The sequence below is a fragment of the Amblyomma mixtum genome, chromosome 3, assembly GCF_055824585.1.
Source record: "Amblyomma mixtum isolate Tamu chromosome 3, ASM5582458v1, whole genome shotgun sequence".
In the NCBI taxonomy this organism is placed as follows: domain Eukaryota; kingdom Metazoa; phylum Arthropoda; class Arachnida; order Ixodida; family Ixodidae; genus Amblyomma; species Amblyomma mixtum.
In genome coordinates this window covers 37,039,566-37,181,872 of record NC_143014.1, presented here as the reverse complement: position 1 = coordinate 37,181,872, position 142,307 = coordinate 37,039,566, and the positions used below count along the sequence as shown (strand labels likewise).

Below are 142,307 nucleotides of genomic sequence, written 5' to 3'. Positions count from 1 at the left end.
TTTGTCATGCACATTGCACTGGCATCATCACTGTAGGTATGCTGTGGTCTGGGTGGATTGGGAAAACTGGATCCCCCTTGTGTTTCTGTTGGATCATTGCCTTTGTCAGCCCTTGCTTCACCATTTTTGAAGTGTTTCTTGCTGCCTGTGGGTAGTTTTTGTGTGTGGTCTGGCTGATTGAAAGAGACAGTGCATCACTTGCATATAACGTGTGCTCAGTTAGGTGCATTGTATTCTAAAAGGCCTTGTTCCATTCTTGCAAGGCCTGAGCGTGTTCCAACATTAACAATTTTTCCATGTCTCTGCGATGGTGAAATGAGTGAAGAAGCCCAATAATGCAAAAAATGGCAAGTTACGGTTTGGAACCCTTCAAGGACAAAAATTATTATTCAGCAATTCTTCACTGTTTTTGAGGTATGCACAAGGCTTGTTGTTACGCTTTCAGGTAATTTCCTCCATCTTAGGGGATCATGAAACCAGTGTAGCTTCATTTTGCTGTTCACGGCTATCGTAGTGAACTGGTGTGCACGAGTTTTGCACTTGCAGTCAGGAACAATGTTGGCTGTTATTGTTTACCCCTTCATCATCTTCGAATGCTATTCTATTGACTGCACCCTTTCCAGTCATCTTTGTAAGCTTTCAGCCACCGTTGTTACACGTGTAGTAGATTATAGAGAGGGCTTTCGTCCGACTACAAGTAGCTTTGGGTATCGTTCTAAAGGATTTGATCCACTTTTTGTATGTGTTAACTACTGTAATGATCTTGGGTACCAGGAGGAAGCTGCTGACAGTAGTGGTGGTTTCTAGCTGATTTCTAGCATGATAGCCTGTATAGGCGACTAAGCCGTGGATGTAATAGGAGTATAACTGCAGCCGTTTACTCCATCCAGTTAACCCTTGTCACGCAGGCGCTTTCCAGAACATTGGTTCCATGTTTTTCTACACCTGGTGTCTACATTTGCTACAGTTTTGTGGCAGTGAGCCTCACTTCGTCATCAGGGGACTGGTCTGCTTTTTAAGCAGCAAAGGCAGTGGACATGGACGTTCCATCTGGCCTCTGATTGCCATCTTATGCCATTTAATATTGTAGTAGAACGTTGCGGGCGGGTTCATTTCGATAAAAGGTAGGACTGCACGAATCGGACAAGACAGGAGATGTACAGCACCACGGGCGCAGACTTCCAACTTTTATTTGTGAGTGAAAGCACGTGCTATGTAAGCACGGCAATGAAGAATGCAACCACCTTTGTCGTTCACACAGGTACTGGTGTAAAACGGCACACAGTCATCATATTTTTCTTCCCTTGGGTAAATAGACAAAAAACTGGGTCGCATAATTGCGGGAGGCCAGATTAAACAAGTGGTTTATCAGACACTGTGTTGCTAAGAGCTTCATGCCAGAACAAAGAAATACAGCTAATATAGTGAAAAAAACCTGTTATTAACATGATTACAGACAAGGAGAAAAATTGAATGCAGAGTGACATTGTAGATGGTAGAACGGCAAAAGAAAATCAACCAAATGAAGGCAATTGTGATAGGATAAAAGCATGGAATGAAGTATGTAAAAACGAGCTTGACAGGATGGAAACGACAAGAAACAAATGTATAGGTGAACATTATATAAAACCAGATAGAACAATACATTTTCGGGCCTGAAAAACAATTTACAGCCATGCATGGGACATAAGACATCTGAAAATTGTGAGTGGTATTCTAAAAAAAAAAAAAATTCATTTTGTGAAAACATGAAGTGCTGACACATTTAAGAGTTTCATAACATGAAATGTTTTGGCGACCGAAACATGGTAACATGGTGTTATGAAAGACCAGAGGGCAAGGCACTTCTTTGTTGCTCTTACTCTTGCGTTCTCAATTTTTACTGTCATGCTCTAGGCAACCTCCAGTGTTCGTAATTGCCAGACTACACTCGTGTGCCTGTTCATTAAAACTTATGCCAGTCTGACAGGTGAGGGGAATTTTGGATTCAGGACCAGAATCACATTTCATGAACTTCTCATGATTCGTGGTACACTGCGGCCTGCTTTCCTTTTCTTTGGCTACCAAAGAGCTACGCTCCTCAGTTTAGTCAGTGTCAAGAAAACCGTCCTGACACCATATCGATTCGCCACTTTTTTGTTGCGTGATGCATGGTGTATGTACGGCATCACCAGCACAGGTATGTTAATCTCCTTTTTGTGTCCTTTCGACTTCTGAATGAACTCATACACTGTGGTGATCAAATGGGGTGGGTAGCCAATGGAATGAAAGTGCTAGACTTGTTGCTTGCCTTGCCTCATTTTATGGTTGCATGACTTTCTAGGGCAGACAGGCTGGCAAAGATTACATCACAGCGTTTTACATCCTTCCTCCGTTCTTCCTCCGGGGGCTTAACTTTTGACCACAAGTTGAATGCTGAAACAGGCTGCAGTACCTCAACCTAAAGCTTGACTTAGCTACTGAATACAACCTAAGAATGAAAAAGAACCCACTGGTGTTTGGAAGAGCACATTCCAAGAGTTTTAAGCAGGGTTTTGTGTTTTTATTACTTAATGATCACTCACTGTGTTCGTTGTCACCTAGTGGCTAGGAGTTTCATAAAAGAAGCCTATAGCTTGTTACACAATCTAATTGGCTGCAAATGTGGTGTTAAGGTGTTTTAATGTCAAGACTCCATATGCATTCAGCTGCTCACACCTTTTGGAAAGTTTTTTTTTCTTAGCCCTGGGTAACTTCAAGTAGTAAAAACAAGATGCATATTTCGAAATAATGGAGTTCCAAGATAAGCAAAGTACTGAAAATGTTTTAGTTCAGTGATTGTCAGTTGTAGAAACTGCAGCCTTTTGTGCAGCGTTATTCTGTAGCTCAAGCTCTGAACTTATTCTGTTCGGCAAATCAGGTGCTTAATCATAATAAACGGAGCCCTCTTCAGTCGCACTGTACTGTGTAGTGCATGAAACACTGCCGATGAATAGCACACCTTTTTTGGGCGTGCAGTCGCATTGATAGGCACCCACGACCACCGCTGTGTACAGAAGAGGGGTAGATTAGACATACTTCTTCCTGCGGGTCCCCTCCTGAGGGTAGCACACCCGTCATTGCCTTGGGAAATGTACTCTCCTCACACACCGCTATAAATTTTCAAAGCATTCCGCCGTAAATTTGCCGAGCTTCGAAGCCAGGAGGGGAGGCGGTGCACGTTGACTATTAGTGCAGCGGCGAGGGGTGCGCTAATGGAGGCTTGCTTGCTTGTTTGCAGCATAACCTGCACAAACCGCTGACTGATGTCTTTTCTTTTCAAGTTTCGAGACTCCTGCACACTCGCGCCTGTACCCCTACGGGTAGTTCGGAAGCTGTTCTCTGTGCAGCACTGGTAAATAATGTGCCCTTGTCAGATGTTTTGCATCTAACCAGCCCATTGTGTGCTAGTCTCAACCATAATAAATCACATTAGTAGTCTTGCCTTGCCTTCTCCGGGGGCATGGATGCAAACCCCACTACTTAAGTTAAATTGTCTCTTACAAGTGAGGGTCTTGATTTAAAGATGCCTTGTCCTTTGTTACCTGATGTCTGTTACAAAAAGAGGTCCACTAAATGGCAGAGGTAGGATGGCCCACCGAGTGAGTGAATAATGGCTTTTGTTCCATATTGTCTGTTATGCCATCTCTTATAACGAGGTTACACTGTAGCAAGCATTTTGAGATGAAATATTGCATGTTATTGCCTACGGTATGTTTATACATTGGTTTTGAACATGAGATAGAACTTAAATTTGCTTAGTTTTCAGGCAGTTTAAAAACAGTGAAAACTGCGATGTCAGCCATAGCATTACGTCCAAACTGGAGTTGGCAAACGTGAAGTCATTTTGGCAGCTTTCATATGATCGAGAAGCAAACTTCAGCTATTGCAGTATAGTGCAAAGCAGCACACCATACTTTGTTTGCCTTGTGCCCATGATTTTCTGTAGAACAGGAGATATGATGTGGGCTTGATCTTAGCTGGGGCAGTCAAATTCTATGGAGGCGAAATGCTAGAGGCCCGTGTACTGTGGGATGTCAGTTAATGTTAAAGAACACCAGGTGGTGGAAATTTCCGGAGCCCTTCACTACGGCATCCCTCATAGCCACAGTCGCTTTGGGGCATTAAGCCCCATAAACCAGAACAGGAGATACAATATAGAATGGATAGAGCAAGCTACTACAGTGTTTTCAGGTGTCATTTTTGGACTGGTCAAGTTATAGGTGAATACATCAACTTAGTCGGCTTTTTAGTCAATTTAACGCCACATTCATTGCAATACTTAAGCTCTTATCCTTATCCTGCGTCTTCTTTTAAAGCAGAAATTATCTGTAGTACAGGTGTTGGAGAAAGCTGCACTTCTTTTTAGGGGTGTGCGGTTAGTACTTTTTCAAAAGATCAGTCGAATATTAATGTAGGTTTGCAGCTAATAGATTGTGAATAAGTAGCCACCAACCAAATTGAATACGAATCGAATTGAATACTTTTACGAATATTCACCATTTGTGCAAATATTCTTGCAAAACAAATATTGTGTGAAAGATGCAAGCACTGCCGTGCTACCGTCTGGACGGTATAACTTATGGAGGCATAGCTACAGCTGTCAAAAGATGCGGCACCAATCTCCAATATCCAAATGGGGATACACTACAGTCAGTATGCTCATAATCTCCTACGCGTAAGAAAATTATTATTCATGTGCAAATATTTCATAATTTCGAATATTCGGTCGAATAGTAAGGTGTTCGACATCCGATTTGATCCGAATGTTTCGTATTTGAAATTTAAGTATGTCTTGAGCCGCATGTCTGCAACCGTGTTCGCTTCCATGCGCCGCCTGCTTCGACACGCTGATTGGTCCTGATAGGGCAGGCATGCAAACAACTGGCTGGCACCTCGCGACATCCTCAGGGCGGTTGGAAATGCGCTCCCTGTGGGGTCGGATCACGTTATGCTAAATCTCTAAAGCAGAAAGAGTTTGAACTGACTGCAGCTGCCTGTAGGCTGCATGAAATTTGCTAAAGTGTGATGGCGCGAGCTGGAAGGGGGCTAGCACGATACACATGGAGATATCTGGGTGCCCCTTACCTGACACGGGATGGCACTGGGTGCGCAGCACATACGCCTAGCAGGGTTAATGGAGTCATTGCTTAAAAGCATAAGCTGCATAACGATGTAGTTGCAGTTAAAAGCAGCAGCTGAAGTCCCCACATATAGGTCTCAAAGTCCGCAGATACGTTGGCACCACATTAGTTCGGCTCCCTTGATTTCTGATCGCCATTTTTTCAGGTAGTCAACAGTTTCAATGAGTGGGACAAAGCTTTAGTGCATTTTTTTTTTTTTGAGTGCCAGAAGTATTATAAACTTTTTTTTCAACCAAGAAACCACTCCTCGCACTTGACTAAAAATGGCATTTTGGTAATTGAGAGGACAGCGCATAAACACGCGCCACATCACTATAGATGCTAGAACTTTGTATGAGTGATGAACTCGGAGATCAGGCATCAAGGCGGGATTTTCTAGTTTGCTGAACGTGCCTTAGCCCTGTGTGATTGCCCAGTATTGGGAGTATGCATGCTACCACACGACTGGGCTGTGTCACGGCATTCATCATATGTTGCCGTGTGTTAGTCGACTCCGAATATAAGTATACTTCAAACTACACGGGCACCCCCCCCTCCTTCCGTGTGATGGCATAGCAGCGCGCGCAGCTTACAGCGAAACTGCAGGATGGTGCAATCGCAAGGCCAGCAGTCTGAGGTAAATACAGATAGGACAAAAGTTGTGCCCCATCTAGCCTTCCATACTGCTGTGCGGCCGGCTGACTGGTGGTAAACCTAACTGCCAACAGTCCGGTAGTGTCGGATTCGGATGAGACACATACTCCAGTGTTTACCTGAAGTTTTCTCTCCCGCTACGTACCATTTGTCAGGGAAAGTGACCACCATAAACAGTGCAGAAATTGAATTTTCGTGGCGGGACCAATTTTCAAATGAAGTAACCTCCCCCCCCATATTGAGCTGTATGCACTCTTCGTAAGTGTATAAGTTGGTCTAGTTAATTTTCCATTGAAGTGAATTTAGCGCAGAAACTGGACACGAGAAGGAACAGCAGACAGCAATAGCGCTGCTAACAATGAAGCTTTATTGCAGACAAGGCAAAAAGACTGCTTTGTCTGCAGTAAAGCTTCAGTTGTTAGTAGTGTTCGTGATGTCTTCTGTTCGGTGTCCTGTTTTTGCACTGAATTCACTTCTGTGCATCTTGACACAAACAAGCACCAGTATGGGGCACATACTGCTTGTGGCTCAGCCGAAACTTTAGGTCTGGCAAATAACCAGTGCTCCCCGCTCTTTGCCACTTCGCTGCTTCAGCGCAGCTGGACAGAGAATGTCACGTCACGGAGTGTCACGATTTGATTAACGTCACTCTGCGCATCACTCTCTAAAAACTGATATGGCTATCGCTAACGGCCGGCTACAAATCTTAATTGCAATCTGATGCCTATTGGGAATAGTTATGAAGTCAACTAGTAGAACTTCATCGCTTTACTAGTTAACATGATTCACCTTTTTTTTACGTTCACAAACGCTGGTATTACTGTGCCGCAAAAAACTTCTCCTTATCTTAGACCCTATTTTCAAAATTTTGGGACCGGTTTCCCTGAAACAGCTTCCCTGAGTACCTGGCTGGTCAAGGCCACCTCCCACTGCTCCTGTGTGGGGCTTATGTATGGAGGCACTGCTGGGTTACATGGGCCCACTTGGTGTGGTACAGTGTAGCCTTATCCCTGTAGTGTAGATAAGACATGCATGAGAATGGCGGTAAGGTGCCTGTCTGAAACTGGCTTAGGGTATGGTGAATATGCTGCCCCTTATGTGCTCCACTATTACTGTGACGAAAACACACACTCACACACACTCTGCAGCATCAGATTCCATTGATAGCCGACAAGAGTACGAATGTGTACTAGTGGTTTGCAGGATGTAAAAAATTGTACCAAGAGATATATCATCACACCATGAGATGCCATCGTGCGTTCCTCCTTGGACCGTTAGGTGCGCCAGACTGCATCAAATTGTTTGAAAGACATTGGCTACTAGAACAATGGACTTGGAGCTCCCGAGAATTTGGCTTCACGATTCATTATTATGGACTACTCTCTTTATGGGCACTTGTACTTAGGAACTAAGGTGCCCATGTTAGCGAGGCATGACTACTTTATTCATGTGGATGTATTAAAGAAATAATCAAAAACTCTTTCTTTTGCCCTTACTTTGCTTCCGTGGCATGCAAATTCAACATTCTTTCACTAGTGGCACTGCAATGGCCTGTGCTTTTGGTAACTCTTCAGCAGTACATAGTATGCGTTATTTTGGTGGAACCCTTCAAGAATCGCACAACATTCTGAGAACTGAACCCATCACCATTTGCCTCCTCTGTGTGAAATTTTTGGCAGACAAGCTTCTGGGCATTTTTCCTGGCATGGCGCCACCAATATGCTTGACCTGAACTGCTGCGTGCATGCTGTGAACATTGGAGCGTAAACAGGCCTTTAGGAGAGTAAAGGATCATTTAGTGATGGCTGTCGTGAGTTTTTTTTTCTTCTCATATTTTTTCTTTTTTTTTTCTTTTTTGCAGCCTGTACTGGTCACCGATGTTAACAAGAACCTCAATATGTCATTATGGCACCCTGATGGATTCTGCCGTGACTTCGGCGATATCCGAAATGACCTGGTGAACTGCCGCACCGGCAATGTTCTTCCCAACCTACCAATGCGAAAATTTTGGGAAGGATTTGAGAATTTTAGTAAGCGCATGAAAGATGAAGATGGGGAATATATGCTTCTCAAGCTGAAGGACTGGCCCCCAGGTGACGACTTCAGTGACATGCTGCCAAGTAGATTCAATGATCTCATGAAGGTGCTGCCTCTACCCGAGTACACCCACAGGGATGGAGTGTTCAACTTGGCTGGACGGCTGCCAGAGTGCTTTGTCAGGCCAGATCTTGGGCCGAAGATGTACAATGCCTATGGTGTGTATATTTCGGATAATTTCAGTTCACATTGCAGGGATGTTTTACTTTGGTCTTGTACTGATGAAGTAGCTTAAACATTTTTTTTTGTCTAGGGTGAACACACCCTAGGTAGGATGTGACTTGAACTTCGATTCTCAGCGCCTCAAAAATGGAGGGCCCTATTTAGAATTCTACTTTTTCTTTGTTTTCACTCAACATTTACCTCCCCTCCCCTGTTTCCTCTACCTTATCTTGTTGTACTGCTGTAGTTAAGGTGCCTTCCAGGTTATTGCTTTTAGCGTGGAAGATTAAATTTTTCACTGTTTCAACTTGTTATTCTAATCCTGTATCGTTCTTTCAGGTGTAATGTGCTGATGCTGTCGTGACGAAGTTTTGGAGCTGTGATATCTTAAAACATTTTTTTAATATAGCATATCTTATAACACTTCCTTTAAAAAAAAATGTTGCTGAATGAAAGAAATTGAGCTCTTGGTTTGGTTTAAGCCATGATGATTAAAAAATTGGACAAATGGGATCACTGAATAGTGTAAAATTAAGTAGCAACTGTGAATTGCTAGCAGAAGTATACTATATGGAATGGGACTTGCTGTTTCAAAGCCTTGATGTCTAAGCATTTACATTATTCTATAGTGGCTCTGATTATGATGCTGTTTGTTTTGGCAGGTTCTGCTCTTTACCCTGATAAGGGCACCACCAACTTACATTTGGATGTCAGCGATGCTGTGAATGTTATGGTGTACGTGGGAATTCCTAAGGATGGCAAGGATGAAGAACACATAAATGGTATGTATGTCGCTTCCTTCCCTTGGAGACATGTCTGTGTAAATTGTCATTTGAGTAAAACATACACTGTATAAAAATACACTGTTTGTTCTAGTTCTGATTGCTTTTTCTTGTGTTGATGTGCATCTGATTGCAGAGGCGTTGAAAGCAATTGACGAAGGAGCATGCGACCCTCTTACACGGAAAAGGGTCCGGGAGAAGGGGGCGAAACCTGGCGCTCTTTGGCACATCTATGATGCCCGTGATGCTGATAAAATCAGAGATCTGCTTAACAAGGTGAGCTGTTTTGTTCTGAATTACTGTGTACTAGTGTACACAAAACAAATTGAACAAAGGGTGGTGGGAAGGGAGCCTCAGTCCACTCAAGCTGGCTGACTCGGCCTCCCTTCATAACCCCATGGTCAATTTATTGTGTGTTGTCAAGAATCCCATCTTCCTGCTTTCTCTCTACTGTCTACTAGGCTGTAATCCTTTTGATCCTTTTTGCTGCTTGAGTTTTGACTTAGCTGGCTGACTCCGGCTCTCCTTATACCCCTTGGTCAATTATTGTGTTCTCAAGAATCCATCTACGGTGTACTACGTCTTTAATCCTTTTGAGCCTTTTTGCTGCCAGAGTTCTGACTTAGTTTTGGTGAGTCAATCTTTGGGGTTAGGTTGGCTCATTGGTAGCCAAGTTTTAGCGTCAGCTTTGCAGCATATTTCATTTAACTACACCTTGTGTGCCACTTTGTTTCTTCTGGTGTAGGGCTTGGTGCCCTTTTCTATGGTTTACTGATTAGTGTGAGTCTAAAATGTACAGTAGGAGTAACAGCAGTGATGCAGATGGCAGAGGCAGCAGTGCTAAAAAAAATAGATGTTCTGCGGGTAGTGAAACAGGAAGTCGTAAAAGATATGCAAGCAAGTGGGGTCAGTAATTGCAGATCTGTGAAAGGATGGTAGAGACGTTGTGCTAGAAAAATTTGCCATCCTGTATGCGCAATGCGGCATAACCTCGAGCACTACTGGAAGCATGGAAGAATGCTTTCAATAGTAAAAAGCTACGCATAATACAAGGTTTTTGATACGTTAAGGAGCCAGTGTCTCGGAAAAGCTGGCGTCGGCGTCGTTGACCGTGAGTAAAAAATCCATGCAAAATTGGAGGGGGCACTTAAGCTCCGCCTTAAGGATATTGTGATAGCATTAATGAGTTAATGCCCATATAAGCGGAATTGGTCATTCTCTACATTACATTCATATGCACCACTGCCCTGCGATGGCAGGTGCTGCCACAAATGGGTCTTGTGTGGCCCAGGCAGAGCAACCTCTCACGATCAGTAATTAATTTTAACTCGTTTTCTCACAATCCGGTGGGTAGGCTATATAACCCCACAAGGTTGCTTCTCCGAGGGTGGCTGCCTGGGCCACACTATTCATCTTTCGCAACACCAACACTGGATTTTCTGCGTAACGGGGCCTTTAACCTGGGTCGATTACCCAAGTGGACCACCTAGGGCACATGACCTTGCGGCGTCATCACAACCTGCCTCTTGATTGTGAGAAACTGCCCACTGTGACAGGTATACAGTCGAACCCGGATATATCGAACCCGCATATTTCGAATTATTGGCTATATCGAACACACAGATTACCCCCTTGAAAATACTATGTGAAAGTATAGGACAGTTGCGTTGTATATCGAATTCCATTTTCGCCGGACATTGGATATATCGAACGCCGCGCCGCGCCCCTGGAAGGTGCGCTTTCCCCAAAGACATTCCTGTCCGGTCCTCAGCCGCCTCAGCGGAGAACATTTCCGCAGTCAGCAGGCGCAGGGCCCTTTTTTTTTTTTTTGTTCCCCGTTTTTGCGCCCCACCGGCGCGAGCTTTCCCACTCCTCCTCTCCTCCTGTACCGCCGGCGTGTGCTCCGTCAAGGTCATTGGAGATCAGCGAAGAGAGAGCGCCGCATGGAGACGCGCGGCGACCACGCTTCTTGGGGAAAGAGAGAGAGAGAAAACGGTCGCTCGTGGGCACATCGTGGGTCTGGGGAAAAGAGAGAGCTCAGAAAAAAAAAAAAAACGAAGCCCAAAGCGCCGATCTTTCTCCCTGCTCTTTCTTTTCCCTCTGTCGTTCCTTCGCAGCCGCGTTGACTGCCGCTCGCATAGGCTTCGCTCTTATCGCTCCATCTGCGCCTCGCTTGTTTTTTTTTGTGTGTGTGCCTGTGTTTCAACGCGCGACGTGAAGCAGGCCCCAGTAGCCAACTCTTTTGGCAAGGCAGGCCTTGCCAAAACAGTGGCCGGAGATTAATGTCCGGAAGATATAGATGACGAGTGCTTGGACGACGCGTTTCGCGACTTGTCCAATTTTCTCGGCGCCGTTCCGTCCGAAGTGACCGTTGAGGACTTTAACGCTGACAGCGAAGTTCAAGCGGTAGCTGGCGTTCAAGACGCCGACTCCAGCGACGACGAGGGCAACTGTGTTGTCGAAGAAACGCGTCCGTGCGCAGCCACTGAACTGGCGTCAGCGTTAGCCTGATTCGGCGCTGTTGCGGCGAAATGGAAGGCACTGTGCTCTCGCACCTGGACAGTCTCGAGAAGATCGAGGCCAGTGTTTTGAACTTTGTTTCCCAGGGGAAAAAGCAGCCCAAAATTAGTGATCTTTTTTTCCGCGAAATAAAGCGCTTTCACATTGCGCGCCCATACTATGTGATTCGCGGCTGTTCCAAACGGTAAGCCACAATTTGTTATGATCGGGAGTGCAGTTTTAGCCTATATCTGTATATCGAATTTTCGCTATATCGAACTATTTTCCGATCCCCTTCGAATTCGATATATCCGGGTTCGACTGTATTAATGATTGGTTGCAAGAAGTTGCTTAGGAACAGCAGTCTGGGTCTCGCGCCAGTCCCCACCGGCGGCTGAACCTGCCATCGCAGGTCAATGGCGAATTGCTGAGCTGCTGCACCACTGCGCCAGGAGTGGTGTTAAGGACTCTTAGCATTCCAGTATTTGACAGCAGAGAATGACCAGTTCAGTATAGAATAGAACCCTGTCATAGTAAACTGTTATGGGGAACACTGATATAGTAAGTGAAGCAGCAGTCCCATTTTGCCTTCCATAGACTGTACTTTTTTTTTTGGTTATAGTAGATATTTTTCGAAGAAACTGCTGTAGTGAAGGACACCTCACTGTGGCGATTATATGTATGTGCAGATCCAAACAATTTTCAGGCAAAATTCGCTGTTCCAGTCTCGTTAATATGCAGCGCAATCTCCATCAGGAAAAGGAGGTGCTATCTCTCAGTGGCGTCTGTTTACTGTTTCGGTAGTTCTGATTTCAACTTTGAACCTCGCGACACCCATGATATTTGAAGCAGGACAATGGCACCTCGCAAAATGTGAAAGCAGTACTTGGCTGCATTTGAAAGGAGACTAATCATACCTGCTGAAAGCATCAGCGTTGTCATATGAGCTGGATAAAGCAGGGCCTCTCCAGCCGCGCTCTGCAGTTCGCCATACAACCAAAGTGTGAACACAAGCAAATTTCATCGCGACAAACCTTAAGTGCGAGTCACAGCACTTCCTGGACTTCGTTTACCTCTTCCCACATTTGCGTCCTGCAGCTGGAAATTATAGCCAGAGGGCCCGAACACTGAGTACTTCGTAGCTGTGACAATAATTTTCAGTGCTACCACTTCGGTTTACACTGCTCTGTGAAGTTTCGAGAACGGATGATACAGGGCAGAGTAATATGGTGTCACGGACGCAGTTCGTCCGCAGCATTGCCTGTCATGTATGAAAAGGGGTATATACTCCATTTAAAATGAAGCAGGCAAAGCAAAACCATATTACACCGGCAAGTATCATTCTTGTTGAAACTCTGGTGAGTGTTCGGACGAAAACAAAAGCTCTATAAAACGAGCAGTTGGAATCGCGGTAGAAGCTGTGAGGCGCTCAGTATTCGGGCCCTCTGGCTATAATTTTCACTGAGTGCTGCACACGCTTTTGTAGGCAGGGATGGAGTTGGAGGAATTCACCCTACCAGCCGCGTATCATATCACTGTACAGGGTGTTTCACGTAACTTGAACCAAGGATTTAAAAAAAGCGGTAAACCGCAGCCTGCTGAAACCAACAATACATTGTTCGCCATCATGTGGAGCTCCTAAGAATATCTTTTCATTGCGCTTATTTAGTTAACTAAGATGAATTGTGCAAATTTTCAAATATTCATTTTAGTGCCAAGACCCTTACGTTATGTTGTAGAGCATGTCTATAAACAACCGATCCAATTTTTTGCAGTATCGTATCTCCTATGGGGTCCTTTTTTCCAGCATCTAATGAAAGCCCACGAAATACAAAAAAATACCACGTGACTGCGCTCGTGCGCAACCATATTGCAGCGCTTCTCAACGGCACTTCGAGCAAACGGAGCTTGCCCGCTGACCGTGGCGAAGTGAACGGCCGCCGGTCTTAGCAGCGGCTTAACTAACTAGCGGCTTAATTAACTTCATAGTGCCAACACATTCTGCAAATTCTCCTGGCCTGTCCCAAAGAACCTATGTAAACCACCTCGATATACTTATGTAACTTGAGAACCAGCGGGCACAGCTCTATGAAACTTGGTAATTCTTCAGGTTTTCATGCTGTGAGCCTACCCTGAAAATTTCATCAAGATATCTCGAGAAACAAAAAGTTTGTGTTCTCTCAATCTTCTAAGGCCATTTTCTCAAAATCAATATTTTGCCTGGTGTGGCTGCTAGTGAAAGCCATATCTTGGGAACCACTTATCAGAATTTCATGGGGTTTCTTTTATACCATACCTGAATAAATTAGAGGGCAAGACAAGCCCGTTTTATGAAGATATTGTCTCTGGAATTTGCAATAAGCAATTAAAATTTGGTTAATGCGGGTCTAATAAGTAACACAAAGTTCAGGGCTGTGCTAAAATTTTTCTGCAAAAAAACTTAGAAAAAGGGCCTTGTCTTGCCCTGGGGTACCTATCCAGGAATGACTATGCTGAATTTCAAAGTGCCAGCACATTTTTCAAATTCTCCAGGCATGTCACAAGGAACCTATGTAAACCACCTTGATATACTCATGTAACTTGAGACCCAGTGGGCACAGCTCCATGAAACTTGGTAGTTCTTCAAATGTGTGTGCTACAAGCTTACCCTGAAAATTCCATCCAGATATCTCAATAAATAAAAAAGATGATGCTCAAGGGTAGCCTCCCCCCTTAAAACAAGTGTCATACTGAGCACATGTTGCCATCATGCGGACTGCAGTAAGCAGATGTGGACTGCAGTAAGCTGTGAAAGAACACATGACATGCACGGGATCTCGATCAACACAAAGAACGACTTTTGACTGCAGTTTTAACTTTGAGGGGGTGAAAGTTTGGCCGGATTTGGCTTTTCTGATACTCTGGTTGCCAACGCAGCATAGCAAAACTGCGGAAACTGAAACAGTTTGACAGCTCCGCCGCTGCTCCGATCTTGCTAATCACTCTAGGGTATTTGTAGCTCGGGAGTTGCCGTTGGTTGACCGTTGCGGCATTCTAACTTTTTTCGTTTCCCGTAGTTGGGGGGGGGGGGGGGGTACTGCGCACAAAAAGACAAAGACAAGAAGATAACACAACAGGCGCTTGTATTCACCATTATTACCAATATGCCGGAGGAAGTGGCCAGTTGTATTGCATAAATTCTAAAGCACCTCATGAATATATTTCGCCCCGCAACATGCCGTGTAAGCGCGTATAAGGGCCGTAGTTATTTTTTCCAGATTTGAGGACCAATTTTTGGGGTGCGGCCTATGTACGCGATGTGCGAAAAAACAATTATTTTCAAGTAAAAGCACACCAACCAAGGGATGAGCGGCATTTATTTTACATTCAGTCGTCACTCGCGTAGTATTTAGACTCATGAGCTGGTGCTATGCTCTGGTGCACGCTTATCCCAAAAGAAGCCTCATCCCAAGAGAGCTAACTCCCAGCCGTGTAGCTAAGGAGCTTGCCCATCGTGCTAAAACTGCAACGCTCAGCCGCAGCACGCGAAAGCCACAATCACAACTATTACGGTGAACGCTCTAATACGCCACAAAAGGCTGGAGTTGGTAATACTGATGCCGATGTGGATAGCGGGAAATCGCAGCGGAGAAAAGAGTTGTTGTTGATGATCATGGCCTCGGGCGCCATCCATGGGCGGCACCTCCCATGCGCCCCCCGTGCGTGCGCGTAGCCTCCGCGATCAAGCGCACTGTTGCTCACAGCCGGAGCTGATCAAAGAAGCCACGGAGCGTGCATTTAGAAGGCTATTCCTGCCTGGGTCATGGAAAGTTCAGGTGTGGCCCATACACATTTGCGACCCTTACACACGTTTATACGGTATGTACGGATGACGGGTGACTTTCAAGAGCTCGGCCTGGCTGTGCTGCCCTCAGCATGTCGCTGATGGACGCACGGGTTGCAGAAGTCTAAATGAGAAAGCGAACACGCTGCTGCGGGAACTGCGTTGCGCCCGCAATACGATGGGCCCGGAATGCGAAGACAGAGAAACACTAAGAACTGAGAAATGGCTGAAGCAAGCGCTCCGTCCGCGTTGGCCTTCGCCATTAGGGCCTAGCGACTAGAGCCAAAATCGGCATCGTATCCGGCGATAAGCACTCTGCGGTGGCTTGCGTATAATGAGGCATCTTGCCTGTCATCGAAACGCCAGTTGTTGTTTTATGGTTTCACAATAGAAGTGTCGGGTTGCGGTGCATTTTGCCGTGGGTACGCTGACCTTGCTTTGAAATGCACCACCGTTTCCTCCCATGCTCACAGTCTCCGTGAGGCCGTACACCTCCCACACGCTTTGCTGCTACCTATTTCCGTATTCGGGACGTAAGACTCTGCACAGATGAGTTCGTGAGCTCAGACTACAGTTCAAGTTCGTGCGGCGGAATACATTCAAGAACAGTACAAATTTGAAACCATGCGAGCACAATGTGCCGACTCGCGCAGAATTTCAGCATCGCTAGTTAAGAGGCACCCTTTAAGCTTGAATTTCGTTTTGTTTGATCAAGTTTTTGATCTCTCCTGCAGTTTTAATTAATGAGGTTCCACTGTACACATTATATGGCAGCTTGATATATTGGCGGCAAGTGCAAACAAGGTCCGAAAAATAGAGTTGTCAGTTGCGGTGCGTCCGAAATTTCAGGCACTCTTATACATTGGCTCTATGGGCCATGTTGCGGTGCCGCGAAAAAGTCCGAATAATCAGGCGTCCGAATTTTCGGTCGTCGACTGTATAGTGTGAGGGGTGACTTTTCACTTCTAATTTTGGTTAAAAAAAGATACACTACAATCAATTAAATACGGTACTTGATATCTGCCAAAACGAAATATGCTTGTGTTAACTTTGGTTGTATGGCGAACTGGAGCTGGCCATAGGTAGTAGGGGCATGTAAGGAGCTGGGAAGAGGGAAACCGTGCCGGCTGCAAGCCTGCAGGCGCCAGCAGCATGTCAGATGTGGTTAGGAAGGGTGTGGTGACAGGGTGGCTGCAGCTAGCACCCGACAGGTTTAAATTGATGTAACTGAAGGTCAGACACCTCTCCTGTTGGACGTAGTTGTTTGGGGTGACAATGATGACTAGTGGTTGGGAGGGCCAGCCAGTGCAATATGTATTCTGCTTGCAACAGCAGATGTGTCTGTCTGTCACTTTTTCATGACTTTTGCTGTACCATGGTGCAGGTGGCACAGGAGCGTGGTGAGAAGCCGGAGCCCCACCATGATCCCATTCATGACCAGAGCTGGTATCTGGACCAAGAGCTACGAGAACGCCTCTACCGCGAGTATGCCGTTGAGGGCTATGCAATCGCCCAGTGTCTTGGCGAAGCAGTGTTCATCCCCGCTGGGGCTCCGCACCAGGTGTGTGTGCTCTGCTTTCTCATTCAATTTTGGTTCGTGTTGTGTTCGCGTACACCAGTGATGTGATTGCTGCAACAAAGGGCAAAGCCTGCTACATGCTGCTACATTAAGACAAATTACGAGTAATCTGCACCAAGCCTGCGGCAAAACTTCATGCTTCCTTACAAACAATTCTCTGGCACCATGTGTTATTTATACCTCTGCTTTAGGCAGCACTAGTGGAAAAACTTTTTTTCTGAGATTCCTAGGGCGAACTCGCAGGGCGCGCTGTAACCCCGTAAAATGAAAACACAGCAAAATAGGCCTGCAGCACACAGGGATTTATTGGTCATCCCACGGTGTGGAGGGCACGCCAAAAATGCGCATGGCACAAGCAGTTGTAAACGGCGCCGGTGTTGACTTCCACGTCCTTGCTTGGCCGAAGTGTGGAAATGGCATGCTACCATGAAGGCCTCAGTGGGTATTGATTTTAGAGCTTTCTTCGGTGCCTTATCAAAGAGCGGATAGTTCTGGATAATTTCTTTCACTCGCGTCGAACTGTCTCCCGGCTGCGTGGTTGAAGTGCTCCAGCACATATTCAGTGGCACGCAGCTTCAGTTTTGCATTGTAGCTGCTTCGCCTCGCAGGCAATATCGTTTTGAGTACAAGCACACGGCGCGTACGAAGCCATGCGGATGCAGCGCTGAAATGAAACTTTAGGCGATTATGACTGGACTAGATGCGGCGGCAGTGTGCAATTTGTGCGGCCGCCGCATTCAGTCTGGTTGTTCCGAGATTATGGGATTCTAGCCATATGATAACATATTAAAAATAGTTTTAGCGTAGTGCAATTCGCGTTCCTCTACTGTGAAATGCATCTGTGGTGAGCTATCGGCGCATTGGGCAGATGGCCCTGAGGAGCGTAGTTGGCATAGTTGGGTCCCTGCAGCAGCAGATCATGGTAGCGGATCGTGCTGCGCTAAAACTATACTAACTCAATGCTTTTTTTCACTCACCGATGGCTTATGGTGGTGCATCATTTTTCGCTATTGATAAATTGTAAAAACAAAAAATTTAAGGATAAATTGCGACTTATACACTGGGAAATACGGTATATATCTGCGCCAAAAGCGAAAAAGGAACTTTTGGCTGCTCCAAAGTGACTTCAGCCAATCGCATCACTGTGTACACTTTGTGGGTTAGTATGTGGTAAAGAACTGTTGATATCTGCTCTGCTAGCTTGCCATTGCTTTCCATCATATGTGTGTGTGTTGTCAGCAGGTAACCATCACAGTTGTCGCCAGCGGTGCAAGTGTTGCTTTGAAGATAAGTGAACTAAACTTTGTTCGGGTATAATGTGCCATATTTACTTCTATGTTAGTCAACACATTGTAAAGGTCGTTCCCAAGCTTTGGGAAACCAGGAAAAGAGTTGGAATATCTATCATATTGGCCGAGTAATGGAAACAGCTGTCAATACATGCTTACGGTGACCAGCACAGCGGATCACATATATCAGAACTGTAGTGATGCTATCAGAAGCTCATCACCAGAATTTTGCACTTCATCTTGAGGAATGCGCAGTAGACAGCTCTTTAGAGTTCAGCAGACACAATCGATGTCGAAGTGCCGCCAGTGCTTGTACATAAGTGGCAGCAAACTCTGTTAAGGCTAATTGTCATATAAGATGGAACAGAATGAGACCATTTGGTTGGTTGCTTATAGAACTCAGTGTTAAAAAAAAAAAAAATCTGTTTTAAGGGGGGAGGTGGGGATCAAAGCTAACTTTTTTATTCTTTGACCTAGAGCAATGAAACTTGGTAGCCACACTCAAAAGTGTCTTAAATAAAGAAATATGGAGTTTCATTATGATATCTTGAATAGTTTTCAAGTTAGAAAATGTTACATGTGTTCGCTTGTGGAAAACCTGGCACTGTAACGAAACATGCCAGGGAGCTGCCTTCAGTTTTAATCTTTGCTCAAGAGAGCCCTACAGGGTACAACAGTTCCAAAATTTTTTTAAGCCCTCTATATTTTTTTACAGAGAACATCATGTTCACCTTCACTAACTGTGCCAGAAATTGTCCTTCACAAATTAGGTGTAGAAAAAAAAACTAAGGCCTGAATGAGATATTGAAGACTGGCACTGTAACAAAACATGCCAGGGAGCTGCCTTCAGTTTTAATCTTTGCTCAAGAGAGCCCTACAGGGTACAACAGTTCCAAAATTTTTTTAAGCCCTCTATATTTTTTTACAGAGAACATCATGTTCACCTTCACTAACTGTGCCAGAAATTGTCCTTCACAAATTAGGTGTAGAAAAAAAAACTAAGGCCTGAATGAGATATTGAAGACTGTCATACCCTAAAGCACACTTCAGGGAATACATAAAAACAAACGGGATCAAAATTGGTCCAGGCATTCCCACGCTACCCTCTCCACAGACAAAGCAGAATGCCCAAAACACACTTCCGAGAAAACGTCTCTCAAAGTTTTTGGAGCAGTTCACGACTCTCAAAAAGCACCAGGACAGTAATTTTCACTGTCTTTGGTCACAGGTGACTTTTTGGGCCTTTGCCCTTTGATTTCATGCACACGAGATGATTTTTTTGCTCGCTGATAGTCCTTTTCTGCAGCCCTCCGAAGGGCAAGGGCACCAGGTTTGACGCCCAGTGTATTGCAAAGCTCAGTATAAGCTCGCAAGCTGCCTGCATTATACCTAGCAACTGCCTCGTGTACTGCTGCTTCTACACTGAAGAGGGAGGCATGCTGCTGCTTCGATATCAGTGTCCAAATCACTGAGTGAAGGCTTTCGGCAGCGTTTTGTGTCTTGTTGCCACTGCATCGAGCCAGTAACTGAGGGTCGGACAAGCGTTGGTACACCGGTAGCAGCGCTTCCACAACTCTGCTCGGAAGATTGTACTTGTGCGGAGGTTGTGGCTTGCCTTCTGCCTCAGCTGCACGGTGCCTGCACCAGCTGTGGGCACCAGGTGGGCACCAGGTGGGCACAGACCGTGATGGGGCTCAGCATCTGTGGATGAGATGTGATGTAGCGTTGCCATCACTGCCCTCTGCATTTCTGCCACATTGGTGCTACTGCGCAGGGCTAGGCCATAATAACTTGTCAGCCTTTTTATCAGATCCTGTGTCAAGCCACCTTTCCCACCGAGTGCCTCTCCCTTCTTGGCTTTGTTCACAAGAGAGCGAAGTGCTGTGCCCATCCTTTTTTGGACGTGGTTTACACAGTCCTCCTTTGTGAGAGGTATGAACCCATATATTTGTTCATTGCACAAGGCCAGGTAGGTGCGGCTGTCTCCATCACAGATTACATTTGTGTATCTGAGGTCGTTTTTGTCAAGGGAGCGCCCAAAAAGCTGCAGTGCGGCTTCAACTTCCATGCGTCCTGCGCTGACATCAATGTTTTTTTGGCACTGGTGAGCCTTCTTCCACTCGTGGTACGCAGCGTCGCTTTCAGTTGGCCCTATCTCACACCCAAGGCAGAAGTTTGACAAGACTGTACAGTCAAGCACAAGACCTGTGTAAAATTCTATTACACAGCCTACACCAATGTGCGAGCTGTGCCCACGCGTCAGCCATGTGCCGTCGTAAACAACTGTGATGTTCTTGGTGAAGGTGATGTCCATTTCTTTGTAAACATCCTTGACAGCCTCCACAGCACCTGCAAAAACTGTTTGTGCAGCCTCTTCAGCAGCTGGCTTGAGCACTTTCTTTAAATGCCCTTGGTATGTCTTCTGGTGCAGTCCTCGGTGGGAAACATTCATCACTGCCCAGAAGTCGTTCAGAGAAGTGGGCCCTTTGCCAATGCTCCTGATTGCTTGCACAGACCTGAGGTTTACGTCGAAAGCCCTCGCACCTTGCTTTCTTTGCGAGGACCACTCAGAGCTGATAAAACCACAAGAACACTTCAGCACCATTTTCACAGCAAGTCCAAGTCTGGTGTCCCGGTCCACTGCTAGGCTTGGCCTCCGGCAAATCGGGCATAGGGCAGCCCCAATCAGCGAATTTAGAGCGCCCATTTGCATTACTACGTACTCATCTTCTGATGCAGGCGTATTATCGGATTCCGGCAGCGCGGTCAGCGTGAACTTCCGCTCAGTTGCCGACATCGCGCCGAGCGACTCGCGAACAGTGGACGCGCGCACTTGTGCCGTTTCCGCGGACACAAAACTTGGCTCTCTCTGTTCTTGAATGGTACGACGCCCGCTGCATGGAACATCGGCACAGCTGCGCTGATTGAAGGCATCTGCCGACGCGCCGTTTATCACTTCAGAAATGGCTTGAGTGTCGCGTCGAAGAGCCTCACGCTGAATACCAACATCAAGGAAACAGTCCTCTGCTGACGAATCTGACATGCGTCGCAACTCCGTTGCATTGTCCGGTACGCTGCCGTAGCTTGTGGACGCTCCAGGATCCAGGGCGACATCGCTGTCACTGTTTGGTGGCTGACTTGGTGGGGCACCGCACGGCACACTGACGTCCGATGCCGGCGCCCGCATATCGGCATTTGACGAGTCCGGATCATCGACGATCACTTTCGGTGACTTTCGTGACTTCCGTGCAGTAGGGGGTCGGCGCTTCCGCTTTCCGTACGCAAGCTCAGTCTTGCGTTTCTTTTGAAACGTGCGACCCATGACTACAGACCATGTGCGTGACGCGCGCAAGAAAACCGGCCTCGGGATCGAAAGCAGCGTTGGTCCTGTGCCCGGCAGCCCGCGACTGTTCAAGACGACGACGTAGCGAAGGACCGTAAAAGCTAGGACTCCACGACAAAGAACGGTGAACGATCGGCGATCGCAAAAATGCCGGAAGAACACAGACGCCCGCAACGAAGGAGACGCTGCAGACGACGAGAGCCTTGCGGCAGCCGGAGGTGGCCACGTGACGCACGCGCAGCAGCCAATAGCAGACACGCGACCTCCCGTGAGCAAGCTTTGTCCAATCGCAGCGGTGCTTTTGAGCCGCGGGAAATTCGAAAGGTCTCGCGAGCCGTCCATTCACAAGCAAGCCACGCCTATACCGTGCAGCCGCCGCCGCCGGGGATGCCGGAAAAAAAAAGCGCAAGAATTCACAAACAAAACAAGGCCAAGATGGCGGCGCTCGCTTGAGCGACTGAGGAATGGCGCTTGCGCGAAATAGAGTTGTTTTCAGCTCTCGCTCGCTGCTCAGCAGCTGCCGCGACGTGTTATATATTTTATTTGAAGCACTTTTACAATGAATTACGCGCTGATAATTACAGGAAAGATAGTTTAAAACACGTTCTACCCAAATACGTGGTTTTCCAAAACACGATTTTTTCGCGATTTTTTGGCTTTCGAAGGCCGCGTCCCCCCTTAAGGTAAACTGTTTCTCGTGTCCTTAGGTTAGTACTGCTACCCTGTCACACTGCCAGTTTCAATGGCCATCTAGTCGAGAGTCTTAGAGGTTCTCAATCGCTATTCAACTTGAAAGAGTGTCGCTCCTAGATGACAAATCTCGGTGGCTATTGAAATAGTACTTGTGTTCTACGCTAACCTTGTGGAGCACCACATCGCTACTTTAGATGTTGCGTATATAACAAAAATGTTTTCATGAATCTAAACTAAATGTTGGAATACTTTTTGGAATCATGGGAGGTTTTAGCTATTATTAAAGGCCAGTTGGGTTGTCTTGAAAGACGTTGCCTTTTGAACGATTTGCTGTTGCAGTTTTGTAATTTTCTGGCAGCACTGATACCATTGGCGTTTCCATCTTCTGCAATGGCGAATATCAATTTAGTGGACCTGAAATGAGACAGATACAATTTTTAAATTATTGTACAGACTAATGTTTTTACTGCTTGCTTTACAGTTCAGGAGAATAATGTTCGCTCTTGTTTTTTTTCATAAACGTATCATGCACAAAAGTGCGCTTTGGTCCTGCTTCGAAGCAGTGCTCGAAGGCCCTCGAAATCTTACTAGAATTCAGCGCTGCCCTGTTGACTCAGATTACTGACTCGATGGCCATTGAAACTGCTGATGTAGCAGTGCGCAGTGGCCTTTGAATTGGTTGACTATCCGTTCGAGGGCCTTCGAAATGCCCGTGTGACAGGTGTGTAGACTAGCTTTTGCAGTGACTGAGAATCATGGTGACCCCACGCAACTGCACTCGCGGAGCATCTGTGCTGCACCCCTACGAAATGGCTTCCGCACACCTTCACATTAAACTGTGAGGAAGCTGCCTTGTGGGAACGTGCTTTCTCCAGAGGAAGATTTCTTGCCAGCGCTGGGCTCGGCATCGTGCATGTATTACCATGGTGCAGAAATGGCCAGATAGTGCATCGCACACATGGCAAAACTGTCCAAAACAATGAATCGTGAAGGAAAAAATAGGTTCAGAAAAGAAAAAGTGGTATGATTAAGGTCTGCTCCTTTGCATAGTGATGGCCAGTATAGTTCAAATAGAATTACCATGGTTGCCATTATTCTTGAAATAATGTGCTGTGGCTTGATGCGCCGAGTGGTCTATGATGCGCTTGAGGCGTCCCATGGCTAAATGACCTTACTCCTGCTACAACTGCTCACATCCCATTAACCACTACTACATATAAGCACTCAGCCAGCTGACAGCTAGTGAATGCGGCTTTCTACGTGGCATAAGCTGCGGAGAGCTTCACAGTTATTCATGCGATTCGGAAAATGGTTAGGCACGTTGACTGGGCAGATTTGCTCTGTACAGCATGAAATGACAACAGAAAAGGGCCATCACTCAGTCATTTGCACTTTTTCACACCGTTTCTTTGGTGTCCTACACTCAAAATGCAGAAAATGAAACGTCTTGTTGGGGCAGTAGAGGTCTTATGCTTATCAGCGTGCATATTGAGACAAAATGCATGGGCCCGAATATGCTCTGTGCATTGTTCTGTTGTCCATTACCCGGACAGCGAGTTTCAAGATTAACGAGACGTAGGTACACTGAGAAAAATTGGTTCTGTGGCAAATTGTCTGTAGTTTGAGACATCCACGTTATTGGGGGTCGTATTAACAAGGCACAACTGTACGTATATACAGTGAGGGTTCAGAACATCCAAAGTGCTATTTGATCACAGCACAGACTAAAAGAACAAGTACCGACAGAGTTAGCACCACAAAGCACTGACGGCAGCTAGTAATTCCCACACAAAAAGCGCCAGCAAATATACAATTCGACGAATATGCTCGCGCAGAAAACTTGCCAAAAATTAGTTGCAGTCAGCGCTTTGTGATGTCTACTCTACTGGTCCTTGTTCATTTATTGTGTGCTGTGATCAAATTGGCTTGTAACCAACTTATATATTAAACAATAAATAGCCACTAACAACACAATACACTCCAGCGAGGGAATATTACAAATTCATATCACATAGATTCTACTGTAATCGGCTGTTTCCCTGTGTGGAATGCTATTTGGTAGCACATTGTTGCTAGTGCTCTGTTCTTGCTCTTGCACAACAGGCAAGCATTGTAAGTTTTTTCATTTTTTTTCCTGGTGATGGATGTTTAGCAGCACTGCGGCACTGTAGCATCATTACAAAGCCTCCATATAATCACAGTTCTAGTTCCTGCTGAGATGGTAATTTTCCAGACTAAAAAAAGTTTCTCAGGCCTTGCTGAAAGGAAATAATGAAGGGGAAGGAACAATCGTGTCCGGGGAGTAGATGACAACCCCAATCTTTGCGCAAACACCTGGAGCAACACCCGAAGGTGTGCCGTATGCGCGGTCGCCCTCACTTAGTTAATGGTTCCATTGCCTGTACCTCTGAAGGTATTCCAGGTTGTTGAGAGGGGTTCAGAAATATTATGAGCAGTTTAATTTTGCAAAAGTTTCCGAACATATGAGGTGAAAACCAAAAAAGAAATAAGCTGCACGTAAAAGTTGCAATATGAAATGGCTGTAGCAAAGAGCCTTTTTTGTTAATTGCTAGCAGTTACAATTTTTCGTTACAATTACTGTAAGCGGAAAGTGGCTGCGGAATTTTGGAGGTTCCACTTGCCTGCTGTGGGTGTTTTGAATCTAGCAGCAGTGGCATTAAGTGAATATCTTGCATTTCTTTGTGTTGCAGGTGCGAAACTTGCATAGCTGTATTAAGGTGGCTGAAGACTTTGTCTCTCCCGAAAACATTGGCCACTGCTTCAGTTTGACTAATGAATTCCGTGAGCTGTCCGACACCCACACAAACCACGAGGACAAGCTTCAGGTGAGATACTATACTATGTTTGTTTCCTGCATGCAAATCATGCACACACTTCTTAACGATTCGGTTCATGGACATTAGGGGCCTCGTTTCAATTGAGGTGAAGTGCAAAAATGCCCTCGCGCTAACCCTATGGGGCTGAGCATCCACCTTGCATGCGAGAGGTGCAAGGTTCAATGCCGGGCTGCCGGGTACTCACCGATGATGTATTATTTCACTGCGTACAAGCTGTCCCCTGGCCTGCTGCTCATCTTATCTGGGGTGAAATTTTTGGGAAACATACACCCCACTGCGACCCCATCCTAGTGTAACAAAGAAGCCTTGTATCATAGCGTTTTTAGGCCACAGCTGCTTTTGTGTCATTGAAATCAATCTTCAGCATCCTTGGCTTGAAAGGAGTATTTCTGGAGCAGATCAAATGTTAAGGTTTCGGTGATCTCTTTGGGTGTACCGTACAATGTGTATAGTACCGTATTCACTCGCATATTATGCGCACTCCCAGTTTAGTCGCAAAAAATAATTTGTTTTATTTCTGCTCATAGTAGGCGCACCCCTAACTTGGCACTGTGATCGATACTGTATTTTTCACGATTGCAAGCAGACCCCCCCTCCAATCTCTGGGGGAAAAAAATGCACATTCCACAACCCAAGCTTATTTTAAGTTTTTGCTGAACTGACAACTATTCCTTACTACCGTTGTTGCCGTAGCAGTTGCTGCGGACCCATAGCACGTACGACATTGCAGGGATCAGCCGCGCATGCCAAATTCCGCACACAGTTTTCAGGGATGCTCACTTAAAACTTCTGTTTGGAAAGCTTCATTTCCATCTGGAAACCTTCCGGACTTCGGTCCACGAAAACCTTGGCGCTTGGAGTCTCATACGAAAATTTAGGCACGTCAGTCTCAACCACCGCACTTCTCGGCCACGTCGAATTTCCAGCCCGCCGTAAACTCCCAGCCGTGTAGCTATTAAGGTGCTTGCCCGTCGTGCTAAAATTGCAACGCTCGGCGGCAGCACACAAACGCCACAACTACTGCCACAACTCCCGTGCCTTTGACAGCCACAAAAAGCTGGAGCTGATGACACTGATGCCGGTGTGGACAGCGGAAGCTCGCACGGAGGAACAATTTGGCGATGATGATGTACCGCTGCCTCTGGCGCCATCAGTGGGGGGCAGCTAGAAGCTCCTTTGCGCATGTGGCCTCCTCGATCAAGCGCATTGTTACTCGCAGCCAGAGCTGTTTGCGGAGGCCACGGCGCCTGCATTTATTTTGAAGGCTATTCCCGTTGGGTTGCGGAAAGTTATTGTGTGGCCCTTTCACTGATCTCTCTTTCCCTTTAATATTTCCTTCAGGAAAACAGGGTGCAGCCCTTACACATGTGCGTTTATACGGTATTTTTAGTTTTAAAAGCACGAGTATAAAAAAATTCTGGAAATTTTACCCCACGTAAAAGACTCACCCTGAACTTTGAGCCAGATTTTCTGAAAAAAAAAAAAAAAGTGCGCCTATTATGCAAGTAAATACGGTATATACTCGGGTAAAGGCCGCACTTTTTCGTCGATGGTTTTGACTGGGTGCCGCTCATACTGATCCCCAATTTACATGTCCCGCTGTTTATGCTGCGATACGCACTTTTATGGTGAATTATCGCAGCCCCGGTGAATTATTCAAATGCGTAATGCATTGAAAGTATGGATGATAGGGCGTGTGTCTGATAGGTGCGAATTAATCGCCCGGAGTAAAACAGGTTGCTGAATCACTTTACTGTAAAACATCATGTGATTCTAAGTTGTAAAGATCCTACAAAGATCAGGCGCTGGACTGACAGCATGCCTTGGTCGACTGTTAGGAGCAGCGCCCCAGCGTGTGACCCGCGGCCATCATGAGGTAGCCTTTGTCTGGCTCATTTTTCTGCGTGCTTCATTGTCGAAGGCCTTGCGGAAATCAATTATACATTCAATTTAATGAAAGGTTATTGTATGACGATAAACTGGTTACATCTTCTATACTTAGCTATGACTAGATTGAATGCATTATCGCGGCTGCTTCATCAGAGTACGCTAGGCCTAGTGATACGGGCGAATTGCACGAGACTATGGCTCCCGAGTCTGGCGGGCGCAGCGGTGCCGTAAGGAGATGCGCTGCAAACATGGGTGCACCCCATTCTCACTTCTGTGGCACGACGCACCCATAGTTGTACCGAGTGCCGCAGGCAGTTATTAGCTCCCAGCAGAACGTACAAGGGGGAAAATTCTGTACACATGAAACGGTGGTTCTTCCAGCCCCCCAAATTACTGGCTGCCAAATTTGGGGTGTGGCCCTTGCACGAGTATATACGGTATGCATGCAGAAGGAGAAAACCCCAGGCTTGATTTGCGGCCACTTTAACAGCTAGTGCTAAAGGAACATTTGAGTATTTTATGACTCTCATTCCTTTCCATCCTAGGCTGCTCTTAGGTGCAAATGCAATTGTACATGCCAATTGTAGATGTTCCTAAAGGAAGGAAATGTTTTAAGCAAGTGTATACTTAGCTAGCCTTTATTTAACATTAGAGCCATCTAAAGTATAGCATTGGGTTTTCTGGGTTGCTGAAGCTGGATTGTAATAAGCACAAAACATGGATTGTTCTTTCCTGCTGCTTCCATTTTAAATCTCATTTGGACAGTACAGTGACTTCTTTGTAACACCATGAATATTTAATGCTAGCTGCTAATGGCAGCAGCCTTAATGAGAGCAGTGGCAGAGGAAACAGCAGAAAAACTTGCATCCATACCATGTGCTGGCCACTCATTCTGGCTGAGGCATCAACTTATTACGTGTAAGCAGCTTTGTGTATTAACCTGTGATTTGTGACATCGCAAGCAATCTCTGCATGCCTTTAGTGAGCAGCAGTTACAATGTTCACATCATGTGAGGTAGGCGATGATAAAAGCAGCAAGGCTTTCATGGCGGGAATGCCACCCTCGCAATTCGTGAGCCTCAGCTTCTAGCTCGCCAGAAATAACGAGAGAAAAAAAGCATTGAGCTGCGGCTTCCCTTGATCAATATCTGGTTGTTCCATACTCCCCAAGGTGCTGTGGTGACATTTCGTTGTAATGTGTTGTCTTTGCAGATTAAAAATGTGATCTACCATGCTGTGAAAGATGCCCTGGTGATTCTCCGGGCAAACTCTGCTTCAAACCCCAACAAGAAATAAAGTGTGTGTGCCATAGGCAGAGGAACCCCAAAATGTGTTGAGACCCCCCCAAGTGATCTTCGGCCCTCGCTGCCTTGGACACATCTGGCAGGTCTCGGCTTGCCCACCGAGTGTGTTTTTTTTTTGAGCTGTCTCTCTTGTCGTCCCGGCAGGTCAAGTAGCCTGTCGCCAACAGTTTTTGCGCTTTCTTGTCTTGAGACTGTGGTTTTGTACATTTTTTCTTCCTCGTCCCATAAGTCTGGCAGTGAGTTATTTGGATGTGTGTGTTCTCTCCTGTAATATAAGCCATATTTCAGTTGTTGCTAGTACGCTTCCCTTCTTGTTACTTGACCAGGGGCCAGCAGTACTTGGTGTTTTGTAAATTGAATCTGATCAAACTTGATTGTGTGCTCATGTTTGTGTGCATGTGTGTGCGCGTGCGTGTGCGACAGCTGTTATTTATGTTGTAGGCGCACCTCTGCCCCTTTCCCATTGCGTTCTATATTTTGGAGTTGCATGCTTTGAAAAGGATAATAAACAATGCAGAAAGTTTCTGCAATGTTGCCATGTAAAATAATAGTGTTGTACTTATACATAAATATATATATATTTACCTATAAATATATATATATGACATTGTAGTTGTGAGTAGTGAGCTTCAATTTGCTGTCGTTCCTTTTTGTCCCTTTGTTTAATTTGTTTTCATTGTTTTTCACAATCACCATCTCATCGGTATAGTCAACCGTTTCAAATTCCATTGATTGACATTATCTTGCAACTCACAGTAGCACTGAGTTTGTACTTGTACATATTTCATAGCAATATTTTTATATTGAAAATGTCATTGACTGTAATGCCAGTCTATATAAAATTCACTGTTTTTATTTGAAAGTGTATGGCTGATGTTAACGGTTCTTATTAAAGTGTTCATTTGAAAGCCTTCTTTTGGCATTGTGGAGCTTGTTTTTGGCCGGGCATCAGATGCCACATGGTCCCTCTAGTGCTTGGTCTCCAGAAGCAGCAGTTTTGGCAGTACAGTTGAGCGGCTTGCGAATGCTGACAGTGCCCTGTACTGGTTCAGTTCAGTCTTCAGACTGCGAATGGTCTTGAGCGTGCCATCATCATAGTCCTGGTTCCGAAGGAAAATCTCCATTTCGTACAGGAATTGCAAGGTTCCTTGCACATTTGTCTCTGGCAGAAATGCTGACCAGTTGTTCCTGTGGATAAAAAGACAACTTGTGGGCCACAGGGTGTGACGATAGTCCAGGTGCACTTTGTCTATTAGTCGAAAGCGTGCTTAAACTGAGTGCCAGAAGCTGACGCACACAGCAAATGGAGGGCCTCTATCGAGAGGCATTTGCCACCGTCTTTCTGGCCCGGGGCTCTCGCCCATTGTGCGAGGGCTACTTGCCACAGGGGTTAATCTAACAACCCCTGTTAACTTACTTTACAGGGGTTAACTAAGACTCTGCCTGGACAGCCGGTGCACAGTGCCAATTCTAGGGCAGCGAGTTGAGAGCAGTTTGGAGTAACCGACAACGTTGCACGAAAACTGCTTTGTCGATTAGTAGGAAGTGTGCTTAAACTGAGTGCTAGAAGCTGACGCGCACAGCAAACGGAGGAGCCCTCGCTTCGGTAGTTGAGCATGAAGGTCTGCACACTGGGGATGCACACATTTATCTCTTGCAGAGTACAGCTGTGAACTTGTCATCAAATCTATTGCGCCACTTTCCTTCTCTAGCTGTACTACTGCTCTCTCTCAAAACCCGCTCTCTGGAAATTGATCGCCCTCTGCACACGTGGATGGATGGCAAGACTGCAACGCTGTCGGTTACTCCATCAGCTCGCTGCCCTAGAATCAGCACTGTGCACCGGCTGTCCAGGCAGACAGTCTTAGTTGCAGCAGGAGCTACGTCTTTAGCAACAGATTAACCCTTGTGGCAAATGCCTCTCAAAAGAGGCCCGCCAGCCAACTGGTTGTCGTGATGTCATGCGTAATCTGGTAATCCCCTTGCACCCGCCAGCCCCCTGCGATGTGCGAGCAAGTCTCCTTTGAGAGAGATCTTCTGCTTCGTGCTGGAGTTGTACAAGAATTCGTTATAGTATGCTGTGCTGCTTGAAAAAGAGCGCAATAAGACTGGCAGTGTGCACCGTGTTCTAAATCAAATGTGCCATTGTTGCCATTGCCATTGGTGCGCACCAAAAATGCGGAATTACTGGCCTTCTCGCAAGCACTGTAGTGCGCCATCAGCGTGGCTAACGTTACTAGAACTGCGAGAGTTTCACAGCTTCCCCTAATGGCCAGTGGCAGAAGTGTCCGCAGTGTGGTGGTCACGAGAGCTGAAGTCTTGTTCCCAGCAGGCGTTTTTTCTGGTTTTAGAGCGCAGCACTTAAGTGCCCGTTAGTGGGTTGAGGTGCAAAAGCTGCTGTGGTGGTACGTGAGTGCCTTGAGTTTTATTCAGATTTGTATATATTTAAGGTGTAGCTGATGAGTTCAGACCCAAAACAATGGCATGGAGCAGCTTTCTGAGCCCTTGCACTGCTCGGTTGCTGTACACCGCCTGATAATGTGCGCTATGATCACTGTGCAAATTTCAAAAAACGGAAGGAGCTGCAGTTCGGTTGAGCGGAAAGTCTGCATGACAGAACCGCTGTAGTAGTTTTCAAGCGTACGCTCACATACAGCTATTCGGGGTTCTTACAAAACTGCATAGTGTTTCTATGGGGTATGGTGCAAAGATACACTTCCGTCGCGAAAGCTCCCTGGCAGGAGTAATGTCTTGCACCTATGTTGCTGAGATGGCTTCGGTATTTTGTTCGCGCAAACAAACTAGCATTAGTGGAATTGCTCCTTGACACTTCCAGTCTGAAAATAAACTGGTGCCAGAGTTCGAGTGTCCCCGTAGAATGCTAGCGCGCTCCTTACTGGTGCTTTTTCCAGCGTACTTAGTGACCCATTCCCACTGAGCTATACCTACTGCTTCCATGCCAACTTTGCAACCGTTCCGGCACATGGTAAAAGGTATTCTGATGCCGTGCTTTTCCAAGTGTGTGAAATTAACTTAATATTAATTTTCTGAAATGACACATAAGTATATGTTGGAACTCCAGTAAATTTGCGGTACGTAATTTTCATTCTCTGATCTCGCCTATGCATCCGATATTTGAACATTTGTTCTGTGAGGGGAGAAGCAGTTGCGACTGCTGCTGAAAATCGAAGTAGTAGCTGCTGTCACTAGCTCCCAGTTCTATTCCACGTTCTTGACACTCCTCCTGCGTTAATAATCTTAACGTACTTCCTCTGCTGCGTCAATCCTGGTTAGTGATCACACGAACGGAAACTGTTAATTCAACAATATATCGTGCAGTTTCGCTTTATCCGTGCCTCTTAGTGGTTTGTGAGCGAAAATGACCTCTTGACTGGTATTACTATCAAGCAAAAAGATTTCTCTTTGCCTCTAAAACCCTATTTTAAAAAATAAATAGTGGCGGGCTTTAATGAGACGCGTGAAGACTTCTCGCCTCAACCGTTGGCTCGTTTGCGGTAAAACAGCACAGAGCTTGCGAACTGTGGTAACTTTTGTCTCGTAGCAAGGTTTACAACGATGCTTGATGCAGCCGCGAATGATGTAAATCTGTAATCGTCTGCGCCGAGATCACGGTGTATATTTTCCACCGTGGCCGAGATCGACGAACTGAAAGCCGCCATCACACCGCCGCCCCGATCACGCGCGCGCGGCGCTCGATCCAGGTCACGGCATCCAGGTGGCCGTGGCCAGCGCCTCCTCTGTGGCCAGCGCGTCATAATGCTTTCCTGAGCAAACAGATGGCGCCGCGCGCGCCCTTCCGCGAAAGCCCAGAGTTGGCTACTTTAGTTTCGTCCATTTCGATGCAGACATGGGTTTGCATCATGCGTGGCTGAACCATGTAAGTACTGCTGACAAACTGACTATGAGACAAAAGTTACCGCAACACCCAAGTTCTGTGCACAGTTTCAACGTAGCCGAGCCAGCGGTTGAGGCGAGAGAATTAAGTCTTCACGGTAAAGATGTACAGTCTTTGTCAAAAGTAACCAGGCTGCATGGTTTGCTTCTAGCTTCTGTAGTGGAGGCCTTGTGATTTTCCTAAAGGTAAAAAGGGGTTGGAAGGTAAGAACACGCCCAGTCCTTACCTTTAACGCCCATTTCATCTTCAGGGGAGCTGTAAGGGCTCCACTGTACGAGCTAGAAGCAAACCATGCAGCCTGGTTACTTTTGACAAAGACTGTACAATACTGTACAGTACTGTGCATCTTTATAGTGAAGACTGCAAAAATTTGCTTGCCTCACCCGCTTGCTTGTTTGCGGTGAAATTGCGCACAGAATTTCCGTATTGCGGTAACTTTTGTCTCATATCAAGTTTGACAACGGGTACTTACCCGTTTCGGCCGCACATGGTGCAAACTATAGTGCAAACCACACCGTGGTGCAAACCAATGGGTGAGGTGCGTTTCCAGATTCAGCGCAGAGGGGAAAGTCGTCTGCTACCGCTACTTCCGGTTCCATATTTCTCTCCCTGCTGGCTTGCTTCACGGCAGTCACTGTGTTAATTTGCTTCTTACACTAATTTATTTCCCCTGCAACACCGCTGATTGTATTGCATCATCGCAAGACCAACTAGACGTCGACTCTGTTCTGCTTCGTAGCGTGTTTTGGCATGAAGTACAACCAAAATAATGTAAACGGTCGGATGCTTTCTATGCGTATGCAGTGCGAAATGTTGAGACGCGCTGTGCGCACGGTTGCATGTATGGATAGTCTGCTAGCCCACTGGCAGCTTTTACACGCTTTGAGGCAAATACATCAATCGTTTGCTAAACTGTGCCAGCTCAGCCTTCGTTGCCTTGTGGTGCAGCAAAAAAAAAAAAAAACTAATTAAACTAGTTCAATCGTGCACACATGTCAGCCGACTGCCGCGCATACGCAGAACAGCCAGTATACGCTGGCAATATTATAACCACGAGAAAACACTTGTACCTTTCGTAATTGTCATTTTCTGCGCTCAGGTCGCGTTCATGCACAGCACGAGCTGATCTTACGGTGATGCTGTGCAATACGCAATGTCGCAGCACAAACAGATTAGCGAATAAACGATGCACGAATGCAGGGCAATTAATTGGTATGCAGAAGGCAGTTCGTGGGAGAAATTTGGAACCGGAAGTAGCTGGCAGACGATTTTTCCATGATCGTTTGCATCAACTTCGGAAACGCACCTCACCTATAATCGTCTGTGCCGAGATCGAGGAATCTAAGCAGCCAACGCCGGGCTTCCGCCGATGGGTGGATGGATGGATGGATGGAAGATAGGAGTGTCCCCTTAGAAACGGGGTGATGGCAGTTGCCACCATGCTCGGCTTTTTTATTTTTTGTTATTAAAATTAGCCATTTTCTATCAATACGGTTCTCTACACTTCTAACCTTATGTCACCTCTCTGCTTTTGAGCCGCCAATCTTCCAATCGCTTTTTGTAACTTCCACAACAGATTTATTTGCATGACCATTGTTATCTCTAAGCCCTAGGGCGTCAGGAAGAGTGACTGTGCCTGCATTGACATCCGGATGGATGCCATCACATTAGAGTAAGAGGTGTTCAATTGTTTCTACAGATCTGCCACACGCATTACATGTGTCGTCATCTTCGTTAAATTTCTTTTTATAGCTGCGCGTTCTAAGACACCCTGACCTAGTTTTAAAGAGTAGGGCACCACGTTTTGAGTTGTCATAGAACGATGCCACCCAAGGTCAGTGGTGGAGTCATCTCCGGTGTTGGTGGCTTTCGGTTCCTCGATCTCGGGGCAGCCAGCTACGGGTTTGCATCGTGCACGGCTGAACCAAGTAAGTGCCGTTGTCAAACTCTCTACGAGACAAAAGTTACCGCAATACGAATGTTCTGAGCGCAGTTTCACGGCAAACAAGCCAGTGGTTGTGGCGGGGAAAATTTTAAAAGCCCGCCGCGGTGGTTCAGTGGTTAGGGCGCCGGCTACTGAGCCGGAGTTACAGAGTTCGAACCCGGTCACGGCGGCCGCGTTTCGATGGAGGCGAAACGCAAAGGCGCCCGTATGCTGAGCGATGGCGGTGCATGTTAAAGATCCACAGGTGGTCGAAATTATTGCGGAGCCCCTTTATAACGGTACCTGCGTCTCTTTCACTCCCACCTTCCTCCCTTCCCTTACGGCGCGGTTCGGCTGGGTGGCCATTTCCCTTCCTCAAAAACAATTTTTTTCGCGATAAAGATGCACAATACTGTCTATAGTGTAATGTTATCAGAGGAAGCCTTAGTAGTCTTTTTGGCAGCTTGTACAGGGAGCTCCAATATGAAAGGGACCACATGACCCGCACTAAACCAAAGATTACTCCATTAAGTACACGTGTGAAAGACAAACTTTTGTTCCAAAGAGTTCTCCTGTAAACGTACAATGCTGCGACGCGTTCTCAACTTCAATGCAGAAATGACAACAGAATTACTTATGGGGCGCAAACTGTTTGTTCCATATTGAAACTACTTGTACATACGTATAGAAACTAGACGCGCGCAGCTGTTCACGCTGATGCTTTCGCTGGCGGACGCACGTGCTCAGACTCGACATCTTGTATGGAAGTGGTGCCATTAGTGGGCCTCTTCGATTATCCGCCTCCGCATGGCTGCCTGCGGCATGGCCTGCAGGCTGCCCAGTGGTTGCCAGAGCTCGGAGCCAGGTGGCCAGGCGCTCGTTTTTCTCGGGTTGCTCCGCGCACTTCCGATGGCTGCCAAGAACGCGTTTTTTCTTCTCTGGCTGGGCGGTTTGGGCTGCCCGCGGGCAGCCAGCCTCGCCAGGACGATTTTGTGCTGGCAGCGCTCGGGCTGGCTCTGGCAACTGGCAGACGACATAGAGGTGGCATGGAAGTGGGCAGCGCGCGCTGCCATTTTATATGGACTAGAGGACCGCGGTTCTTCGTGCGATGTTTTGTTCGATCTCTAGCGCGACCCAGGCGCTCGTTTCGACTAGAGCGCGGAGCACATCGTCTGTGTCGCCTGCAATGACGCCTTTTGTGACAGTTATCACTGTTTATTTATTTTGTGTGTGTGTGTGTGTGTGTGTGTGTGTGTGTGTGTGTGTGTGTGTGTGTGTGTGTGTGTGTGTGTGTGAGAGAGAGAGAGAGAGAGAGATCGTATTTCGATCGTCTCACCACCTCGCAAGCACAAATGCTCGCTTCATATTAAGATCGCATACTTCTGATTAATAAAATATTTCGGCCGTTAATTCCGTGCGCCCGGCTGAGATTGCCATGATGTTCGAGGACTTTCACGAGAGCTACCGCCGATTCCAGCTCCGAATACGCGCTCTGACGCGCGCACACATGCATGTAGTGAACGTGTTCGTCGAGGTGTTAGGTGAGCGCGATACGAGTGTGTGGGCTTCCTTGCTTTCTGCGCGGTGGAAAGGAGGATATGCTTCGAGAAATTCTAGACTCATTGAAGCATGTCCTTTATTGAAATCTCTCACGAGAACATTGCTCGAGGCATCTGTGCGGGCGTGTGTGGTCGCACAGTTGTACGTACTGCGGCCGAGGCGGGTGCTGATTCGATCACCGCCGACTGCTGTTAGGCTTAGCATGTGAAACAGCCATATACTTTCTTACTATTCAATAGAGGGAAAGCTGGTGTCTCTGCACTTCATCCACCATGGACGCCCGAGGCATGCCGGGAAGACAGCGCTTCGGATTGGCATCAGGTGGCTTGTTGACTGTGCTACGAATTCGATTTTTTTTTGTTCAACTTCGTTTTCACCACTGTAGTTCTTACTGATGTTTTCTGCGCTTTATGGCGGTGTAGCTATCAATGCAGCTACGCACGCAGTTTATTTGAGATCCGAAGCATCCGAAGGCCCTTGACTCGAAGTGAGCTGAGCACAGTGTCTTGTGCCTGCTAGGCCTGAAGTCCGTTTGCCCCCTCGCTGGGAGCCATTTACGCAGCAAGCTGGGTTTGCTCAGCGGGAACCTGTGCTACTTCTGCATTGAAAGGTGAAAGAAGGGAACAAAGCTTTTTGTGAAATGAGAACTCAACAGTCTGCTGCTGCGACCACTCTGTACATTTCTCGTAGGAGTCTTGGAGACAGCGCAAAGTACTTCGACAAGCGCAACTTACGTTAACCGTACTCGCCGAGGATTGCGTTTGGTTCATTTCGAAGGCTGGCGGTGGCCGCGCATTTCATGCAGGCGACTTCCACTTCACGAATTAATTCACGCAAGTACCCGCATGTTGCACTTGTCAGCATGAACACGGCCGTCCCTTACCGATAGGCCAGGTTCCTAATTCATGTTTTTCTTGGCAAGATCTGTAAGCGCAGCGCCAGGACATGGCGAGAGCCGGCACTTTGTGCGTGCAAGCTAGTTTCCCATAGAAAAGCGAGGGCTCGGGCAAGTTTCTCATGGTACGAACCATAGCCTATGCACAGACATGGGGCCCGAACCCGTAATAACAGACGACACCAGTGGAATGTTCATATTTTTCACAGTGCGTAAACGGAAGCTTCTATAGTGTACTATTTTAAGCGCTAACAATCTTTTTGCAAGATTATTTGCGCTAAAAAGTGTGTACTAAAAGCAAAAAATTATTTTCCTCGCTATAGGCTTTATCTCGCGTTGGGGCGCGAATTAACAGCAGGATGCCTTTTTACGTTTATTAAAATTGTTTATTAACAAGGCTAAGCTAAGAGTGGTTGGTTACATGGGTGCGTACGGTCCAGCGTGCATCTTGCGTCTCGTTCTTCGTCTTCCTCCCCAGGGTTGCTGGTCGCCCCATCGCCCAGGGTTGTCGGACGACTGCGCTTTTTCCGCTGCGCGCGTTCGCCTTGCATCGGGAGGTTCGCTAACATTCGGCCATTCTGGCATCAAAAGCGCCCTCGCTTTCGTCCGAAGGCTCGCCATGTCGTGAAATTTAACACAAAGGCTTTTTCGCATGTTTTCAGGCATAACGTAGAACAACTTTTTCTTGTCGTTTGCCGCTGCTTCGCGAAACAGTCGTCCCTCCTTCAGCACGAAGTTCTGTGTCAAGGCGCGTTCTTCTGCAGTACGATCGCATGACTTCTTCCAGAGTGGTAGCTATCCGACGAATTTCTTCGTCTGACCTTTGAGTTATTAAAGCTTGGTCGTGCAAGCTGATTGTCAGCCACATGTCCAGTTTGTCGGCGACGACGTTATCCCACGGGTCGCTTGGGTCCAACTCCAGCGCGACTTATTGCGTCGACGTGCTCCATCTTCGAACCTGGCCGATGGCGTATGTCGAAGGTATACTCCTCAAGCATGTCAAACCATCTGGCTATCTGAGGCTTGAGCGTCTTTGTGGCATTCAGGTAGACGAGAGCTTGACAGTCAGTCACAAGGGTGAACTCGACTCCAATCAAGAAGGGTCTCAGTCTCTCGACGGTCCACACGATTGCCAGCAGCTCCAACTTACTCGAATGGTAGAACCTTTCAGCTGGGCTGGTCTTCTTGCTGACGCAGTAGAGGGGGTGCAGGACATTATTGTCGTCCGCTTCCAGAATAATGCCCGCCAACTCGTTAGCCCAGGCATCGGTGTGCACCTCTGTTCTCGCCTTCGGATTGTAGAGCTGCAGCACTGGATGTGATGTCAGTGCGCTCTTCAGGGCCTGAAATGCGTTCTCTTGATCCTGGTCCCAGCGAAATGCCTTGCCTTTTCAAGTTAACCGACTCAGCGGCTCGCTCAACGCTGCGTAGCGCGGGACAAAGCGTCTGAAGAAGCTGGTGAGTCCGAGAAACCTCTTGGCTTCATGAAGGTCCCTCGGCACTGAGAACTCGTCGATTGCTTTTACTTTGTCAATTCCCGGTCTCACGCCGCCTTCACCGATGACGAAGCCAAGGTACTAGACTTGGTTATCCGCGAATCTACACTTGGAAAGTCAGAGTGTCAGTCCTGCGTCGCGGAGAGCTCTAAACACTTTCGTCAGCCTTTCTAGCATCTCTTCGAAATTTTTGGCAGGTACAAGGATGTCATCCAAGTAGCCTACTGCTATGGTGTTACGGAGATTTCCCACGGCTGTGTTCATAAGGCGCTGGAACTCTGTCGGTCCTTTCGAAAGTTCAAAAATGAGTCTTTCAAACTTCCATGTTCCGTCTGGGGTCACAAAGGCGGTCTTCTCTTTTGCAGATTCCTTCAAAGGGATCTGGAGAAAGTCATGTGCAAGGTCAAGCGTTGAAGAGTTTGCTTCCTGCGAGCTGCTCGACAGCGTCATCAATTAGTGGCAAGAGGTACTTGTCCTTGAATGTCTGTGCATTCAGCTTCCGATAATCGACTACAAGCCGCGGTTCGCCGTTTTTCTTGCGAACGAGAAGTACAGGGCTTGCATAAGGAGACCGTGACTCCGTCACAATTCCTGCTGCCTTCCACTCGCTGACAATTTTCTGTGTTGTCTCACGCTCCTCTTTGCTTGTTCGGTAGGGTCTAGAAGAAACCGGCGTGCTTCCTTCCTTCAGTACAATGTCCATTTTGATGAGGTTGGTGCAGCCTAGTTCATCAATATTCGTTGCGAAGCACTCGCGGTGTTGGTTGAGGAGTTTGAGTAGGGCTTGATGTTCCTCAGTCGTTACACCGTTACCTGTTGCAACATCCTTTTCATGAATCGGATCCGCGCTTGTCGTCTTCACTTGCGTTGTTTCGCTCGTTGTACTGAGCTCAGCTGTGTCAATTTTTACTTCTACTCGACCCAGGCTGATCCCCTTCTTCAGAACCTTCTCGCAGTCGGAAGTGTTTGCCACAGGTACACGGAGCTGCTTGTTGGTAACATGAAACACGCTTCCAGTCATCGTACCCTTTCACTGGTACAGGGCATCAATCTCGCCTTCGAGGTGTACACTTGCTGTGATGAAATTCACGGAACGTGGCTCGAGGGCTACATCGTTCTTTGTCTTGATTTTGATGGCTTTATTTTGGGTGAAGGGTTCCAGATGCTTGAAGGTTTCATCTCTTTTGTCCATTATCTTTAATGTATTGTCGACCTTGACATAGGCGATGTTAGGCAGCTCCGTCCAGGTACGACCAATGATAACAGAAGTACTGGGCTGTATCCGGCACGACATGAAGCGAGACGTCTTCGCCTTTCACGCCATCAATCTCTATTGTTGTTTTGAATTTTGCAAGACATTTGACAGGGCTTTGGCCAAATCCATGCAGCTCCAGGTTGTCGTTTTCGACGCAAGAGCAACAACCCATGGCGTCGGATGCGCTGATCGTACAAACTGAGCTTCCGGTGTCGACGAGCGCATCGTAGTCCCCGGCTTTATGGTTTCGTTGATGCTGCGGTGAACGTGCATCGGGCAGTCTCTGACAACGTAACCGTATTTCCGGCATCTGTAACAGTTCGGTTCTGCGGTTCTTTCAGCGCTAACGTGCTGCTCGATCTGCTTCGGCTTCGTTTCCACGCCTGCTGGTGTGGCCGACACATGCTCGCTTCCGCCCTGGCTGGGTGGCCGGTGGCTTCGATGAGAGCTAAGGTAGGCTGCCTCCCCAGCTTCGAGGCTTTTTGCCGCCTCAAGCATCTCCAAGGATGTAGTGATCGCAGCGTGGTTTGCGTTCTGCAGGCCTGCAATGATCAGGTTCTTCCATTGCGAAGTGTGCTCCTTGATATCGCACTTTGTGCAGAGGTAACTCTGTCTAAAAAATAGTCGACAACGGACTCGCTTGGACCTTGCGTACGGCGGAGCATTCTCTCGTAGAGGGCAAGCGGGTTGCTCTCGTCGTCGGGAAAGACCTTCTGCAGCTCCTCCGCCCATTTCTCCCAGGTCTCCAGCTGCTTCCCCCTTGCTCTGTGCCACTTCAAGGCAGTCCCGCTGAGCTTCGACGCCGCAACAGCGAAAATGACACCGTCCCTCCAGCCGGCCTGCCCCGCCACCATCTTGACATTCGATATCCACTCCCTTTTGCTCTCTCGCTCCGGCTCCCGCAATGGCGGTGCCCGAGAGGGCGGGAATGGATGCCGGTAAGTCCGGTATTGCTGTAACTAGTCCATTGCTTTGGTTTTGGGCTGCCAACAGCTGTACGTGGGCTAGTTGTTCGGTGAGCGTCGTCAGCGACTTGATTATTTCTCTGTCTTGGGACATGACGATGATTTATGGGTTGCTGCTAGCTGACCGCTTCACTTCAAGGAGTCAGAGTATTGGAAGGAGGCTCACCGCTGCTGTCTTCACGTAGTCGGCGTCGCTGCGGTTGCCTGTTTCCCCTTGCATCGGGAGGTTCGCTAACAACGGTTAGCTATATTTAGCGCCATGAAGAGAAAGCCCTCTGTCGCCATGAAAAAATTCGGTGCTCATTTACGCCCATCTGCTTTTCTGCTCACTTACAGCAATGTGCAGTACGCATATTTTATTACAGGACATATTGATTGTAAAACAGCGCCTCCACGCAACACATAATTTGCGAAGGGGCATTTCCACGGTGGATGAACTGCCCTCTAACAAAACTCGCATAGACGGTGGCGCCAGCTTTTCTTCTAGGTAATATTTAGAAACTCTATGAAAATAGCGGCTGCGATCAGGGTTTCCGTTGGTGGATACTTTGCTCAAAATTGGCTACTTTACGACCCCGGGAGGTCCCCCAGACAGTTTTCACTTTGGGACCTCCTACTGTACTAACTTTTTTATGAAACTTACAACTCATTTGTATTTCGTTTTAATAAACCTTCAAACCTTCAAACCCGTCTGGCGATGAAAATTTCAGGTTGGCTACCTGGCTACTTTCTGGCTAGTTTGAAATTTCATTTTGACGCATTTACTAGCCATTTTTTTAGTAATTGCATAGATAATATCAAGCAAGCATAAAGACGACCATTATTTGCGAGCTTTGCTGTTATGGTGGAAGTATGCGATGCGCGTCCTCCCTGCGAGGCCATGCACGAAAGTGCAGCCATGTGAATGGCGTAGTGCTACGTAACGCTACAACGCGAGTAGCGCAATACCGATGAGAAACCGCATGTAGCGACAGAGCTTCTTTCTTATGTCTTCAGCGTACCGTGGCGGTGGTGGTGAAAACCTTTTTTTTTATAAAGAGAGGTTGGGGATCAGAAGATCCCGCTACATGGCCGGTATCCTTAGTCCGGGACACCGCACGGCGAGGTCCCGTCTCGCGCCCGCTTTACTAGAGCCCTTTGGGACTCCAGTGTGGAGCATTTGAGGAGGGCAGTCTCCCATGCCTCTCGGGCGGGGGTGGGGGAAGGTGAGGATTCTGAGTACATGCCCACACCATGTGAAAGATATCGCAGATCTCTCCACAGTGCGGGCAGCGCCCATCTATGTTCGGATCAAAGTGTTTGGCGATGGCAGGACAGAGAAGAGTTCCTGTCTGCAGACGCCGTAGAGTACGCTCCTCCGCCTTACTCAGCCCCTTTGCAGGTGCCGGGTAGAGGCGGTGGCTGTCGCAGTAATGAATTAAGATCTCGCGGAACCGCAGAAGCGGCTTATGAGCTTCTGAGCCAGGAGAGCTAGGATGAGAAGCCCGGTGTATGAGCGCCCTGGCGGCCGCATCAGCGGCCTCATTGCCTCCTGGTGGCCAGGAGCCCAGATTACGTTTGTACGAGTTGGATCGGCGGGAGCCAGTCTTAGAATTTGGGAGGCAAGAGGTGATATTTCCCCAGCAAGATTGTGTTCACATGCCCGGCGAGAATCTGTGATAACCGTTCTCGATTTTGGATCGGCGGCAGCAAGAGCTATTGCAACTTCCTCCGCTCGCATTGAATTTGGGGCCCGAAAAGATAGCCCATCGACATTAATTCCCCGGTGGACTGCGGCAGCCGTGCAGAATCCCGCGGGCGACGGCCCTGTGATGTCCACGTAGTAGACGCCCTGTTTAGATCTATATTGCCTCCTGTTAAGATCGGAGAACACGGGCCTGGGAAGAATTAGTACCAGACGTGACTCATCGCGAAGCAAAGACGCGGCGAGGGCTGGCGACGGCGGCAGCAGCGGCGGAAGCAGAGGCGACGGCGGCGGCGGCGACAAGTGGCCGAGTCTGTCCTCAGGTCGCCGGACGGAGTGGTGCTGCGCAAGGTAAAGCGGTTGCTGTTGATTCAAAGGCGGCTGTGTCCTCGACAGAGGTCTCGTGTTTCGGACGTCCGGCGGGGGAGTTCGAGGACGTTCATTCACCTGCTGGGAGACTGCGGGAAACTTCTTTCCCATGAAGGCAGCGAACAGAAGACTTGCTGCAGTGGTCAAATTGACACATCAGTTTGATGAGTCATTCTCTACCCCTTTCCATCGACCGAGCTGCGAGAGAGCGAGAGAGCCCAGCACCGCCCCTGCCGTGGGTGGTACCACCAGTGTCCACATATGCCCATCTTATAGGACATCGATCTCCGAACTTTATTCCCCAGTCAGGGATCTGGGGAATCCGAAACCTATTTAACGGGATGTTGTTTTGTGACCGAAACACTCCCATCTCGACTGTAAATATGTAAAATAAACCTTCTGTACAGTTTCCTCCATAGCGGAGTTCGACACCGTCCTTCGGAGCCGGGACCTGCGGGGCTGAACGAGTCAGTCAACTCCAGGCCCCTACATCTTCAACGCTGTCAAGCGTGCGAACCCGCGCTTGTCTGCCTTCATGTGAAGTCGTGTCCATGGTACGCGGGAACGGAGCAACCCAGAGCATATGGCGCCACAGCACCGGAATGTTCGCCGTCTCTTCTGGTATGCATGTGTGTTGGATGTGTAAGCGGTTTAGCAGGCGGCGCCCAGGAGCCGTCTGCGATAGCCGCGTATATTGGTTCACGAGGGTGGACCTCCCGCAACTCCTGATAGAAGTTTAATATAACACCCCCAACGCCTTCAGTTTGGCGTTGGAGGCAGCCACCGGGAGGCCCAGTGCTCGCTTTGTTGCTTTCCTGATGATAGCGTCAATGCGTTCGTCTTCTTGTTTGGTGGTGCGTAGGTACACGGCGTAGAGGATCCGGCTGGTCACGAAGGCATGCGCGAGCCGTATAGCGCGTCTCTGCCCCGCAGACCACCCCGCTTGTTGAAAACGCGGTGGATCATGCGCCTGTTCACCTATGCGCTTGAGTTTCGCTATAGCAGAGTCCGGCCTAAGCCTGTTATTAATGAACTGACCCAGGATCCGGAGCTCTGCCACTTCTCTGATGGGAGCGCCTGACAGAGATATGTGTAGAGACGTGTTGTCCTTGTTATTTGTCCTGACATGTAGAAGCTCTGATTTGGCGGGCGCCCATTGGAGACCACAGTCGGCAGCACATGCATCGACTATGGAGGTGGCCTGCTGAAGGCGGTCCTCCATCTCCCCAAGGCTCCCCTCGGTGGTCCAGATTGTAATATATCGTCTGCGTAGAGCGCGTGTTTGATGCCCCGCCACCTGAGCCAGTTGGCCGGGCAGGTGCATCATGGTGATGTTGAAAAGGAGCGCGGTGATAACACCGCCCCCTGTGGTGTACCCCATGTACCCATAGAATACGGGCCGTATTCCTCGTCCTCCATCCGGAGGAGTGCCTTACGCGCAGAGAGAAAGTCTCTCACATAGGCGAAGACCTTCGCCCCGCAGTTAGTGGTGTTCAGGTTAGACAGTATAGTACCATGTTTAACATTGTCAAACGCCCCCTTAAGATCGAGGGCGAGAATGGCCTTGTCGTTTTGTTGCATGGCTGTTGGTCATCTTATGTCCCTGTGTAGTTGGAGTAGGACATCCTGTGCAGACATGCGGACGGAACCCGAACTTAGTGTCTGCAAAGAGGCCCTTACCCTCAATGTATGGAGAGAGGCGATCCCGTACCATCGTCTCCATGAGCTTTCCCGCACACGAGGTCAGTGAGATGGGTCTCAAGTTGTCCGTACTCACGGCTTTACCTGCTTTGGGTATGTAAGTTACAAGCGATGTTTTCCATTCGGAAGGGATGGACACCCATCCCAGATCTGATTTATGTATTGTAGCAAATGGAGATAGGCCGAGTCCGAGAGGTTCGCCAACAGTTTCACTGTTATGTGATCCCGACCCGGTGCCCCACCTCGGCACATTTTAGCCTGGGCCGCCTTAAGGTCATGCAATGCAAAAGGGGCGTCTAAAGGGGCGTCATTTGGCTTGCCGGAGTACGTGTACTCAGGCCCAACGGGGCCATTTGTGCAGCAAAGGTACCTGTCGCGCAAAGCGTCCGTAAGTTGCGCCGTCGTACCTTGGTACCCATGCAGAGCCTGCCGGAGCTGTTTCTGCGCCTCCCTTTCGTTTAAGAGAGGTCGATGAGGCTGCGTAAGAGACGCCAATTCCCCTTCGAGCTCATCTGACGCGCTGCCGAGTTGCAGCGTTTTATCCAATTGGAGTCTGTGAGCTGTGCGGCATATGCCGCAGCCTGCTCTGTAAGTTGTGCAATGCGAGCTCTAAGCTTGCGACTCGTCTTTTGGCTCTTTCACCGTCTTTTTAAGCTCCGGCGCGCCTCCCACAGATGCAGGAGGTGAGTGTCCACCGCGGGGATCTCGTTGGTGGTGTTGTTTTTGTATGTTGGTGACCTGTGTTGCCCACTCCGTATAGCCGTCGGAGAATAGTACGGGAGGGATGTCAGGAGTTCGAAATTGCTGCCAATTGGTTATTTTGGCCTGTCCCCAGTTTTTGCGGGCTGCCTTCGCCAAAAGCGTAATGCGAAGAAGGCAGTGGTCGCTGCCCAGGAAATCCCCCAGGTTTTCCCAGGTGGCGTTTCTAGTGTTCCTAACCAGAGACAAGTCAGGACACGTGTCACGGGTCACCGCGTTGCCCACACGTGTGGGCAAGCCGGGTCCGTGAGCAACGTAAGACGAAGGGTGGAGATGAGCTCCGCCAGCTTGCGTCCCTGGCTTTCTCGAAGTGATAGCCCCAGTGAGGGCTGGGAGAGTTGAAATCCCCAACAATCACCAGGGGTTCCTTGTCAGCCAATTCGAGTGCACGATAGAAAATTTCGCTGAAAGTAACGCGCGGCTTATGTGGGGTGAAGTATACGTTGAGTACATGTATTGACGGGTCGCGGCGCCTGAGAGGCAGAGCCAGGAGTTGCGGGAGGCCCACCTCGTGAACCAATATACGCGGCTATCGCAGACGGCTCCTGGGCGCCGCCTGCTAAACCGCTTACACATCCAACACACATGCATACCAAAGGGACGGAGAACATCCCGGTGCTGTGGCGCCATATGCTCTGGGTCGTTCCGCTCCCGCGTAACATGGACATGGCTTCACATGAAGGCAGACGACAAGTGCGGGTTCGCACGCTTGAGACAATATGGATCTAAACAGGGCGTCTACTACGTGGACATCGCAGGGCCATCGCCCGCGGGATTCTACACGGCTGCCGTAGCCGAGACCGGCGTCTGCCCACGGAAAGCAGCAAGCTGCAAAGCGTACTATCGGGACAAAAGTGGTATTATACTCCACGCGGCGGGAGCCGGAGAAACGGAAAACTGCGGCATTTTGGCGAGCTAAAGCACGAAACATTGAAACGAGCCAAGCGACATGCCTGCTGATAATAAAGGTCACGCATTGGTAGTCTCGATCCTGATGCCGCCTGTAGATGGCATTGCAACGCAGTTTTCCGTAGTGACTCTAGTTTTCCGTTGCTCCGGCTACCGCCGCGTGGAGTATACCACTTTTGTCCTCGATAGTACCTTCCGAGAAAAATGACGAAAGGACAAGAAACGAGTGGATGAAGCCGTTGGCTGTATTGGTTGGTTGCTAATGAGTAATTACTTCCTTGTTGCGAATCTACTCCACCTTTTGGGATCCCCTAAAAACTGAACCAACACCGCTCCCACTTCGAGTTGATCAATTAGCTCTCGCCCTACCATCTGCTGGCCATCCTGGTAAGCGTTGTTGATAGAGCAACTGGCCCGGACAAGAGGTAGCCCCGGGTTCGAGCCCCGGACCAGAACGAATTTTTCTTCCACTACGAAGTGTCTGTGAAAGCTCTATGGCTTTCTGTTGCAGCCGTATGGCAGCGATTGGGTGGATGTCAATGAGCATTTACTCACTTATCACAAATATCTACTCCACCTTGGGGGATTCACCTAAACAATGGACCAGCACTATGTATAGCAGACAAGCTATGTGCACTTGCACTGAACTTTTAATCATTTATTTATCTGCAACTTTTTTGTGGTTTGAATAGCAAGCAAAATGGCGAAATTGTGCTCCTTATTGTTTCTTGCGTTGATTCAAAATGCTGTTATTTAATGTTCATCAATAAAAATTGTATTCATAATATCGCTTCTGTTCTATTTGTTTACAAATTTGGCAATAAAATTTATTGGCTTGGCTACTTTCGGCTACTTTCACCTTCTGGCTCTGGCTCCTTTTGAAATGTGCCCAACGGCAAGCCTGGCTGCGGTTGGCGTCGCAACGACAATGCGACTGGGCTTTATTTTTTCGTGCGCGTCGCACTACGTGAAACAGCCTTACGGCGCGTCGTTTGATGAGCAGCGCACTCGCAGTTTTTCCCTCCAATGTAGAGTCGACAGAAAGCCGTTAGATTGCGATTGCCCGCCGCATGATTTTGAGGATTTCCTGAAGCCTACACAGCACAGGATGTACCCAAGGAACACGCTCGCGTCGTCGTCGCCGACGTAAACGGGTGCGAGCGCGATCAGCTGTTTGTTCTGGAGTCTGCGACTGCATTCAGTAACTTCAGGTCGTTGTTTTCGATCGCAATCAGCCTATTTCTGCCGCACGCGTGCCTAGCAACGAGACGCAGCAGAACGCGAAGCTAGAGAGAGCATCTGCCCTCCGTGATCCATGGTTAGCCTTGCCGCCGTGATTGCCGACCGGCTGGTTCTGGTAGCCGCCATCCAATGTGATCATGGTGCGCCTTCCTGTCAGGGGCGAATTTTCTGGCAGCCAACGGTCTGCCCGAGCGCGGTAAATCGAAAAGGCCCAGCATTAAAAACTGGCGGGAATGTACGCACCTACCGTAGTGCTCCTCGCATTGTGTCGAAAGCCATGCTGCTGCGTTCTTCCAGAAAGTCAGTAGTGAAATGTCTGGTCGGGTCGTAGTACACTGGCCTCCCATCTGCAGAATCAGAGTAACTCGTGAGCGTAGCTGTATGCACCAGTGATATGCAGCCGTACTGGCTTATGCGAACAGTGGGGAAGGAAAGCGAAGGTGACGCCTTCGCCGCTACGGTCCAAGGAGGACTTACAGCCAGCTTACGGAGTAGGGCTGAGGGACGGCCGATAATCACAACGCAAATACCAACTTTCAGTGCTATAGCAAGGGAAGGAAAAAGTTTTCATGATTACAAAGAATTTGCTACGCCACGACCGGTCTCGAAAGGCTCCCTCGAGACCGGCCGTGGCTACAGACGTCTTCCGTAGATGAGCCAGCTACACCAGCAGCAGGGTGAAGTCGCCGCGCAGGGCAACGCGCCAGGCACCCCATAGTGCGGCCATTCTGGCCGATCTTTATGGTGGAGTGGCACAGTTACAGACGCTCCGACCCTGTAGCCTTCCATTCTTGGTTTGGTTTGGCTTAGTTCATGGGGTTTAACGTCCCAAAGCGACTCAGGCTATGAGAGACGCCGTAGTGGAGGGCTCCGGAAATTTCGACCACCCGGGGTTCTTTAACGTGCACTGACATTGCACAGTACGCGGGCATCTAGAATTTCTCCTCCAAAGAAATTCGACCGCCTTCATTGCCAAGAAAACCTGTCACTGAGTAGTAGTGAAGTGGCACCTATTGGCATCGACTCGTGCTTTCGGTTCTGCTTCAGCAAAGGCAGAATGGCTGCGCAGGGCAATCTGTTGTTTCCTTGCGGGGCTCAAAGAAAAACCGCATGCTACAAAACGCCGTCCAAGCTGCAGCACAGGAAGCACCATGAAACGCGTTTTTAGAGAGGCCTTGCGACTCTTTTTTACTGCCGAGGATTGCACTCCGAAGGGTTCTTCATACGTTCCCGAAACCAGTTACATAATGAGCATGGAAATCTCCGAGTTGGAACGTAGGTTGTTTCACTGATAAAATTCAAACTTCAGTCGAACCTCCTTATAACGAAACGGTTTATAACGAAATAATGGATGTAACGAAGGCACGGCGATCCTCCCTGGAAGCTCGGTAAGCACGGGCGATAACGAAGTATTCGCCGGGCCCCTTCAACTTCGCTATAACGGTTCAGTTGGGTGAGGAATTGAAAAGAACATTGCGCTCGCCCAGTGACGACAGTGGTTGCCACCAGTCAGTTCAAGCTTGCGTCCCATTGTTGACTTGCCATTGCTGCCCTCGTGTCGCAGATAGCCAGGCGGCCTAGGGTCAGGGCCACCGCCACTGGCGGCGTTTGAACCACTCGTGTGAACAAAATCAGAAAGCTCTAGCTGGGGATCATTCCCGGACACCAGTGTCGGAGAGTTTCATCGTAGCTACGAACATCTCTCCCGTTTCACAAGTAAATGCCGGTCATTCGCTAGAGACAACGAACCCTTTGCTTTGTTGCAGTCATGACATCAGAAGACTAACATTTGCGTGTCGTGTCGGCGAAATGAGTGAAAAAAACGTTAGGCTGACTAATCATCACCTACACCGACGAAACCCATCCAGACGACGGACGAATTCCCCGGTTCCGGGAGCGGAAGCGCCACCCGACCCGACCTCACTGGCTCCACCATTTCGTCCGCGGACGCCGCAAACGACGGTGCGGATGGACTGGAAATTTCTCGAAGCCACTGCCCTCCTAGCGCTGCCCTTCCACGATCGAGGCCTAGCGAGGGAAGTACGGTACCCCGCAGCTGCATCAGTACAAAGGATGGATGGGTCTTTATCCTGTATTTTATTTAATTCGTGATGTTGTAGCGAGCGATTAACGTTGCTAAAAATACGCGGGCCACATAAAGAAATGAATAAATTTATTTTAAGTATGCTTCGCGTCCACGTTGTACGAGGAGTTTCAAGTAAGCCCGCCAGATCTTTAAAAATAGGCTTTTGTAGGTAAAGAGGACGCTTTTTGAGGCATAGTAATGGGACTGTTGATGTACACCACAAAACAAGCGAATCACTAACTAGTATAGTGATTAACTAGATTCTAATAGCTAACTTTTTAACTACTAGAAATGGGCGCCTAACTGCAATTAGAGATTTGTAGCTGGTCATTAGTAATAGCCAAATTAATTTTTAGAATTTCGAAAACGCGGTTAACCTCGCCGCTGTGGCTCGACAAATTTGGGGCATTTCTCGTGCAGTTCGAAAACCACGCGCCTGTGGTGCGCGTACAGCACCGTCCATCAAATACATCAAATCGCATTATTCCATGGCGCGCACGTCCCGCGTAACGTTCTCTGTCCCGTCTGCGCTGCGCCAGCCGAGGCGGTGCAGAGGTGGTCACGTGGGATGTGCACCCCGGAGAGACGCGATTTGATGGCCGTCGCTGTGCGCGCGTTCGCTGGGGCACGGTTCTCGAATTGCGCGAGAAATGCCCAAAATTTGTCGAGCCACAGCTGCGAGGGAGTCGGGTTTCTGAAATTCTAAGAACTATAGTAGGGCTGTTAGTAATGGCCAGCTACAGTTCCCTAACTGCAAGTGGGCGCCTATCCATAATAGTTAAAAAGCTACAGTAGTGAACAAAAAGATATGTTTAAGTTTTTAGAATTTACCTTTCTTTAGCGCACCAAGATTTTCTCACGACATTGGCAGGATGACAATATCAGACTTTTTACACAACAGCAACCAATGTTCACATTAAGCGACAATTTGTTCCCGCAGCAAATTGATTGAACTGTTTTCTGCGCTGCGTGAAGGTATTGATGATTATATGCTTTTTATTACAACATGAGGCAACAATTTCGAGAATGCGTTTTCTCAATAACCTAAGTGCATAAATACCTCACACGCAAGCCTTTTCCGGCGATCACTGCGTGATCCCACCGAAGCATGGAGTCCAAGAAGCTGTCAGCGAACCGTATAGTCAGTCTCCCTAATTTTGCTGCAGCTTCTCCACTTCATATTAGGCGCTGCTGGCTTTTTTTCTCGCTCAGACGACGCACAATGCTTATCCAAGTATATTCAATTGAAATAATCTCAGTAGGATGGCATGACCACTCCATAAGGTCCACCGTCTTCTTCTTCATCCAGATTTTCACAAGTGTGAGAGAAGTGCTTCAGGTCGTAATTCTTTTGAAACACATTGAAATCCTAGATACTTGCGTGCCTTTGAAAGCATAACCTTTTAAAGAATGTCCTGATCAACCTCTTCGCTCATGGTACCTTGAATACACTGAAGGAGACAAAATACACCAGCAGAGAACCAGTCCTTTGCCATTACGTTCCCACTTTTGTGGTTTAACGCGGTAAGCTGACAACGAGGTCCATATATAAACTGCGTTTGAGGCGATGTATACAACGGAACCTCATCATTCCCGCACAAAAAGAACTTCGATTCATCTAATTAAATCACTTGTTTCCATTCGTGACATATCCACACCGGGTGTTCCTTTACCTACATCATCTTGTAAACTCAATTCTTTTCACAGATGTGCGGGCTCACAGTCCATGGAGTTACTGTAGATAACAGGGTCAAATCTTCTCAGCCCCGCCGCGGTGGCTCAGTGGTTACGGCGCTCGGCTGCTGACCCGAAAGACGCGGGTTCGATCCCGGCCGCGGAGGCCGAATTTCGATGAAGGCGAAATTCTACAGGCTCGTGTACTGTGCGATGTCAGTGCGCGTTAAAGAACCCCAGGTGGTCCAAATTACCCGCAGCCCTCCACTACGGCGTCTCGTAGCCTGAGTTGCTTTGGGACGTTAAACCCCAATAAAATAAAAACCAAACCATATCTTCTCAAATGTCGATAACAGTCAGTCTAGAGTTTTTTTTAGGTTCGAGCTAACAATGTCTTTCTCGGCAAGTTGGTTGGTCATTATGGCGTGTTTCCTGCGAAGATCGAGAAACAATTCTCCTCTGAACCTATATCTCTTCAAAACTTACGAAGGCGTGAACTACGCTGCTCTGAAATCCAGGTAAATCTCTTTGTGTTTCATCGCATAGTTGATGCCGCAGATAAATGCTATTCGAGGAGTCCTGATGGCGTTATGTTAACCTCACACTCCGCCCATTGCTGGTAAAAATATGCAGCAATACATGTAACCGCAGAATATGTCACCTGATTGTGACAGCAAGTCAATAATAATTTAGAACAGACGGAAAATGAACGCGTGAGAAGTGCCCATGAAAGGACAAAAATGGAAAACGAACTGAAGGCAAACAGTTACGCCCGCAAAAACTTCAGACGGAAGAAGATGGCATTATTGCATCATAAAATAATCAGCAATAGCAAATAGGTCATTTATATCCGTGATATTTTGAATTTATGCAAAAAATTTTCAAATATCATATTTTTTGTTCACTTCTGTATCTATCAGAATTTATGTTAATCACTTTACTCGTCAACATGATTCGCCTGTTTTCTGGTGTCCTGTTTCCTGGATGCTGCAAAAAGCGTCTCTTTGCTTCAAAAAGCGGATTTAAAAAATATTCGCTGAAAAACCTGGCATAGTACATCGCTTGTACCTAGTATCTCCAACCCTTTGAGCGCGCGGCCTTTCTCGTCTCGTCTTGTCGCGGTGTTTCGACGGAAACATGAAGTGCAGCTTTTTGCAAACAGTTTGCCAAACCAGTTGCTCTGTTATCTGCGAAGCGAGCTCGTTATAGGCACTGGTACACGAGGGGCCGCTTGAATGGCTTGGCGGGCCCAGACAGCGTGGTAGAGGGCTGCTAGAGCTCCACAGAGCTGACATTCAGGGCGATAGCGGGCTGGGTATATACGGTGGAGACGAGTGTGTCGGGAGAAATTCTGGAGCATTCGCAGAGGGACCGCCTGGGTGCGTGACAGGCGGCGGTGAGGCGGGGGAAAAGCGCTGCGGGTCGCGCTGTTGTAGTCGAGGATAACCCGGCGGCGAGTCAGCTCGCTAGGAATGAGCGCGAGCCCAGGCATGGGCCTGTTGATTGCCGTCGAGCACGTCTTGTCCCAGGTTCCAAACGAGCGTGCTCGGTGGGGTGAGAGTGGGGTGGATGCCAAAGGAGAATAGCGATGGTGTGGTAAACAACTAGGTCGTGGTATAGCCACGACAGGAGGAGGCAGAGTCGGTAAAAACAAGACGGAATGCGGAGGGGCCGGGGATGGTGAAAGTCAGAGCGATGGCCAACTACTCTGCCGACTGAGCGCTGTGGGTACGGAGGAAAGATGCCGTGAGAAGGCGACCCGTGTGGTCGACCACGACTGCCGTGAAGGCAGCCATAGCGAGCCGTATTTGGCTGCGTCCACGTAGAGGGCGGACGAGGGCGAGCCACAACGGCGGCGGAGATGGTATGCTTGGGTTGAGCGGCGAGCAGTGTGGAGGCTGGGGTGCATACGGCGTGGGATAGGGTTTACTTTACAAAAAGTTTGGCCCGACCGAGGGATAGAGTTTGGTTGTCGGGTGTGAACAAACGGCGGGTGAATGTCGGGGCTGGTCAGAAAGGCCCGACTGGAGGAGGACAAAGTCGGGCGTTGTAGTTGCGCGTGGGTATGGGCTTCGACCAACTCAGGCGAAGTGTTACGAAGGCTGAGTGCAAGAAGTGCCGAGGTAGGGGTGGACAGTGGGAGGCCGAAGGCAGTCTTGTCGGTTCAGCGAATGAGGATGTCTAATCTGTCGCGGTCTGAAGGAGTAAGGACAAGGTAAGGGACAACATGCTGGAAGCTGCTCAGGAAGAGCGCTTGGACCAAGCGGAGAGCGGCGGCTTCCGCGAGGCCCGCTCGACGGTGTAGGAATCGGTGACAAAGGCCGAGAAGCTCCGCGGTCTATGTAAAGAGGCGGTTTAGAGAGCAGCCGGCACGCCCGTCGGCTTGGAGGTGAAGGCCTAAGACCCGAAGCGTGATTGTAGGAATAGTGGTGCCACGGAGGAAAACTATAAAGGTGGCGGGGTCGAACCACTATAGTGACAACCACATCATTTGTTTTTTACGTTTCCGAGAACACGATTCTCGCCGGTCCTTCAGCGCAAGTAGTTCTGGAGCACCCTACCCGCCAAACCGAAACCGCAGGGCTGAGGATATATTTAGGGTTCTGAGGAGCGCACGTCACCCGACGTCGCGTTTGTCGCATGCTTTATAAAGATCCTTACTGATCGCTTCCTGTGTGCCCTTTTCATCCGGGCGCTGCAACGCCGACGAGAATCCTGTCGTTGAACATATAAAAACCGATATGGCTATTACTAATGCCCCAGCGAGAAGTCTAATACCGATCTGCATTAGCCTAATACTTTCTTGCATTTGCTGTAAAGGTCCCCTAATACCTTCTTGTATTTGCAGTATACATCCCCTATTAGTCAGGTACGAGATCGCTTTGGTGTAATACATTCTTGTATTTTCTGCATAGGCTCCCTATAGCCTGATACGTGTTTGTATTAGTCTAAGAGGAAGTAAAAAGGTCAATATGAAACAAGAACAGCATTAATTTCTTTACACCCGAGCAAATATTGCGGTCTTCAGTTAATAGAACGTTACAGAAGGACCTCCTCAGTTTTACACGATACATAATTAATATCTAGCCGCAATATTTTGTTTATATAGCTTCGATGATCACCAAATCTCCACCAAAACATGTGGCTGCACTATTCAGAGGGGCCATAAAAGCCCAGTGAAGACTGCCTATTTATATTCTGTAGGTGTAGTGGACTCTGTATGTACAGTCTTTGTCAAAAGTAACCAGGCTGCATAGTTTGCTTCTAGCTTGTATAGTGGAGCCCTTGTGGCTTTCCTAGAGATCAATACGTGTTAGAAGGTAAGAAGACCCCCAGTCCTTACCTTTAACGACCATTTCAGCTTCAGGGAAGCTGTAAGGGCTCCACTGTACGAGCTAGAAACAAACCATGCAGCCTGGTTACTTTTGAAAAACACTACTTATGCAGCCGCAGTGTTCCCAGATGATGTTAGTGTACGCATGCTTCCAATGGAGACCTATGTCATAATGACAGACATGCAAATGCTTCCTCCCAACGTCAGAGAATCTGTAGCCGGTCAGATTCAAATCCTGGAAGACTATCTGCTTATCGACAACTAATGTATAGGCTAATAGGAACTGCAGCAATTAGGTTGTGAGGCTTTCTATTTCATAAATTTCTTATTACACTAATTCCTTGTTAGTTGTCGACAAGCAGATAGGCTCTAGTTCTGATATTAGAAATTCGCTAAGGGTGGCGAGCTAGAAATCTAACTATAAAGATGCGCCTAGCTGTAGTAGTTAAACTATTACAGTTCACTTAGGCAGCTTAGTCGGATACAGCTCAAGAACGAAGCGGCTTTTCCCCGTCAAAGAACCACCTTCCAGGCAATGGCGTCGGCTAATTCTCATGAGTCTGCCAGCGTGACAGTGTAAGGAGTGGCGTGACAACGCAGGGAGGGGACTACCCCCGACTATGGTAGGAGGGGACTATCCCCCTTCAGCCACCACTCCCTGCATTGTCGCGCTAGCAGGCTCATGAGAATCGGCCGACGCCATTAGACAGTTTTAGTTTCATATAGTACTTACAGGGTTCACGTACGCGAGCGTGAGAAGTCTACGTAGCCTACGCGCATGCCATTTGAAACCCTTACAGTTAACACGTACGCGACGCATGCCACACGTTGCCCCTAGCGATATGTACTATCAGATCAGACACTGCTGTAGCCACTCTAATACAAGACGAGTTAAAACCAAGCCATTCGAACTGCGTTGCAGCATTGCTATGAAGCAACGACAAACGCTACTTTGTCAGGCTTAACAGCTGAAAAATCGCCCTTCTATCTGAAAAACAAAAGCTATTTGCCACTTGAAACTTTATGCGAGGGTAAGGGATTAGCGACGAAGCTGTTATCGCTGTGAAGTAGGTGGGCATGTCGCCGCCACGTTGCCGCCCTACGCAAGCGACGCAAAGTCCGAACCTCACGTACGTCCGTAAGACTCACGCCATGGAGTTAAATATCGACTCCAGAGGGAAAGCTGCGCATTGGGCCCATACAAGCCAGTGTATTGTGTCGTAACGCATGAATGCCTCCAAGATCCAGTGGTTTGCAGGTTGCCAGCTGTTTAGACACTTGCTGAACCTATACGCAGAAAAGATGGCGGCATGCAGTGTAGCTCTCAACTGCTCTGAACATGCTGTAAACAACGCGAAAATCGTCGCGTTTTGATCATTTCTGGTGGTATGCAGCGTTGCATACCTAATGGGTGCCTTGTTTCTTCTGAAATGTTATTTGAAGGCGAGTACCGCGATTGTGACGCGCTTGTTTCGTCCGTCGAGTACACAGGATTATGCATGCCCCCTGTTTCCGATTGCAAATACACGTCGGAAATTTGCTTTGGCCCCAAGAGTACGGACACCATTCCCAGAGGAAACGAATTCCCAAAGTGATTGGAGCAACTGCTCCGTCCGGTTTATTTAGGATGGACAGTGTTTTGTTATAGTAAATGTTGAAGAAACTGCCGCGGGCCTCGTGCATTTTTTTCTTTCTCCTGCGCCGACCGAGGACGACGGTGCCGTGTCTTCTCTGGCGCGGGACGAACTCATAATGGGATTTTTCGTCCACAGCAACGCGCACAGCTTCATTACGAACGATTGAAACAGCAGTTTGCCGGCATACATGAGTAGCAGCTAGGTGGAGGCAGAAATGCATTAAACAGTTTCACCTTTACTTACTGTGTGCATTAGTGCTTCCGAACATAACACCAAACGCATTTAAGCGAGAACACCTATGTCCTTTACAAGAAGCACCAATGTGTACTCTGTCAAGAAGGTTGAGGCAATGGCCTTCAGAAAGCCGAATGCCGTGGAAAAGTTAACAGTAGTAAGGCTGATTCGCTTGGTGTCGTTCGCCTTTAAACACAGTTCCGAGAGCGGGAAATTTTCGTTCACACGCTTTGCAGTACATAGTTATTATGAAATGTGCAGATGTATCATTTGGCACGTTTACTCACATGTGTTGCGACATGCCCGATCCTTTTGCCTTGTGTACAACACGTGAAGGTGGTATCGGGGTGCACGAGAGCGCGAGTGGCTCTTTGTCGCATGCGGCTCCTTGCTTTAAGTGCCTTGGTCCCATATCTCGATCCCCTTAAACAGTCCGAAACCAGGCTCGAAAGCAGCTGTTTTAAGAACGAAACTCCAAGATCGTTTACCCGTGAACATCGCTCACAATGGTCCGATATTAAAACGAAGGACCACAATCAGTATGTAAACATTACAAAATATTTTTTTTAAACATAGCAAGTGCACGCAAGAGTGGCATATAATTATTTTATCTAACGCAGTTTTCCGGATTCAAGTTAAAACTTTATCCATCTTTGACATTGCGAGAAAAACTGTGCTGGCCACAATAATGTGTTGTAAGATGGCGACTTACTGATGTGGACCCATGGAGGAAGGAAAGCACTCAGGAGAGGCGGTTACGTCACATTTTTGAAGCCGGCTCCCCCCCCCTACTTGGCCGCCGTCTCAGCGCGCCCGCGCATGCGCAGGAGGCATTGCAGCAGACGACGCCGCAGCGCCCAGCGTTAACATTGGCAGCGCCGTCGGCCGAACACCCCCCAGTAAGTCCTCGCGAAAGCGCGTGACTTCCGGTACACTTTCTGGCGTGCAGCTCGGATAGCGAGGGCCTCTCCTGAGTTTTCCTTCCTCCATGTGTGGACCGCTTTGCTGGCTCAGCTTTACCCCATCACTCACGCAGACCCTTTGCGTTCTGCGCACGCGCTCTGGTCAGCCGTGGGAGCTCTACGTACGTGAAGCTTCTACGTATGTGAAACTAAAACTGTCTACTGGCTGGAAACGGGTCCTTTGACGGGGAAAAGCCGCTTCATTCTTGAGTTGTATCCGACTGTAGTTGACTCGTCCACTGTTTTCTCATGTCTGCCAGCAGTTGCAATATTTTGTCAAAGAAAACCTAGTTGTAGCCGAATAGTCCAACTTTTAAATACAATAGCAACAGTCTTCGGTGGACACCCTGCTACACACAACAAAGGCGGACACAATGACTCTTTGCAGCAGGCCAGCAATTTGGTTGCTTCAGTAGAGATGAACTCCCTTGCTAGCGAAAATACCTTGCTAGCGAAAAAAAATCAAGATGGGTTGAACTTAAACCCGCATTTAACGAAGTTTTTCGAATAAAAGTGGCGAAAAAGCGCCCTGCACAGAGTGAACTCCAGTAAATTATAGTTAAAAACCAAGTAGCGGACATGCAATTGGGCAGAACCTGTAACGCAGAGTACCGATGGACCGCTGCAGCGGACTGCAAGGGAAAGAAAGCGTAGCAGGGGAGGGCAGAGTCATATGCGAGTATACAGTCGAGCCCACTTATAACGACCTCGTCGGTCGCTGGAATCGCGTTCGTTGTATCCGAGGTTTGGACTAAGTGGACTTCGCTAATTACCTCGAAAAATGTGAAGACAGGCAAAAGTGGCATTTCTTTCACGGAAAGGTCCGTGATGCAGGTCTTCATTTTGGTGCAGATCCTATAAACAATGCTTTCCAAGCTCTCCAGTGTGGTGATATGCTTCTCGCCGATACCATCTCTGCCAGCAAGCTGCTTTAGAGACCCAGTATTACAAAATCCGGTATGAGCGTTACTAGCAACTGCTGCTAGGTCGGTCTCGAACCCTCGACAAATTAGTACGGATGTGCCGACGAAGCTTGTGTAGCGTAGTATCAGTACCACTTCCCGCGCTGCTTCCTCCGGCAACAGCAAAGTTGGAGAACCGGCTAAGAAGGCATGCTTTGTGACTGGCAGTCAAAATTCTCGGACAGCTGCCATTGGTTGATCATCGGCTGCCAGCAGTTCTTTCGCTTTCAACGCTGCCCCAGTTTCCTGCACAGCACGCTTCTGCTTCCACTTTAGAGCGACCGGCGTAAGTGCATGTGCCGATGACACTGCATCCCGTCGGTGCCCGCTCGGTACGCGGTTCCAAGGCACACTTTTTATTGCTTTTTGGGGGGTCACCACGTTGTTTTGTAAGTAGGGTGGGGTGTCACAGAAGCAACAAAATGGTTTTAGGCCTAACACACTGGAGGGAAGTGCGCATTATTCTACTGCGGTTCTGAATTTACGACGCCTCCTCGTTCGCTTTAACCTAATTGTGCTGTCACGGTCGTTCTTTGTATCGCAAAGTTCCATTGCTCGTATACACATTCTGACGGTAGCCCCACCCTCGTTCGAAAATAAGCGAGCGTTCGTCATAACTGTGGCCGTTACAAGTGGGCTCGGCTGTATTAGGACGTTTGCGGGGACAACCCGCGCGCGCTCTCCCCTTTTCTTCCTTTCACTCTTTCTCCTCGCAGCGGCAAGCCGCGCCTAGCGCTGTCCCACCGCTGCTCGCTTCGCACAGTGAAAACAGACAGTAAAACTGCACGAACGTCTCGTCTCGAGCTCCTTTCACTTCCACTCCTTTGCCCTAGCTGCTATAACTGGGCATCAATGGAAAGGTTTTTGTCCTGCGGCGGACGGTGCTGACGATGATGATGATGGGTATGCCAAGAACGGGCCAATTGCGCTGGTGCATATTGATAAACGCACAAAAAAAAGTACCTTTCTTCCTCCGATAATTAAGCATCTTGTCCAGCTTTAAGGGTGGTTTCGATATCACGAATTACCTGAAGTGCACTTCATCGAGTTGGCTTAGTTATATAAATCGGGATTGATTACCCACGTGACGTCGTTTTAGCTGTCGCCTATTTGGGGGCCAGCGTTCTGGTCATAGTCCCTGTTTTGTGTGTCGGGAAAGTCGGTTACGCAAAACTGATACACTCACCAATTGTTGCGCGTGAGAGATTGAAGTCGATGATACAGGCGATGACGCCGCGCGTGTGGACGGCAATTTTCTTCTTGTTGTAAGTAAACACTACCGTCTCACAGGAGGTCATCTTCACGAGCACGTTGTCCATCTGTAGATCGCGGTGCTCGAACTGTAAGGCTTCCTCGGCAATAGCCACGCCCAGGATCACTTGCGCCACGATACTGTGCACCTGCTCGATGTTTTCAATCTGACGGAAGAAAACAGTCTCGAAAGTGCTCTGCAGACGACTCGGCCGAACAAACTCACCATCACATCGGAGAGACGCACTCCCCCAACGGCGTACTCAATCAGCAGGAACGGTTCAGTATCGCACAGCACGAAGCCTGAGAGAGAAATGCGCTTTAGACGACAGCCGGACAACTGGCGCCGCGTCCTGCGGTCACTTACCGTGGGGGCCGCAGTTACCGCGCGCTGCCCTTCGGCTCTCGAGGAGCACGCTCGGGTACGTGTCCCTGATGCATTTCGCCCTGCAGCATACTGCTGCTGTTCAGTGACACTTTCACGTCACAAGCGAACGGACAGAGCGCGGAACTACGAATCAAGTCATGCAACGTGTGACGCCGGCGTGCTTACCCGAGCAGTTTCGCAAACACTTCTGTGCGGAAATCCTCGCGGTGCCGCAGATTGTTCAGTTCTCTGCGGAAACAGAGGCATAGCGTTTCTTTAATTATTTGTACAAAGCAGCATCTTCCAGCGGGGTTTTCGCCTAATTGGTTGGATTCCAATTGGTCCAGTTTGGAGCCAGTTTTCAAATGGAAAAATTCAATTTGAGAAATTGGACTCAATTGATTTTTTTTTTTTTACTGGGATGTGTTCAAGGTAGCACGTCCAAACAGATTGTTTTCTCCCGCCTTCGCTTCAGTATCCCGATAGTATCAGCCGAATAAGGGAAGAGAGGAATACCAATAGATCCCCAAGGATAGGATGAAAAAGCTGCTGTCTTCAAGACGGTGCAGTTATGTGTTTCCTGAGTCATGCAGTATACGAAGCCGATGATAAGCCTAGCAGGTGTTCGCGCAGCCAGTCTGCCGGATCCGTCGTTTCCTCTGAGAGGCGCGTGACGGACGTCATTCCTGTTTATTGCTTTTCGTATTTGAGAGTTTGGAAATCGCCCCCTCTTCCTATTCCCGCCCCAAGTAAATTCTCTGGATACGCCGCTGCTCAAGGAAGAGTTTGCACCAACCTGGCGATGGTCACCTCCGAAGCCAAGCCGACGCTGGATTTGTTCACGGGTACTATCTTGGCCACCCAGCCACCTTGCGGTCCACCCAGCATGAACACCTCCGAGAAGTGAGTCTCGGTCAAAAACAGGAACACAGTGTCGCTGTGAGAAGTTGCACTTTCCTGGTGAAATGCCCCGGAAAGCGTGGCGCACCTACCTGAGGTTCATGACGTCGCTGAATTTGAGCGCCTCCTTCTGGCCGCAAAGCTGAAGCAACTCAGGCGTGAACAGCGGGTCCAAGAAGTCTGTACTCTGTCGCAGCGAAGATTTGAGTCAGGGTTTCCAGGGCAGCTGCTGCCCGGAGTATACCTTCGAGTCCTCCGAGCTGGTCGTCGAAGAGAGCCTCTGGCGCGGCTGGGTACCGTTGTTTCCTGCAAGGACGAGGTTACGGGCTGCTTACGTTTGAGCGCTCCTTCGGAATGCGTGTTCCTTTCTACTCAACTAGCTATCGATCGTTTTTTTTTCTCTCTCTCTTTTTAGGTCGCCGCCATCTTAGCCTGTTTTCATTTCGGACCCTAAGGTGCGGTGCCGTTCTGCAAGCCGAATCAAAAACAAAAGGAAAACCGCTACGGGTGCCATTAAATACCGTGTGCTGAAAGGAGCAACAATTGAACATTACCGTGGGTTCTGGGACAGGCAACAGCCGAGCTTTGTGCACGCTGCCACAACGCAGTCACGAAAAGGCGCCTTGCAGGCTTGCTTTTGAACTGAAATGAATGTTTATTCTTTGGCGTGAAATACAGGAAATAGGCCTCAGACGAAAACCTACGAGGATAGTTTGAGAGGTGCCAGAGGCTCAGTAAAGCAAGTAAAAAAAAACGGTGGGGTTTTAACGTAGTTAAACCGAGTAGGACGTGCAAAAGCACTTGAGGCAACACCGCCTCAAAGGCAACCGCATACAGGATCAAGGTCAAATGTCAAGGCCAAACAAAGGTTGAGGCTTCACACATAACCCGGGTTTTTCAGGTTTGCTATTGTGAAATTGCCCTTTTCGCACTAAAAAAAAAAAGCAGAGCAACTGAGCATCTCACAGGCAAGCATATACAAAGGGAGCCCTTCGATTCTTGCACCCCCAACACATTTCTTAAAAATTGGGTTAAACCCTATGGCTCCCCAAAATGACCCTTCTAGAGTACACACAAGGGCACGGCAATGTTAAGATATTCGTATATATGAAATGCTCGGCCTGTAAATTATGGTCGATTAAAAGTCTTTTACTACTATACTATGAAACGGCATAGAGAACTTATGTTTTCCTGAACAAAGACACCGCACGAAAATTAGCGGATATTCCGTGCTTATTTCAGAGGAGTGCTTTTTCAGCTGACGATCTTAAACCTTTCTTAACGCTTCTGATTCATAACGTGACCTAATTTGAGGATATGCTAATGAAGTAACTTTTCGAAGCGAGTCGCCAACATGGGCACTGACCAGGCAGTTATTCGGCATCATGTATGGAGCCACGCCAACAACGTCTTGCTCCAGGGCTCTTGCGCGTTTAAAATAGCCTCTGTGACATTTAATGACTGTTTTCGCAGCGCACAATGCAGGCAGGTCTGGCATACGCGCAAAGCTCTGCGTAGGAGATTGACAGTTTGCGCGGCGAAATAATTCTAATGGGTGAAAAAAAAAAATCTAATTTGGTGGACAGTTCTTTCGGCGCAACCAGTGATTTCCACGTCATTTGTGAAAGTGAGCAAACCATAGGGCATTTTGTGTCACGCATAAAAACGACAGCTTATAATAAATTGGCTTTTGCTGCAAAAGAAGGCCAGAAAAAAACCCGAAACCCGAAGTATGAAAATTTTTGCTGAATAACCCGATTTGTACCGGAATTTGAGCTAAAAACAAACAAACAAAAGAAAAACAAAAACAGTTCGCTAGTCGGCTTGTTAGGATATTTTTAAAAGAGGTTAGGTACTCAGGATTTCGAGGGGACATGGAACGTTGGGCGCGTGAAACTAGTGCTTGTGGAAATTTTCACAGTGATAACTGGGTGAGGGCATTTTGTGGAGTTTACAGCGTTGCGAAGCGAGCTAAGCTACTCCCCCTGTGGGAACCCATGGCCAATGAATGGGATCCATGTGGGTGGCCTGTCTACTGGGAATGCTGGTCAGTGGAATATCACAAGCATAAATAACTACCAAGGTTTGTCTAGGGTACTAAAACAGCACATCTTGTCAGTATTTATTTTTTTTAATGGTAGCAGTAGTAGTAGCATGAGACTTTGATGGCCTGCTGCACGAGCAGGTGCTGTTCTTCACCTTCAGCTTCCAAGCCAGTCCAGCCAGGTGTCGACAGTATGGGAGAGGGGCATTTGCCGCTTCGTTCTTGAGTTGTATCTCACTATATTGCCACCTAGTATTGCCAGGTGGCGCATACGAAGTAGGGCGACGACGACGAAGTAGGGCTCGCGCCGAGTGGAATCTGTCGCTTTTGTTGCCCCAGCTTGCCTGGCTTTCCCTTTTGTGCCTGCTAATAAAGCCCCCTTCGTCAGCAAGTACGCTACAGTCTGGTGGAGTGTGCCGGGTACCTGTGAGCCCATGCAAGAGACCCCTCCAGGCAGCCGTCGAGCCAGCCCTGTACCGCTTGACACCCCGGTACATCGCTTCAGCCGGAGGATCCAGGGACTGCCATCGGAGGTTGGACCATTAGAGAGCGGCGCCATGGCGACAGCCGCACCCCCTCCTCTGCAAACCGCTGCTGCCGCGCCATCCCACTACACCTTGCAGACTCCGCGGATTCCCAAGACGTTCCGTGGGTAACTTTTTGAGGATGTGGAGGACTGGCTCCTTCACTTTGAACGCGTAGCTGCGTTCAACCAATGGGACGACGGAGCCAAACTCCGGAACGTTTACTTCAGCCTCGAGGATGGTGCTCGCACCTGGTTTGAGAACCGAGAGGTTTTAATCTCGTGGCATGAGTTCCGTCGTCGGCTGCTGGAGGCCTACACAAGCGCTGATCGTCGCGAACGAGCTGAGCGTGCGCTGCAATCCCGCATCCAGCTGCCGAACGAAAGCGTTCAGATGTATGTCGAGGACATGACGCGCCTCTTCAGAAGAGCTGACCCGGCCATGCCGGAAGAAAAGAAACTCCGGCATTTGATGCGTGGCGTCAAAGAGCAGCTTTTCGCAGGCCTCGTGCGCAGCCCACCATCGACCGTTGCTGCATTCCTTACAGAGGCCACAACGATGGAAAAGGTGCTGCAACAACGTTCTGCGACCTACGACCGGCCCGTGCATGCTGCTGCTGTCACCGCATCGTTTGCTACCTCCGGGAGCCACCCTGAGGATCTGCGCGAACTGATTCGCACCATCGTGCGTGAAGAGGTCCTGAAATTTTGCAGCCCTTCGCAGCCAGCGCTCGGTTCAATTTCTGCTCTTGTTCGCGAAGAGGTGCAACAGGCGTTCAGGGCTCCTGCTGTCGAAACACCTCCTCTACCAGGAGACTGCCACCGCCCCACCTATGCTGAAATTGCGAGGCGCCCGGCTGCGGTTTCGCCACCACCGTTTCCGGTAATGCCTCCTGAGCCGCGGTCCTCAGTGCCACCAGTGCAGTATTTGGACGATCGCCGAGCGCCCTTGCGGAAGGCCGATGTCTGGCGCACACCTGATAACCGGCCACTTTGCTTTCACTGCGGAGAACCCGGACATCTCTACCGTCATGGCTCTTATCGGCGCCTCGGTCTGCAGGGCTTTCGAGCCGATTCGCCCAGACCCCGGTTTGGCCATCGGCCCCCTGCCATTGAAGACTTCCTAGCGGAACAGCGAATTTCAGCCCGCGCGCCGCATCAGCCGCGCTCATCGTCTCCGAGGCGCTCTTCCCCGAACCCCCACAGCTCCTCGCGAGCAGCACAGGGTCGCTCGCCCAGCCCTCGCCGGGAAAACTGAGACCAGCGACCTTCGGGGCCGAGGTCGCTGGGAGTCGCTGCGCTGAAGACCTCCCGCCGGAGCGTCGCCGCCGTCGCTACGCTCCGACCGTGAACAGATAGCACCGTCATCTGACCAAGACAGCTGCGTTTCCTTGGACATACCTGTTCTTCTTGACGGTCACAGAGTCAGTGCATTAGTGGACACCGGGGCCGACTATTCAATTATGAGTGATAAATTGGCGACTCTCCTAAAAAAAAGTGCTTACGCCTTGTTCTGTAGTGCATCTCCGTACTGCCGGTGGTCATCTCGTTAGTCCAAAGGGTATTTGCACGGCTCGCGTTCAGATTCAGGGATCTACGTTCGTCGTCAGTTGTGTAGTTCTGTGCAATTGCTCCCGCGATCTCATTATCGGCATTGACTTTCTGCGGGAGTATGGTGCTGTCATCGACCTCCGCCAACGACCAGTAAAGCGACCCACCTCGCCGAATCTTGCCACCGCAGTGCCGCCCTTCGTGTTTCTGCAGACAGTGTCACGTTGCCGCCACGGAGCAGTGTTTTGGTTGAAGTCACCTGCAACGACTTGCATGACGCAGAAGCAGTCGCCGAGGCTAACCGTTCACTCCTGCTAACTCAAGGCATCTGCGCCGCTCACAGTCTACTGACGCTTCGTGGTGGCCGGTCTGCGGTCCTGGTCACTAATTTTTCTTATGAGTACCGGCACCTTTTTGCAGGAACTGCTTTCGCTTCTGCCGAACCTGTAACCGATATTCCCGTTTGTTTTGCGTCCGCGGCAGCCGGCACTGACGAACCTTCCCTTGAAAACGTCGACATAAACTGCCACCTGTCTCGGGAGCAACGACTGGCTTTGGAACAGCTGCTGAAGGAATACAAGTCGTGCTTCGCTTCCTCCTCGAAGGTTCGTCAAACACCCATCACGCAGCACCGCATCATCACTTATGACGACGCTCGCCCTATACGACAGCAGCCTTATCGTGTTTCTGCTAAAGAACGGGCGGTTATCCAAACTCAGGTTCAGGAAATGTTTGACGATGGCGTTGTTCAACCTTCCCAAAGCCCGTGGTCTTCACCTGCAGTCCTTGTTAAGAAGAAGGACGGCACTCTCCGGTTTTGTGTCGACTATCGCAAACTGAACAGTGTGACCAAAAAGGACGTCTACCCGTTGCCGCGCATTGACGACTCGCTGGATAGATTGCGGCGCGCTAAGTACTTCTCATCCATTGACTTAAAGAGCGGCTATTGGCAAATTGAAGTAGACGAACGGGACCGCGAAAAACCGCCTTTGTGACTCCAGATGGCCTCTATGAATTTAAAGTGCTTCCTTTCGGTTTGTTCTCCGCCCCGGCTACGTTCCAACGGATGATGGACACCGTCCTCACAGGCCTCAAGTGGCAAAGCTGTCTTGTTTACTTGGACGACGTCGTAGTTTTTTCGGAAACATTTGACCAACGTCTCCAGCGCCTGCGGGCTGTCCTCGAAGCCCTCCGCTTCCTGAAGCCCCAGAAGTGTCATTTCGGTTACGAAGAGCTCAAATTTCTGGGTCACGTTGTGAGCGCTGAGGGAGTGCGGCCGGACCCCGAAAAGACTGCCGCCGTCGCACGTTTTCCCGTTCCGACCGACAAGAAAGCTGTCCAGCGCTTCTTGGGTCTCTGTGCGTATTATCGGCGCTTTATTGCGAACTTTTCCACGATTGCTGAGCCGTTGACGCGCCTCACCAGGAATACCACCCCCTTTGTCTGGACCACTGAGCAACAGACCGCTTTCTCTACGCTTCGCCAGCGCCTTCAAACACCACCCGTTCTTGCACACTTCGACGAAGATGCCGATACCGAGGTCCACACCGACGCCAGTAACATCGGTCTTGGCGCTGTCCTTGTTCAACACCAAGAGGACTTTGAGAGCGTTATCGCCTATGCTAGCCGTAATCTCTCCCGCGCCGAGAGCAATTACTCCACGTCTGAAAAAGAATGTCTTGCGGTCGTGTGGGCCACCATGAAGTTTCGCCCTTATCTATACGGCCGCCCATTCAAAGTGGTCACCGATCACCACTGCCTATGCTGGCTGGCAAATTTGCGAGACCCATCTGGACGCCTGGCACGCTGGAGCTTACGGCTCCAGGAATTTGACATTACTATTGTCTACAAGTTCGGCCGCAGACACGAAGACGCTGACACACTGTCGCGTGCACCAGTTGATCCTGCCGACGCAGCGCCCGATGACGACAGCGGCTTCCTTGGTACTCTCACCGCCTCCGACCTACTGACTCGGCAGAGGGCGGACTCGGACCTTCGCCCTCTCATTGACGCCCTGGAAGGTAGTGATACGGCTATACCTCGCCACTTCTCTCGACGTCTTGGCTCGTTCTGTTTGCGGCAAGGTCTCTTGTACAAGAAGAACTCGAGAGGCAACGATAGACCTTACCTTCTCGTCATTCCAGCCGACCTCCGATCTGACGTTCTTTTCGCCTGCCACGATGAGCCCACGTCTGGCCACTTGGGCTTTTCACGTACGCTCGCCAGAGTGCGAAACATGTACTACTGGCCTGGACTTTCTGCTGATGTCAAACGATACGTTAAAAGCTGCCGAGAATGCCAGCGCCGGAAAACGCCACTACTTAAGCCGGCGGGTTTTCTCAAGCCCGTTACTGCCCCTCGCGCTCCGTTCGACCAGATCGGCATGGACCTCCTCGGCCCTTTCCCTTTGTCGCAGGGCGGCAATAAGTGGATCATAGTTGCTACCGACTATTTGACTCGCTACGCCGAGACCAAGGCGATCCTTCGTGGCACAGCTTCAGAAGTCGCAGAGTTTTTCATGCACAACATCGTCCTGCGACATGGCGCTCCTTCGCACGTGATTACAGACAGAGGGACGGCGTTTACAGCGCAGCTAATCGACCACATCTTTCGGCTGAGCTGCACAACACACCGCAAGACCACGGCCTACCATCCGCAGAGCAATGGCTTGACCGAACGATTAAACAGGACCCTTGCGGACATGTTGTCCATGTACGTAGATGTCCAACACAGAACTTGGGATGAGGTCCTGCCTTATGTCACCTTTGCCTACAACACCGCCCTGCAGGAAACTACGCGCTTCTCCCCGTTTCGCCTTGTGTACGGACGCGAAGTCCAGAGCATGCTTGATGCCATGCTCCCGTGCCCAGAGGATGACCAACTCACCCCAGACGCCCAACAGTTTGCCCAACGTGCTGAAGAAGCCCGTCAGCTGGCCCGCGTGCACATCGGGCAACAGCAGAGCTCGGATGCGCGCCGTTACAACCTTCGCCACCGACAGGAGGAGAAAAAAACTTTTATTAAGCAACCCTTAAAAGGAAGCCAGTGAGGGTGGGGATAAGGATAAGGGGGTTGCAGGAACAGGTGGGCCCTCGCGGTCGCGCTAGGTGGCCAGGAGCCCATGGGCCCTGGCGACTTCTGTGGCCCAGGTCACCATCCGGAGCTGAACCTCCGGCTGTGAGCTGTGCAGCACGGCCTCCCATCTCTCATGGTCGTCGAGTCTCAGAAAAGGAGGAGTTGGAGTATTAGGGCAAGCCCTAAGTATGTGATAGGTTGACTACAAACCCGGTGACCAAGTCTGGGTGTGGACTCCTGTTCGTCGCCAAGGCTTGTGTGAGAAACTGCTCTGCCGCTATTTTGGCCCTTACAGAGTGGTACGGCGTGTGAGTGAGGTTAACTATGAAGTGGTTCCGGACGGTGCTGCGCAACCGCGACGCCGACAGCCCGACTCTGACATTGTGCACGGTAACGAAACCGTGCTGATGTTTTCGCGCGCTTCAGTTGCGACACTTTGCTTGTTTTTTTTTGTTTCACCCTTACGTCGACAGCGACAGCGCTCTTTTTTTTCATAAGGGGGTAATAATGCCACCTAGTATTGCCAGGTGGCGCATACGAAGTAGGGCGACGACGACGAAGTAGGGCTCGCGCCGAGTGGAATCTGTCGCTTTTGTTGCCCCAGCTTGCCTGGCTTTCCCTTTTGTGCCTGCTAATAAAGCCCCCTTCGTCAGCAAGTACAGCGTGCCCACAACTTCAATATAGCATTACCCGCAGCGTAGGAGCGGAGCCGCGCTTGCACTGCCGGTTAGCTGCGCCGACGGGAGGGCGGGAAAGGAGGGCGCTCAGCAGAGCTAGTCCGAGGCGCAAATAAGAGGTCACGGAAGAGGGTGGGCGTGTTTCTTGGGAAAGGGGAAAGCCAGACGCTGATCGACGGTGACAGCGTTAAACCTCCCGTTCCACAGAAAATCGGACGTCGTCGTCGGTGTTGTGTGTGAAAAATCCCCAGAGAAGCAACATAGGTGGGCCACCTGGGTCACGTGGCCTTGTGGTGTCATCACAACCTGCCCACCTGATAGTGAGCAAACTGACCACCGTGGAAGGTGGCAGTTAAATTAATGACTGGTCGCGATTCCTCGGGAAGAGTAACCTGGGCCTCACAAGCTCCACCTGTGGCAGCACCTGCCATCACAGGGCCCGCATGGCACAACCACTGCGCCAGGAGTGCCGTGACGACTCCCGGAGATCTATGAATCTAAAGTCGAGAATGACCAATCCAGCACATACGGGCAAGTTCCCTCCGATTTTTAGACAAGTCGCGACGAGAAAAACTCGCTGGGAATTCCCACGCCACTGCTACTCTGCGTTTGCATCGTGTCGTAGCGGTCGGTTCATCAGTGTCTAGCAATTGGTTTGCCATGGATTCGCTACCGGACAGTGAAAGTGCGGCGTCGCAGCGACGACGTACAGTCTTTGTCAAAAGTAACCAGGCTGCATGGTTTGCTTCTAGCTTGTATAGTGGAGCCCTTGTGGCTTTCGTAACGATCAAAAGGTGTTGGCAGGTAAGAAGACCCCCAGTACTTAACTTTAACGACTATACCAGCTTCAGGGAAGCTCTAAGGGCTCCACTGTCCGAGCTACAAGCAAACCATGCAGCCTGGTTACTTTTGACAAAGACTGTACGTGTCTGGAGTCTGTGGAGTGTGCCCAGAGCGCGATCGAGCCGAAGCCCGCAAGCTGAACAAGGCCGAATATGCACTTGAGCGTAGAGAGGCACAAAAACGGGGCTTTGAGAGAGTTGCCTGTGAGAAGCCAGAACAAGCGTGTCACTCCAGACTTCTCGGCCGCAAATGCCAATCAGCTTTCACTGATTAATGCGCTAAGAGAGCTTGGCTTTATTATTTTTTCTTTTTATTCTACATTTTTTTTTGTATTAGTCGCTCATAATTAACGTTTCCTATAATCGTGACTGCGGTATACATCTGATAAGTGCCGGAGACATTGATGAAGCTCATTGTTTCGTGTGTGTGCCGAGCCGCTGCTTTCGATTTGCGCAGTTGTGTACGCACCAAGTTTGACGTAGCATAAAAATGTGGCGCCAACGAAGAACACGAAGAGACCCAGCTCGGACGTCCAGTTGTGCAGCTGCTCGAGCACCACCTCGGTGTACGTGGGCTCGCGACTGCGGCCGCTGTAGCCCACGGTCCTCCACAGGAGCCGCGCCGCGTCCTCCAGCCACTGCCAGAGGACCGCCGCCGGGCGGGTGGCCATGGGCCGGCTGCCGTCGCTGCGGTCTTCGGCGTCCTCCTCACGCCGGCCGGCTCCTTCCGATGGTGGCGCATGGCCACGCGTGGCAGTAGGCGCGGACATCGAGGCACTCCACACGGCAGCGTCTGGCCCTAGAGTGCGACCACATCGCTCACGAAGCGAAGGGCCGTTGGGCGCCGCAGCAGCGCCCGCGGGAGCCGGCGGCACGCGCTTCATTTTTCTCTTTGGCAATCCGCGTGCGTCATGCGCCACTCCTGATGGGATATGTCCGAGTCGAATGGTTGGCCGCTATGAACGACACCTTTCCGCGAACCTTGATATTATTTTAATTTCGCTTAAGAGCGTAGCGTGCGCAAACGATGTGTGTTGCGTAATCCGTTGGGGTCATACCATGAGCCTTTGGTAAAAAAAAAAGAAATGGCTCGCAGTTTAGTATTAATAAGGACGAAATATTGTGAGAAAGCACGGTTTTTTGCAGGTGACACCAGCGCCACGTACCTCAAAGCCGCCACTGACTCGGGGAGCCAGTCTACGACTTTGTCAATGAGAATGAACCCAATGACCGCCGGCGGCCTAATGCTACTGTGCCGCATTTCTGCCACAACGTTGTCAACGCCAACGCATGAAGCGCACATATCTCTCTGTCACTATACCGCCACGTAGCTCCAAGTGCGATTGAGGAGCCCACTGACCCAGGGAGACGGTTATGCGCCTTGCCTTTCGTGACTCTCTCAGAGGCTTCACGCAAGCAGGGAGATTTTGCAGGGCAGGAGGCTAACAGTGCTTTCGCACCAAAAAGCAAACTAGGTTACTTTGACTGTACTGAAAGAACTCGAGAAATATTATTGGCGCGCGGTCGCCTAGGCCACGTAAACCTTCTTTATTTTTAATTGGCTTTGTAATTAGAGAATTTGTTAAGCTTCGAAACGCTGAAAATGCGCGAAAATTTGTCTGAGGGAGTTCGACTGCAAAACACTCGATTAACGAAAGGCTAACTTTGTTCTGAAGAATATACTCATTCCTGTACGAGAGTTAAAAAAAAAAAAAACTTCCCGGAGGTTCATGAGATTAAACTTGCGGGTATGCCGCAGTTAATCATGAGATTAACTGCGGCCGTTCGCGCACGCTGATCGTAACACTATAGTTGCACCAACGGCCAACAAGTCGCGCGGTGGCGCGACTATCAGTGCGTTCAAATGAACCCTCCACAACATCATCTAAAAGCAAAGTAAGTATTGGTACGTTTAGGGATGTAACCGAAAATTTGAAGAAAGACCGGAGGATATATCCCTGAGTAAAAATGAGTCGTACGACTGGAGAAGACTCCAAGCTCGAAATTTCTTCTCGCCCCTGTGGAGGAGTTGGACGGGTGCCAGAGGGCGGAAGAGGGACGGTGCAGAAACCGGCCACGTGGCAACATTAGATCACATAATTTGGAGATGCGTTCGTGCCCCAGGGCGCAACGCGATTAAAACTAGCGATGAATGGGAGACCACGCTGAGAAGCTCCGACGAGAAAACTCAGCGCTTCGCCGTCCGCCTGGCGGCCGAGGCTGAAGACCTCTTCTCCTCCGCGGTGCGACAGACTGCCTCGCCGGACGCCTGTGTGCGGACCCGGAGGTGGCTGCCGCGCCATATTCGGCGGAAATAAATGTTCTTCCTCCTCCTCCTCGACAACGGATACGGTCAAGTTGGTCTGTCGGGCTGAAATTTTCTTGTTGCGCTCATGTAAACGCTAGCGGGTCAGGCGTAGCGTTACTACAATAATTAACATTGGAGTCTTTAAAGGGCAACTCCGGTTTGTTTCTTTTTAACATATTGAGTTCATAATCGTCTGATGTTCTGTGCATTTTTTTATCGCCACTGGTCATTAAAAGAAGCCAGTAAATATTTTCGGCGATTGCAATAAACGCCACGTATCAGATTCGGCGTCGTTGCTTGGTAATTAGTGTATCCGCGCACGCTGCGGCACAAATGACGACGAAGTGACATGCGCCCCGCCGTGCGCGCAAGGAAATTCATGCTCATGTAAACCCTGCGGCCTGGACTGTTTCGCAACGAAATCTGTGGATGGTTCCGCTCGAGCTGCTTCGCAAGTGCGCTTCACCCTGAAGCAGCAGTTATTCGATGGCCATTTTGAGCACATTCGCACTCCTGCCTAGTGGCACGACGCCATACGTTCATCAAATGTGCTACCCACGACGGCCGTGAATTTTTACGCCACAGCTTCCCATGTCCACGTGAAAACAGCGAACCTGACGAGATCCAACTTCTGCTACGACGGCTCTGGCCACCGGCACTACTCGGCATGATTGTTATCAGTTTGACTTTCCTCGTCTACGTCGTACTGCCGTTCCTTAGGAAGATCTGTAAGTGACGCTGAATTTCGCGGGCAAAAATTCGCGGGCCGTGCACGTGGCACAGCGTAGGCAAAGCAGAAATCTCGCTTTAGTCGTTTTTAGGGAGCGCAAGTTACTTGGGAATGCTTCAAGTTTCCTGAAAGCGCATTCACAGTCCATTCGAGAGAGAAACGCATCACAAGAGTCGTGACACCCAAGGGCGTCCGCAGAACTTTTTTCAGGGAGGGGGTGCACCCGACGGCCGGGGTAGGTTAGCGATGGAAGGCGGTAGGCTAGCACCAAAAAGGAACTATTTGTGGTCTAAACAACACACATGAAACAAAAATTAGAAACAGCAAATTAGTGCTAAGCTTGGAGAACATACATTGGATTTTATTAATGAACAAAGAATTAAACTTAATAAGCAAATGCGAAAAGTTACTATCACCTAAGTGTGCTAATCAGGCTGTGTAGTTGTTTTCTGCTAGTGCATAAAAAATATCTGAAATTCTAAAGGGGGGGAGGGGGGCAGCCACCCACCCACTCCGGACACCCAATTATGTGTCTGCACAACGGGCCTTAGAGGACCAGAATCAATGGCATGTTGTAAGACGTTACATGCAGTAGCTGCTGGTGTCATTCTTTCAAGCATCTAATTTGGTGTAGTTTGGTGGTAGACTTCCTAACATCTTAGATACTGCCTAAAATGTCCAGTTTTCGTCTAATCGCTGAATGCTGCAAGAAACATTGAGCTAATACTGTCTCCATCCGTTTTTACTTTCAGCAAATCTATACTTCAAAATGCATGTGCAACTATGCTCACTTGGAGAGGCCTGGTTTGAGTGCTCTGTGGTGCTGAGATAGTTTCACAATGGTGTTGGCATTACGATACACAAAGCATGCCATCAGCATCCACATATCATACAAGTCAGCTCTTCTGCATTGCTGTGGATAAACCCGGCACTGCTAGAGCTGTAGTTTTGCAGGCTTCACACCACCTTGGCCAGAGACATTGACGAACTCGCAGGGTGCCGATATGAACTCACGACTTATGTGCATCAGAGAATGTTACAGAAAAACTCATGTTTTTCGAAATCGAAGCTGTAACAAGGTTTGGTTGGATCATTACCACATCCCACCAACCATATTTTCGAAACTGGCAAATATCAACCTTAAAGGGACCATGAAAAGAATTAAAAGACGCTTGTAAATGTTAGAAGTTATGCTCAGAAGCACTGACACCAAGTATGAGTCTTCGGAACTGAGCCGGCAATTTATTATGGCTTTTTAAAAATCGCGTTTTTTAAAATTCGCGGGCCGATTGGTGTCTTCGTAGGGAGCGATTTTGAAACCAAAACCGGGAAAACAGACGTCACTAGTCCCATGACGTCGGTAGGCCACCACACGCTGTCATTCGCTCGAGCCGCGGCAGCTACGACGTCACGGGCACACTTCCGGTAGCGGTGAAAATCGTCTGCTCGAGGCGCCGCGCGACCCCCTCGGGCAAGCGCGGGCCAGGGCATTGCCTTCACGCATATGTTTCCAATTTACCTCTGCCGCCTCTTTCTGCCGGGAGTTCGGGAGCAAAGAAAGCGCCGAGACCGGAGAGACGCTGCCGACGCACGCTGCTCCTCGGGAGTGCGACAACCGGAAGCCGTGAACCAAACGTCAGCGAATGACGTATTCATGGGCGGAGCCCAGTCCCGGAGCTGTTTTCTTTATTTTTTCTTGGTGCTCCGCGCGTATGAGTTGAGGGGGGAGAGGAGGAGCGTGATTTTTAATCGTCTATAACTTCGTTGTTATGCATGCTAGCTCGAAAATTCTTTCGCTGGGGTGACGAGTGATGGATTGCCTATCTTTACGTAATCTCAATAAATTTGTTTCATAGTCCCTTTAAGAGGCAGCATGCGTCCGCTAACGATATAACGATATAACTATATAACTCAAGTAACACAAATTTTTGTTTCTCTTTTCAGTTTCCAGATTGTTCCGAAAAGCAGAAACAGTTGCCGACTCTGAAAGACCAGCTTAATTATGTGATCAAAATTGTGGCGTACATGAAATGTGTTTGAAATACTCAGAAATAAACACCACGGTTTGAAACGTGAAGACATTATAAAGAGGTGTCTAGTTGTCTGCCACTGAGCATTTTCTTCCCAGTCTTTGAATAAAGAAAAAGAGCTGCAGGAGAGTTGCCAAGGGCATGGTTTATTTTTCTACTTACAAATAAAAGCTGCACACACACAAGCACACATATCAACAGTCTTGATGTGCATATTTACACAAAGAACAACAGGCCTGTCCCATGAGCCCACAGGTGATGACTCGGCCTTGTCCTTAGGGTTCTCAGAACACTTTCTTGACACGCTGAGGCAGGATGGACTCTTTGGCCTTGTTGAAGAAAGACAGCAAGTTATAGCGCTTGTTCCGCTGAGAAAAATAGTTGGAGACAACATCATTGTCATCTGGAAAACAGTGCAAATAAAGTACACTTAGGCACAGACATGAAGCACTTTTAATGCACGAATAAAGGGTGAATAAACGGAGAAAGGCTCAATGTTGGGCTGTTCATCATTCAAATGAACCCTGTTCCAATCTACCAAGCATGCACGATAATGTAGAAATATGTATGAACACTGAGCACATCCAATGAAACAGTTCCTCCCTCCTATCTCCAGAAACAACCATGTCAAGCGAAGTTTTAATGCATTCAAACTCCACTGACTGACACAATGAACCATGAAGAAAAGTTCACGGCATACACAGCACACAAGGAACAAAATAATGTGTACTCTAGTAACATATTCAAACCACACAGCCACATTTTTGTTTACAAAATTAAGCTAATAAGGGTTGTCACTACTAGTTACTAACAAGCAGAATCTTTGTTGCTAATTGAAAGTGTTATTAATTTTAGTTACAAGGTCTAATACTGCCCTGCAGCTTTTTCTACATGCATTACTTTTTGTTCTAACACAAATACTATAACACTTCCGGCAATGCCACCTCTTATCCAACTGTGTTCAGAGGCAGTCAGTGTATGTGAGGTCTATGCAAGTTAGTAATGTACAGTACGGTCCATTGCTAAAGGGAACATGCGATCGCGTGGCCTCCGCGCTTCGCGAAGCCCTGCTGCCTAGATGCGGCGAGAATGAGCGGCACCAGGCAGATGCGCGGAAAGACCAGCCGCCATGCTTACTGTGCATGCATCTTGTGCTGTCAATTCTCGTACGTTCTAGGTGTCATCGCTTCGCGAAGCGTGGAAGCCATGCAATTGCATGTTCCCTTTAACAGTGAACCGTACTGTACATGATATCTTGCTTGCTTGATATGAAGGAAGCCAACAGTCACTGAAACCATTCATTCAGGCATTCAAACTGGACATGGTCAGAGAAAAGCAGCAGTGACGGCCTCGTGACTATTTTTACATTAACAAATAAAATTATACGAGACAGCAAAGTGCCTACGCAAAGGAATCAACCTCCTCAGCTCTGCAATAAATGACACAGCTTTGTAGCAAGAAAACTGCATGACACGAAATAGGCATGCATCATTTTTTCTAAAAACAGAAAATTTTTGAACTTTGATCACTCCATTCATGCAAGAAAATCTACATTTTTTGCCCTTAATTAGGGACAAACCGAAAATCTTCCATACACGCTGCTTCAGAAGCAGCATTCACTGCCCCCATCTCCACCCTCTAACAGGCTCTTTAGAATATTATACCAGATGTTACAGGGAAGCCTGCCACTAATTTTAGAAATGGGTTTTTTGAGGCAGAGAGACTCTTTTCGAGTCATAGCAATACCACTGTTGGCAGATAGCAGAAGAGCCGCCGGCGAATCTTGTTAACTACTAATTGGGAAAACTTTAATGGTTATCATTTTGACTATTTGCCTAGTTGCAATTAGAGATCTGTAGCTAGCCATTAGGAATAGCCGTATTAGGTTTTAGAATTTTAAAAAGGGAGTGGCTATTCTCCCGGCAGCCGTGAGAATTCTGCTCCCACAATTCTCACGGCACTCGCCTCTGATTGGCTGTACACGGTCACATGATAAATGCCGGTAGAATAAGATTTTGTTATTCTCCCGGCAGCCGTGAAAATTTCGCCGACGCAATTTTTACGGCTGTGCGTGATCAAATGATAATTTAAGAAGTTTGTTGCTCTCTCCCGGCAGCCGTGAACCCTGAACATCTTTTCCTACCTTTTTTATTATTTTAATAAAACTACTACCACCGGTTGAGCGTTCCTAGACTTCTGCGGGCAGGCGCCTCTAATTATCATTCATGGTTTCAGCGTTTCAGTAGTTTATGTGGTTGGAGGAGCAATTGCAGCGTTGGTGCAGAAGTCGACCCCGTCAGCGGAACGCTGCGGTCTTTTCACCTCTCGGTCCAGCCATACATGTTGCCTCACGTACTTTTCTTTTTTTTTTACGTAAGTGCTAATAAATAGTATTATTATTATTAGCACTTTCAGGCGTTGCGCGAAGTTTTCATCTAACCAAGAACCTGAAGAACGCGTTTCAGCGGCCTTGGGCGCATCGTGCTGCAAATTATCGTCACACGCGGTAGTGCTTCCCGTTTACTATTTATAGGTCGACTGTTTAGTACTCGGTTCACAGAAAAAAAAATGACCTTAAGTAATTACGTGATATCCTGACAGAGGTCCTGACCCGGCAGCCGTGAGAATTGTGTTTGCGAATTTCTCACGGCACTCGCTTCTCATTGGCTGTGCATTGTCACGTGACCACTGCCCGGCAGCCGTGAGAATTGTGTTTGCGAATTTCTCACGGCACTCGCTTCTCATTGGCTGTGCATTGTCACGTGAAAGATGTAAAACAAAGAACCATTGTGAAAGAGCTTTTCCCATCATCTGCACTGCACATATGTGCATTTCACACATTGCAGGCCTTTCGCAGGGAAGTGAGCGTGCAGAAATTAGGCATTACGAGAGGAGAGCAGGAAACAGCTCTGGATATCCTACAACGCATGGTGTATGCAAAAAATGAAGAGGCTTATGAGGAGCTTTATGCCACGCTGCGGACATCAACAGCAACTCCAGTAGTGGAGTACTTTGACACCAACTGGCACTCCATTCATGCAGAATGGGTAATGGGTATGAAATGGGAGTCCGGGAACTTCTTCAATTCAACAAATAACCGAGCTGAAAGCATGAATGCAAAGCTGAAGCAACTTGTTGAACGTTTCAGCTCTCTTGAGATGTTTGTTGAAAAGTTCTTTTCAATCATCTATGCTCAACGAAATAAAAAAAAACGCATAAAGCAGCTGTTATGCTACAAAAGAGAATAGTTGCGCCAAATGAAGACGAGGCCAGTGAACTGTATTCAAGGTTGTTAACACCGTACGCCTATGATCGCGTTCAAGCGGAATTTTCTGCATCTATCGCCGTAAAGAAGAGTACTGATGCACTGGCTGAGGCAAGTAAATTCTGTGCTACGGTGGAGCACTGCACATGCCCTTTCAGGAAAGCTATGTTGCTACCTTGTCGCCATATTTTTGTCCTCCGAGAGTCTGCAGGTCGTTTAAAATATGACAGAAACCTATGTGCTTAACGGTGGTGTTTAGATCAGTACGTGGAAGGTTGTGGCATGACAGCCACTGATGATTATGGTGGACAGCCAGTGCAGGTGAGCACTCGGAAAAATAAAAAAATTCTTTCTGCGCACCAGAAATTTAGAAAGGCAGCAGCCATTGCATCTAAGCAGGCAGACCGTGCATCAGAGGGCTCAACAGCAACATTCACAAGGAGGCTGAAAGTTCTAGAAACCATTCTGGAATGTTGGAATGCTGGGAATGAAGTTACCGTAAATGAGGTAGTACAGCCGGAACAGTGCAATCAGCAGGAGTTCTTCGATAATTGTGAAGAAAGTATCCAGCCTGAACAATTGCAACAGGAAAATGTTGAGACGCCGATTGCACTGGGCACTAACACCAGGCCAGATATGAGCAGCGCGCATCTCTCGCATGAAAATGGTTCACTAGGCAGCTCTGACACTCCTGAGGTTGCCTGTCAAGGTCAGCACGGAATTGTTGGAAATTCCAATTCATTGTGTACAAGTGCTCAAGCAGAAACGAGGGACACACATTTGTCACGTGAAGAGGTCCTACACGGCACAGCTGACACTGCTGCGTCTTCTGGCTGCCAAGGTAAAACCGTCCAGGATGCAGACACACTGGATATGATTAAAGTGCCAGCTCCAATGAGAAAGTGTGGTCGGCCAAAAGGGCAAGTTTTGACCGTCATTGGCTTGCCAAAAAAAACGAAAAAGGACTGACAGGCCTTATGGACAGCTTACTGTGAGGGAGAAAAAACTGAAAGTGTTGATGTGGCTAACAGGGGCAGGCAATGCAGCTGATGCTATGAAAGGGAAGCTTCTCGATGAAGACTCAGTCGAGCAAAGGCTTGAATATGTCCATAGTGGTATTCGCAACGACTGTGTGGACATCAAATTTGTGCGGCGTTACTTTACCGAAGATGGATGGCAAGCTGTGGAGATGGTTGTAAAAATCAAAAAAGAGCAAGAGTGGAAGTGTAGTGAGTGCAGCACAAATTTAGAAGATGAAGACTCAGTAAGCTGTGACTGGTGCCTGGCTTGGAGTCACCTGCCCTGTGTTGGACTAAACAGCCAACGAAAGACCAAGTTATGGAAATGTACAGTCTGTAGCAGCACAGCGACATATCAGTAATTGTCGTTATGTTTGCAATTGGAAATTGTGTGAATAAACTGAAAAAACTGCCCTCATCAATGTAATGCTCCCTTGTAATGTCAATACTTTGAGTGGCTGACTCGCTTCTCTTGGTCGTCAAAATACTTCTTTTCTACGCAGGCTGCCTAAACAAGGCACACGGCGACGTAATTTACTTGGAATAAAATTCTGTGCCATCGAGGATGTTTGTTTCACTGGAGTGTCGGTACCTCCGTCAGGATATCACGTAATTACTCAAGGTCATTGTTTTTTTCTGTGAACCGAGTACTAAACAGTCGACCTATAAATAGTAAACGGGAAGCACTACCGCGTGTGACGATAATTTGCAGCGCGATGCGCCCAAGGCCGCTGAAACGCGTTCTTCAGGTTCTTGGTTAGATGAAAACTTCGCGCAACGCCTAAAAGTGCTATTAATAATAATACAATTTATTAGCACTTACGGAGCAAAAAGAAAAGTACGTGAGGCAACATGTATGGCTGGACCGAGAGGTGAAAAGCCCGCAGCGTTCCGCTGACGGGGTCGACTTCTGCACCAGCACTGCAATTGCTCCTCCAACCACATAAACTACTGGAACGCTGAAACCATGAACGATAATTAGAGGCGCCTGCCCGCAGAAGTCTAGGAACGCTCAACCGGTGGTAGTAGTTTTATTAAAATAATAAAAAAGGTAGGCAAAGATGTTCAGGGTTCACGGCTGCCGGGAGAGAGCAACAAAATCTTAAATTATCATTTGATCACGCACAGCCATAAAAATTGCGTTGCCGAAATTTTCACGGCTGCCGGGAGAATAACAAAATCTTATTCTACCTGCAGTTATCATGTGACCGTGTACAGCCAATCAGAGGCGAGTGCCGTGAGAATTGTGGGAGCGGAATTCTCACGGCTGCCGGGAGAATAGCCACTCCCTTTTAAAAATGTGATCAGCCTCGCTGCTATGGCTCAACAAATTTTGGCCTTTTCTCACACAATCCAAAACCACACACATGCTGTGCGCACACTGCGAAGTTTATCAAACTGCATCACTCCATGGTGCACATGTCACGTTACCAATTCTCTGCCCCGCCTCGGCTGGAGCAACGAGGAGCAGTGAGCATCGCATCGCGGGGGACAGAGAACGTCACGTGACACGCGCTTCAGAGTGATGCGGTTCGATGGATGTCGCTGAGCGTGTAACGCAAGCACGTAATTTTCGAATTGTGCGAGAAATTACCAAAATTTTTGAGACCACAGTATATTGTCAAAATTTTTTATACCACAGTGGCAAGGGTAATTTGAAATTCTACAAACTAATATGACTACTACTACTAATGAACAGTTACAAATCACTGATTGTAACCAGGTGTCTATCTGTAACAGTTAAGTTAAATATTAGGATTCAGTTAAAGGTGTACTAAAAAGGAATCTGAACTCGTATTTTTACCGCTGGAACTCTATCTACACGTTCCGAGCGTTCTTAGAAACTTAGAATTATTGCCCTGTGCGGCCGATTTCCCTAATTTAAATCCGATTAAACATCTTGGCTACCGCCTTTTTTTTTAATTCCCCGCAGACGGTGGGAGGAGTCGACCAACCTTTCAACCAGTCCCGTGGCAGCATGCCGCTATGCCATCGGCGGAGTGATACATAGTGATCGGCGAAAGCAAAGAGTTCATGCGTAGTTTAAGGCGGAAGCGTTTAAAGCCTCATCATTGTAAGCAGCAGTTGTTGACATAAATGTCACGCTTTTCAATTGGTCGAAACGGTCGTGACGTCACAGTGCGCGAATTTCAAACGGGGCCAATTGTACTTTGGCTAATAACCATGCAACCAATTAAAGGGACCGTATAGTGATGCTCCAAGTAAGTGGGACTGAGTTTAGTTAATTGCTTACTTAGCCAATTAGCCTAATTAACCTTTCTAGTCAGACCAGATAAATAAATAAAACCGAGAAGGAAATTGGCCGAGCTCGGGAATCGAACCCCGGTCTCCGGAGTGCGAGACGAGCACGCTACCACTCCGCCATGCCAGCTCGATGGTTTGGAATGAACAAAGGCGCGTCTAGTGAATACGGTGTCTTCGTTCACTCCCATCTTCCTCCCTTCCCGTTACGGTTTAGGTGTCCACCGAGATATGAGAGACATACATTTCCTTTCCTCAAAAACCAATTTACCGACGAGCAAGGCGTAGAACTGAATGGGTGATGGCGTTCTATGGACTTCCTGGCAGCGTTGCAAGACGCTGTCGCGTTCCGCTCTTAGAGGCGGGTTGGTTGGTTGCGACGGAGAGAAGGACGAAAAGGAAAGTGCACGGGACCTGCCTGCCGACTGGCTCAAGCCGAGCCACCACCGCTGCCACGTGCAGAAAGAAGAGAGTTGAAAGATAAGAAGAAAGAGAAAAACAGAGAGAGTAAAGACGTGCGTCGCAACAACTGCGTCCGTCGAAGCGGACGCTGGCTGAAAAAACAGATAAGCGGCCGTAGCCCGAAGGCTGCAACCCCCTCTTAGAGGCGAAGCTTAACATCTTAACCACACATCAGTGACACAAGCAGCAACACCACGCTTAAGGCTTTCGCCTCACCGCACTTTAGGTCAACAAAGTGCCCCCTGAATTTTTTATTTCCGTGGGCCTAATTTGCAGCTATGCAGTCTCTGATTAGATCTATTTATTCACGGAAACCTAAAAAACAAAATAAAAGTGAAAGCAAAGCCGCCAAGCGACTGCCTGAAAGGCACTCCATGCATTGGTTGACTGCTCCCACCGTCTGCGGGGAATTAAAGAAAAAAGGTGGGTGCCGGACATTAATCCGATTTAAATTAGGGAAATCGGCTGCACAGGGCAATAATTCGAAGTTTGTAAAAATGCTCGGAACGTGTAGATCGAGTACCACAGCAAAAAGACCCGAGTTCAGACTCCTCTTCAGCGCACCTTTAATAACCCGACTAGTTAAAATGATTCGCCTTTGTTCTGGTGTCCGCCAGCACTAGTATAAATAACTATATGTCTTTGCTTCAAAAAAACCTATTCTTAAAAATTAGCAGCAAGTTTCCCCGAAACACCTGGTACAACACTACATGTTACTATAACTCAGAATTCACGCATGCACAATTATTATTATGTGAAATTTTAAAGAAACGACATTTTTTGATAAAATGGGGACTGTTTGCCGAAATATCACTCTCATCATAATAAAACTGAACTGTGGGGTTTCACGTTCCAAAACGACTTATGAGCTACAGGGGATGCCGTAGTTGAGCGGCGCAGATTAAACACAAGCCAGGTGGTCTAAATTAATCCAAAGGCCTTGAGTTGCTTCAAAACACTAAACCCCATAATTTATAACCTTACCATGTTAAGAATGATTTTTGTCAAACATCCCCTATTTCATCAATGCACGCCAGTAAATATTTGTTAATGTCATCATTTCTTGAAAATTGCGCGGAATTATGCACGAATGAATTCAGAACTGCAATAACATTATAATGTGAAATATATAATATGTAGTGTAAACTTAGAAGTTAAGATTATAGACCCTCAAAGTATATAATTTCTTCAGTGAACTGGAAGAGCTGGGCCCTTGCATTATTTCGTTCATTCCAAATGAACAACTTGTTTCAACTGGTGAACATAAATTTAAAGAGGAAATTCTTATTTCCAAGCACACGGGTGAACTGATGACATTAAGCAAGATGTCACAAATGTATGCACAGTGGTTGAGCCAAAGGTGCAACAGATACCACCACCAGGAGCTTCTCATCATGCTTTTAGTGCTCTGCATCATACTGTTCATACAACAGCTTGAACTTAAGTCCTTTACAAACTACGCAGTAGCTTGCTTCGTTGTTCTCCAAGTGTTCTTTCCAGTAAACAGTTTATGGGGGCAGCATCCAAACCATTTGCTCATATCAAAATTGTCTTCACTGATAGAGCAAAAAAGTGTGAAAGAGACTGCAACAGGTACAGTCCTTGCCAAAAGTAACCAGGCTGCATGGTTTGCTTCTTACTCACATAGCAGAGCTCTCACGGCTTCCCTAAAGATCAAAGGTTTAGGAAGGTGAGGACAAGGGTTCTCCGTACCTTACAGAGATTTAAAGCGTAAGGGGTGGCGTAATTGCTCGGCTACACAAGTCGGAAGCAAAACATGCAGCCTGGTTACTTTTGGCAAAGACGGTACTTGGTCTGAATGATGCTCTCTTTCAACAAAGCTTGTTTTTGTTGAAGGTTGCACGTCTGATATTTTTGAAAACTCATATCTGCACTCACTTCAAATTTAAATTTATAGGCATTACACAGGGTACACTCACTGAGAAGAGAAAGCTTTGGAGTTCATAGCTTTCTGGAATCATATTTTCTCTGTCTAGCATCCAATCAGTCATTAAAGCACAGGATATTTACTAAGACGCCACACAAGTGATAGAAATTCAAGCATTTTCAGATCACCATTCACCATCACTTACTAGCTCAGCATCATCAACGAGCCAGACATGTTCTATGCAAGAGTTATTTATTGCATTCACTTTCATTTATGGAATGTTTAAAAGAAATAGCCACAGTGTCAGACTATTACAACCATACACTACATTTCAATCATATAGCATTTTTGGATTGCAGCACACTATTCGTGAATGCTTAATTAATGTACATTATTCTTAGGCTGCAATTTGTAAAGTTTTATATAAGCTACGACTGAACTGCATACAGAACCAGGACAATCCAGTAGAGGACTAAGCTCGGTCAGCTAAGCTGGAATGATGCCATGCACTACTGGAAATGAACTGGGTCTCAGTGAGAACTTTGTTTACAATGTGAAGGTTGTGGTAAAGATGCCATTTCAAGTAAAGCTTGAAGCAACAGTTAGGTCGAGTATGACACAGTTATGCAGAATCATGTGATAAAATTTTGCAGGGTGAACTCACATCCCACAAATTTTTGCCACTGGCTGTACATAATAATCCAATGCTTGCCTCAAGCAGTTATGAATGCAATAAATATACGCACCACTGAGAAGTGGCCTCCGCTCGGCAAGAGTTGGGAGGACACTGTCGTTGGCGTTAAGTGAGACCACAAATGCAAATGGCACCAACCACAGGCAGAGAGTGAAGTATGCAAGCACCTGCATAAACATAGACTGTTACTACAGTGATCCACGGAAACCACTCTTTAACCAGGTCAAAAGTACTTGCCTCGCAAAGCGTGTAGGGTTTGCTAGCGAAGAAATTGAATGCAAGGAAGTGGTTCAGGACAACAAGAGCTGAAAAACGAAAGGAAGAAATCTAAGGTTAGGCTATGCAATTTAATGGCACAAAGAGATTCCCTCTCCCCCTTCACAACAGTGGTACAACCTGAACATGCCAGCCTCAACTAGCCTAAGATCAACCTCATCGAAGCATGCAATCATAAAGGCCAAATTCTAAACACTTAATCTAATGCTCGTTTGTTTCTTCCCATTCTTTAAAGCATTCTTTTAATATTTCATTCTCTGAATACGTATGAAAATCTGCCAAACTAGGGAACTTCATGAACGCTTGTGCCTACAAAGATAGCCCACTCAGAGCATGCATGCTTTCAGCATGCATAGAAGTGGTTTGCAACACAAGCTTTTTCCTTCGCCAAATCACAAAATGCACTGGATGCAAGTATTACTTCGTACTACACAATAAGGGCTCTCTATTTAAAAGGGTGGTAAAAGCCTGGTGCTACTTTTTCTCATGCCGCATTCAAGCACAAGTTAGGTCTTTCAAGAAAACACTCAACTGAGATTATTTGAACAAATTTCAAATGGAAGAAGTTAACAATACGAAGCAGAGTTCCTAATTCCTTCTAGAATATCAAATGATTCTCTAACTAAGCCAAGATTTATTAATTAAAAAGAAGCTGCACAAAAATAAGGTTTCTCAGCTTCCCTGGTGCCTTCTCTAAAGATCTGGGCAACATATATCATTCCTGTTACCTCAAACATATGCATCTTTTGGGCATTAATCTGCTGGCTATATGGACATATGTAACTGGACGAATGCCTTCTTAAAGAGACACTGAAGTCAAGCTGAAGTTGATTTGTACCGATACATTACTCGTTTTAAAGACAAGGACGGGAGGGGACAGTACGGTATGTTATGTGGGATTTAATACCCCAAAGCTCCTCATGGGCTATGTGGGATGCCATAGTGGAGGGCTCCAGATTAGTTTAAATCACCTAAGGTTATGCGCCTACATCGCACAGCACATGGGCTACTTTAACTGAAAGCAGAGCTTTTAAAAGCTAGAAAAGGCTGAAAAATGAAACACAGGTATTGCCGCCACCAACCATTTTCATGGGCAAATGGCTATGCTGTCAGTGCAGTTGTTTTCAGCCAAATAATTGAGGCTAGGCTACAGTGCCATTCAGTTCCAAACAATGGTCATGAAGTCTTCCTTAGTCTTGATGTCAAAAGATTAAATTGAGTGTTGAGAAAAAAAAGTTCATTTCAAATCTAATTTTCTGACCAATAATTCCATCTTTTCCTGTTGAACAAACATCTACATAGCCACAAAGAGCACAACAAGTAATTTTTACTGGGAACAAAAATTTAAAGGAGTTGTTCCAAGTGTCCCTTTAATTCTGCAGTTTCCACTTTTCATGTGAAGTAACAGTGCAGTTCACTAGACAGGAAAATACATTGTCGCAATGTGTGTACTATCAGCAGCAATGAAACTCAAACAAGAGAACTGAAAGGCCAAAACAGAAAACACTAATAGCTCCTGGAGAGGAAGAGCAAGAGAGGTTAATTAACACTTCTAAAGGACAGTGTTCGTGCCTTCGAAATTAAATGAACCTGTGCTAGTATTGCGCTTCCCTCGGCTAACGTCTTATGTTGCCGTTTGTCTCAAATGCCTAGTTCCTGTTTCATCTGTTGCTAATAGTACCTGTACAAGGGTAATACGTCGGGGCTTGTACCCAACCAACACTGCTGAAATAAATCCTGTGGTAAAAGCAGTTCAGCTGCCCTGCAAGTTGAAGTGGCAGCTTGTAACACCAAGCAAAACGCTTCCATAATCGACACACTCTCGTTCATTCGTTTCATTTACTGCTTTATTTTTAATCACTGTGCTCACTGGAATATCTCCATTCTGTTGCAGATATTAAGGGGAAAACTCGTGGAAACACATTGTCACTGAGGGAAACAGGAGCGTTTTACTCATCTCACAAAGCTTTATCGGTGTAAGTAGTCCTGAAATAGAGTTTTATTTTTTTTCTCTGCTGCAGCTATTTTTGTTCCACTACCAACTCGCGTAAGTTATACAGTACAAAATACGTACCGGTGGCTGACAAGAAAGGCACGGAATAAAGGTTGAAGAATGGGAAAGTTCGCAAAACCAGCATGTGCATCACTTGGCTGAGCATGCCGCAGCCAATCATTGTCATGGGGACATCTTCAAAAACGAACAGCCCGACGTAAACGGCGACAGTCAGCTGCAAAATAGCGAAGTACGTAGGAAGTTCAACATTCGAACATCAGAACAAAAAAAAAAAAGAAAACGAATAGGTACCAGAATTAGTATCCTAATAATCTTTTCAGTCATAACGGTAAATTCTTCCACGAGTTCGGCCAAGTAGTAGAGGCCAGCCGCTGAAAACGCAAAGAAAAACATTTAATTCTGATGACGGACAGTCAGATGCGCCATCATGACACCGCCAAGCCATACATGACGTACTGTAGATTAGAAGCAGTAATTTTGCTATCATAAAGGCAATGCATAAAACTAGTGGCATGCAGTGAAGCTCTCCGAGAGTGTCATCACATATCACCACTCATCGAACGCCGTACAAGAACGGATAAGCTCGTACGCTCTCTAAATCACCTTTGCAATGACAGTTACTTTCAGTAGGGGCACTTAATATAACTTACCCACTGCCAGCACAGAAAAGCATACTTGGACGAACGTTGCCACCCAACTTAATAAATAAAAATAGAGCATTTCGCGGTGAAAAACGCGAGTCTCCCAGACCCACGCAAGTTGTCGGCTGCGTTACGCCGAAACGCCGATCCGCCTTGCGTGCTCGTGTTGCCAGTTACCTGCCACGCTGGATCTCGTATTACGCTAGATTCACCCCAAAAACTAAATAATGATCGTGCTTGCTTTTATTCAAAAGTTTGTTTCTGCCCATAATTACGTCAAGAAAGGTAAGATCATAGAAATTATGATTTTATCTAGTAGAAACTTTGAGAAGTGTGGTACTACTTGACGAAGTAGAATTGCATGTGCTAGGCATATCCGTCACTAGATGGCCCGGTGGCCCGGTGTCGCTCCATCTTTTCGTTTATTTTATTTTTTATTTATATTAAGTTTCACAACTACATGGGTTTCACCTTGCAGCAGTGAGAGCCGCGGTGATCGTCAAAAAAATGATCAGTTTTCGTGCAATCTTGAAGAACTGCAGCAAGCTGTGCGCCCTTGTACGTTCAGAAACTTCTCTAAACTGTGTATTTCACTAAGATTCTTATGACTTACGATCGTTGAGAATCCCTATAGTCTATTAATAATTTCCCGATTTGTATGTACTAAGCGGCAATGGGACAGACCTGTCTGCCACAAATATTAAACGTCGCTCGAGAAAACGAAAATATTCATTTAATTTCTTGCAAGTTTTTTGTATCAGCTCACGGTACGATTTGTGTGATGTCGCACTAGGTCTTGCGGCAAAGCTGGTGGAGCGACTCATTTTTCTCCAGTGCTTTTCGTCAGGTCGGTTATTATATAGCGTTATCAGGTTGAGTGTTAACCACGTCTAAAGGACAGGTTTGTAAGCAATAGCTTTCGCCTGTTGCACTGTCTGACAACTCCGTTTTGAGGTGCTGGAAACTGTACTCCATTCGCAGAGCGGGCACACGCCTCGGAGATGTCTAGCGGTCACTGCCGGTCAACTGCAAGCTGTGGTGAGTGCGAACAGCGTGCGCCCGTGGAATTCTGTTCTTTGCATTGGTTGTGTACATTTCCCGTTTTTTTATACGATTTTTGAGGGGTAGAAAGTCCTTAAATAGTTTGTGACCTTGCTGTTACCTTGGTATTCCTGCTAAGAACTGTTGCCTCTTCGTTTTACATGTGTACCGGTCTTCACCAAGGTTGGGCTGAGTTTACGTGTTGAATGAACCTGGTTACTTAAATAAGCGTGGTAGCATGCACGCTCGGACATGACCGTATGTGTGGTTTGTTACCATATTCCACACCTGTGCGCTTAGAAGCGCACTTATAGGAACTTTTGTGGGGAGCATCTTTCGCTTGTGTTGAATGCATTTGTGTTAGAGATCTGCGATTTTTACTTAAGCGTTTCTTAACTTTCTTTTAGTATATGAGGCATGTCAGTGTTGACGCAAGACAACTGGCAGATATGTGCAGTGATGAGTCTTGCGTGTGTGCATGATGATCACCTCTGCTGGTCATGCTTTCTTACAAGACCTTGTGTCTTGCATCCAAGTAACATATGAGCACAAGTGACATTGACGCTCTCAGGATTTGCATTTGCGAGGACGATTGTTATGCGTCTGTCGAATTTGCGTGTTCGGGTGATTAATCAAACTTGCATTTAATAACTGATACTTATCCTCTAAAAGGCAGCTTTGGGGAAGGTATTGCCTTCACTGATAGTGCCTTCCCAATAGCTCTCAGTAATTTGCATTGCAGCCTTTTTTTTTTTTCCTCTGTGACCTTAACTGCACTGTCAAAATTTTTGTGTGGACAGTACCAGTTTGGTTCTGTTTTCTTTACTGTCTTACATATTATGTGTCATGTGGTAACTTAAAGCAGTTTTGATGCTTCCATCAAAGTGTGATGTCCACTGAGCAGCATTTCATTTTTTTTGGTTTCTGGAAACAGGCTTTTACTTCATAGAAAGAGCCCTGGCTCTGCTGTGTATGGTAGTGTGCATTGCATAGCTTGGCCTCCAAGCATTCTAATTAGTCATGCTGCCGTGGTCCCTTTATTGTATGTGCTGCATGGTGGCAAAACACTGAGGAAAGCACGGCATTACTTCTGGACTTTGTGCATGCACCACGTTCATAGCATGCATTTCTTTATTTACATTTATTTAAGTGTAACAGCAAATATATTTAGCACTTTCTCGTTCCACTATTAGTCTGTACTGGTCTTGTCTGTTTCCATTACAACTGGCTGTTTGAACCAGTAACTTCTGGGAAGGTTACATATCGACATTTTTGAGCAGTCATTTCTAGTTATATATGAAGGATGCCAACAGTCACTGAAACAAAGAAAAGCAAAGGGGAAAATTTGTCTTTTTTAAATTTGTGGTGTTAATAAATGGAAAACTTATAGTATAGTTATTTTATGGCTGAGAGATGATTGATCAGAAAGTAGAAGAAAAAACACCCGCATGCTGCCGGTAGGATCCGAACCCACGACCTCCGAATATCACGTATGATGCTGTATCAACTGAGCTATGGCAGCGGTTGTCCAATCTTCTACTTTCACGGGTATTTATGTTGCGTGTAACCTAACTTTGAGAGTGTTCACCAGTGCCATCCTCATCCGTAGGGGCGGATGCAGTACGTCCTGTATTAGTACGAGTGTTACATGGAACGTGATCGGTTGGTGAGGGCGGAAGCTGTGCGAGAACTCTCTTATGCTACCCGTTGCATTAAGACTGCCAGAACCTAGGCCTTCATTAAGCTACTGAGCAGACGGGAGTTGGGAAAATGAGAGGCGTGCTGATGTACATATGAAGCAAGCTAACAGTCACCCAAAACCGTTCTTTCATGTCTCACGTGACACTCGTGGTAATAAAGACTCACTATGTCCACCGCTTTGGACGAGGGTGGCACTTGTGAAGACGCTCAAAGTTATATTACATGCAACATAAATACCCGCGAAAATAGAAGTCTGGAGAGCAAACGCTATAGCTCAGTTGGTAGGGCACCATGTGTGAAATTTGGCAGTCATGGTTTCGGATCTAATCGACAGCATGTGGTTGTTTTTCTTCTACTTTCCAATCAGTTATCTTTTAGCCATAAAATACTTACGTTGTTAATTTCCCATTTATTAACACCACAAATTTAAAAAAAAAAGGAACTTTCCGTTTTTCTTTTCTTGGTTTTGGTGGCTCTCGGCTTCGTTCATATGTACTATCGGGCACAAAAGTGCTATACTCCACGCAGCAGGAGCCGGAGCAGTGGAAAACTGCGTTACAGCTTTAGTTTTTAGAAGTGTTGAACATTAACCCTTTCAGGTGGTATTTTTTCTTTTCATCCAAAACAACTGTTTTTCCGCTTAAATATAAAATTTAGGTCTCAAGAAAGATAATTTATTAGTTTTCCTGTGTAGAATATAGGGGTTGATATTCTACAGGGATGTGCAAAATTTCGCATAAAGTGGCATAATTGATTAAAACTGCAAAATCTGAATGCCAAAAATTGTCATATAAACACATCAGGGGTCACGGAATCAATTTCTTTTTCAAAAGTGCGCATTACACTTGAAATTGGGAAAAAAAATTTTATGCTATTATTGGTGGCAATATGTGTCTGTGCCGCCGTGGTGGCTCAGTGGTTATGGCGCTCGGCTGCTGACCTGAAAGATGCTGGCTCGGTCCCGGCCACAGTGGTTGCATTTCAGTGGAGGTAAAATTCTAGAGGCCTGTGTACTGTGCGATGTCAGTGCATGTTAAAGACCCTCAGATGGTCGAAATTTCTGGAGCCCTTCACTACAGTGTCCCTCATAGCCTGAATTGCTTAGGGACATCAAACCCCCCATAAACCAAACCTTAAGGCAGAGCTTAAGTCTGATTTCACTGATCTTTGTCTGAAGCCTGCTTGACCATGAAAACTGAGCCTCAAGCCGAAACTGAAAAGAAAACCGAAGTGCTAGTGCACCTGATTCACATTTGGCCTAACCGCACTAAATAGTTTGCCATTTCTTCTTATGTTTCTCCTTATGTGAAATGGGTTATCTTTTACTCAACATATGTTGTCCTTTGTGTTGTTGTATATTGAATTAATGTCATATATTTGTGTACTTCCTTTTTACTGAAAGCCTTGGATAACACATTCGACTGTGTGCTTTTTCTTTTCACCCTTGGCATCTCTTTCTCAGCAAGAGCCAGTATCCCGCCCTCAAGCCAAGATCAAATGTACACTCATTCCTGGTGATGGTGTTGGGCCAGAGCTTGCTGATGCTGTCAAAAAAGTGTTTGAAGCAATCAGTATTCCTGTTGAGTTTGAAGAGATCTTCCTGAGGTACGTCTAGTAGTTGGCGGTGTGGGAATGGCAGCTCACCGTTTTTTCTTTACATTTTCAGTGAGATTCACCACACAATTAGCGCACCCCTTGAGACTGTGATAGAGTCTGTGCAGAAGAATGGCATTGCACTCAAAGGAATTTTGTCTTCACCTAACATTTCCCACACGGGAGAACTCCAGACATTGAACATGAAAATCAGGTAAATGTTTCACATTTTCTTGCTGTCAAAGTAACTTTGTGTTCAGGATGGTTTAACATTACTCCTAGTTATTGTATTCTGTTTTCTTTTTGCATTTCAGGAACCAGCTGGATCTTTTTGCTAATGTTGTTCACGTGCGCAGTCTTCCCGGAATCAAAACTCGACACAATAACCTTGACTTTTTTGTAATTCGGGAGCAGACAGAAGGCGAGTACAGTGCCCTTGAACATGAGGTAAGCCAAGGTAACTTTATTGATGCCTGTCCTGTACTAACTAGAATTTACTGTTTATTTTGTCATGTACTTCGTCTTTTGCAGAGCGTACATGGTGTGATCGAGTGTCTCAAGATAGTGACTGAGACTAAGTCTCGCAAGATTGCCAAGTTTGCCTTTGACTATGCTACCAAGCATGGCCGCAAGAAGGTCACAGTGGTACACAAGGCCAACATAATGAAGCTTGGAGATGGCTTGTTTCTACGCTGCTGTCAGGAGATTTCGGAGCTCTACCCTCAGATTGAATTTGAGTCCATGATTATCGACAACACTTGCATGCAGGTGAATTTTTTATCCCCATTCTTCAAGTAGGCTTCCCTGTCTGCTCTTACTTTTTTTTCAAAATTTTATTTCAGTTATTTTCATTTTGTTATCATAGCTGCTCTGATACCTTTTGTATCATGCTATTACTTTGAGTGGAGCTCCTGCAGCTGTACAGTGCATGCACGACACTTCCTGGGAGGCAAGCTCTAATGCCAGTATAGAAGGTTGCTCCAGCAAACTGTTTTCTTGCACCGTGTTGCTGAATTGAGCTGGTGGTCTTAAATCTTACAAAGTCTAGAATGTAATTAGGTAATTTCTTACACAGCTTTAATGAACTTTCTCACTGCATTTTGTTGCTTTTATTTACATGAATTGATAGCCAGAGAGTTCCCATAGTCGATGACATTCTTCGTTTTTCTCTAAAGGCATGTCATCCCGATATACTATGTTGAGAGTAAAAGGTCGCAGTATTTGACACTGCGACTCGTTAAGCTAATTGTAAGTTGCTATTTATACGTGGCCTAAACAGAAAAAGTAAGAATGTCATCGGGTACAGGAACTCTCTGGCTATCAATTCATGCAATTAAAAACAACAAAATGCAATAAGAAAATTCATTAAAGCTGCATAATAAATTACCTAATTACACTTTAGAATTGAAGGTAACTTTTAATCTAAGACCATCAGCTCAATTGTGGGTACATTTTTGGAATCAGAAGAGAAAAATGCATCTGTATGCAAAATTTCATGAGATTCTAGCCATAAATAAAAAGGTCAGTTTTAAGACCCTCGTCCCCCCTTAATTTTACTGAGTTATGTGAGCTTTCAATATTTAAAAAATAAGAAATATATAATCAAAGAGAACATGCATGGACATTGATGTGGATGCGATTTGTTGTGTGAACTTTACTGAAGGATAGAATTGCAGTAAATAGGTGAAGTACCAATAAGTATTCTTACTAAGCAGTGGCAAAATTTTGTTTTGTTTTTTTCCTTTTAGCCATTTCAGCATAAAAACTTTTAATACTGCCATTTCCCTTTTGTAAGCATGTGTTGTTGACATGAGGAGCTTGTAATGCAGCTGATTTATCTGTTTTCAGTTGGTGGCAAATCCCCATCGGTTTGATGTGATGGTAATGCCAAATTTGTACGGTAACATCATCGACAACTTGGCTGCTGGTCTCGTCGGTGGTGCAGGTGTGGTGCCAGGCGCCAGCTATAGCCAGGACTGTGTGATTTATGAGCCTGTAAGCTCACTTTCCTGCTTCTTTCTAGTATTGCATGGCCTGCCGCCATGCAAAATTACACTCATGTCATCGTACATGTTAAGCTTTTAACAGTGTAATGTAAAAGCTGATGGTGGTAGGGGAGCAGCATAACAAGCTGTATTTAGCCAGCGTCATTCCTTTCCATATGTTGCTTTTTTTTCAGCCCTGCAACTTGATCACTCAGTATGTTGTTATTGCTGTGTTGCTGTGTTATTGTTGCTGTGCAGTATGTTAAAACTGCACAGGGCAGGTGTTGCCACCATAACCAGCGGCCTTTTTTTTTTAACTGAGTAGTCACTTTGCATCCTGACTGTTTATTACAAAATGTTTTAGTTAGTATTTGTGTGCCTTCATTGCATTTATTTCTGCCTTCTTTAGGATTACCACAAATTGTCTTTTGCTTCTATTTAGTAGTCACAATTTATGCTCATATTTTATGCTTTTACATAATATTAGCTTATGTCTGTATTTAAATGTGGGCTAATTAAGTTAGCCAGCCAAATCAGATAACTTTTATACATAGTTTAGTGAATGTGGCATCTCACCCTCTAAATTGTCTCTGCCTAGTTCACGTTTGGAGAGCTTAGAAGCAAAAATAAATAGTTAAAAATTCAACACTGTTTCTTTACATGCAGTTCTCGCATGATGGTTTGGAAGGAAAGTGCAGAGCAGAAACCAAAATGAAAAATAAATGTATGTGGAGTCACCTTGCAAATATTCACTATAAACCCCTGTTACTCATAGTCATGAACGTGAATAAACATTTAACGATTACACTGACAACATTACTGTGGCAGCAGCTGCCTTGTGGCGCCGGGGCGCTCCGCCGTACCCGCGCCCAGCATGCGTCAGCTGTCAGCGCCTAAATATGTGAAAAAACGAGTGACAGCTATAGGTACACACTGCTCATTCTGTCTTTGCTATGTGCTGTTAATTTTCGATGCCTCTAAGCATGAACTGTTTTAGGGGCACCGACCGATGTGGAGTACGGCATGTTGTGTCAGCTGCATTTGCTCGTTGCCATTGTACACATCACATCATCACGTCGGATTACAATTTTCCTTACAGACCCCTGATGGGTTTTTTGATAAGGGGTGGGTTTACATAGTGCAGGCATTCACAGTGGTTGCGTATGTTGACGGGCAGGTTATGGCGACAATATGCTGGTGAAAGTCATTCCGTTCCGTTGCTGCTCGTGAAAAAAAATTAATTGGTTAAAAGAGTAGTTTGGGCACGTGGACGTGAAACTTGAAGCTGCTGACCGATGCGAGGTGATCTGCATGGTGGGAGTGCGCAGATGTATAACTTCTGTCTTAGTGGTGATTAAAAGAACTTGTGAAACAGGCCAAGCTGGTGGGCTGATATTTTAGGGATATCTTAATGTCATGGGAGTGTGAGGAGTGAATGAATCTGGTGGCTCTGTTTTGTACAGCCTCAAGGGCATTTGTTAAATATGCTTGAGGAGGGTTCCTTATGGCCGATGTGTATTCCAGTTTAGTTCTGATAAGCGAGGTGTATGCTTGTAGTTAAGATGTGGCGGGCCGTCCTGCAAATGACGCTTTAAGAAGCCTAGTGTTCTGTTTGCGTTCATCACATGACAGTTCATGTTTTACTGTCATGAAGCTTTCCTATGAGTTCATCATCATAAATGGTATGGCGGATATACTTTTTATGTTCTGCAATTTTTTTGCTTTTTCAAAAGTGTCCTTAGCTCAGACTTATAATGTCTGAAAAGTGTATTTATCGAACTATATTCTGATGTATTACATTGCTTTTGAAAATTTTTTACGGAAGTGAAAAAATATCAAGGACGCTCTGAAAATAGCCTTTTTTCATATGTCAGAAAAATTTTACTACCTTGAAAAAGATTCTGAGGTATAATTTCAAACTTTTAGCGGGAAGTTCCTAAACAAATTTGAAACATATTGTGCATTCCAGAATGTTCTTAATTTCTTCTTCTCGAAAAGATATTATCTTGTCAGTTTTCTTAAGTTTCACCTTTTCTTTGTTTGGGGGGTTTTCTGTGATTATTCACACCAAGTATTTGTGTTGAAAAAAATGTCTTCAGAAAGCGCATTCTGGTTCCATCATTTTCATACATTTTGCATTTTTCACAACTCCCATATTTTGCAGGAAAAAATTTTGTCCCTTGGTAACGAAAGAGTTAAGCTCTGCTTGCTTCACTGTGTGTGTACTTTTTGCTCTTTTGTACAGGGAGCACGGCACACTTTTGGGGAGGCCACAGGCAAGAACATCGCAAACCCAACAGCAATGTTCCTGTGTGCAGCCCAGATGCTGCGTCATGTAAACCTTCACTACTATGCTACTCTTGTGAAGGACGCAGTGGAAAAGGTCATCAAGAGCGGCAAGGTAGGTATCACTGGCTGAGTGGGGACAAGCTTGTGCAAAGGTCATTAATTTTCCGCATTTCACTAAGTGACGAATAATATCAATAATTAAATGCATATAAAATTGCTCTTACTGAGTGCTCATCTGCACCAGAAGTCCAATTGAACATTGAAATCTTGTTCTTTCTTTACTTCTAGGTCCGTACTCGAGATCTTGGTGGTTATGCCAGCACAACTGACTTCACTGCAGCCGTCATCCAGAATCTCCCACACTAGACGCATTCACGTTGCTACTGCAGCTATCATTTGTGAAGCCTAGTTATCAACGCAGTGCTGTTAGTACCAAGACAGACACAGGCTCCTGAAAAATTCTTTTAATTTAGCCGTATACCAGAACATGGCTGTTTGTGCACTCAGTGGTACATTGCTGAAAGACACCATAATGAGATTCGTTTGCACTCTTTTAGGCTCATTTTAGATGCTGTATGGAAATTATGACAATACATTTTAAATGTTTGCTTGTGAGCATTTGGCAGTCAAGGAGAGGGAAAGAACTTTAATGCTTTCTGTCCATGCAACTGTGCTCTTAGCCTAGTCCTGTCTTATTCTGTCTCCAGCCTCACATTGTGCTTAACACATGGGCATAGTTCTTTATAGTGACACCAGGCTAGTCTACCCTTTAGAGAATTTATGGAAGCACATTTGCAGGTTAAGGACATTGTCTGAACATGCAACGCAGGAAACATGGGCAATGCAGCATTTCACTGTTACTTTTGACTGCATTCTGTGCGAAATAAATCTTTTCTGACTTGTACAGAGTATTTCACCAGCCACTGTGTTGTGCAGTTCCCGGGCTTTCGTGGTGCAGGGAGTGATTGACTTGACTTATGCAGACTCCGGCATTGTCCTACTTCCTTTTAATTGTCTTGCACACCCATTCTAGCCCGTCCTGAAACATGAAAAAAAATTCCAAGTCAGACAATGTTCTTGGTCAGATCTTTATATGATTTACTTAAGGTCATATTATGTATCAATAACAATGAACTAAATTCTTTAGCAGAAAACAGTATTATGGTTTCCACTGGCTACAGTATAGCCAATACACCCTCAGATTTCAAGTTTTAAGAAGCTTCACAAATTCAAGAAAATTTTCCAAGCTGCCTGACATGGCAGTAAAACCACCAGCACCAAGCATCAAGTTGTATCAGTGTTTTCTTCCATTGCATGCGAGATGCAAGCTGAAACATTTGGATGTGCTAAATCTGCATTTCTCTATTTTACGTGTGAGATGAAGTTTTGAGTTGAATTTGCTTTCGTGGAAGTCTTTTGTCTAAGGATTGTTATGAAATGCAATAGATGTATAGTCGGATACAACTTCAGAACACAGCAGCAAATGCCCCTCAGAGGAGGCCCTCCAGTCAGTGGGGTCGACAGTTTGTCATGACGTCGCAGTTAATTCCGTAGGGTGACGTCGGAGGTGGCTGGCAGATGCCTCCCTGAAATGAGATTAGCCGCAACATCATGACAAACGGTCGACTTCTTTGGACAGAGGGCCTCCTTTGAGTGGCATTTGCCACTTACTGCGTTCTTGAGTTTATTCATCTATCGGCTGGAAATAAATTCAGAGACACAGATTAGTGTGTAGTTCATCGAATTCGTGGGAAACTAAGCCGAACTTCACTGGGCGGTACCCTGAAAAAGACTAAGGAGGATTGAGAAATTTGATACAGCTGAATGAAAAAATGCAGTAGAATGAAAGTCAACTACATTGACAAAAACGACTCTTCAAGAAGCAGCCAAATTATTTTGAGATCTAATGGTTCTCTGCACGACATTGCGGGGGTCGAATCCTGACTGCCGCGGCAGCACGGCATCCCCTTTGCCCATGTGTAGATTCAGGTATATGAACCCCACATACCACACCAATATCTTACTGGGGTGTCTATGAAGCATCAACCACATTGTGCTGTAGCGGCTAGCACATTCATTGACGTTGGTCAAACCGCCGTTAAATCTACTCATTAAGTGAGACGTCTGCCTCATTAAGAAGCGTTCGCACTCAGGGGCATGAATTTAACGTTTTTTTTTTTTTTAACACGGGCAAATTTAGCACGGGTTCCTTAACGCTGTCGCGTTAAGGAGCCCGTGTCGCAGGAAAGCCGACGGCTGTTGTCGCCGTCGTTGACCGCGAGCGAGAAATGCACGAAAAATCTCCACAGAAACTGCCTAGGTGGCTGGTGGGCCGTGGTATGAGGACTACCGCGGGTCTATGAATATAAAGTCGAGAATGACCAAGTCCGCATACAGTGTTCTGCAACTTTATCGTAATCGTCTTGGAAAATTTTCCCACCGGTCGAGGCGGGAAAATTTCCCAAGATGGCTACGATAAAGTTGCAGAACACTGTACATGGACATTAATTAACTAATCAACGCTATCGCGTCGTATCCTTAAGGCAGAGCTTCAGTGTCTCCTCCATTTTTTTTTCTATTTTTTTCCCCCCAAACTGTAACCTTGTCGATCAAGGCATCTTTTCTTTCTTCTTTCCGTAAGAGCGGCATTTACTTCCCAGAAGTGTTGGGTCTGCCTGGAGTCTGGCTTTTCCTCGCTAAGATCGAGCAGACGGCAGAGCACCCTTTACAGTCAACGCTGCCAGCTCGGACGTCGTTTGCAACTCTGAAGCAAAGCTAACGGAAGGAGGAATGTTAAGATGGACGACAGTGACGTAGCGTGCGAGCAAAGTGCTCTTATTTGGTTAAAAATAAATCCGCGCTCTTAATGTTCCATTCGGCAACAGCGAGCTTGCGTGGTTTCCCAGACGTCTATGTCTCGGTCACCGTTGGCGTAAGCACAGGCTGGTGTCCTGTTGCGCTGAGTACCCTGCAATACATGAAGTACAGCTGGAGTGCAGTTACAGAACAAAACTATGCTGAGTGGCACGTGCCACGCCAGCACCCATCTTTAAATCCTAAACTGAACCTCAAGGACACTACCGGGTTGGTTTTATTTTTTGTTATCTGCTGCAAATGCCACTGCTCTGCTTGCACTGCGTCCGCCGTGGCCGGGCGTATAACCCATCTCACCGGATTACTCTATATCAAAAGAAATGAACGATTTATGTAATCCATTATATGCGTTTATGTTTACGATTGCAGCTGCAATATTGAACTGACGACAAAATATCGGGATATTGGGGTGCTAAAAGCCCGTTTGTTTCTCTGTTCACCGATATATCTGAAATTCTTGCAGATCTCTTACTTGAGCGCTTATTGCGCAAACTAGTGAAGTATATCGTTCAAATGAAAGCTGGCTAATCGTTGAATTGGTGTTTAATCCCATGAGATTTTTCGATTCCTCTTTAGAGTACAATGCCACAGCGGAAGCAGTGGTCGGCACAACGGAAGAACTTTTTTGCGAAAGGCCCAAGCCTTGGCTAAGCACTTGAATGTCCGACCGCAAGGCAGCGCTTCTTCGGTGTCACGTCAGCGTATCATCTACCAGCGTTGTCGCTCGGCGCCTGCAGGATAGGGCGACCAAACACATGAGGAACTGACGTCTCCAGACGGGGGTGGGGCGAGATCGTTGGTAAAGCCCCGAATTATCCCCTGTCCGTAGCTAACCGTCCTATTCGTCGCGAGATCGACCTACAGGTGGCGGCACCGTCGCTCCGCTAGTGTGGATCGGCAGCCGCCGGCTCCCGCTTAAGCGTACGCTCTGCGGTTCGCTTCCAAGTTTACGGAGGTTTTTCTGCCGAAGAAAATGCGCCCTTAGCAATGGAGGAGTGATATTCTTCTTAAAACGTTCCTATTTTGCACACAAAAGCGTAAAATCAGCAAACGCTACGTGAAAGAAGCGCGAATTGTAGGAAAACACGGGTCTGGCACTCAACCAGATAACTCTTACTTTGTGATTTTCACAGGGACAGAAGGGACGTTGCTGCTTTCGCAGGCCGCGCCTGTGGCGGCTACAGCAGCGGCGTGGTTAATCCGGAAGTCGCTGGTAATGCGCGGCTAGTCATTGGTCCCCAACCAAGCCCTACCTAAGAGGTAGTTCCGGTGCTGACGTTGAGATATCTGCGTCTCCATACGCCGCCTCGCTCCATGGAGGAAGGAAAAATGCCTCGCTCCAAGCACCGGAATTTCGCCGCCGGCGACGCCACTATAGCCGAGACGCTGACGCAAAACGCTGCCTTCTGGTCGGTCCGTGCAAGTCTCCATCCTCTGCAGCGCCGAACTATCGTTGCCATGTTGGTTAGAAGCGATTATTTAGATGCCAGGAAAGCAGGCAGGGCAGAAAACGAAGGAGAGGCATATGTTTGTTAGTTTGTTTGAATGGGTGAATGAAAGTTTAGGCCGCAAAATTCTCGAAAGGGCTCGCTGATTTAACCGTGCCAACCGACATTATTCTGACATACCACAAATGTTTGCCCTTGTGTAAATTGCTCACAGACGAGACGCGGACGCTGTGATGGTGCAATAAGGGCTCAAAAAATATACACCCATGCGTGCATAAACGCGACTGGAGACAGCAGGCTAATATTTATAAACCACTCTGTAGTAACGCGGTGGGCTCTCCGGGGCGCTATCGTCGTCTCATCCTTCACCTTTCTTCAAGTCGCTTGTCTGCAGAGAAACGGCACCTTTGTCATCATGGGCGTCCGGAAGGGGGGGCAAGGGGGGGCGGTTGCCCCCCCTTGGAATTACGGATATTATTTATGCACTAGTAGAAAACAACTACATAGCTGCCGCCTCCCCCATAACCGGCCATCGGGTGCACCCCCCTGGAAAAAGTTCTGCGGACGCCCTTGTTTGTCATGCCTTGTTTACGTCGGTGACATGTAATATTAAACGGCGTCTCACTTAACGGTTCTTGTTTCTCCGAGATACGAAATCTTGGTGGGACCTCGAAGACAGTCTCTTTTACAAACGCTCACGACGTGCAGTGCTCAGCTATCAGTCGGGTACCACTAGTCGTTTGAGAAAGTTGAAGCCTATAGTTACGATTTCTGAGTTGTAGCGCACCGCAAGACAAGGGACGGTGAACGAGATGCACCCACCCACACAGCGCTAACTATGGCGCTTGAATAGGAAGTCTAGCTGCTGCAGGCGTGCTCCTGCATGGTTCGTCATAGACGCACCTTTGAGACGGCTAATTCACTTCATGCGGCTGCGCTGTCCGCCGGTCGCATGCGAATGCTGTCTGGCCCACCGTCGAAACCAGTAGGGATTAGTAAGGGTGGAATTTGACTGCCCGGAAAGTGAAGTTTTAACTGACTGCTTTAGATCACTTTCTTAATGATGTGATGGAAGAAGGCTACATGCTCGCGTGTCTCAGTCCTCACGTGAAAAAAATGGGACGGAGCATATTGCAGATACTGGCAAGATTAACATCTTCCGACAACTGCGTGGAAAAATAGATTTTTGGCCTGCTGGTGGTGCTCAAACCGGTCCAAGACACCAAGCGCCTATTTAACTAGAGCATGTCGGCTGAAACTTGAACTCCGTGAATAGCACCTTGAGCCCCTCGCCGGAGAGTGCGCTGCATGCCTGTATCTGCCAGGCGCGGTCGCGGACGGCAGGCAGGTTGAGGCCGTCGGCCAGCTCGGCGGCTGGCGCGCTGTGCACCAGGTCCTGTTTGTTGGCCAGCACGAGCAGCGGCACGCCCAGCAGCTTGTCCTCGGCGAGCAACTCGGCAAGCTCCACTCCTGTCTCCTCGAAGCGGGCCCGGTCCGAGCTGTCGATCACGTACAGCTGCAGCACACGTGTCTGGGCATTCACTGACCATCCACCGCGGCGACTTAACATGTCTCTTCTGCAAATAACCGGCTTACGCTAATGTCCATAACAGTGCTGTCCAAGGACATGTCCAAGGTTTGGATTTTTTCGGTTCAAACCGAAAAAAGAAAACGGTAAAGGTGGGCCGAATTGAATTTTCCAATTTCGGTTTGAACCGAAAAAGGTCAGTATCCTTGACATGTGCGCCAGTGCCGGCTAGCTGTTTAGTAGCAGTTACACGCATCCGAAGAAGAAAATTAACCGGATACGGATGCCAGAGGTGTAAAAAGACGTTCGTACCGTCGGATTTCCGCAGTTCTCCGTTTTGAGACATTGCACCGCTACATTACACGCCTCTGTAGACCGGGAGGCTCCGTCTCCTGGCCGTCTGATAACCCACTTCGGGCATTTACCTGGTTAAGTAATTTTCTTCACTGCATGTAAGGACACTGACACGAAACCAAGCATAAGCATCGCGAAAACCTCAAGTTCTGGCTACCGCGACGGTTCAAGCCGACCATGCCGGTGGCACGCCGACCATGTGATTCTATGCCCCCTGGCTCAACCCAGCGCTGCAACTCAACGACAGCACGACAACCAAGTTTTTAGAAGTAAACTACCGCTTGCTTTTTGGCCTGACGGTTCGATCATTTAACCTTGATTGTCTTTTCTTTATTGCCGATAGCACTTCCTTATTTATAGATTTAAGTACTGCTATTTGTGCGTTAATTACTGGTAAACTGACCGCCCGGGCTGGCAAAGAGGAAAAGATACACTCTAAGCAACTTCTGACACCACAGGCAAGGGCGTCCGCAGAATTTTTTGCAGGGGGGGGGCCATTGGTTGTTGGCGCCGGAGGGGGGGGGGGGGGGGGTATATTCTTAGCGAAAAGGCACTATTTGCGGAGTAAATTTATTTATTTATATATGAATAAAAAATAAGTAAAATACACACATGAAAGAAAATTACAAGCAGCAAATTAAAGCGCGGATTGTAGAGATACATTGGAGTTTATCAACAAAGAAACAATTAAAATTAATAAAAATGCAAAAAGATACTATCAATACTCGAAGTGCTCAGTCTTACTGCATACGGGTTCTCGACTCACCCGAATTGATGACCAGCACACAGCGCAATATGTTCACAAACACGCAACTACAGTCACTCAGTCAGTCTTCCTTGAACAGCAACTGTAGGCGCCTCGGATTTTTCTGGGCGAATTGCGTAGTTACACGGGTGATAAATTCATTTCTGTGCTTCATTACACGCTCTCAGTGCACAGTCATCATATATATTGATTGGAAAAATGGTTGAACGAGTACGTTGAAAACAAAAGATGACTATATATACAACGAAAACTTATTTACAAGATAAATGCACGCTCGCAGCTTCATACACCTCGCTCCATCTTGCTCGCGCATCCGCACACACACTGCTCGCCGCTCGTCGTTTTCTCGTCCGCTGTCTTGGTTGTTCTCACCTTCGTTGACAACCCGCCACTAAAAACACCGAAGCACAAACATAGAGGCGCGCACACGTGCAAGGGCTTACTTGCCACAATATCCACGAATGCGCACTTTTGGGGTATAAGGAACGCCGCGCGACTTCCGAGGGGAAGGGACACCCGCAACTAATTCGGCCGGAAAATTTGTTTTTGTGCTTTTATGGGGTTCAGAGCCCCAAAACGACTCAGGCTATGAGGGACGGAGTAGTACAGAGTTTCGGATAATGTCGACCACCTGGGTCTCTTTACCATGCACTGACACGCACAGTACATGGGCGCTGTTGTGATTTGAGGCCCAGCCACAGGTGACAGGCGAGCCAGGCAGGCGCCATCGGGCTGCGTTGACCAAAGGCGCTGGTTTTCGGAGAAGACGCAAGGAACGCTGGTGTGGGGGCGCCTCTGGAGACTGCGTCGCCGTGAACAAAAGCAGCTAATCCCCTTTGCCGAAGGTTCTGAAAGCGGCGCTTCTACCGCACCGAGCTCTCCCGTGGATCGGAGGAGACAGCGCGCGGCGGCGGCGCCAACTCGTCGCCCGCTTGCCCCTGAGCAGCCCGACAAAGCGGGGGTGGACACGGCTGATTTGTCCTTCCCCCCTCAAGAATTCATCGGTGGCCGGCGTACGAACGTACCTGTGCCCTGTGCACTGTCTGCCTCCGTGTCGCTATCTCTCTAGAGATCAAAGAAACAGACACCCATCTCAAGACGGCTCGAAGCACATGCTCGCCGGTGCCGCTGCATGTCTGCAACAGGTCGTCCTTCAGCAGAGCTGGCGGTGGCGTGGTTTGAAAACGGCGGAACGACGCGCGCCCGGACGCGGCATTTCGCAGATGTGACCAAGCGTCGAAGCGGGGCTGCTTTTACCCTTTTGGCTGCCGTGTTTCTGGTAGTGTTTCTTATGGCCGCGTAAACCTCTTCCACAGTTATGGGGCGGTCGAGTTTCTCGTTTTCGGCTCCTCGATACGTACCCTTGGACAGAATCGACAACGCCCTAATCCGCAACCTGAGCGACGACCTCATACAAGAGCTCGTCAGCTTTCTTAACAAACATTGGGAGGCGGAGACGGTTCCCGAAGATTGGAAACACGCCGAAGTAATAATGATACCTAAACCTGGTAAAAAGCTACAAATTGAAAACCTCAGGCCCATATCACTCACGTCGTGCCTTGGCAAACTTTACGAACGGGTGGTAACTTTAAGACTGCAAAATTACATGGAAGACAACGACTGTGTACCACATACCATGTTCGGCTTCAGAGCGAAGCTCTCGACGCAGGACGTTCTCCTCCAAATACAAGAAGATGTCCTGCGAAACGTACCTCGGACGGGAGAAAATGTCATAATGGCCCTGGACATCAAAGGGGCATTCGATAACGTCAGCCACGAAGCGATCCTTACGGGCCTAGACAAGCTGGATTGCGGGCGCAGAATCCACGGCTTCGTCAAAGCCTTCCTGTCCGACAGAACTGCCACCATCGGCATAGGAGACCTTCGATCGGACAAAATTCGCACTCCAAATAAGGGAACACCCCAAGGGTCAGTTATCTCCCCCTTACTTTTCAACATAGCTATGATAGGCCTAGCTCGAAAACTAGAGAACATCGAAGGCATCAGGCATGCAATGTATGCTGACGATATAACAGTCTGGACAAACACGGGTTGTCTCGGAGAGAAGGAAGAAAGGCTACAGCAAGCGGCCTCTTGTGTAGAGCAATACCTCGCAGAAAGAGGACTCGCATGCTCGACCGAGAAATCGGAACTGCTGAGAGTCTGGAGAGGCAAGCAAAACCGGACCGTCCCAACCAACGAGGACCTAAAACTCAACGTCTACCTTGACGGGACACCCATACCCGAAAAGACAACAATAAGAATTTTAGGCATGTGGGTTCAATCCAACCAGCGCAGTACTCACACTTTTACCCTGCTCAAAGAAACAACACTACAAGTCTCACGCATGATCACCCGCATCACCAACAGGCGACATGGCATGCGTGAAGAGGACACACTCAAACTAGTCAGAAGCCTTGTAGTTAGTAGAATCACGTACAGCCTACCCTACCAGTGCCTCAACATAAACTAAATACAACAAGCGGATGCCCTGCTACGCAAAGCGTATAAGACAGCGCTCCGACTTCCGCGCAACACGTCAACCGAAAAACTCATGGCCCTGGGATTACATAACACCTTTGAGGAGCTACGAGAGGCGCAGCTTGAGTCGCAAAAACTCAGGCTGTTGCAGACAACGACTGGAAGAGCGCTCCTGCAGAGGCTCGGATACCGCGAGCAGATGCGAGAAATGACGAGGACGGCAACGATCCCCGACGAGCTTCGCAAGACCCTCAAGGTAGCGCCAATACCAAAAAACATGGATCCCAACCTCCATCGAGGCAGAAGAGAAGCGAGGGCCGACTTCACCGAAAGAACATACGCTCCTCAAGCCACGACCGTGTATGCAGACGCGTCTTGGAGAGGAGGAGACACCAAAATCGCTGTGGCGGCGGTGGTCGATTCGTCTTTACGCGAAATGACCAGCGCGTCTCTCCGAGGCTGCACAGCTGCAGAGTCCGAGGAAGTAGCCGTTGCTCTAGCGGTGGCGGAGGGCTATAGAACCGGGCGGTCGCTAACAATACTCACCGACTCTCAAACAGCCTGCCGAAATTACATGACTGGCAGGATAGGTCGTCACGCGCTCCGTATACTCCTCGCAGCGAGCGACAGAATTAAAAACCAGGAAGAACAAAGCGACAAGATCCCACACAAAATTGTGTGGGTACCGGGGCACACGGGGGTGGCAGGGAACCAAGAGGCCGACAGGATAGCTCGAGGATACATTACTTTCCGAGCATCCGATGAGCCCGCGGAACTCGCGCCAGCACCCAGGGATTACTCGGCCATACTACAAAACTACAGAGGCAGAAGATTGCGGTATCCCCCACCGCACAAATCTCTCAGCAGAGAGGAAGCTGTCACTTGGAGACAATTACAAACAGGCTCTTTCCCAAACCTACATATACTAAACAAAATGCACCCTACCATATACGCGGACAAATGTCCCTGAAGTTCAGAAGTGCAAGATGCCGGGCTAGTTGGTAATCCATGATGAAATAACAGCGCAAGGAACGGGACGAAAACACGAAGGAAGAAGACACAGACACCCCCTCTTTGTACTTTATATATGTGTCCTGCTTCGAAATAAAATTTCAGTTGTTAGTCAGCGCCCGTGTCTGTGTCTTCTTCCTTCGTGTTTTCGTCCCGTTCCTTGCGCTGTTATTTCATCACAAATGTCCCTGGTGCGACGGAAAACCTACTCTCTATCACATCACATGGGCCTGCCAAAAGATAGACGTGGTCCCCAAAATACAAAACCCGAGTGCGGAGCAGTGGGAGACTCTGCTGTCCAGCGACCGCTGTGAAGACCAAGAAGGTCTGGTACAGCGAGCTCAACGGGCGGCAGTGGCCAGCGGAGCCCTGGACTGAGGGCAACCGACCACTGATTAGAGGCGGACGACTTCGACAGAGAAGACTCCTGGGGGTAAAATCAAGGAGAAAACGTCTCTGAAGATGCTCCCAAACCGCAGGAAAAAGGACTAGAGTAAAATAAAGTTTTTCCTTCCTTACCCTTTTGGCTGAGCGCACCACCGCCCCTGGCGTGCGGCCATCACTCACGGTTCGAGTGAGTGATTTTCCAGGGGGGTGCAGCCGCCCCCCCTTGCCCCCCCCTCCGGACGCCCATGACCACAGGAATACAAATTTATATAACCTAAAAAAGTCAATACTCTCCGAGTAGAAAAAAATATTGCAAAAAAAAAACACGAAAACTCCAATCTTTAGACAAATATTGATTATTTTGGAGAGCATGAACAAGCCGAGCGTCTCGGTCTAAATAGTAACTTCTGGGTCAGCAAAGCAGTTCTTGAAGAGGTTCATCTTCTGCCATGGCTTGCGTTTGCACGCATACGCCTTCTGCATGATTTCGCTCGCCAGCACCGACACGTATCTGTGTTCGCTACGCGTCGTAGCACGCAGGCTTTCAAAACACTACGCTGGCTTGAAGGCGTAATTCTTTTAGGATGTACGCCAAGCTGCGTCATCAGCTTGTCGTATTCTTAAATTGCCATACAAGTTAGCTGAAATATATTTCTTGTTCTAGATACGCACCCTGCTAATAACTAATTGCTTCATCTTCTAAGTACAGTGGACTCTGCTCCTGTTTCAGCGTGGCATATGGAGTCTGTGGAAAGCGACTTAACAATAAAAAAGCATGCAAAACAAATATTTTAACGCGGGCCTGTAGCAGCCTGCCACATTGTATATGGGTGTTTGAGCGAACACTTTAAAAGATTCCTAAATGAAGTCGAACCCGGATATATCCAAATCGAAGTGGATCGCGAGATAGTTTGATATATCGATAACGCCATATATACAAAATGGAAATGCTTTTGTGCAACCTAGAAGCAAGAATACATTGAGCCCACGCTTGACGTGTTCTTGCTGCGACGTGCTGGCAACGCGCACCGCTCGCTAGACATTTATACGCCTAACCTACTTCGCATCGAACCTGCACCAGAAGATGTTTTGGAACTAGCCACTGTCTATCTTAAGATGCCTGAGTCGCCTTAGGACGCTAAACACCGAGAAAACAAACCAAATAATGTCATTAAAACTAAGGTACGGTTGGTTTCAGCAACGACTTCGGCAGCGAAGCATGCCAGGCGAGGTCCGCCGCAAGGGATTAGTTAGGTTGGCTTCACCTCATGACAGAGTTGTAGCGTGTAAAATGCGAACCCTCAGATGCTCCTAATGTTCACCAGGAGCTGCACAAGTCTGCGCAGTCGATCCGTCTCCGCGTGTGAAAAGGGTTTAAAGAATTTCTGTAGAAGAACCGGCAGTTATGGGGCGCGGCGTAGTCTTATATGTCGAACGTTACGCTGAACGCGATTTCGATGTACGCGAACAATAGTGCTATACTTTTCATGAGATATTTAAGGGGATGTTCTGACTGTTCGATATAGCCAATAATTCGATATATCCGGGATCGACTCTATTTCTAAATAGAAAAAAAAATATTTTCAGGAACAAACTACTAACTGCGGTGGACGTCAGTTTTTATCTAAAGTAATGCTAATCGAGCAGCTAATTAACTAAAATTCATTACTTAACTTGTAATTAACAAAAATTTGCGCTTAGTGCCAATTGGCATTTCGAAGCCGTCTGTAAGACTATGCCATATCAGTTTTTGAAACGAAGAAAAAGCCGTTATCTAAAGCTCTGCACCGCGAGGAAATCCGGCGCTTTTTAGCGCACAAAACCGAAACTGAGAGGCTCACAGGAAGCGCGGTGCAAACGCGATGTCCGTTAATAACGTGTTGCAACGGCTCCGGCACCCATTTCGGACTGTTACACTATCGTACCATGTCATGCGCATTATTCTGCTTCACCGTAGGGCGCAAGGACAATGATGGCCATCTCCAGCCGCTTGTTCGTTAGTTCTGCGCAATGTCCGGCGTCGTCGTTGGAGTCGCCGGCGTTGTGAGCGAAAAATCCCCGGAGAAGCAACATAGGTGGGCCACCTGGGTCACGTGACATTGTGACGTCATCACAACCTGCCCACCGTAGAGTGAGCGAACTGACCAACGTGGCAGGTGGCAGTTAGATTAATGACTGGTCGCGAGAGGTTGCTCGGGAAGAGCAGCCTAGGTCGCACAAGCTCTACCGGTGGCAGGCCCTGCCATCGCAGGGCAGTGGCGCTTCTATCGCTAAACGGCTGCACCATTGCGCCAGCAGTGGTACGAGGACTCCCAGCGATCTACGAAAGTAGAGTAGAGAATGACGAGTTCCGCATTTATATAAGCATGAGCCCATAAACGCTATCACATCGTACCTTTATGGTGGAGCTTAAGTGTACCCTTCAATTTTAAAAGGGACGAAGCAAAATAAAGTGCATGCTTGGCACAACCGAGTAGGAAGTTCGAATTAGACGCCGTAGTTGCCGCAGTTATTGTTGCGTGTACACCGAGTGTCATGCGCACCTCGTGCGCTCAGTTTCGATTTTGTGCGGTAAAAAGTGCCGTATTTCCTAGCGCTGCAAAGCTTCGTTTCAAAAATTGATTTGCATAGTTTTGTCAGTGGCTACAAACTCCGCATTTGCACTAACCGCCATAATGTGCCAATAATAAGCTTTTTGTTTTAGTGTTTTTTAGTTAATAAGATACGTTTATACTACTTGAGGCCCACCATGGTTGACAGTTTCTTCCCAAAAAGAATTTTTTTTGCTCTCCGAAGTCCCGATTTTTGAGAATTGAAAGATTTTTAAGTTCACTAAGAACTTGGTATATGTTCTTTATTCATCTCTGCAGAACGGCGTTTAAAGGGACACTGAGGGCGAATAGAAGTTGGACTGTATCGATAGAGTACCGCGCTTTAATCACACAGGGACCACTCTAACCGAAAACGGCTAGAAGCGACAAAAAACCAAATACAGGCGTCCCATCACCGACCTATTTCGCAAGTTAGATGCGTGCGCCGACAGCGATTTTTGTGCCCGGTTCCCGGGGGCTACGCACGCTATACTCAGCCATTCACTTCAAAACGGTGGCAACCCGTCCTTTCCGGTAAGGGTGTCACGAGTTTGAATCGATTGGCGGGAAGATTTTTAAATCCAATTTTATCGGCGTCAAATGCATCTTTTCTTGCAAGAAAAACGGTCACATAGCCTGAGAAGCAATTTTTACTAAGGACAATTACTAGATGGAGTTGCCTTCAGTGGCCCTTTAAAACGCTGTTAAATAACTTAAAAATGGCGAACCAGCCGTCTCCGATTCGAGGCTTGGGATAAAACTTTGTCCACAACTTCTGATAGCCTTTTCTTCTTCACCTGGCGCCGCCGATGTGTAGGGAAATTGTCGCAGCATCCACATCTGAGTGGTGAAATCGCCAGGCTGGTAGGCGCGACCTTTTTCTCACCACCTCGTCAGCTAGGTTGCCTCGATGCGATAGTCGTCGTGAGCGGCGATGTTGGGCATCGTGGCACACTAGCCAGCCGTGACCAACAGGAGGGCCATTGTCTGTGCTCTGCCGCTTCCGTAGAGCAAGTTCAACGAACCGCGTTGATTTTTGTAGCGAACAAAATCGTTTTACATGGCCGCCAGTTCAGCCTTCAGCGCTGCTTTCAGACATCGCTCTAATAAACAGGTCCGACGTGTACTATAAGGCGAATATTTTAGAATTAAAGCGCTACGACTACGCATAGAATTTTACGAGTGAATATCGTTTTTTTTTTTTTAACTCGCTGAATACCGTCGACTTCTTGTTTATCGAAAATGTAATCCAAAAGCTATCACAAAATTCTCTCGTAAATCCACTTCGAAGGTTGTGTGCTCACCAAACGATTAATTCTCCTACACTCCCCCCCCCCCCCCCCCCCTTTTTTTTTCTCCATTGGCAGGCAAATCAAAAGAACGCCATAACACAAAACTGTGCATTATATGTACGTTTATATAGCTGAGACAAAATAAATACCTCGCCCACATATGTTCTGTACTTTGCTCAGCGCTGCGTTTACAATCCATTCCAGTAGAAATGCGGAAGATGTCGGGAGGCGTGAATCGCCAATTTAGAGGACTACTATATAAATGATATAACTGGCAGTGATGTGTGGAGAAAATCTGTCTTTTGCACAGCTCATAAAAGATCAGGCCGTCAAGTCTCAGGTAACACGACCATGAAGGGAATTCCGGGTTTTATTAAAGTATACCGCAGAAAGGCGAAACGAATCTGATTCGCCAGTGGCTGCAAAGACATGTGTCTGCAAAGGATATGCAAAGACAGTGTTTCTTAAGTTCAGTGTTGTCGGTAACGCGTTACAAGTAACGGCGTTACCGGTAACGCATTACTTTTTTCGGTAACTTAGTAACGTACTCGTTACCATTTCGGAACTGTAACTGCTAACGTACTTACGTTAACATTTTTCGATAACTTGAGGTGTCACGTTACTAGTTACTTTTCATTTCAATTGCCCCCCTCCGCCTCTTTTTCAAAAAAGAAAAACGCCGAAAATGATGTTGCAAATAAACAAAATCTACCGGTGCTCTCGACGACCCTCGTTGCGGCTCGCATGCATGCCAAAAAACACCTGCACTCGACGACGCACTCAACTAAAAAAAAGCACGAACACGCAGTCACACACTTGTCTTCACCCCCAAACCACTCACACACACAAATCTCTAAAGAGTGGACGCATGCCGAGCTACCAATGGACCATTTTCAGAAATCTGTAAGTCAGTCTCTCCGTTCCCAGGCGACACTCTCACATTCTTTGTGGAAGCAGTTCCCTCTTCTGAGCAAACTCAGGAACGTCGCCAGTTTACTTCAAGATGGCCCCAAGAGAGCCGTCGAAAGAGTACAATGGTACTGCACAGGAAAGGGGATTGCAGTAAACCGGCTGTTTCTATCTACAACTGCGGCTACGTTTCAGGTTATTGAGTTCCTAAGCGAGTGAAGCTGACCTTGAACACCTTGACGTAAACACTCGCATTTTTGCGATGATTACGCAGGTTCAAGTAAAAAAAAGTTTATGTGCGCAAATATATTTTTTTTTTCCGGAAATATGACATTTAAGCATTTCTTTATTGCTACACAATTTCCGCGTAATTTCGTAAGCAGAAGCACACCAGATTTAGTGTAAATTTGTTGAGTTCAGCTATATTTTCTTGGTGAAGTTGGAATTATATGAAGTATGAGTTTTTTAAAATTGTTATCTTGAGTTCTTACAGCGAAGACGCAGTGGCTAAAATTATGGCCATGGAGTAACGGCAAAGTAACGCGCGATACTTTTTTTCGGTAACGGTAACGATAACGCGTTACCTTTTTTTGTAGGTAACGTAGGGCGGTAACGCGTTCTTTTTCTTTTAGTGTAACGAGTAACGTATTTAGTTACTTTTTTTCGGTAACGCCTACAACCCTGTTCTTAACAATCTGAGCTTCCTTCTGTATAGCGAGGGGATTTCTAATAAGTAGTGAAGAGTTTTACTGACCAGTACATCGGTGTTCTCGAAGTAGTTTTGCCAGTAGGGACGAATCTTTCGCTGGCCGCCGATGTCCCACACGTTGAGCTTAAAGCCCTCGGCTTGAACACTCTTGATGTTGAATCCCTGAAGCAGTAGCAGAAAGTCGCGTTACATCATCGTTCGGCCAGGCTCGACTGGCTCGCTTTTCTGGCAGTCAGGTTGATGCGAGCACGAAGAGCCGGGACAGAGCACGTATGCGCACATGCTACACTATATTTCGGGGTCGCCTGGCGTTCGCGAGTGTTTGGCGACTGGAACTAGGAGCAAAAAAAAAAAAAAAAATGGCCAATGAGTGTTGGCCTTGCTTACGAAAGAGCTACGTGAATTGCACTCTCGGCTATATACTAAATGTAATCTTTTAAAATGTACTAATGAAAATGTCGTTTAGTAGTGTGGCATTTGCCCCTCTACCGCTGCAATGAGACTGCTTGAGCTAAATAGGGAGTTCGTGAGGGAGACGCGAACTCCGCACCTGAGTCGGCGTGATGTGAGTGATGTCTTCGGACGCCAGCTTCTTCAGGATGGTTGTCTTGCCGGCGTTGTCCAGCCCTAGCAACAGAATCCGCAGCTCGCGGTCGGGTGTCGACTTGAGCTTCCTCAGCAGGGCCAGCAGTCCCTGCGGACGAACGCACATTGATGAAGCGCGGCCATTGCCTTCCAGGTTCGACCCCCGGATGCGACTGTGCGGAAGAAATGAAATAAGCGTACGGATCATTCTCTGTTAGTCCCTGCTGTGAATGCAGCTTCGTGTGAAATACGCACTGTGGTACGCCAGCTTCGGAGAAACGTACCTACCCTATAAACACCACCCGTAGCATCTTTGCTTCCACACCATTCCACACGATACCACGGCACGAAACACCTAACATTATTGCGTTTTTACCTCACGGTAACATACAACAATACAGGACCATAGCATGACATAAGTAGCATACTGTATACTATATGATACTTGCGCAACTATATGACGCATGATCACATTGGGCGCTGTTTAAGACGAAGCATGTGTGTTTCTCGCGGCAAATTTGTCTTCCGTTGTGTTGCGCATCTCGTTGCAGATTTTCTCGGAGCTCAGAGAAAAAGTAGGGAATAAAGAACGAATTTTGAGGCGCTCGTTCCAGCTATAGCTCGCATTCAGCGGCTGCAGGTATTCAGTACGCACCCGCGCCTCAATGTCGGATCCAGCGCACGGCGATGAACAGTACGCGATCGATGCGGCCTCACCATTTCTCAGCCTTCCTCCCGTGAGGCGTCCTCCGATGGCCGGACGGGAGATCGGGGAGAACAGTGAAGCGATTCGGAAAAGAGGAAAATCGACGCACCGTCACCACTCACTGGCAAGGAGCATTGGAACACTGGACTCACGAGAGGTGGCGCCTTCGCAAACCATTTTCTGACGCTCACGCATGGCCTTCACGACCGGCGTGTCGGCGAACGCGTTGCCAAGGCGACGTCCAAACAGTCTCCGGCGGGCCGAAATGGACACATGGCCACTGGAACCGGAAGAGAGCGATGAAACGGTATGGACGCTGCATATCTCGTCCCCGGTTGACTAGATAATGTTGCAGCATTAACGTAGAGAGGGAGACCGTGCGTGGCTTCCACAGCGAATGCAGCGCGGTTCGGGTTGGAAACAGCGGCGCAGCTTTGCACAGCTACGCTTGCGAAAGCGCGGAACCGCGCAGAAGAAAGATCTTAATTGCACTCAAATCAAGACTCCACTGAGAGGATAAGGGCCAGCTGATCGGCTGCGCAGAATGCGCTCGTGTGAATTGAAGCTGAGTTTCGGACGTGACTGCTGACATGCACGCGATAAAAGAAACGTGCTCGAGTTCAGCGGCCTGCGGCTGATCGTGCGTTGCTCTTGTTTCAGGACACAGTTGAGCTCAGCACTCCTGCATTCTTTAAGCGCATAGAAGAAGACGGTAAGTATATTAGCATGGCTGAGGCCGCTTGGTATTTTCAGCAATTACTTTTTCTTGAAGATGTCCTGAGAGCGCAAGAGGAACAGCGCGCGGCTCAGGACGAGTGGGACAAGGTCACAAATGTTGTCGGTAAGAGCATAGGATTGTTTTGCACTAGGGCACGCGCGTACCTGTCATCCTCTGTTTACTCCTCAAGGCATAGGGACCGTAACGTATTGCTCTCGAATTATCACATACGAAGAGGCGCTTTGCTACTTCAAAGAAAAGGACCTAAGTCCGTACATGGTAAGCGCGGTTGATTCACACTCTGTTCTCGAGAGCAGCGCTCGGCCTGGTTCAGTGACTAAAAACCGCCCTTCGCACCACGCAGTCTGCCATCAGGCCTGTTATCCAGCGCAGCGGTATCAAACTGATCTTGCACTACCTTTTCGGGCCGCCGCGCTTGAAGTTGGGGCTGGTTCCGGCCAGAGACTTCACTTTCGCCTTGGCCCAGTGTATGCCCAAGTTTCACACTGAGCGCTGCTAAAGCGTCGACTCAGGCGGCGTGCGAACTGGACATGACGCCTGCTCCTTTCCTTTTCTCCCCTCAGGTCCATTTGATAACAACAACACGCTGCATTTGGAGATTCTGCAGACCATTTACAGGAAGCTCACGAACACCGTGTACGATTGCCCGCGGTACGGCAGTCACTGGGAGAGAATCGGATTTCAAGGTAGCCAGTCCTCTCATGACGGCCAGATTCTGCAGTTATGTTCTTGCTGCGCAGGAAACGATCCAGCCACTGACTTGAGGGGCGTGGGACTACTTGGCGTCCTGCACCTTCTCTTCTTGACTACAGGCTTCGGCAACATAGAACTCGTAAACGACATTTACAGTTTGTCCCGAGATCGAGAACAGGTCTGTTACTGTGCGCTACTTTTTGCCTTTTCATCGCAAATAAAGATGTCATAAGCGCTAAATTGCAGGAAACAGATAAAGATTTTCCCTCGCCTTTCTGTTCCTGTAATTTATCGCCCTGAATCCATATTTATTACCCCTAAAATTCTCCTTCGATCGGCGCACACACGGGTGTATACTATCGCGATCAAAAGTGTGCGGGACGCCAGTGTGTGGACAAAACAAAAATTCGGCGCAGTCACGTAATCCAGTCGCCTGAAATGTGTCAAGGTATGGCGGGACTTGCGAGCTGTATCCGCTGGTAAGAATATCACGCCTGGGTCGCGAGGCAGAGCTACATTAAACTTTTTTTTTTCTTTTGAGGCCACGCCTCCCGTAAACTTTTGATCACGATAGTAGGTTGTGACTATGAGTAATGGAACCAGTTTGAGAAAGAGGTGCGATTCGTTCACAGTGATGCGCCTTTCGAAATTTAGCCACAGCGCGCCTCTGCCGAGACTAAGTGAGAGCAGCTATGCCTACCCCCCCCCCCCCCCCCTCGTTGTTTTGTTGTTTAGGGGTGTGCGAATATTTTAAATTTAGAATACGAATCGAATATGTTTGTTATTCGGTTATTTGATTTGAGAAAAGGATATTCGAAAATATCCGAATATTCAGCAGCCACCGAATACCGTCGACTTACAAAATCAGTCCATCGCGAAACCCCAATGTAATGGGCAAATTATCCGAATATGAAGTTTAAAGTGTCCGGAAAATTGTATAAAGACGTCATCTCCGCTTTATTTGCGTCCTTTATTGCGTGGACCGGCCACATTCGGAGGCCTGGAGCTCATGCGAAATTCCGCGAGGAGGTGCCCAACCGCCATCTTCGAACAATCACAACGCGATAACCCAATGTTTTTTTTGTTTGTTTGATCCTTCCATAATGTGTTTCATGCTTACCGCATACACCCTTGGCACTCGTCATGTCGGCATTAAAAAGATTAAAAAGGAAATGACTGTGCCTTGTTGCGGCGCGCCACCCGATCTGACAACAGCGAAACACGAGGTGCGAGGCGGGAGATGCCAGCTCAGCACTCGGACAATAAATGGAGTTTTCGAGAGTTACCCCTACGACCTGGTCGCGTTCTCTCGCCCTTCGTGGCGGTGGTATACCTTGCAACCAACAATTTATCTGAAGTACGGCTTACATGCTTCCTCTCTACGGTTTTCGCACCACCTGGAAGAACTACACGGTACAATTCCATTGGGGCACAGCCGTTGTCAGTTAGTCCGTGTACAGGATCTCAGGCGTTGCAAATTGATGAATAAAGTGCAGCACGCATAGTTCGTAACAATCTGTAGTGCCCATGTGTCTATGTGCCTATTAATGTATTACTATTAGGTCTATGAGTAAAGTGGGCGCAGAAACAAAGAAGAGCAAACGCTGAGAGCCGCATTAGGGACTGCAAAATGGTCTTTCTGAAAGTTTGTCAGTAAAAAATAATGCCTGAAATTTAAAAGAAAATATCGCCATTGTGCTTATTATTTTGAAGCCTTATTTTGAAGTACAGCTGAAACTGACGATCAATGAGAGGAAGCGCACTACCCATGAAGTGCGGAGCCACATTCGAGACGAATTTTTTCAAATAAAGCATTACATATTTATCCTGCATCCTGGGTCACGCGGCCGCAGTAAGCAGTGGCCCGGTCGCGCAACTCTCCCCTTTTGTTTATTAAACTAACGAAATGTCCAGTTGAAAAGAACAGCGACAACTGAAGCAACCAACTAGCAGTTTTATCTAGTCTTCCATCGATAAGAACCCTGTAGAGAAGTGCGACTTGCACTGCCTATTTGAGAATAGTATAGCTGACTTTGTGCACGCAGCAGAGTCGCGCACTTGTTGTTGCGTCTACAAAAAAAAAAAATCAAATTGTGCTCTCATATGTCCTTTCAGAACTTCCCTTTTGCTGTGATGAGCCTCAACATCACTAGAGTGTCCATAGAGGCCCTGAGGGAGGAGGTACTGAATAGGTTCGTACTGCATGCGCGCTGGCAGTGCATTTTTTTAACTTCCTAGCAAAAAGAGGGCACTAAGTGTGGTTTTACCCCCAAAAAATTATCGCTTACACGACAAGGAGGGGGCTCATATATTTGTGCAATGCATTTCTTGAACTTCGTTGTCGAAAATAGGAATGCAAGTCGAGAGGGTGGGAGGAGTTGAAAATAAGGGGTAAGTGCGGCTTTCCCCGAAAAATTTCTTCTTTAGGGAAGGAAGGGGGATGCTACCCAATCCTTTAAATGCGACATTGGCATGGAGGTCGCGAGTGCTATCGCTCCGACGCAAAATGCGAATTCGCTCCTTCAACTGCGAGTTCCTCGGCTAAAAAATGAAGCACCTTTTGCGCTGTATAAACAGGAAAATAACTGCTAACGGCCTGATTATTCCACCGCAGTGAAGAAATGAAGATATCAAAAAAAGTTTACAGCCGCTTTAAGTAGGAATCACTATTGCTTGTGCATGCGTACTGTCCACTTTGTTCTTCGTTAGGATGGAGAGACTGGGGAGCAGTCTTGCTCACAGGTCAATAAACCTTGCAAGGCAATGCATTTGCACGCGAACCCAGAGCAGCGTACGCTTGACACCGCTCGCGCACGTGAAGGAAATCAGCAGAACTAACTTGCACCTAACTGCGATGCAGACACTGCAATGAAAGGAATGACATCACGGACGTTGTGAACGAGTTTTACGCCGGCACATTCTTGCTGCTGTACCTCTCTTGGAAGAACAAGAAGCTGACGATTAAGGATTCTGGATTCGTCTTGAAAGGTACTAGGCGCTTGCTGACTGGCTATTGCACGTACTTCGGTGCATGTGACAATTCATTACTGAAAAGTGCAGTGCTGCACAGGTTAACATATGGATGGTACTTGGGGCGCACCCTCTCCCGTCCATCCGAGCTGCTTCACTAGGCTTTTTCAGTGTGAAGAAACTAGCCTCCCCTACACACACACACACACACACACACACACACACACACACACACACACACACACACACACACACACACACACACACACACACACACACACACACACACACACACACACACACACACACACACACACACACACACACACACACACACACACACACACACACACACACACACACACACACACACACACACACACACACACACACACACACACACACACACACACACACACACACACACACACACACACACACACACACACACACACACACACACACACACACACACACACACACACACACACACACACACACACACACACACACACACACACACACACACACACACACACACACACACACACACACACACACACACACACACACACACACACACACACACACACACACACACACACACACACACACACACACACACACACACACACACACACACACACACACACACACACACACACACACACACACACACACACACACACACACACACACACACACACACACACACACACACACACACACACACACACACACACACACACACACACACACACACACACACACACACACACACACACACACACACACACACACACACACACACACACACACACACACACACACACACACACACACACACACACACACACACACACACACACACACACACACACACACACACACACACACACACACACACACACACACACACACACACACACACACACACACACACACACACACACACACACACACACACACACACACACACACACACACACACACACACACACACAAAATATTGCATTGCAACGTTCACAAATTGTTGTTTCTTTTCTGCCTTCTTTACAGAGACATCGTTTTTCGCAAAGAAAAAACCCGCGTACGTTCTTCGAAATCTGAGGGAATATCACGAGGAACAGTGTCCCATGGTGACTTCGCAAGTGTTTACGAACCTTGCAGCACTTGACAACCAATGAAGCAGCCTGGAAAGCAAAAAGAAAAAACACCCGACCATTATGAAAAGTCTGCCACCCACGACCAGAAGCACCAGTGATGACACCTCGGCAGTATCCAACTTTATGAGATGCGTGATGTTCCTAATTTGTTATTTCAAGTAAAAGGAGAATTTATTGTGCGTGTTATTCGCGTATCACGTCAGTCGCACGCACGCTTGGCCCACCAGCCATTGACCTAGCTTGTACGTACCAGCCTGCTCATGGCGTTTTGTCGAGCGTGCTGTTGCCAACAGCCTCCGACTGGAGCTCGATGATTATACAGTTATAAAAAAAAAATGACCCAATTTCACGAAGGTGTATTTTGTTTACTAAAAGTATCACACAATTCCAACCAAGTGACACGTAGCCTACTGATACTCAAGGTTTATTTCCTATGCTATAAGTGCTCAATGAGGCCAGCGAATGTGGCCACTACCGTGCTACATCAGATCGATATGAAAATTCTTCTCAAACGCATTTCAGTATATCACGATTCACTGAGTCGATATATGGTTGATGTGCATATGTCTTCTCAGAACACGACAGATAGTAGATTATAGCATCGAAATCTCACGGCTAGCTCGAGGTATGGAAGCTTCCGTGCGCCCTGCTGAAATGCCTCCTGGATTCTCCCTGTTTCCCTCGGAAACTCGCAATCGTCTCGGACTTTTTCCTTTGCAGAGACACTGCGTGCTCTCGAACTGTCGAAACCGCCATCGAATGTTCCTGGGAGATGACGTGTACCCAATAAATATATCTTTTCAAAAGCAGGCTGCACTACGGACAGTGGCGCCACTAGCTAGTGTGAACGGCACCCGGTGCGATAGCCTTGCAGTGCACCCCCCCCCCCAACACACACACACACACACACACACACACACACACACACACACACACACACACACACACACACACACACACACACACACACACACACACACACACACACACACACACACACACACACACACACACACACACACGCACACACACACACACCTAATGCTGATGCCCTGCTTGGCTGCGTAAGCCTCTCTGTACTATAACATCATCATCATCAGCCTGACTACACCCACTGCAGGGCAAAGGCCTCTCCCATGTCTCTCCAATTAACCCTGTCCTTTGTCAGTTGCCGCCACTGTATCCCCGCAAACTTCTTAATCTCGTCCGCCCACCTAACTTTCGGCCGTCCTCTGCTACGTTTGCTTTCTCTTGGAATCCACTCCGTTACCCTTAAGGACCAGCGGTTATCTTGCCTTCGCATTACATGCCCTGCCCAAGCCCATTTCTTCCTCTTGATTTCAACTAAGATGTCATTAACCCGCGTTTGTTCCCTCACCCACTCCGCCCTCTTCCAATCTCTTAACGTTACACCTATCATTTTCCTTTCCATAGCTCGCTGCGTTGTTCTTAACTTAAGCTGAACCCTCTTTGTTAGCCTCCACGTTTCTGCCCCATAGGTGAGTACCGGTAGGATACAGCTGTTGTATACTTTTCTCTTCAGGGATATTGGTAAGCTACCATTCATGATCTGAGAGAACCTGCCATATGCGCTCCACCCCATTCTTATTCTTCTAGTTATTTCCCTCTCATGATCCGGATCTGCGGTCACTACCTGCCCTAAGTAGACATATTCTCTTACTACTTCCAGCACCTCCAAGGGCGTCCGCAGAACTTTTTCCAGGGGGGTGCACCCGATGGCCACTGGGCGAGGCGGCAGATGTGTAGTTGTTTTCTACTAGTGCATAAATAATATCCGTAATTCCAAGGGGGGCAACCGCACCCCCTTGCCCCCCCTTCCGGACGCCCATGAGCACCTCGCTACCAATTGCGAACTGCTGTTCCCTTGCTAGGCTGTTGAACATTACTTTGGTTTTCTGCATGTCAATTCTTAGCCCCACCGTTCTGCTCTGTCTGTCTAACTGATTGACCATGCTTTGCAGTTCTTGTCCTGAGTGGCTTAGCAAGGCAATGTCATCAGCGAATCGCAAATTACTCAGGTATTCTCCATTAACTCTTATCCCCAACTGTTCCCATTACAGTCCCCGAAATACCTCCTGTAAGCAGGCAGTGAAGAGCATTGGCGAGATTGTGTCTCCCTGCCTGACACCTTTCCGTATTGGAATTTTATTGCTGACTTTATGGAGAACTATATTAGCTGTGCAATCGTTATAAATATCTTCCAATATTTTCACATAACACTCTTCTACACCCTGATTCCGCAATGCCTGCATGACAGCTGAGGTTTCCACTGAGTCAAATGCTTTCTCGTAATCAATGAAAGCTATAAATAGGGGTTGGTTATATTCTGCGCATTTCGCTATCACCTGATTGATAGTGTGAATGTGGTCTATTGTCGAGTATCCTTTACGAAAGCCTGCCTGATCATTTGGTTGACTAAAGTCCAAGGTTGTCCTGCTTCTATTAGCGATTACCTTAGTAAATACCTTGTAGGCAACGGACAATAAGCTGATTGGTCTGTAATTCTTCAAGTCCTTGACGTCTCCTTTCTTATGAATTAAGATAATGTTAGCGTTCTTCCAAGCTTCTGGTACTGTCGAGGTCACAAGGCATTGCGTATACAGGGTGGCTAGTTTTTGTAGCACAATCTCTCCTCCGTCCTTCAACAAATCTGCTGTTACCTGATCCTCACCAGCTGCTTTCCCTCTTTGCATTGCTCCTAAGGCTTTCTTTACTTCCTCTTTCGTTACTGGCAGGATGTCCCATTGCTGTGCTCGACTGCCTCCCTCAGTAACTTGATTACATTCGCTACTGTATAGATTTGTGTAGAACTCTTCGGCTAATTCAACTATCTTATCCATATTCCTGATGACATTGCCCTGTTTGCCTTTTAGCGCATACATCTGGTTTTTACCTATGCCCAGTTTTCTCCTCACTGATTTTAGGCTACCTCCGTTCCTTAGAGCATGCTCGATTTTCTCCATGTTAAACTTTCTTATGTCGGCTACCTTGCGCTTATTTATTAACTTCGATAGTTCTGCTAGTTCTATCCTGTCTGTTGAGTTAGACGTCCTCATGCTTTGGCGTTTCTTAATCAGATCTATAGTCTCCCGAGATAGCTTGCTGGTATCCTGTCGAACCATCCTACCACCTACTTCTGCGGCGCACTCTGTAACGATAGCTGTAAGATTATCATTCATTGTTTCAACACTACGGTCGTCTTCTTCAGTTAAAGCGGAAAATCTGTTCTGCAGCGACATTCTGAATTTCTCTACCTTCCCTCTTAATGCTAACTCGTTAATAGCCTTTCGCTTCACCAGTTTCCTCCGTTCCCTCTTGAAATCAAAGCTAACACGAGATCTTACCATTCTGTGGTCGCTACAACGGACCTTACCGAGGACCTTCACATCCTCTACGATGCCAGGGTGTGCACACAGTATGAAGTCTATTTTATTTTTAGTCTCACCATTGGGGCTCTTCCACGTCCACTTCCTGTTTGCTCGTTTGCGGAAGAAGGTATTCATAATCCGTAAATTATTTCTATCTGCGAACTCTACTAATAACTCTCCCCTACTGTTCCTACAACCTATGCCATAGTCACCTACCGCCTTGTCTCCAGCCTGCTTTTTACCTACCTTTGCATTAAAGTCGCCCATCAGTACAGTGTACTGTGATTTTACTTTGGTCATTGCCGATTCCACATCCTCATAGAAGCTTTCAACTACCTGGTCATCATGGCTTGATGTAGGCGCATAGGCCTGCACCACCTTCAGCTTGTACCTCTTATTAAGCCTGATTACGATAGCTGCCACTCTCTCGTTAATACTGTAAAACTCCTCGATGTTGCCAGCTATATCCTGATTAATGAGGAATCCCACACCTAGTTCTCGCCTATCTGCTAATCCACGATAGCACAGTACATGCCCGCCCTTTAGTACTGTATACGCCTCATCTGTCCTCCTAACCTCACTAAGCCCTATGACATCCCATTTAATACCGGCTAATTCCTCCAATAGCACTGCTAAGCTAGCCTCACTTGATAAGGTTCTTGCGTTAAACGTTGCCAGGTTCAGTTTCCAATGGCGGCCTGTCCGGAGCCAGAGATTCTTAGCACCCTCCGCTGCGTCACAGATCTGACCGCCGCCTTGGTCAGTTGCTCCGCAGCCGCTGGGGACTAAGGGCCGAGGGTTAATTGGTTTGTTCATAGAAGGTTGTGGCCAAGTACTACACCAAGGTGGCCAAATCCTGTTCTGGTGAGGAAGTGCGTTGTCGGTTCTGGTCACCGAAATCAGGCCGCACTCCAAGCCTGGGTATGCAATTCCATCGACACGCGGAGTTTTTTTTTTTTTAATCCGTTGGAGAATTGCGTGGCACCGGGATTCGAACCCCGGTCCTCTTGCACGCGAGGCGGATGCTCTACCTCTACGCCATCGCTGAACCCTCTCTGTACTATAACATATCTCACCGAAGCATCACATGAAAAACCTATTCAGTGAAAATAATAGCGTGGCGTACTTACAAAACACAGGCGCAGCCGACCAGCTAGTGGGAAGCGGCGCCCAGCACGAGAGCCGCTCTTTGTATTCCTCTTTGTCTGCACTTATCATCGTTACACGACCCGCCGGTGCTAGGCTAAAAGCGGGTCAACTGCGTGGTACGGCTTGAACCGAACAGCATGAGCAACGTCAGTCGCTAGGCGGGTATTTCTTAGGTCACATCGGTCACCTGACGGAGCACGCGGGAATGGCCAATGTATGGGGAGAACAGCTTCTTTTAGCGAGTCTGACCCGACGAGATGGACATCACAGGAGGACGAACTACCCCGGAGAGACGTGGGCTTTCCGATGTCGTAAACTGGCTTCTCATTGGTTCGTAACGAGTAGAGGCGGGCGCGGGTGAGTTGGCGCGCGAGCCCCGCTTGCATGCAATGACATCTCGTGTATACTGTGCGTGTGGCTGAGGCGCTAGCAGATAGTATCGATGCATACAGGCCGCCGGACACGTAGCCAGAAATTTTTTCGGCAGAGGTCCAAGGTAATTTACTGTACTTCCGAGAGCGGGGGGGGGGGCATGCTTAACGAGAAACTTCTCGTTAAGCACTAGCAGCAACTCAGGCCCGTCGGAGTGGAAAATGCGGCGATACGGAGTGCTCTCGCGAAAAATAAATACTGGCAGAGAGGAATTCTGGTTCACTGAGCCGAGACCTTTAGTCAGCGATCGTGATTAGCGATGTTCGTGGGCAATGTTGAGGAATTCTGAAGCGCAGAAAAGACAGGAAAAAACATCGTTCTCACTCTAATCAGGTGGCACCACAGGGTGAAGAGAAAAGTAGTCCACTTCGTGGTGCAGACGCCCGGACTTGTACGAGACGGTGAACGAATACTTTTGCACTGTACAAAGCCAGAAGGCCAAGTCGGCTCGTGGCGTACTTTTAGCAAAGAAAGCCAGCAAAAAGCACAGTTGTTAGACACGATCAGAGAAGGGCAAATGCCTTCGTTTTTGCTTTCCCCCTTCACCATCATTTTTAAATGATTGGCCCTCCCTCACCCTCAATTCGAAAAATTCCCTGGCCCTCTCTCTCGCCTTCACCCTCACTTCATCGGCTCTGCCTCACGTTTGCGCTTACAATCAGCACTTGTGACATTCGAGTTAGTTTTCCTTGCTGTAGATCTGCGCCGATGTTACTGTCTTACTAGGCCGCTTTCAGCTGTGCCAAAGAGCGTGGGTCTTGCTTAGCACTCCGAAGTTCTCAGTAGCCACGAATGGCCGCAATAAATAACACAGGGGCTACTCTATACTGTAGCCGATCGATCACTGGTGAGAGTTGGGTGACCCTGGTACTTTCGGCAGCGGTTAAAATGAACTGTTGTGTCGGGAGAACCTGGGCCGAGAAAAGCACGGAAAAATTCTCACGGAGGCCTCAGCAGTATCAGAGGAGAGATGAGAGGAGGAATTTCAGCCAGGAAATCCTCTCGGTTGCCGGTAGAATAGACATTACCATAATTAATCGGGCCGACTTACTCACCGCAGCACATTCGATACATATGGGACGGAGCGACAAACTACTCCACCCCACGTGAAGAAGATGCAAACAGCTGACCGGTTTCAGGGTTCACGCCTGATTAGCCGCTGACCGAAGACGCAGGGCGTACACGGCAGACTGGACAACAAAAAAACTCTACCTTGATTAAAGTTGCAGCAGAACACTATACCACTTACAGAGCGCAAGAGTAACAGCATGCTTTCCAAAAGGCAAGGCAGCGAAGCGTACACGGCTCAGGAATTACGAAGTTAGAATGGTTGATGCATCGAAATGGGCTAAAATTGGTGGCAAAAGCAGCAACGTGATGAGCAACGAAATACTACTGCTTGGACAGGGCCCCAAGTAAAAGGAACATCTTTCTTGAGTCCTCTCAGTGGAGGGGCTACATGTGACGACGAATTGTTTAACGAAATGGCGGAAAGCGAATGAAAGCCAGCAATGCTCCGGGTAATCTTCGTTGACTGGGGAACAGCGAAGTCCTTGCCGGTGGGGATTTTAGCGGGGTGCGGTTGTACTTCTGAGCAGGGCTGCTCGGTCATTACTTCATCTACCCATGTGCTGGCAGCCTTACCTAGTCTTTCTTGACCCCAGTGCATTAAAGCGTGTCCAGCGGAAAAACCTTTTTTACACCACATGTGAGTCTACTGAATTTTATCGATCATATTTTCTTTGCGGCAACCGATAGCTCTTTACTCAAATTACCGTTTAGCCAGGTGTGGTGCCAAGAAGTGCGGTAGAACATTTTAAAATAGAATTTATTGATGTGGGAACACATCTGTATGAGATGGTAGTCTCATCTGGCAACCATCTGGATTTCCGCCGCGGGGCGACAAACATGGCGGCGCCCGTCGAAGACGGACCTCTCGCTTCGGACTGAATTATCGGTGTTGCTGCCTTTTTCAGTGCGTTCACTGGCCATAAATGGGGCGCCTGTCTTTCGCTTCGTCTCATCTCGCCTATAAGAAAACATATAAGAGATAAATTTGCTCTATTTAAATAATTAGAGTGACGATTCTGCCGCTCCTAGGCTTAAGTGGAGAGACGGTTTGTTTACAGCAATGGTTCCCGTCCTGACGACCAGATGGCGCCACTATAGGCTGAGTTTATTTTTGCGTCTCTGCTAGCATACGCTGAACTAAAAGTGGGAATGTGCCTGCGTTTTGCTTACGTGTAACTATAAATTTCGTGTGACTTACAGAAAAAGCGAGCGGTACGCCTTCTACAGTTTACTAGAACAAAACGTGCATTTCTCTGACATTGGGGCATACAAATCGTGCGTAGTATATTCATTTATGCTTCTACAAAAAAAGACTACCACTTTCTTGAACAAAATGAACGTTTGGGGTCGCCACCATGCATTTTTACGCGACTTTTAACGCCGAAATAAAATATAAATTCCCGCCTAAACCGGGCGCAGATCCCTCGTTATTGATGTTATAGGGTGCCAACTACCAGAATATGCCATTATCTATATACTCATCTCGGTGAGTAGACTGACCCTTTAAGCGTTAAAAAGTTGCTGGTTGTTATGACTACTGCTGGCAACGTGCCGTCTGACCACCGAAGCCTGTGAAAGAGCCTGCGGGATCTTCTTACGCTTCTCTGGGTGAGGATGACTTCCCGGCGATGGACTCCACGGGACAGTGGCGGGAGAAAGGGTGGCCGTTCGGAGGAACGACGGGACGGGGGCTCAATATGGACAGCTCGGCGTTGGTTTCAATTGACGCCCGCGGCGTCGCACGAGCCACATGTGTTTTTGAGGAGAGAAAGCCGCCTGTACCACCGTTGCTACACTACAGCAGTTAGCAGCGGAATTGCTACCGCCTCACCCGCTCCCACGGTCTGACTCAGGCAGCGAGCGTCTTCGCTCGCTAAAACAGTGCTCTGCAAGCACGTGCTTCCTTTCTTCTGCAGCAGTGCTGTGCTGTTTTGAATGGCTCCCAACATAGGAGGGATGTGTCCTGTGTATGACTGGCCGCAGTCTGAGAGATGGGCTGACCTGAGGGAATTAAATGACAACGTCGGTAGAGGGACACTCTGCAGGCTCTGGCCAAAAGGCTCATCCAGTCGCTTGTCGCTATGAACTTTTAATTCCTGATCCTATGCTCTACAGACTTTTCAGCATGTAAATAAGTTTTCGTAGTGACCCACAGTTAAAAATGCATTTCTCAACTGCGAACCTTCATCCACCACCCTCCATCCTCTACAGTCTCCAAAAAATTTGAGCGGAAGCTTATAAATTCCGCCTTTAAGGTGTGACGCGATAGCGTAATGGGTTAATTCTTATATTTGCAGAATGTCTTTCTCTACTTTACATCCGCATCCCCTAATCAGAAATCGCAACCAAATAAGAATAGGTCGTTTCCCATAAAGAGCTTCTCCGACCTTTCACAGCAGCAGCCAAGTTGATCGCGATCGAGGCGTTCTTTTTTGGCACCTTTTTGCAAAATTTCTGGCACATGCTTTACAGTAAAAATCGCCCTCTTTGAACTTCTGAACATTCTAACTTTCAGCCGTCGCTCTTCTAGTTGACGCCAGTGCGGCCACCGCTTTTCCTATGGCTTGCCACTCTAATTCCGTCATGTAAAGCCCACCTTCGCGGATGAAAAATCGTCACTAATTTCCCGAAGTTCTTACAAGCCGTTTACGGATGAAGCATGTCAACATCCACATTGTCGGGAAATCGAAATTGTTCATCCTCATAGGTCCCCTGACAGCTGCTCCTATATCTTCTAGTCGCGTTTAAAATAGTACACTTCATAAGCTTTCCGTTTTGGCACTATGAAAAATAAAAACGTCATTGGTGTCGTCTGCTTGGTTTGGCTTGGTTTATGGGGTTTAACGTCCCAAAAGCGACTCAGGCTGTCGGAGACGCCGTAGTGAAGGGCTCCGGAAATTACGACATTTTGCATGTAAAAAAACATGCAAAAAAACATGAACCAGGAAGAGAAAACTACCACTAGATTAACTGCCGTGTTCATGCTGACAAGTGCAACACGCGGGTATTTCCGTAAATTAATTGATGACGCAGAAGTCACTTCTGCATGCAATGCACGGCCGCCGCTAGACTTCGAAATCAAGCAAATGCGATCGTTCAGGTGTCCATCGAGATGTGAGACAGTGAATGCGCCATTTTCTTTCCTCAAAAACCAATTTTACAATTTTTCAATCGTCAATGCGAGTTAACGTCAGCGTAAGTTAACGTAAGTGATGCTTGTCGAAGCACTTGGCGCTCCTACGAGAAATGCGCAGAGTGGTCACAGCAGGCTGCTGAGTTTTAAATTCACTAAAAACCTTTGTTCCCTTCTTTCACCTTTCAATGTCCAGGTGTTACTTGCCGAGTAAATGGCTCCAAGCGATGGGGCAAACGGACTAAAGGCGCTGCAGGCACAAGACACTGCAAGCACAAGACACTGCTCAGCTCATTTCGAGTCAAGCGCGTTCGGATGCTTCAGATCTCAGATGAACTGCCTGCGTAGCTACATAACTACACCACAAAGTGCACAAAAGCGAAACTGAACGACCAAGAAATAGAGCATTCAACAAGCCACCGGTTGTCAGTCTTCTCGGCGTGTTTCGGGGAGAGCGGTAGAAAGGGGGGAGAGAATTCTTTCCTTCCTCCATGGACTTTAGTTCTGGGCACTTGGCCTCATTGCCTTCTTTATACCAGGCCTCATACTATAGGCAACCTGCAGTGTAGTTTGCAGGTACATGTGGCGCCGTCTCGCGGCCGAAGAGACAAACACTGAGTAGGCAGCTCGGCGCGGCCCGACCGGCTCCGCTTCCCGAGGAAGGCGCAAACAGCGAGGTAGTGCAGCTTTGAGGATTTTCTGGAAGCTTTACCTCGGCCATATTACGCCATGGATGTCGGTCGCACTCGGAAAAAAAACCAACCGGAGATACTGTTGCGTGAAGGACTGTCATAGACGAGAAGGGAACGGAGACGTGAAGCTGTTTCGTTTCCCTGCAAGGCCGTACGGGTCAACCCGGCGACTGAAGTGGATCGTCGCAGTGCGTCGTGTCAAGGAAGTTGCATTGGTGTTATAATTCACGCGAAGCTAAGAGGAGAAAAAAAGTATAAATGTGGAGCGGCTGAATGAAGCTATAATATTGAGCGTTCATTAAATTCTCCGCTAGTAGTTCTCTTGCTTGGTATCGTCGAATTGCGGTCGCGCTCTCGCGTTAAGAAGCCGTTTTTCTGGTTCTGTCAGAACAACGGTCTTCAAATCAGGATTCGTCGCGTTCGAAAGCAGGGCTCTTGGTCGTGGTTTTGTCCTATACTGGTACTCAAGTACGTGCGCTCAACGTTAGCGCGTACGTGTCGAGGTACCATGAATTAAAGGCAGCATGCCTCGCGGGGTGAGTCGCAGGTGATTAATTCAGGTCCCACTCCCGTATGTCGTTCGCTTATGTGTTTGCCCGTCTCGCGCAGATTTACATGCTTTGCCTAAGGGGTGAATTGATTTTGCAGTGCTGTGTGTCATACAAATTTGGCTGCATTATATTTGAGTGGTGAAGACTTCTTCAACTGCAGCCCAAATGACAACACAAAAATATGTTTAAAGCACTTTGTCCGTGGTGAAAAGAGTACCATTGAAACGCATCCCGGTTATCTCCCGACAAGCAAGGTCATGCATGAAACTGCCCTAACATTATTAACAACCCGAATTCAGCTGTAAACACCTGGATACCGCGGGAGTCATAAAGAGGCTCACTGTGTGGTTGCTTGGACGTTCAGTCTGGGCTCGATAGATGCAATTCTTTCTGTACACCCACCACTGTTTACTGTGCTTTCAATTACACGCTACGGGAAAAATTCACATATTCACGGGTCCCGTGCATCTAAACTTTGTCCCTTTATGTTTTTCAAAATCTATTTTCCATATCAGTTACCAATGCAAAGCGACGAGACGGTTGCTTACACATGCACTGTACATGCACAAGTTGAACGTCGTACACGTGTTTGCCCCGCTGAGGCTGACACTTCGCCGAAATTTCAGCGCCATCTGTTTCCTTCACTGAGTGCACATGGTTGCTCTCGTAAAGGCGACATCCTTTTTAGAGCGCCGGTCGCCGAAAATACACACCGATGGCATCAAGAGGCTTGAATCCGCAATATAAAACAACCGACATTTTCAAATTCGTACTGGGCATGCACGCCGAAAAGAACGACCGCCTACCCAGTACCAAAAAAACATATGGTGGCGGCGCTGTAAGCAGCGCGACAGCGGCGCCGCCTGGCTATTGCAGGTTGCCTATGGTGTCCATACTCATACCCATGCCTCATACCGTTGCCTCCTCCCACCAACGTTACACTCACTGGTTTTTTGCGCATGCTCCGCGTTGAGCGAGTGGGAAAGCGCGAGAGTGGAGTTTTCTGCTTCCAAGGGTCGCGCGTATGGCTTTGCAGACACAACAGTGGTGACCATAGCAGTGACGACGGGCTGCTTAGATACATAGAGTCCCCAAGGGGATCAGTCTGTATAGCTCCCGGAGATTCGGGGCATTGCCAGATTAGATGATTTTTACTCAGAGGTACAGGGTCCGTCAAAAGTTCCAAGGCCACAGGGTTTGCTTTTGAGCAGCATAGTCGGGCTGTTGAGATACCCTCGAAGCTCAAAATATCTGTAGAGAATAGAAGAAGGATCGTTCTACCATCTGAGAACCTCGATAGCTCTATCTACCGATGAAAAGCGGACCATGTGGCCTGGGAACTTTTGACGAACCCTGTACGTTGCACCAATAATTCGCTTTGCAGTTCATAGGCGCCGCCTCTGCCTCAACCTTGATGAACATTGACACCTTGACTAAAGTGAGCTTTACCTTACTTCGTTCCGCCAACCAGTAAGTTCTAAATGAAATGCATTTTGCTTTCAGAGTGAGAAATACTATCAGAATGTCAAAAAATTGGCAATTAAAATGTAAGATTTCTGCTATCATCGCCATCTGTGCTTTTTCTGCTTCTCTGCCGCTTCATAGCCATTCGTAGCCAAGTGAAGGTTGGCCGAGTCGCCGGTCGCGCGCGAGGGGCATGTGCTTTTCGCGTTTGATGAGTTTGGAGCGTTAATTGCGAGTAGTCGAGTCTTTCTTGCAGCTTGAGTCAGCGGTTGTAAATTAATTTAAACAAAGCGCACTTAATTAGTGCAAACACTGAGCATTATGAACGTGTTGCGCATTTGGCCTGTAACATTTCAAGTCCGGACCCCTGCTCTTTCAGGTGAGTTTCCAGGACGTGCTCGGCACTTAACTGATGCACTTCTCTCCGCATACCACACGTTAGTGATTGCGTTACTCTTGAAACTGTCTTTTTCCGCTTCTTGTCTTGTGTTGTATTCACGTGCTTTACTAGCGTCGGCAAATGTAAGGAAGTGCCACTGCTGACTATCATCTGCTTTCAAGCACGATTGAGTTCTGAACTCGCCGTTTGTGCAGGCGGTGCAGGCATCTTGTGTTCCGCTTAGTTTTGTTGTATTTGTTATCCGCCTGACGGGAATCTTGGTCACTGATGTAGTGCATGTGAGCAGTTGGTGTAGACTATACTGCTCGAGGGCACAAAATGTGAAATTCTGCGTTATACATACAAGTTGGTCGAGCCCAACAAAGGTTCGAGTGCGTTCATTACTATGCAAAGTCTGACTGCCGCAGTTTCAGTTCGAAGCGCTCACTGCTGATTGGTGACTGTTGCCTCTCCTCTCTCTAAACCAGCGCTGAAAAGTAACCGCTACAGCACATCTTCCAGCCTTGCCACAAATGAACAAGAAGCGGCTGTAGATGAAGACATGGTATGTCACTGATATATAGCTCAGGCTTCTGCCGGAGGACTCTTGCGCATTTTCTCTCTCAAACAGCCACATTTCAACATGGAAAACCCGTTCAAAAAGGAGCGTCGCCAGTGCGTTCTCTGCAAGCATAAAATAGACGTTGACTACAAGGTGAGGTGGCATTCTTTTCTGCGACTACTGCTTTCATTTTCATTTGTATTCACACGTTTTGTATGCATCTAAAGTTATGCGCACATCGGTAGTGGAACAGTCTTATATATTCAGTGGTTCAAAATAACATCCTAAAGGACGTTATTTTTCAGAATTTGCAACAAAATGACCATCTATTTTTAATTCAGGAAACGGGTAATATGCTTTGCAGGAAATGTGTAAAGCACAAAAAATACCATAAAAATTATCCTTCTTCGATACAAAAATCTTTTTTTTTTTGAACATTTCTGTTATTTGAAAACATGGGTATTGCGAAGAAACAAAACATAGGAAGGACTTCTTCAAAGATATGACCAATAAATATCTATGTACTGTGACAACAAATAATTCAATCTTTCTAGTTTATCATGAGGGTTTCAGTGCTTATAGCAGCGGACTGCACACAGGGCTTTCTGACACCACTTACATCGGGTGCACATTTGCTTCCGGACACACTTCCCATTACTGTCCCTCTTATGACACCATACCATGCTGCGCCATGTTGGTTGTTGCATTTTTTTCGTAGACAGAATATACGATGAAAGGTGCCGCTCCATCATTCTCTTCGCAGACACGGTTCTCCGCAGTCACCCTTTTTGTTGGGCCATTGTGCACAGTTAAAAGTTATACCATTCAGGCAAAACAAAAAGCAGCCTTTCAAAGAGTACCCATGCTGCCATCTGTCAGCAAAACAAAGAAACTGTGTTGGACGACCTCTACTTGCCTTAAACCAGACACAGAGTGCCAGAAAACACATGACAAATTGGACTAGTCATAAGCTAACAATGAAAAAATGGCTGCCGGCTTGTGACGAGAGTGGTTCGTCACAGTCCATTATACTCCATTTCATATGTAGCAGTCACGCTGCAAAGATTGCAGAAGTAGTGTGTCCTCGAAACCAGACTACTCCATCACATAATATTCGTTCTTCTTGAAGAACGATTGAGTGTTTGTATGAAAACAAAGATCTGTATAAAACTATGTGCAAGGATTGAAAGTCACGGTTGAAGCTGTGAAGCACTCAGTGTTCGGGACCTCTGGCTGTAATTGTCATCGAGTGTGAACTACTACTTATGCGCGGATATGTAGTCAGAGGGATTCAGCCAGCTCCGTATCACACTGCCACACGTCATTCTTACTTCTTGAAGTCTCGATGAGTTGCAGGACGAAAGGGTGGCAAGAGGCAAAATGAAGTCCAAGTTCTTGGCAGTCACAGCGCTTCAGATTTGTCGCAACGAAATATGACGGTGTTCACTTTAGTTGCATAGCGAACTACTTTTTGGACGCGGACTTAACTTGTGCGAACAGGCGTGCTAGCTTTGGCAGCATTGCCTGCTATGTATGAAGCAGAGTAGAGGGGGTTAAGGCGCTTGGCTACTGTTCCTGAGGACCCATGGTCAGTCCTGGCTGTGGCAGCCATGTTTCAATGGAGGTGAAACTCAAAAAGGCACCTGTGTGCTGTGCGATGTCAGTGCAGATTAAAGAACGCTAGGTGGTCCAAGTGAATCCGGAGGCCTCCACTACAGCGTCCCTCGTAGGTAGGGGTTGGACTGATCTGTTGCTATGTTTTGAAAGTTCGGTTAACTCTTTTCGGTGTTTATTTGAACACAGTTTTTTTTTTTTTCAGTGAATATTATGTTCTGCTGTAGACTTTCTTTTTTCTTTTTTGCGAAATATATGATGTCTCTGTGCGGTCAGAAATGGCCTAGAGTTTATTTTGGCTTTTTTTTTTCACAAACAGCAGCTCATGTAGCAGTGATTAACATGCGAATGGTTGTATATTAAGAGCTATCCTTGCAGAAGGAAGTCGTACAGTTCTAACAAAAAGCAAAAATGCTGAAGTTAAATGACCAGACAGTGAGACAAAAACATGAGTGGAAGTTATGGTCCTGAAACTTGGTTGTCATCTTCTGGTTCCACTTTACGCTGAAGGAAAGAACTGCTTATCATATAAGCCACGTGATGACGACAGCAGGATAACTACCACCTGACCGTTTTGGAAGTTAGAACATAACACTCTCTTGCCATTAATGCATGGTTTCACGTTTATGGTTGATTGTTACGATCTCAAACATTGTCAGTGTCCTTTTCATGCAGTGGAAGAATCTACATAACCAAGCGACGGCTGTTGCCGGTGATAAATCTGAGCAGACTGTGCTTAACTAGGAGGCGGAGCCTCCCCATCTGCAACAGCGTGTCTGAGTTCGCAGATTCATACCTAAAAGCTCACAACCAGGCTACTGAATTCTAAGAATACCTTTATCTCACATTGTGCCTGGTTCCAGCACTTCCTAAATTTTCATCTGTCGCCTACTGCAACTGGTGCCTAAAGGGTAAACACCTTCTGTGGAGAGTACATGAACTTTCTATCACTACATTGTGTTGTCACGAGCACGTGAGCCAAACAGTACACTTCTACATGCAGCAGAGAACCCACAGTTACGCATAAAAGTTGGTGAGCCCTTTCCGGCGACTTTTTCATACTCATTCCCTCGTCTATTTCATGCTCCTCTGTATGTCAGTTAAGAGGTCGCTATTAATTAGATTCTTTCAGACATCACACAGCTACCACGGCTGTGACCAGTCAGCCGCGTTGCTACGGCGGGTCAAGAAGCTTTGCATCTTGAGGAATACCCGTGCACGTGTGGCTCTCAATATACGCTTCTGTGAGTCGTATTCACAGTGAGGTTACTGTTAATTGTAAAACATTGCTTCCTAAAGTTTTATTTGACTTTTAAGACTTCTTGGCCGCCACGGTGACTCAGTTATGGCGCTCGGCTGCTGACTCGAAATACGCGGGTTTGATCCCGGCTGCGGCAGTCGAATTTTGATGGAGGCGAAATTCTAGAGGCCCATGTGCTGTGCGATGTCAGAGCACGTTAAAAAACCCCAGGCGATAGAAATTTCTGGAGCCCTTCACTGCGGCGTCCCTCGTAGCCTGAGTCACTTTGGGGCGTTAAGGTATTGATTAAACCCCCATGAACTAAACTAAAGTTTTGAGATTTCATAATAATAAGCAGTAGTAATGAAATTGTGTATCAGGATGGTTAGAGAACCTGATGATAGCTGTACTGGCTGCCGCACTTTACATGATTTATGAGTGCTCCCAAAACTTGCTTCTTTGCTTGATACTTTTTGTGTATCTGTGTAAAATTTTTCCAGTGGTGTGCAGAATGGCAAGGAAATGTTCAGCCATAGCACTTTGCAATGTGCTTTGTAGCCCTAGACTCTACATTTCTTTTTATGAATTGTTGTTTGGGTCACATTGTTAGACTGCTTAACTGCCTAAGTTTGTGGGTTTTGGTGCAAGAATCACAAATCCCCCATTTTATTGCTTGTTGGCTTTTGCACCTTGCAGCCAGCTTGCATGAGCAATAAATCCGTCAAAGAATTTGAAAGCTGTCTCAGTGATTGCTTCAGTCTTCTCAGGAAGTGGTAAGGCCTTACTTGCGCCATTGAGCGAAAACTCGTGTGCGTGCATGTGTGCATGTGTGATAACACTCGATGATACCCATAAAAGATGGCATCCTCATTCAACCTGGCAGGTGGTGGTTTTTAGAGGTGCTTTTAATGGGTGCTTTTAATCATGTATCAGTAGGACTCTGCCCTACTTGAGCATTGGTTTTAATAGGAATTTGTATTTGATATATTAAGGACCATACATATAGACCATTTTCGGCGCGAGGAGGAAAATAGCCTCGAACCGGCGCGCGCGCCGCCGCTTCTCCTCCTCCTCTCCTCCTGGTATGCGCGGGCGGCGAAGTACGCGTTGAGCGACGTTCGTGTCCTGCTGCCTTTTGCACAAGAAAACAGCTCCTACATGTTCTGACGGTGACTGTGAACATGAATGGTGAGCCGAGGTCATCAGGATACCACTGCGCTGTTTTTGGCTGCACCAACAACTATCGCAAGCGGAAAAAACTAGCCGCAGAGCCACGTGCACAGCATCAACAGCCGCGGCGTCAGTGCGGCTGCGACCTGTTCCACCTGCATCGCTTTCCGTAAGATGAAGACGAGCGATGTCTTTGGCTGGCTAGCGTTAACAGAGAGGATTTTGTGCTTCCTTGATGTCACATGCTTTCTTCTCTAGCAAGTAAAAAATGTGTGGCATCCGGACTTTTGGCAACTTCAGTCAGTGACAACACTTGAATGCCTGTACAGCTTTTGTGACCTGCAGACAAGTATGAAGGTCACAAAATCAGAGCAATAGAAGTAGATAGCTCAGATAAGCAGAAAAAAGACCTCTCCAAAGTTTTTGTTGCATGCTAAATATGACAGCAAATGATATGCGATATTACAGCACTGCCGAGTAAGCAATGTTATTGCAGCAGTGTTGTTACCGCGAACAACTGGGCCTTGGCAGTAGCAAAAGAGCGTGCTGACTGCACCAGTCGTCAAGATACCAAAAATTTGTGTGAAGACGCATAGCGTGCTTAACGACACCGCAAACGCGCTTGCTCACCAAAGCACAATCGAGCTGCGGGTAGCGTGGCGAATTTCCACTGCCGCGTTGCAAATACCCATGCAACCTCTCATCTAACTTTCTCTGTTTAGTGCGGACATTTATTTAGGGCCGCAACACTTTTCTTTCGACGAGTGAAGAGTAGACACGTACGCGAAAAAAAAAGTGGCGAGGCAGCGAGATCGCGCTCGCTCGGTGACCAAGCCCTCGAGCAAGCAGGTGACAGACGCGATGTCAACTAGCATAGACAGTGCTTTCGTTCGGTGCCTGCACGCTCTGGCTTAGTAAACATTCTCGCACCTACCACCTAGACGTCGTCGAGCATTTATCTCGAAGTGATAACCAGCTGAAAGGCAGAGAGGACACCAGGCATCAGACGCCTGAATCTGGCACGACGCGTATCTCGCTGAGAAGTGCACTGTAGTACCTGCCTGAAATTGTGAAGTGTATACGGGTCAGCTTTCACGAAAGAAGTTCATCACCGTGAGTGGTCCAACAATGCAGTTCGCGTCATCGCACACTTAAGCAAAGTGCGGCTAACGTAAACACTCATGAAGTGACTTTGTTATGCTGGCGGTAATCGTAGTCTATCGAACTCAATCAGATAGCATAAAAGAAGCTTGGCGGCTGCCAGTGTCGCTTCTTCGGCCGCCGTCGTAGATAGCGGTGCGACCGTTGCTATGCACTAGAGCAAACAAACAACTCGTAAACAAATTTCGTTTGCCTAGGTCAATCGTCGGAACGACGGTGGAAGTGCTTCCCGCCCCATAATCCGATCAAGTTCCGGCCATCACTAAACCAAACAGCGGCAGTCTTGCTCGAAAAGCTTTTCCCGTCACCCAGGCGATTTTCTAGCATACACACACACGCACAAAAAAAATCAGAAGCTCCGAAACGCCAATTTAAGACGCCGCCGTACTGCATCGTGGGCGCAGCGCAAATGCGCGCGCGCATACCAGCATGGCGCTAGGGACAAGAACAGAACATAGGCGGCGCCACCTTCCCAATATGGCGGCGCCCTGGATGAAATGGTCTATACATAACGATGTTTGTTAGTTGTTAGAATATGCCATAATTACCTGATACTGGTACACGAAAACTAATGTGAGTAAACTTGGGGAGGTGTAAAATAATGGATACATGCTTCAGTTTTAGCTTTTAGGGCCATAGTTCTCTTAGCAACTTATACCCCTGTCACGTGGGCAGGTTCAATGGCCATTGAGTCAATGGACATTGAACTCAGTGGGGATTGGCCAGTGCCACATAGTAGTTTTCAATGACCATTGAACTTGATGGACATCAACTCAATGCAGGTTCACGAATGGCCATTGGAATCTCAAGGGCCATTGCGTTCCACTCACCATGTGTTGAAAAAACAACACATAAACAAGAATATCTTTTTGATTTAGTGGCAAAATTTTAAACGTAGCGAGTTCGTACTAATTTTTATTCGGTGGTCAGAATTACAGCTCCACAAAAGGCCTGTCGTCAGATGTAAACAAATCACTGCTGTTCTTCTTGTGAGCCGTCCTGGCGTCCCACTTAATTTCTTTGTTTCACCTCTTAGTGCTCTTTGTGATAACCAAGACCAAAAGTGCCCCACAAATGCTGCAACAATAGTGGCAATGAACTTGACCGAGACGGTCACTGATCTGTAGCTGCTTCGTCGGCGAACAGTGAATGCTTCTGAAACAAAGCAAGAATCGCTGCTCATCGTTGCCCCGCCATCGCTGTCTTTAGATTGTGCCTAACTGTGAAGTACTTCAATAGATTTTTCTGAAAAAAATTTCAGTCAATAGCACTCACTCTAACATTCAGCTCATTTTACTCAGCTTCACTTCGTATTTTTTTTTTTCAATGTTTCTGCCCCCATTGCTGCAGTGGTACATCTGTATGGTCCTCGAAACGTTCAATGCCCATTGAGTCAATGGGCATTGAGATCATCTGTGTGACAGGAGTATTAGATTAAGTGGCTTAGCAACAATTGGCTCTCAGTCTATACTACTTGCAATACTTCTCTCAGTTAACAGTAGCTACAGTATCGACGGATCAGGTATGGCCACATATTCATCTGGCTATGCCTCTAGAAAGCATCATCCATTAACGTAAACACCGCTGGTTCTAAGAGAGAAGTGTTTCAAGTATTCCTTTTTTCTGAAGAACTGTCTCTGGCTGGAATGAACTAATAATGTAATGCAACATTTGTTGTCAGCATTTGAAGCATGCCTAGAATGATTTCCTTTATATCTTTTTTTATTTTTTCAATTCTGTGCTTGCAACATTGGTTTTTTTATAACATTCATCCCCTTTTTTTCTGCTCAATGATGATGATGAACACGCACTTACCGGCATTACTGTTGACGCGTGTCTGTGATCGACTTGGCTGACCATGGGACAGTTTTTGCCGCTGCTTCCGGCGCCACAGGACTTCTGAATAAACCCCCATTTTACATTAGGAGGGGGTGTGAAAAACAGCCCTGGAACTCCTCAGCCACACTTTCCCTGTGCCTGAAATGCCTGAGGACATCCATCCTCATTTTTGGGCATTGCAAACTCGCAGCATTTTCTCAGAGTGCGCTCGAGCTAGCACTAATTTCTTTGTTGTGGGTAAAGTTAGTGTCTTTCACCTCGCAAATAGGGCGCTTTTTTTATGCCACGGACCGAATGCAGCAAGAAATATTTCACACAACAATGAGCTTGGTAGCACCAGAGGGGTAAATCTCACAGGGTTGGTAGCGGTCCTTGAAACCCTTGAAAACCCTTGATTTCTAAAGCTCCATATTCAAGGCCCTGAAAACCCTGGAATCTTGTAAAGGTGCTGGAAAGTCCTTGAATTTTGGGCTGGACTAGGCTTAGCGGATTCGAGTAAACGTCTGGCTACATCTGGCAAGTCCTAATCCAAGTCAATCCAATGTCGCGTTAGCCACTGTAGTCAGAGAGAAAGATATTGCTGTAGTCGCATGTATTGCTTGTGTCCGCTCTCTAGCCCAGACCATGCCCTGATTGTGCAGCACGCCGCTCAGCCTCCTGGCGACGTCACTTTGCTAAGTGTTCCTCTCGTTGCTCTGGCGTCTCCGCTGCGCGCTTGGCCCTTAGCCTGTTCGTTCTTCCTCTGGTTAACCGCTAACTGCCAGGCTACCACTTCGGGATCCGGCGAATTCAACTTTTCCGCTCTTCTGCGCTGCTCAGCAGCGGCTTTGCTTTCCTTCTCCATGGCTGTGGCCTGGCTGTCGTTCCTCATCATCCTCTCCTTCTTCTTGTCGGCTCCGGCGCACCAGCTGCGCAGCTGTGTTGTCACTCGCTCCTCGCGCATGCGCAGCTTGGCTCATCCTAGCTCACGCGAAACTGCTCATCCACGGCCAGTGTAGCTCACGCTACAAAAACTGTTGCGAACTTGTTGGCAGCTGCAGGCAGTTATGCCGTAAAAGCTGAGGCGGCTAATGACATCACATATACTGTGAAATCAAACAGTCTTAGAAAAACTGCAAAAGAAAAGATTCAGGAGGTTCAAGCAATTTATTGTGCAATCGCTGAAAAACTTCAAGTACATTCTTGTTAATCTTAGCCAGTGTGCACTTCAAGGCAGTTTATGTGTTTATTAATGTGTGTTTCAAGGCAGTGTATGTCTTTCTTTTTCAATAGAATGAATGATTGTGTTCTTAAATTTATTTTCTGTCCAAGCAACTAAACATTGCTTTGGGTCCTTGAAATTGCTATGCCAGGGCCTTTAAAGTCCTTGAAAACCCTTGAATTTTTTCCTCTAAAACTGCTACGAACCCTGTCTCACTGTGGCCTGAATACTTTTTCAGAACGGTCGAAATTGATATGGTGGCTACTGAAAATATTGCGCAGAAAATGAGTATCTGTCACTATTATGAGTTAAAAACCATTTTGAAGCATATTTATATGCTCATGGTACCTAAGAATTGGATTTCTAACTGTATTCAGAGCATAATTACTGTAATGTTTGGTCGGGCACTGTTGCAGTTTCGGTTGTTGTTTTGTTCTCAGTGTAGCATTTTTCTTGGGTTACATTCCCAGTCATTTATGATCGTGAGTTGCACAATGCTGCATCTTCATTCTTAAAATATCGCAACAGACGACTCCTTACCTTTCGTAACTATAAAGCTAACCGAAGCGCAGTTCTAAGAAAGGTAACATCAATGCAACAGTTACTTTCCCGGACCACGTTAGCCAGCATTCGCAAGAGAGAGACATGATAACACACACTCTGAGCAACGTTTATATTTGTGCGTTTTTTAGAGGAAATTACTCAGCAAGTGGCTGAGTGCAAAGCGTCTATCAGTGTACCAGACTTATTGGAAGGACGTGCCGATTCAATCGTTCTGTTCCAATACCTAGCACCAGCGTTCATACCTAATGTCGTGCCGAAAACTTTTACACAGGGAAAATGACAGCACTTAGAGGTTTTGAGTTCTGCCTAACGCTGACGTTTTGAATTCTTCTCCATAATATTTCCTCAAGCGTGTCATACATGCGACTGCTTCACACATTTTTCCTCTTCAAGAGTTGCCCCGCCCCGGTGGCTCAGTGGTTACGGCGCTCGGCTGTTGACCCAAAAGACGCAGGTCAATCCTGGCCATGGCGGCCGAATTTCGATGAAGGCGAAATTCTAGAGGCCCGTGTACTGTGTGCGATGTCAGTGCACGTTAAAGAACCCCAGGTGGTCGAAATTTCCGGAGCCCTTCACTACGGCTTCTCTCATAGCCTGATTCCCTTTGGGACGTTAAACCCCAAGAAACCAAAACCAATCTTCAAGAGTTGATAATAAAGCTTAGATGTGCAAAAGCGTACCCAGTCTGCAAAAAGTTCAGATTGCTGCTGTTACTAAACTACTGTATTGCAGGCTCGTCTTACACTACCAAAAAAACACCGTGCTTTTTTTGCGTACACAAAATAAAATATCCATGCATGCGGCTTGCTGCAGTATTTCGGCTCTTTTCACCATCGCGATGTTATAGATAGTGCACACACTGTAAGCTGTATCCATTGCTCAGGTAGCTGCCGCGATGTTCTTTCGATAACACCCTCGTGCCGTACACCAAACAGCGATATTCTTTGACGGTTCAACTACTTTGATGCACGACTAGCGCTCTGTGCAGACTGTTGAACGCGGAGATTTCTCGAATATTTTCCTTCATATCCCTATGTGACTAAAAAAAATATTGGCCAACAACCTTACGGTGGATATGCACGTACTGTCTGAAATGTCCCAAACACAACGCTTCCGTTTACATGCTGCTTACAGCTGTGCAGCCGGTGGGATAGTAGTTTTGCAAGACGAGAGCGTGCAGTCATGTGACAAAACAGTTGGAACATTGCCGTGCTCATTCGTTTCCCACTGGAATGCATGGGCTGAATGCTCAGCTTTCCCTCTAGTGTCAGTATATTATCCCTATGGGTGGCACATCTTCCACTATTTTCATGCGGACAGTTCTTGCAATGACACGTGTTTGCAAGTTTCTAAAGAAAGCCAATGTTTTAAATCTAATACAATGTACCATCTATACACTTAAAATAGCATCATCTAACCTTGTGTTTGGCGCATGATAGCCACAGTTGCTTATGCGCCATAAAACTCCATATAACTAAGTTCTTGCCATGAGTACTGATGTCTCTTCTGTTTCTCTAGATTTCTCTGTAATGTGCATATTTGAAGCACAAAATGATTCCATGATCCCTAGGGTGTTGCTTTCATGAATCCTGCTGTTGTAATATTAGTTTCCAACTATTTTGAGAGCTTGTAAAAAATCTGTGTGTAAAAAAAATGATTATTGTTTTCCATTGGAAAACTAATGAATTGGCTTTTTTGTCCTGGGTATGCTAATTAGGCCGAAAAACGTTTTATTTGAATTGAAATGATAAATGACGTCTGAAAGTGCTAAAAAAATTGAGTACCACATCATTCTTCCAGAATGTGAAACTCCTCAGCCAGTTTGTGTCGCCTTATACCGGAAAACTCTATGAGAAACACATCACGGGGCTGTGTGAAAGCCAGCAGAAGAAAGTCCTGCATGAAATCATGAAAGCGAAAAAATGCGGTAAGTGTTCTGTTATCTTTTGTGCACATCCGTTTGGTGTTACACAGTCACATTTTATCGTTGCAGGTATGATGCCACACTATTTGAAAATGCCAAAGTTCTTGAAGGATCCAAAACTGTTTGATCCATTCAAGCCAACTCGACCAAACCCACACTGATGTGGCGTGCATTGCAAAAACTGAGTATTATGAAGTTTTAATAAATAGAGTCTACTACAGAAAGGCTTTGTAACGGTTCTACTGGCCCATTTTAGAGGTATTCTAGAGCTGCTCTTGAGGGCGCGCACAACACGGCCACTCCAACCGACCGAGCGCGGTCCATGGTTACATGGAGAGGCCCCATTGCCGGTAGAAACATGATCTTGTGCAGCAATCCCTGTGGACCTGTTGTCTAGAGCTCGCCTGGACGTGTTCTGCTTTGCGTTCATCTTGCCCCCCGAAAACAGGGCCATCGA

At 47.4% G+C, this 142,307-nt stretch overlaps 6 protein-coding genes and 1 pseudogene across 21 annotated transcripts in view; 4 read left to right on the top strand and 3 right to left on the bottom strand.

The window, feature by feature from the left end:
* Nucleotides 1-29,028, top strand: part of LOC149349674 (uncharacterized) — a 289,088-nt gene extending 260,060 nt beyond the window's left edge. For all 14 annotated transcript variants that reach the window (XM_089578727.1, XM_089578725.1, XM_089578732.1 and 11 more), the window contains 6 exons: nt 7,657-8,050; nt 8,717-8,836; nt 8,973-9,112; nt 16,543-16,719; nt 24,774-24,908; nt 28,023-29,028. In XM_089578727.1, coding sequence (XP_089434853.1) covers nt 7,657-8,050; nt 8,717-8,836; nt 8,973-9,112; nt 16,543-16,719; nt 24,774-24,908; nt 28,023-28,106 — 1,050 coding nt within the window. In that variant the 3' untranslated portion in view covers nt 28,107-29,028. The remainder of the gene's footprint in view (nt 1-7,656; nt 8,051-8,716; nt 8,837-8,972; nt 9,113-16,542; nt 16,720-24,773; nt 24,909-28,022) is intronic.
* On the bottom strand, nt 18,844-22,046 carry LOC149349675 (uncharacterized; annotated as a pseudogene).
* Nucleotides 29,029-74,096: 45,068 nt separating the features above from the next.
* LOC149349673 (protein TEX261) lies at nt 74,097-86,673 on the bottom strand. The gene is made up of 6 exons (XM_089578718.1): nt 86,507-86,673; nt 86,148-86,227; nt 85,917-86,070; nt 83,804-83,871; nt 83,619-83,733; nt 74,097-74,379 (listed from the first exon to the last, which is right to left on the bottom strand). Exons 1-6 carry the CDS (start codon nt 86,574-86,576, stop codon nt 74,261-74,263), a joined length of 606 nt encoding a protein of 201 aa, XP_089434844.1. The 5' UTR covers nt 86,577-86,673; the 3' UTR covers nt 74,097-74,260.
* A 249-nt stretch (nt 86,674-86,922) lies between these two features.
* LOC149349672 (isocitrate dehydrogenase [NAD] subunit beta, mitochondrial-like) lies at nt 86,923-96,010 on the top strand. The gene is made up of 9 exons (XM_089578715.1): nt 86,923-87,055; nt 87,479-87,535; nt 90,702-90,844; nt 90,906-91,046; nt 91,147-91,279; nt 91,364-91,600; nt 92,681-92,827; nt 95,063-95,218; nt 95,395-96,010. The coding sequence occupies exons 1-9, from the start codon at nt 87,005-87,007 to the stop codon at nt 95,470-95,472; spliced, it is 1,143 nt and encodes a 380-aa protein (XP_089434841.1). The 5' UTR covers nt 86,923-87,004; the 3' UTR covers nt 95,473-96,010.
* Nucleotides 95,556-129,336, bottom strand: LOC149349670 (ADP-ribosylation factor-like protein 3). 2 transcript variants are annotated; one of them, XM_089578716.1, is made up of 5 exons: nt 129,281-129,336; nt 112,007-112,150; nt 111,502-111,618; nt 100,708-100,944; nt 95,556-96,145 (listed from the first exon to the last, which is right to left on the bottom strand). In XM_089578716.1, exons 1-5 carry the CDS (start codon nt 129,293-129,295, stop codon nt 96,104-96,106), a joined length of 555 nt encoding a protein of 184 aa, XP_089434842.1. In that variant the 5' UTR covers nt 129,296-129,336; the 3' UTR covers nt 95,556-96,103. The 2 variants fall into 2 exon arrangements, with proteins under 2 accessions (XP_089434842.1, XP_089434843.1); XM_089578717.1 differs by lacking the exon at nt 129,281-129,336 and adding an exon at nt 112,759-112,964.
* Nucleotides 113,013-118,555, top strand: LOC149349671 (ELMO domain-containing protein 3-like). Of its 2 annotated transcripts, XM_089576815.1 has the most exons (10): nt 113,013-113,054; nt 113,408-113,459; nt 113,520-113,588; nt 113,656-113,744; nt 113,830-113,953; nt 114,050-114,172; nt 114,227-114,357; nt 116,295-116,371; nt 117,040-117,167; nt 118,209-118,555. In XM_089576815.1, the coding sequence occupies exons 1-10, from the start codon at nt 113,013-113,015 to the stop codon at nt 118,334-118,336; spliced, it is 963 nt and encodes a 320-aa protein (XP_089432941.1). In that variant the 3' UTR covers nt 118,337-118,555. The 2 variants fall into 2 exon arrangements, with proteins under 2 accessions (XP_089432941.1, XP_089432940.1); XM_089576814.1 differs by lacking the exons at nt 113,656-113,744; nt 113,830-113,953 and having other exon boundaries at nt 114,050-114,357.
* Nucleotides 129,337-130,342: 1,006 nt separating the features above from the next.
* Nucleotides 130,343-142,074, top strand: mRpS18C (mitochondrial ribosomal protein S18C). Its single transcript, XM_089578714.1, has 5 exons — nt 130,343-130,575; nt 131,064-131,140; nt 131,207-131,290; nt 141,727-141,853; nt 141,920-142,074. The coding sequence occupies exons 1-5, from the start codon at nt 130,518-130,520 to the stop codon at nt 142,009-142,011; spliced, it is 438 nt and encodes a 145-aa protein (XP_089434840.1). The 5' UTR covers nt 130,343-130,517; the 3' UTR covers nt 142,012-142,074.
* Nucleotides 142,075-142,307: the final 233 nt, after the last annotated feature.

What these genes read in the sequence shown, in the direction of transcription:
- LOC149349673 (XM_089578718.1), bottom strand. Translation starts at nt 86,576, where the DNA reads ATGCTCTATTTTTATTTATTAAGTTGGGTGGCAACGTTCGTCCAAGTA. An exon ending in CTTTTCTGTGCTGGCAGTGG is followed by an intron (nt 86,228 to 86,506) that starts GTAAGTTATATT and finishes TTGCGTTTTCAG; the next exon opens with CGGCTGGCCTCTACTACTTG. An exon ending in GCCTTTCTTGTCAGCCACCG is followed by an intron (nt 83,872 to 85,916) that starts GTACGTATTTTG and finishes TTCGTTTTTCAG; the next exon opens with CTCTTGTTGTCCTGAACCAC.
- LOC149349672 (XM_089578715.1), top strand. Translation starts at nt 87,005, where the DNA reads ATGATCAGTTTTCGTGCAATCTTGAAGAACTGCAGCAAGCTGTGCGCC. An exon ending in ACAGTGCCCTTGAACATGAG is followed by an intron (nt 91,280 to 91,363) that starts GTAAGCCAAGGT and finishes CGTCTTTTGCAG; the next exon opens with AGCGTACATGGTGTGATCGA. An exon ending in AGGTCATCAAGAGCGGCAAG is followed by an intron (nt 95,219 to 95,394) that starts GTAGGTATCACT and finishes CTTTACTTCTAG; the next exon opens with GTCCGTACTCGAGATCTTGG.
- mRpS18C (XM_089578714.1), top strand. Translation starts at nt 130,518, where the DNA reads ATGAACGTGTTGCGCATTTGGCCTGTAACATTTCAAGTCCGGACCCCT. An exon ending in CGGCTGTAGATGAAGACATG is followed by an intron (nt 131,141 to 131,206) that starts GTATGTCACTGA and finishes TCTCTCAAACAG; the next exon opens with CCACATTTCAACATGGAAAA. An exon ending in AAATAGACGTTGACTACAAG is followed by an intron (nt 131,291 to 141,726) that starts GTGAGGTGGCAT and finishes TCATTCTTCCAG; the next exon opens with AATGTGAAACTCCTCAGCCA.
- LOC149349670 (XM_089578716.1), bottom strand. An exon ending in CTCACATCACGCCGACTCAG is followed by an intron (nt 111,619 to 112,006) that starts GTGCGGAGTTCG and finishes CTACTGCTTCAG; the next exon opens with GGATTCAACATCAAGAGTGT. An exon ending in TCTCCGGCGAGGGGCTCAAG is followed by an intron (nt 96,146 to 100,707) that starts GTGCTATTCACG and finishes TTCATGTTTCAG; the next exon opens with GACGGGCTAGAATGGGTGTG.
- LOC149349671 (XM_089576815.1), top strand. Translation starts at nt 113,013, where the DNA reads ATGGACACATGGCCACTGGAACCGGAAGAGAGCGATGAAACG. An exon ending in CACTTTCGCCTTGGCCCAGT is followed by an intron (nt 113,954 to 114,049) that starts GTATGCCCAAGT and finishes TTCTCCCCTCAG; the next exon opens with GTCCATTTGATAACAACAAC. An exon ending in TGTCCCGAGATCGAGAACAG is followed by an intron (nt 114,358 to 116,294) that starts GTCTGTTACTGT and finishes ATGTCCTTTCAG; the next exon opens with AACTTCCCTTTTGCTGTGAT.